General features: G+C 48.3%; 9 protein-coding genes across 32 annotated transcripts; 3 read left to right on the top strand and 6 right to left on the bottom strand.

Moving 5' to 3' along the window:
* Nucleotides 1–18,719: 18,719 nt before the first annotated feature.
* Nucleotides 18,720–21,442, bottom strand: TMEM253 (transmembrane protein 253). 4 transcript variants are annotated; one of them, XM_059180987.1, is made up of 7 exons: nt 21,293–21,442; nt 21,030–21,173; nt 20,574–20,684; nt 20,426–20,482; nt 19,991–20,101; nt 19,725–19,871; nt 18,720–19,360 (listed from the first exon to the last, which is right to left on the bottom strand). In XM_059180987.1, the coding sequence occupies exons 2-7, from the start codon at nt 21,135–21,137 to the stop codon at nt 19,280–19,282; spliced, it is 615 nt and encodes a 204-aa protein (XP_059036970.1). In that variant the 5' UTR covers nt 21,138–21,173; nt 21,293–21,442; the 3' UTR covers nt 18,720–19,279. The 4 variants fall into 4 exon arrangements, with proteins under 4 accessions (XP_059036970.1, XP_059036967.1, XP_059036969.1 ...); XM_059180984.1 differs by having other exon boundaries at nt 19,725–19,868; nt 21,030–21,196; nt 21,293–21,427; XM_059180986.1 differs by having other exon boundaries at nt 19,991–20,095; nt 21,030–21,196; nt 21,293–21,425.
* A 1,826-nt stretch (nt 21,443–23,268) lies between these two features.
* On the top strand, nt 23,269–32,074 carry ZNF219 (zinc finger protein 219). Of its 4 annotated transcripts, none has more exons than XM_059180981.1 (5): nt 23,269–23,403; nt 28,580–28,671; nt 28,938–30,345; nt 30,650–30,781; nt 31,015–32,074. In XM_059180981.1, exons 2-5 carry the CDS (start codon nt 28,666–28,668, stop codon nt 31,614–31,616), a joined length of 2,148 nt encoding a protein of 715 aa, XP_059036964.1. In that variant the 5' UTR covers nt 23,269–23,403; nt 28,580–28,665; the 3' UTR covers nt 31,617–32,074. The 4 variants fall into 4 exon arrangements, with proteins under 4 accessions (XP_059036964.1, XP_059036962.1, XP_059036963.1 ...); XM_059180979.1 differs by lacking the exon at nt 23,269–23,403 and adding an exon at nt 23,541–23,898; XM_059180980.1 differs by lacking the exon at nt 23,269–23,403 and adding an exon at nt 24,163–24,308.
* Nucleotides 31,929–51,870, bottom strand: ARHGEF40 (Rho guanine nucleotide exchange factor 40). Of its 4 annotated transcripts, none has more exons than XM_059180978.1 (24): nt 51,450–51,870; nt 48,706–48,903; nt 46,876–48,118; nt 46,573–46,740; nt 46,312–46,432; nt 45,400–45,496; nt 45,210–45,290; nt 44,965–45,081; nt 43,304–43,399; nt 43,101–43,216; nt 42,626–42,752; nt 40,911–41,033; nt 40,654–40,797; nt 39,568–40,178; nt 39,217–39,451; nt 38,804–38,890; nt 38,032–38,247; nt 37,150–37,320; nt 35,521–35,698; nt 34,633–34,737; nt 34,259–34,402; nt 33,623–33,753; nt 33,168–33,214; nt 31,929–33,035 (listed from the first exon to the last, which is right to left on the bottom strand). In XM_059180978.1, the coding sequence occupies exons 1-23, from the start codon at nt 51,450–51,452 to the stop codon at nt 33,173–33,175; spliced, it is 4,554 nt and encodes a 1,517-aa protein (XP_059036961.1). In that variant the 5' UTR covers nt 51,453–51,870; the 3' UTR covers nt 31,929–33,035; nt 33,168–33,172. The 4 variants fall into 4 exon arrangements, 2 of the variants coding, with proteins under 2 accessions (XP_059036961.1, XP_059036960.1); XM_059180977.1 differs by having other exon boundaries at nt 31,929–32,918; nt 51,450–51,584; XR_009355460.1 differs by lacking the exons at nt 33,623–33,753; nt 34,259–34,402 and adding an exon at nt 33,804–34,037 and having other exon boundaries at nt 31,929–32,918; nt 51,450–51,577.
* Nucleotides 51,871–61,693: 9,823 nt separating this feature from the next.
* RNASE13 (ribonuclease A family member 13 (inactive)) lies at nt 61,694–88,487 on the top strand. Of its 2 annotated transcripts, XM_059180989.1 has the most exons (3): nt 61,694–62,930; nt 86,077–86,619; nt 86,833–88,487. In XM_059180989.1, the coding sequence occupies exon 3, from the start codon at nt 86,841–86,843 to the stop codon at nt 87,300–87,302; it is 462 nt and encodes a 153-aa protein (XP_059036972.1). In that variant the 5' UTR covers nt 61,694–62,930; nt 86,077–86,619; nt 86,833–86,840; the 3' UTR covers nt 87,303–88,487. The 2 variants fall into 2 exon arrangements, with proteins under 2 accessions (XP_059036972.1, XP_059036971.1); XM_059180988.1 differs by having other exon boundaries at nt 86,077–88,487.
* Nucleotides 76,869–77,766, bottom strand: RNASE7 (ribonuclease A family member 7). Its single transcript, XM_059180990.1, is given in 3 exon segments — nt 76,869–77,387; nt 77,389–77,630; nt 77,632–77,766. Coding segments are annotated over 3 exon segments (468 nt in total). The 3' UTR covers nt 76,869–77,296.
* Nucleotides 88,488–89,156: 669 nt separating the features above from the next.
* Nucleotides 89,157–91,100, bottom strand: TPPP2 (tubulin polymerization promoting protein family member 2). 3 transcript variants are annotated; one of them, XM_059179602.1, is made up of 4 exons: nt 91,013–91,100; nt 90,565–90,806; nt 90,175–90,328; nt 89,157–89,444 (listed from the first exon to the last, which is right to left on the bottom strand). In XM_059179602.1, the coding sequence occupies exons 2-4, from the start codon at nt 90,735–90,737 to the stop codon at nt 89,256–89,258; spliced, it is 516 nt and encodes a 171-aa protein (XP_059035585.1). In that variant the 5' UTR covers nt 90,738–90,806; nt 91,013–91,100; the 3' UTR covers nt 89,157–89,255. The 3 variants fall into 3 exon arrangements, with proteins under 3 accessions (XP_059035585.1, XP_059035584.1, XP_059035586.1); XM_059179601.1 differs by having other exon boundaries at nt 91,003–91,100; XM_059179603.1 differs by lacking the exon at nt 91,013–91,100 and adding an exon at nt 90,915–91,002.
* Nucleotides 91,101–95,110: 4,010 nt separating this feature from the next.
* On the top strand, nt 95,111–103,851 carry NDRG2 (NDRG family member 2). Of its 6 annotated transcripts, none has more exons than XM_059180999.1 (17): nt 95,111–95,224; nt 96,826–96,888; nt 97,584–97,664; nt 98,047–98,088; nt 98,475–98,580; nt 98,807–98,927; nt 99,110–99,172; nt 100,140–100,200; nt 100,427–100,513; nt 100,658–100,714; nt 100,887–100,990; nt 101,430–101,474; nt 101,763–101,814; nt 102,048–102,095; nt 102,363–102,398; nt 102,556–102,607; nt 102,860–103,851. In XM_059180999.1, exons 3-17 carry the CDS (start codon nt 97,590–97,592, stop codon nt 103,024–103,026), a joined length of 1,116 nt encoding a protein of 371 aa, XP_059036982.1. In that variant the 5' UTR covers nt 95,111–95,224; nt 96,826–96,888; nt 97,584–97,589; the 3' UTR covers nt 103,027–103,851. The 6 variants fall into 6 exon arrangements, with proteins under 6 accessions (XP_059036982.1, XP_059036984.1, XP_059036981.1 ...); XM_059180998.1 differs by lacking the exon at nt 95,111–95,224 and adding an exon at nt 95,755–95,890; XM_059181000.1 differs by lacking the exon at nt 95,111–95,224 and adding an exon at nt 96,665–96,723.
* Nucleotides 103,852–104,540: 689 nt separating this feature from the next.
* Nucleotides 104,541–113,677, bottom strand: SLC39A2 (solute carrier family 39 member 2). 4 transcript variants are annotated; one of them, XM_059181010.1, is made up of 4 exons: nt 112,013–113,677; nt 111,700–111,830; nt 111,432–111,477; nt 104,541–104,890 (listed from the first exon to the last, which is right to left on the bottom strand). In XM_059181010.1, the coding sequence occupies exons 1-3, from the start codon at nt 112,125–112,127 to the stop codon at nt 111,451–111,453; spliced, it is 273 nt and encodes a 90-aa protein (XP_059036993.1). In that variant the 5' UTR covers nt 112,128–113,677; the 3' UTR covers nt 104,541–104,890; nt 111,432–111,450. The 4 variants fall into 4 exon arrangements, with proteins under 4 accessions (XP_059036993.1, XP_059036991.1, XP_059036990.1 ...); XM_059181008.1 differs by having other exon boundaries at nt 104,543–104,890; nt 111,432–111,482; XM_059181007.1 differs by lacking the exon at nt 104,541–104,890 and adding an exon at nt 109,965–110,887 and having other exon boundaries at nt 111,432–111,482.
* A 152-nt stretch (nt 113,678–113,829) lies between these two features.
* Nucleotides 113,830–120,344, bottom strand: METTL17 (methyltransferase like 17). Of its 4 annotated transcripts, none has more exons than XR_009355462.1 (14): nt 120,199–120,344; nt 119,926–120,079; nt 119,709–119,843; nt 118,712–118,793; nt 118,236–118,317; nt 117,841–117,914; nt 117,299–117,393; nt 116,711–116,781; nt 116,408–116,515; nt 115,826–115,894; nt 114,890–114,940; nt 114,547–114,639; nt 114,126–114,335; nt 113,830–114,051 (listed from the first exon to the last, which is right to left on the bottom strand). XR_009355462.1 is itself a non-coding variant. In XM_059180995.1 (14 exons), exons 1-14 carry the CDS (start codon nt 120,277–120,279, stop codon nt 113,937–113,939), a joined length of 1,398 nt encoding a protein of 465 aa, XP_059036978.1. In that variant the 5' UTR covers nt 120,280–120,344; the 3' UTR covers nt 113,830–113,936. The 4 variants fall into 4 exon arrangements, 3 of the variants coding, with proteins under 3 accessions (XP_059036978.1, XP_059036980.1, XP_059036979.1); XM_059180995.1 differs by having other exon boundaries at nt 114,126–114,313; XM_059180997.1 differs by having other exon boundaries at nt 114,126–114,313; nt 119,709–119,869.
* Nucleotides 120,345–137,280: the final 16,936 nt, after the last annotated feature.

The following is a 137,280-nucleotide window of genomic DNA, read 5'->3' on the forward strand; positions in this document are numbered from 1 at the left end:
GTGAAGTATAGGTTTGTTGACTCATTCTGTCGTACACCTGAAACTAATATAATATCGTATGTCAGCTATACTTAATCATAAATTTGAAAATATTCGCTTGTGGTGATGCCTGGGGGCTCAGTCGGTTAAGCATCTGCCTTCAGCTCAGATCAGGATCCCAGGGTCCTGGGATCAAGCCCTGAATCAGGCTCTCTGCTCGGCAGGGAGCTTGCTTCTCCCTCTCCTCCCCATTCACGCTCTCTCTTGCTCTCTTTTGCTCTCAAATAAATAAAATATTTCTTTAAAAAAAAGTTCTGCTCTTACCTTTCTGCAGAGTTGCTTTGGGACAGTCATTCCTGCCCCTTCACTGTAAAACAAGTGACCGCATCCTAGACCCTTGGAGATGGTACCCACAAGAGTTGTATCTAACAGATGCACAGTACTCCATGATTTTATTGGTTATTCCATGGATCCTCTCTACCAGAGCTGTGCACCAGTTTGCCTCCAAATTCTCTGCCACGGTTCTATTTCCTCAAATTGTTTCTGTTTCTTTCTTTCTATTTATTTATTTATTTATTTATTTATTTATTTATTTGCTTGTTTCTTTGTTTACTTTTAAAGTAGGCTCCACACTCAACGTGGAGCCCAACATGGGACTTGAATTCATGACCCTTAGGCCAAGACCTGAGCTGAGATCAAGAATTGGACCCTTCATCGACTGAGCCACCAAGGCACCCCTCTTTTTCTGTTTAAATAAGCCAGTTACTTTCTGCTGTTTGTAACTATTAACCTTGACCTTTAGTGGAAGCAAGACTGGAAGTAAGGAAAGTGTCAGGACGTTATTACAATAAACCTGATGAGAGGTGATTTCGGTATGGGCAAGAATGTTGGAGGAGTAAGAGGTTATTGGGGGGCACCTGGGTGGCTCAGTGGGTTAAAGCCTCTGCCTTCGGCTCAGGTCATGATCTCAGGGTCCTGGTCTCGAGCCCCACATCAGACTTTCTGCTCAGCGGGGAGCCTGCTTCCTCCTCTCTCTCTCTGCCTGCCTCTCTGCCTACTTGTGATCTCTGACTGTCAAATAAATAAATAAAATCTTTTTTTAAAAAAGAGGTTATTGGATTGGAGATATATTTTGGATATAAAGGAGACAGAACTTTCTAAAGGACTGGATAAGGAAAAGGAGGAAAATAAAGTAGTTGAGGATGACTCTTAGGTTTTTGGCCAGCACACTTGTATGACTGGCTGGTAGTGCCATTAATTGAAACAGGAAAAACTGAGGGAGAAGGTTATTTTTAAGGGTGGAAATTAGAAGCTCTGCTTTGGTCATGCTCCACTCCAGATTCCTGTTAGACATCCCCGTGGAGATGATATATGAGTTTGGGCCTTCACACAGGGACATGTCTGGAACTACAAACTCAAAGGATCAGCAGCAAACAGAGTATTTAAAGTTGTAGGACTGGTGCTCCTAGGTGGCTCAGTCAGTTAAGCATCTTACTCTTGGTTTCAGCTCAGGGTCTGATCTCAGGGTCATGGGATTAAGCCCTTTGTTGGACTCCACATTCCGCCTAGAATCTGCTTGTGATTCTTTCTCCCCTGCTCCTCCCCGCCACTATGCTCTCTCTCTCTCTTTTCAAATAAATTAAAAAAAAATCTTTAAAAAAATATAGTCATATAGGGCACTTGCATGGCTCAGTTAGTTAAGCAACTGCCTTCAGCTCAGGTCATGATCCTGGAGTCCAGGGATCGAGACCCACATCGGGCTCCCTGCTCGGCTGGGAGTCTGCTTCTCCCTCTGACCCTCCCCCTTCTCATGCTCTCTCTCATTCTCTCTCTCTATCAAATAAATAAATAAAATTTAAAAAAGAATCTTGTTAAAAAAATAAAATTATCTTCTAAAAAAAAATAAGGTCATAGGACTGGATGAGACCATTAGGAATATTTTATATATATATATAAAATTGACCACAAAGTGAAGCCTGAGGCAACTGATATTTAGATGTTGGGAAGAAAAGGGGGTTCAGCAAAGGAAATGAGAAAGAAGCAGCTGATGAAATACAAAGAAACTGGGAGAATGGGGAGTCTCTAATGCCAGAAGAAAGCACTGTTCCAAAAGGAGGGAGAGATTTGTATGTCAACATGCTGCTAAGAGTTCAGTAAGCTGAACAGAAAATTTATTGTGAGATATGAACAGATAAAAGTAATCAGTGAACTTGGCAAGGGCATTTTCATACAGCAGTGTGGAGAAAAGCTGGGGTTTGCTTCCCTTTTCCCTCCCTCCAACGTTCTCTTTCTTCTTGCCTGGAACCTAGATAAAATGGCTGAAACTATTGTAGCCATATCATGTCATGAGGTGAACTCGAAGATTTTATTTATTTATTTGACAGACAGAGATCACAAGTAGGCAGAGAGGCAGGCAGAGAGAGAAAGGGGGAAGCAGGCTCCCCGCTGAACAGAGAGCCCAATGAAGGCAGAGGCTTTAACCCACTGAGCCATCCAGGTGCCCCGTGAGGTGAATTTGAGAAGGGAAGCTTTGTGCTCAAGATGGCAGAGCAGGAAGCCAAGGGTGCCTGGGTCCCTAATGACAACAAGGAACCATACATAATATCTTCCTCTGAGCTTCCTTCACATAAAAGAAAACAAACCCTTATATACATGACTCTAATTTGGATATTTCTTTTTTTTTACGATTTTGTTTATTTATTTGAGAGAGAAAGGAAGAGGGAGCATGAGCAGGGGATGAGGCAAAGGGGGAAACAGACTCCCCACTGAGCAGGGAGCCCCGTGCGGGGCTTGATCACAAGACACCTAACCGACTGAGTCATCCATATGTCCCCTAATTTGAGTTTTCTGTTATGTGTGACTAAAACTAAATCATACTGACATAGGAGAGCAAAGAAAAGAGGCAGTGTGCTGACAGAAACAAAAGTTTTCTTTTCAGGGTGTGTGTGTGTGTGTGTGTGTTTAAAGATGGGAGGTATTATAATATATTGGTGAGAATAATTATTTAGAGGAAAAAATCGATGATGCGGAAGAGAGATGGTATAATACAGGAGTAAAGTATGTGAGGAAGGAAAAGGGACTGGAGTCCAGTACACCAATGAGTGGATTGGCTTTCGATGGTATTGAGAATAGTTCATCCATCGTAAGGAACGAAGGCAGACAGGTACAGGCCCAGGTAGCTTGGTAGCTTTGGTGAGGAAGAAGTAAGTTTTCAACCAGGCTCTTCTATTTTCTCAATGCAATGTGAACTGAGTCATGAAATTAATTACAGTTTATGTGTAATCTGGGGATAATAATAGTGTAGCTTCCAAGGGTTTATCTGCATGGATGTAGATCACGCACGGTACATAGGCCATGGCTAGGTTTGCTGCACTGAAATCTCTGGGAGACCTAATTGCACAACAAGAATCTTGCAAGTAGCTAAGTTATAGGAAATGCTGCCTGTGGATTTCATGACTGGGTTATATTTTTACGGCACAGGATGAATACATGAGCCTATAACTCAGATGTTAGTTGGGGCAAAGACAACCTCTCTTCCAAGGTTCAAAATGGAAGAAAGGTCTACTGTTCTTGGCTGAGGTCACTGAACTCTGGGTGCAGCCCCATGAGAAACAAGGGAAGGATTCGGAATCTGCTTCAACTTTGTCCTCATTCTCGAAGTCTTCATTCTCTCATCCTCCAAGTCCTTGAACTTTGGCCAACCCTGTAGTCTGTCCTAGCCCAAGTGGTCACTTTGGAATTTGTATTATCATCTGAGTTGACATAGCTTTCTGGAGAAAATAAATGGCTAAAAGAGTCCACTAAATCAGTTATGCCTTTTATCAACCCTCCCTTTTGGTTCTTGTACAATTCTCTCTTGCTTAGAGGTCATACAGAAAAATGTCATGCTGGGGGTGCCTGGGTGACTCAGTCAGTTACAAGACCGACTCTTGATTTTGGCTCAGGTCATGATCTCAGGGTCGTGGGATCGAACCCTGTGTTGGGCTCCATGCTCAGTGGGGAGCCTGCTTGGGAGTCTCCTTCTTCTTCTGCCCCTTCCTTCCCACCTCATGCATGCTCTTTGGCTCTCTCTCAAAAAAAAAAAAAAAAAAAAATCACACCGAATGTGAGAATCCTTCTAACAATGTCAGTAGTATGGCACTCTAGCCAACTCAGACTTGCAGTTGACTGGGAATTCCATCTCACCTGACTGATCTTTCCTACCTAATATTAGATGGAAACCTGCCACCATGTTACCTCTGACTTACTGGTATCTTTTGTACTTTCTGGAGTCACACAGGTGTTTGTATATGGTCATCAGTTTCATTTCTGCAAGTTTTCTTTTCAAGCTAAACAACCAGTAAACCAGTGTTTTTCAACGTGTGGTTAGCTAAAGCTTCAGAGTCAACTTTTCAGCTAAAAAAAAAAAAAAAAAATAGAGAGAGAGACAAAAAAAGAAAAAGAAAATTCCTGATTCCTATTGTCTAAAAACTGAATCAGAATCTCTTGGGGGAAAGCTCCAGAATTTGGACTTTTAATTAATTGATCAAAGGGCTCCCATGCACCCTCATGTTTTAGGACCATTGCCCCAAACTCCATGAGTCAAGGGACTGTGCTACTCTTGTTCACCTCCATAGTCCCCACACCCGGCACAATACCTGCAATGTAGCGCTCAACAATGATTGAATGAATGAATGAAGGAAGGAAGGAATTATGGCAAGCAGCCTTGATAATTCCTTCAGACACCATATTCACTTTACCTTAGGTCAGGCAATGGATCTCAAACATTTTGATTTCAGGATCCCAAAGAGCTTGCCTTTAGAAAATCCTAGAAAATGTAAGACTGTACAAATACATTTTTTATTCGGTATTAAAGTTGATGTCATTGGGGTGCCTGGGTGGCTCAGTCGGTTAAGCATCTGCCTTTGGCTCAGTTCACCATCTCAGGGTCTTGGGATAGTGTCCCACACTGGGCTCCCTGCTCAGCGAGGAGTCTGCTCCCTTTGCCTCTGCTCCTCCCCCCATGCCCCCAGCTCTGCTCAATTTCTCTCTCTCAAATAAATTAAATAAAACCTCTCTCAAAAAAATGAATAAGATAAATAAATAAAAAATAAAAATTAAAAGAAAGTTGACATCATTGCACTTCCTATAGCCTCTAGAAAACTCTGTATACTCTTAAGAGAGTGAGAAAAAAATCTTAGCGTTATCACAGAAATAGTTATACCCTCCTGGACTTCCCGAAAAGCCTACCCTTAGTGAACCACTGCTGGACGGGATGTTTTGGCCATGGGACTGGTAAAACATCACTGTTAAGTACATGAACTCTAGAGTAAGGACGACTGGGTATGAATTGGCTCTTTCACTCACTAGCTGCGTGACATTAATGTGTGACACTATGTGACCTTCCTGTGCCTCCTTCTCCTCTGTAAAACAGGGATAACAGTTCCTGCTTCTCAGGGATGTTGTGAGAATTTGGTGAGCTGAAACACCGTAAAGTGCTTAGTACAGCCTCAAGCACACAGTAAGCAGAACAAAGGTACGCGTAAATGTAGTTATTAGATGAATGTATCCTTAGCAGTAGGAGTTGTCCTAGTATAAATGCTACGTGATTTCTCATAACTGCTATGTTCTCAGGCCACTTCCGAATGCTTTCTCAGGGACACAAACGGCACTTACAGCCCATCTGACCTGCAACCCAGTGGCCAGCTGTTGTCAGAGGTCACTACAGTTTTCTAACTCCTTCTCTGACTTCTTTTTAAATCCCCGGGTGCTGTTTGTCACATACTGTTGCAAAAGCAATTTTTAGTCTCTTCCGCTGAGTATGATTTGGTTGCGTCCTCATTTTCTTTGCTTGCCTCTCTTTTAGAAAAAGGTACTTCTCCCTTACAATAATAACATTTTTGAGTCTGTTAGTTAGCTCTATAAGAGTTTTTTTTTTTTTCTTTCTAAGCTCATGCTCATCTCTGAATATTCTCTTCCTTTTTCCTTTTAATAGTTTCCAGGTTCTTTGGTGTTATTTCCCTTTAAAACTTTATCTTTTGGAGCGCCTGTGTGGCTCAGTGGGCTAAGCCTCTGCCTTCAGCTTCAGGCCCTGATCTCAGGGTCCTGGGATAGAGCACCAGAGTGCCCACATCTGGGCTCTCTGCTCAGTGGAGAGCCTGCTTCCCCTTCTCTCTCTCTGCCTGCCTTTCTGCCTGCTTATGATCTCCGCCTGTCAAATAAATAAAATCTCTTTCTTTTAAAGATTTTATTTATTTATTTGATAGAGAGTGAGAGAGAGAATGACAGGGGAGAAGGTCAGAGGGAGAAGCAGACTCCTCATGGAGCTGGAGCCTGATGCGGGACTCGATTCCGGGATTCTGGGATCATGACCTGAGCTGAAGGTAGTCGCTTTACGAACTGAGCCACCCAGGCATCCTTCAAATAAATAAAATCTTTAAAAAACAAAGAAACAAACAAAAAAACTTTATCTTTCGATTTTTCCTCAACTAAAATTTCATTTAACAAGCAAGGAGAGTTTTTGGCTTAGTATAAGGAAAACTTTGAAAAATGTATTTAAAACCCAGATTATGAAGGTAACGTGTATTCACTGGAGGAATTCTGAAAATGTATGTATATATGTATTTTTTGTGTTCAATTAGCCAACATACAGTACACCATTAGTTTCTGACACAGTGTTCAACGATTCATTATTTCTGTATAATACCCAGTGCTGAAAATGTACTTCTAAAAAATTAAATAAAAGTTCACCTATAAGCACTCCACTGAAATAATACCGTTAATATGTTGGCATATGTACTTCCAAAAAGTTTTTTTTTTGGCAATAAGTGTATTTTTATAATAAGTGGGACCATTTAAATATACTATTTTGGTTTGATAGTATATAAATACATGAGGAACACTCCTCTATTTATTACATATTAATTATACAGTATTTTTAAAAAGATTTTTATTTATTCATTTATTTGTCAGAGAGAGAGAGGGAGAGAGTGCCCACAAGCAGGGGGAGTGGGGCAGGCAGAGGGAGGAGCAGGAAGCCGGACTTGGAACTCCATCCTCGGACCCTGGGATCATGACCGATGCTGAAGGCAGACGCTTAACAGACTGAGCCATCCAGGCTGTAGCCAACAGCCTACAATATGTTTTTAAAAAGACTCAAGTAATCCAAGATAATTGGGTAGAAAAATTAGAACATTAGTTCTAAATGGCCATCAATGGACAACCAGAGTAATTTGATATTTATCCTTCCACACTTTTTTTTCTATGCATGTACTTCTAGAAAAACAAAACCAACTATACCTTCTCTTTTGTAATGAACTTGTTTTTATTGTAGTAAAATTCACATAACATACAATTTACCATTTTAACTATTTTAAAGTGTTCAGTTCAGTGGCATTTAGTACTTTTACAATGTTGTGCAACCATCCCCACTCTCTAGTTCCAGAACATTTTCACCGTTAACGAAAGGAAACCCCATAGCCATTAAGCGGTCACTCCTATTCTCTCTTTTCCCCAGCTCCTGGCAACCATTAATAAACTGTTTCTATGGATTTGCCTATCACTGCACATTTCAAATAAATGGAATCATACAATATGTGACCTTTTGTGTTAGCTTCTTTCATTTAGCATAAAATTTTCCGGGTTCATCCATGTTGTGGAATAAGAAATACTCCATTTAACAGATATATACCACATTTTGTCCATTTATCAGTTGATGGACACTTTTTGGCTACTGCAGATAGTATTGCTAATTGGTTGAACATCTGTTTTCTGTGTACCAGTGAGTGGAATTGCTGGATTATATGGTATTTTATATGTTTAATGTATTGAGAAACCACCAAGCTATTTTCCATAGAGGCATTTTCTGTTTGTACCAGCAATACGTAAGAGATCCAGTTTCTTCACATCCTTGCAAACACTTGCTGCTTTCCATTTATTGTTGTTTTATAGCTATTCCAGTATGTGGGAAGCGATAAAGTAACATCCTACTGTGGTTTTGAATTGGATTTCCCTAATGACTAATGATACTCAACCTCATTTTCATGCATTTATTACTTGGAAATCCTCTTTGGAGAAATGTTTATCCAAGTCTTTTACCTATTGTTTAATTGGATGCAATGAACTTTTTTTCTTTTTCTTTTTTTTCTTTTAGTTAGAAATACATCGTGGGTGGGGTGCTGGGTTGGCTCGGTTGGTTAAGCGGCTGCCTTCAGCTCAGGTCATGAACCCAGGGTCCTGGGATGGAGCCCCGCACTGGGCTCCCTGCTTGGCAAGTAGTCTGCTTCTCCCTCTGCTGTTCCCCCTGCTTGTGCTCTCTCCGTCAAATAAATAAATAAAATCTTAAAAAAAAAAAAAAAAAAGAAAAACACCAGGGGCATTTTTACTCTTTATCATTTTTGTACCAGTGTAACGTAGTATATTTCATTCTCTAGGTTTATTACATGTTAGAAATCAATTAACTTACCATTAGATATTTATTTATTTATTTATTAAAGATTTTATTTATTTGTTTGACAGACAGAGATCACAAGTAGGCAGAGAGGCAGGCAGAGAGAGAGGAGGAAGCAGGCTCCCCACTGAGCAGAGATCCTGATGTGGGGCTCTATCACAGGACCCTGGAATCACGACCCGAGCCGAAGGCAGAGGCTTTAACCCACTGAGCCACCCAGGTGCCCCACCATTAGATATTTAGACTGTTTGCACTTTTAAACTTTTTAATTAATGCTGTAGTGAACATTTCAACAGGCGACTCCTTACACGTGTCCAAGAGTATTCCTGAGAAAAACTCCTTGAAACAGAATTGCTTAGCCAAGGGTAGGCAATTCTTAATCTGTAGATAAAATGTGTTAACTTGCTTTCCATTCTGGTTGTACAAACCTACAGCCCTACCAGAGGCATTAGAAGGTGTCTATTTCCTTGCGTATTTATCAACAAGGGTTATATGGATGTAATAATGTTAATAACGTGATTGGTGCAAAATGGCATCTTACTGTTTTAAATCTCATTGATTTAACTACTGTACATATAAATAATCTTTCATAGATTTATTGGCCATTCCAATTTATTTGTTTCTTTTTGATAAATTGGTTGTTTTGTCTTTATCAATTTTTAAGTTCTTTTCAATATTAATACTATCAATCTTTTAGCTATAAGTCACTTTTTGTCATCCTCCCTTCATTTCTTTTCTTTTTTTAAAGATTTATCTATTTATTTGAGAGGCAGAGAAACAGAGAGCGAGCAGGGGGGAGGGCCAGAGGGGGAGGGAGAGAAAATCTCCAGCAGACTGCCTGCTGAGCACAGAGCCTGATGCAGGGCTTAATCCCAAGACCCCAAGATCATGACCTGAGCCAAAGGCACATGTTTAACCAGATGAGCCACCCAGATGCCCCATCTTTTTCAAATTTTTAAAAAGTAAGTTCTACGCCCAATATGGGGATTGAACTCAAGACTCTAAGATCAAGAGTCTTATGTTCAGCAAACTAAGCCAGCCAGGCATTACTACTTGAGCTCTATTTTTCACTCTATTCTGTTCCATTCATCTGTCTGTTCTGATGCCAATATCATACTATTTTAATTTCTTATCTTTCTAATATACATTAATAGCTGATAGACCAAGTCTCACCTTATTACTCTTGTTAGAGGCTCTTTCTCTTTCTTTTTCTTTCTTACTTCCCTCCTCTCCTCCCTCCCTCTTTTCCTTCCTTCCTTCCTTTCCTTATCATTTGTTTATTCTTCCAGATGTACTTTACAGTAACTATTGAGAACAAGGTTAAAAACTCGAAGTAGCAGCTGTGAAAACTGAGAGCTGCCAGTAAGAGTATTATGGTGTAGCCTTCAAGATCTTGTTGCAGTTTGTGACCATGAATTTGTTATGGCAGAAGCTGCCGTATTTGAATGATTTTCTCCAGTGGCACCACTATTGTTAATGTTTTAGCAGACTGAATGAGGCAGAATACTGCATGGGACTTTGTATGTTGAGTAGAATGTCTTCTAAGGTTCCTTCTGGAGTACCTGGGTGGCTCAGTGGGTTGAGCATCTGCCTTCGGATCAGGTCATGATTCCAGTTTCCTGAGAGTGAGCCCCGTTATGGGTTCCTTGCTCGGTGACGCGTCAGCTTCTCCCTCTCCCTCTGCATCCCTGCTTGTGCTCACGTGCCCTCTCTCTCTCTGTGTCAAATAAATAAAATCTTTAAAAAAAATTAACAGGAGAAGAGGTATACAAATTTTGATATTAATATTTTAAATTTTATGGGGTGCCTGGGTAGCTAGTTAGTTAAGCATCTGCCTTTGACTCAGGTCATGAAGTCAAGGTACTGGGATCGATACCTGCATTGGGTCCCCTACTCAGTCTGCTTCTCCCTCTCTCTCTCCCTGCTCATGCCCTCTCTCTTTCTCTCTTAAATAAATAAATAAATAAATAAGGGGCGCCTGGGTGACTCAGTTGGTTATGCACCTGTCTGCCTTTGGCTCCAGTCATGATCTCAGGGTCCTGGAATTGAGTTCTGCATCAGGCTCCCTGGTCAGTAGGGAGCCTGCTTCTCCCTCTTTCTCTGCCTTCCGCTCCCCCTGTGTGTGCTCTCTCTCTCAAATAAATAAATAAATAAATAAAATCTTAAATAAAAAAAAATAAAATATTTAAAAAACACAATAAAATATAAATAACATGGACCTGATCTTATAGGTGATGGGAGCCACTGAGGGGTTTTAAGCAGGGAAGACATGTGGTCACATTTTCATGGCTACGTGCAAGACGTATCATGGAAGTACAAGTCTGGAGACATAGAAACTCTTTCGGAAGCTTTTCCTGTGGTCTAGGTGAAGGACAGTGAGGGCCTGCTGTGGGGTAGTGGTGGTGGAGAAAATTGATTCAAGCAGGAAGAGAATCTATAGAACATGGTGATCATTTGGTTACAGGAAATGAGGGAGAAGAGCTTAGCATCGAGCTTGTGTGACCAAGTCGAAATACCAGTTAAGAAAGAAAATTCAGGGGAACAAGAAGAGAAAATTCAGAAGGGGGAAAAAAAATCAGAAGGGGGAGTAAGAGGCCGACAATGAGGGTAGGATTTCAGGCTTGGGATGTGCGCTATGGTTCATGTAGGTCTTTATAGGTCTCCTTCAATATAAGAATCTTGGAGAAGTTAGATATTAAGTTCATGAAATCTTTATTACCCTCTGAGGGATTGGTTTTCAAGGAGGAGGCTATCTTGCTTCCCAGGGGACATTTTGCAATATCTGAAACATTTTTGATAGTCACGACTCGGGGGAGGGGTGCTATTGGTATCTAGTGGTTAGAGGTCAGGGCTGCTGTAAAGCATTCCACATTTCCCAAGACAGTCTTTCACAACAAAGAGTTATCTGGCCCAAAAGTCAGTAGCACCACGGTTGATAAACTCTGTTCTAGGTACTAGAGGAATACTTGACACCTTACTTGACAACTGTGCCTAGGACCAGTCATTCTGATGAGAGAATATGGATGGGTCAATTAAAAAACATCATTCCTGCTGAAAAGCCAAATCCTACTGTTGGAAAAGAAATTAAAAGTCTTCTAATCTGATTATTCAGCTGATATTTGAATAGTTACTTCAATAATCTATCAGTGCAGAGGTACATAGAACACTTCTAATGCAGTCAAATGCTCTACCACTGACCTATACCCCCAGAACACTTCTAATGTATCCAGAGGTTGAGAGCCAAGTTCAAAGGAGCTCATTTAAAAAAAAAAAAAAAAAAAGATTTTTATTTATTTATTTGTCTGGGGGCGGGAGGCCGGGAGAAGACAGCATGAGTAGGTAGAGGGAGAAGCAGGCTCCCAGCTGAGCAAGGATCCTGATGAGGGATTTGATCCCAGTACCCTGGGATCATGATCTGAGCCAAATACAGATGCCCAACCAACCGAGCCACCCAGTCATCCCAAAGCAGCTCATTTTTTAAAAAGTGTTCAGTTTTTTCTCTTTTTTTGATCTAAAATTGGACTCTGTAAAAAGTAACCACTGGACCCAGCTTTGCTTCTTAGGTTCACAAAGAACAGTTTCTCTTCATCATAATTAACTTTTGAGATCTATAAAGACATCAATTCTGTTTCTCCTAGGCCATGACTTCAAGTCCTCCAGTTTTATCTAAACTGTAAATGTGGGTGTATAGCATTTTCTTTATACATAAAGGAAACAGATAATTATAAAGAAGCAAAACAAATTAAATTATATCTTGGGGACTTAGAGGAAAACTTCAAACAAGAAAACTTTATTTAAAAAAAAAAAGAAAGAAAACTTATAAAGGCAAGGAAGAATAGCCAAGTTGTCAACAAAGACAACTCATTAACTTTGGGCAGAACATAGGAAAAGTTTCTGAAAAAAAATATGGGCGCCTGGGTGGCTCAGTTGGTTAGGTGGCTGCCTTCACAAAGCTCAGGTCATGATCCTAGGGGTCCTGGGATCAAGCCCCGCCTCCGGCTCCCTGATCAGTAGAGAGCCTACTTCTCCTTCCCGCTCTGCCTGCCGCTCTGCCCACTTGTGATCTCTCTCTATCTCTCTGTCAAATAAATAAATAAATCCTTATAAGAAAAAGTTTCTGAAAAAAATAAACCAAAGATTCAGAGGATAAGTAGACTCAATAATAAGATGCAATATAAAATACAAATGGTGGGCCCTTGGGTGGCTCAGTTGGTTAAGTATCTGCTTTGGGCTCAGGTCATGATCTCAGTGTCCTGGGATGGAGTCCCACATACCTTCTTTTCCCTCTCCTTCTGCCTGATGCACCCCGTTTTACATTTTTTTAAAAAAGATTTTTTTAAATTTATTTATTCGACTGGCAAAGATCACAAGTGGGCAGAGAGGCAGACAGAGAGAGAGGTGGAAGCAGGCTCCCTGCTGAGCAGAGAGCCTGATGCGGGGCTCGATCCCAGGACCCTGGGATCATGACCTGAGCCAAAGGCAGAGGCTTTAACCCACTGAGCCATCCAGGTGCTCCCCGTTTTCAAATCTTAAAAAAATATGTATACAAATGAAATAAAGCAGAAAAATATATACAAAGAAGGAAAAACAGAAGAAACAGAAGACAACTCTCATTAAGTAAATAGCATCTGAATTTTATTTATTTATTTAAAAAAGAGATTTTATTTACTTATTTGAAAGAAAGAGACACAGCAAAAGAGGGAACACAAGCAGGGGTAGTGAGAGAGGGAGCGGCAGACTTCCTGCTGAGCAGGGAGTTGGATACAGGGCTCCATCTCAGAACCCTGGGATCATGACCTGAGCTGAAGACAGATGCTTAAGGACTGAACCACCCAGGTACCCCAACATCTGAATTTTAAAGAGAAGTAATACACACAGGTTTAGTAGCAAGTTATTCCCAGCTTAGGCCCTAGGGAATTATACAAGGAGGCCCTCCCTCCGGAATTTAAAAAATATATATTTTATTTATTTATTTGAGAGAGAGGGAAAGCATGCGCATGCGTGCAGGAGGAGTGGGGCAGGCAGAGGGAGAGGGAGAAATAGACCCCTCGCTGAGCAGGGAGCCTGATGCGGGGCTCAATCCCAGGATCCTGGGATCATGACTTCAGCTGAAGACAGATGCTTAGCTGAACCACCCAGGTGCCCCCACCTACCCAATTTTTATGCAGGGAAAAGCTAGTTAAAATAAGCATCAAGGAAGGTGGTTTCTCCTCCTCTTCCTCTTCCCTCCTCCTCATCCTCCTCTTCTGGGGTTAGGGGTAAGGGGTAATGTCCATAAAAAGGTGAATGTATGGAAAGTATGTGGGAGGGGCTAACAATTTAGGGACAGTTCTATAAATTTGCTTTGGCAACTAGGTTTTTAATACAGTATTGTAATGAAAACAAAAACAAAATCAAAAAAGTAAACGCCAATTAAAATGTTTTCTGCCTTCCCCTTTTGCGGAGTCCCTGCTCAGTCACCAGTAACCCAGATTCCCGGTACCCTGGAGACCCACCTCCCAGCAGTACAGTCCACAGATCTTACGGTGTTTATAGGATACACTGCCTCACTGGGAGCACACTGCCACTGTTCTGCTCAACCCATCAATCAAATATTGAACTTGAGGGCGCCTGGGTGGCTCATTCAGTTAATCATATAACTTGGGCTCAGGTCATGATCCCGGGGTCTTGGGATCCAGACCCGGATGGGACTTCCTGCTCAGGAGGGAGTCTGCTTCTCCCTCTGTGCAGGAACCCCTCCATTCATGCTCTCTCTCTCTCTCAAGTAAATGGATAAAATCTTAAAAAAAAAAAAAAAAAAAAAACCAAAACCAAATATCAAACTTGAAGAGCGGTGGACTGGGCCAGCCAAGATGAAGGCCGTGAACACAAAGCAACCCAAAATGGGCCTACACAAGAAAAAGGAATCCAGGACTCCACCAAGGTAATCTCTTCTCGCTGAGCTGAAGAACATTCCAGGCCTGGGTGGCACTGGCAGGGCGCTGCAGAGCATTTGTCAGGCCAAGCAGGCTCCGATTACTCCTGGGTGGTTGGGTTTACCAACGGTGAGTCAAGCCCGGGCATGCACAACAGACTGAGGCCTACGAGGGGGACGCGGAGGGGCCGACGCCTCCCGCCTGCCCACCGCGGCCAGCTTCCGAGCCACGCCGCGTGTGCCTCGGTCCTGGTGCACCCACCGCAGGGGAGGCATTTGGGGCGCCGGCCGCAGAGCGCAGAGGTTCTCCCACTGAACCACGGCCACACGCCATTACTTTGCAGGAAGGCCCTTTGTGAGACCTCGACCCTGGCAGCCGAGAGGCCACGAGATGGCAGCAGAGGACACAGCCCAGGACAGAAACCCTGAGCCAATTGCAAAAGCAGATCTTTCCTTAGAGAGCGATGGTCAGTTGCCTATAATCTTGTATTCAAGGCCAGAATAAATGACTGAATTTCAAAGAAACGAGGGCAAAATTCGTCAACATGGAGAGTTTCCCAGCCGCCACAGAATTCAGCTGCACGTGAAGCCAGCCACCTATGAATCGGATATTTCCCCAGTGCTTAAAGCAAGGGATATGGGTCAAGGACTTGAAAAACTGACGTCAGCAGGAAACTTATCACAGTCACTTCTTTCTGTGAAGTTCCAATCGGCTGTAATTCAAGTAAAATATGAGTGACTTCCACAGAGGCTGCCAAACTGATGAAGGGACAGATAAGGGTGGTTGCTGGGAAGCGTTGGGGCAGAGCACGCTGCTTTCACGGAGTGGCCAGGGATGCTGGCGATAGGCAGGGGTGGGGGCAGATAATGAAGACCACAGGACGTCTCAGACAACCTTTGCTTTGCAACTAGGAGAGGATAATGCATAAGGAAGGGGCACTAGTGGCACTGGAACTTAATCTCTGATCTTGTGACTTGTCATCTAATCATCTAATGGTCCTTCCATTAAAAGTCCCACCCCACCCCAACACCCAGTTGTTACAACCTAAAATATCTCAAGACATCACCAAATAACCCCAAGTGGGCAAAATGCCCCCTCTCTAAGAATCAATGCTATAGAATGATATTGATTAAAAAGAAAAAAAGTTAAGAACGTAATGTTAAATCTCTCCAAAACTCTTGAATTTCAAGAGAGGCCTCAAAGGCCTACAAGAAGTCTTGCACACCCAAAACCTGAATTCCCATCATATGTTTGAATAAGGAAGAGACTATGATTGAAGGACAACAGGCTGGATCTGTTTAAGAAACAGATAGTTGGATAGTTTAAGAAAAATGTGTTCTCAACATTTTAAAATCAGAAGAGTTCTCATTTAAAATGTCAGAATTTCTGAGGCCCCTGAGTGGCTCAGTCAGTTAGGTGTCTGCCTTTAGCTCAGATTATGGTCTTGAGATCCTGGGACTGAGCCACATGGGACTCCCTGCTCAGTGGGGATGTCTCTTCTCCCTCTCCCTATTTCCTGCTGATCTCATGCTCCTTCTCTCTCTTGAACGAATAACATCTTTTAAAAATAAACAAATAGGGACGTCTGGGTGGCTCAGTTGGTTGGGCAGCTGCCTTCGGCTCAGGTCATGATCCCAGCATCCTGGGATTGAGTCCCGCATCAGGCTCCTTGCTCAGCGGGGAGCCTGCTTTTCCCTCTGCCTCTGCCTGCCATTCTGTCTGCCTGTGCTCACTCTCTTTCCCTCTCTCTCTCTGACAAATAAATAAAATCTTTAAAATATATATAAACAAATAAAATTTTAAAAAGTCAGAACTTCTGACTTGTCTAGGAAAATTGAAACTATGTCAATACCAGGCCCACAGTTCCACATGGCAATAATTGGATGTTGAGTGGGGGTAAAGTCTTGAAGTCGAATGTGCGTGATCTAGTTTCCCACAGTTCCCACCAATCTGTTACATCATTTACCCTACTCCTCATCTCTGCAGGCAATTTATTTTCAACCTCTGAAGTGCCTTATAGTTTCAAGGTATTTTCCCATGTGTGATTTTATTTTAGCCTTGGTACTCCAGTAAGGTAGAGAGAATAAATACTATGATTATAATCTCCATGTAAGCAAAATGTACTTCAGAGAGTCTGACTTCCTCAAACCTACAAAACAAAACCAGAATCTAAATTTCCCAACTCCTAGTCCTATTATTTTCTAGGGAAAAGTTTTTCTTTCTTTCTTTCTTTCTTTTTTTTTTTTTTTTTAAGATTTTATTTATTTATTTGAGAGAGAGAGAGAGAGAGACCGCGCACACAAACATATGAGCAGGGGAGGGGCAGAGGAAGATGGAGAAGTGGACTCCCTACTGAGCAGGGAGCCTGATGCAAGGGTCAATCCTAGGACCCTGGGATCATGACTTGGGCCAAAAGCATACCCCCAACTGACTAAGACACCCAGGTGCCCCCGGAAAAGTTTCTATTAACAACTTCATTTAGTGGTTCAGGAAAAACTAAAGAGGTATATATGAGCATAATTGCTGGACAAGATGAGTTTCAACTGCCAAACTTCTCAAGAATCACCACAAATGGTTAACATTTTTTCTTTTAATATTTCTGCTTCCCTTCCTCTAGGCATTTGAAAAGAATGCCCTTGTAGCTGTCTCGCAGTTGGGTGTGGCTGTATGACTTGCTTTGGCCAATGAAAGTGCTATGTGTCCTGTTGAGGCAAAAGCATGTAAGAGCTCATGAACAATTCATGCTTACTTCACACATGGGGTGGGGACTCTAAGCCTCTTGGTGACTTAGGTAGGATCTCAAAATGGTGGCGCTCCACCAGCTTGGGTTCCTGAATAACTTATAATGAACGCAGTCCACTGCCGGACTACTCTAGACATGTACTGTGAGACCAGTCTTTGTGGTGTAAAGCCATTAAGATTTGGGCATTGTTAAGTGGTGTGGATGGCTCAGTAGGTACAGCATGTGACTCAATCTTGAGAGTTGTGGGTTCAATCACCATGTGGGTCACAGAGCTTACTTAATAGGGAAAAAAAAAAAAAAAAAAAGATTAGGGCATTGTTACCAAAGCATAGCCTAACCTAACCCGACTGGTAAGGTTCATTTGTAGGGTCACTGAACTTCTCCAAGAACTAGAATACAATTCCTAGATTTCTGATCATATCATTAAGCTGTTGATTCTATCTAGAAGACGGAGTGAACTGTTTTTTTTACCCCCGTTTCCTCATCCGCCACCAACTTCCCACTTTGAAGAAAATTATTTTCTGAGTCTTGCACACATAAGCTCTGCATTATTCGGGCAGTTAGACTGGGAGGAGAAGGGGGAGGCCCAGATCTTGTTTTCTCCATTCAAGAGCCTAATTCCAGAACTGTCTCCACCCACTAGTACTCACACAACCTTGTCATAGGGCGACTATTACCACTCCCAAGGTGTCACAAACAGGAGCTCTGCCGCTGGCACCACTGCAATGTCAGGGCAAGGCAGCCAGGCCGCGCTCTTTCCTCACTGATGCCTGGGCTTGGCTAAGTCCGGAAAAGCAGCATTCTCTAGGGAAAGAAGCCTTCTCAAGTGGGAACAAAAATGAGTGTGAGGCGCACACCCATCCTGGGCCCTGTGTGAATTTGGGGTGAGTTCTCTTAGTACTCCAGCTGTGGTCAATTTCTAGTTTCTCTAGCGGCTAGTAAGCTGCCCGGCTGGTGCTACTGGGTCTCCCAGTTTCCCTGGGCTTTTCTAAAGCCCACTCGAGCTTGTCATCTTTGCACACGTGCAAAGGTCAGAAACAGTGGGGGTTGAGCCCAACCAGAGCTTCAGGACCAGACCGCAGCCGGGATCAAAGGTCCGCGGGGCAGCCGAGAGGCTGAGGCTGAGCCTGCGCAGTCCCGCTCCCGCCTTGGGAGAGAAAGGGTGGCGGCAACGCGGTCTCGTAACACCGGCGTGCTCGCAAGAGGCGGGAAAGTGTTAGCTCGGGTCGCCGCGTCCCTTCCTCTTCCTGCTCAATCCACCCGTCTGCCCTGCGAGCCTGTCCTCGTCCGGCACCTGGGCCCCGAGGGAGGGGGACAAGGGCCCCGGGCTTCTGACTCATCATCTCCAACCCCTTTCTCGCGCGCGCTCCAAGTCTCAGGACTTTGGATTTGGGCTCTGTGGGAGGGGGCGCAGCGACACCATTTGGGAAACCCAGCTCTGCCGAGGGCCAGCCCCAGCCCCTGCCGATCCCCGAAGCTGCCAGAGGGAGGCCTGTGGACCCACAGTCAGCGATCAGCTGCCGTGGGTGGGGCGGCGGCGTCCCCGCGCGGGATAACCCGCCTGGCGCCTCCCCGCACGCGGGGCCAGTGGTCGCGTCCGAGGAAACTCTCGGCTAGGCCCCGACTTCCAGCGCCTCGCGTCACTCAGCAGATGTACAGCGCCCCCATCCCAGAGGGAAGGCTCTTTATTTCCCATCAGGCCACGGGGGCAGCGGGGTATCCCGGGACTTGTAGTCTTCGTTAGAGTAGAAAGGAACCGGCTCGAAGGGAGAAAACTAAAGCACCCGTGAACTGATTTCTGAGAATGGGCTTGTGCGGGACCCCGGGCTTGGATTTGGATGGGATTGTGAGAGGTGGAAAGAAGAGAAAGTAGTGAGACGAGGCAGATGTGAAGCTGTATGGGGAGGCGATGGGTATGGAGGGGAAAGATGGAAGGAAGTGGGTACAGCTGAAAATTGGTTTAAGGATGTCCTGCAGGAGGGCAGCTTTTCCCTTTCAGGGAAGGCTCCGGTTTAGGTATAGCTTCCTCTTGTGGGGAAGGGAAGAGCAAGGGGCCTAGTCTGGATGAAAACTGAAGGCACTCCACCGGACTTCATGTAGGTCTCAGAGGACTCCATCTAGCTTCCGAGTTTTGTGTGGTGGGGGGCAGGAGGGCCTGGACAACGCCCTTTGCCAGGTTAGTGGAGCAGGAGTTGCTTGCCTGCCCTTGCTAGCTTACTCATTTGTTGCATTTGCTGTGCTGGCCACGGTGGTACCATTCTCCAAAGCAGCAACTTCCTCCAACTCAGACAGACCCTAAAAGCCAGACAGTTGTGAGGGGAGCAAACTGCAAGGGTGAGAAAGGAGGAATCCCAGACAGAAACAACTTACTCCTTTTCTTCCATTTACTCTTGTTCCCATAGTTCTTCCAATATTTAGGCAGCTTCCTAATGCTCTCCCACATTTCTAATCTCAGCCATTTAGATACCCAGTTACCTCTTACTCAACACTGGGGAATAAATATCTAAAAACAGAAAACCAATCAGTTTCTGGCTATGACCCCTTCTCCCGCTCAGCCCCCACCAACCCTGTTTTCTCTTAAGTGCCACTGACCAGTATAGCCAGTAAAAAAATCAGCTGCTAGTGAACTGCTCCATACTTTCCTCCCTGCCCTGGATACCTCCTGCAGCTCCTGGTAGAGCAGACTCCGGTTCCTGCAGCATCCTGGCTTCCTCTGGCTCAGCAGGAAGAGTGAGTATGCCGAGACCAGCACTCCCCCTAGGGTGAAGGCCTCAGTGCCTAGCTCCACCGCCAGCAAGCCAGCCTGCTGCAGGTAGACAGGGATGAGGATGCTACAGGGAACCCAGCACCTGTTTACCCCTGCCCCTTTTCCTCTTCATCTCTTCATCTCTTCATTCTCCTACCTTCTCCTTTATTCACCCATACCTGGGAGGGGGCAGCTGAGGCAGCCCCCAAGGCTGTCTTCATCACGTCGACCACCACAACGATGAAGCCCAAGATCAGACTGAAGATGTTGAGTATCATCATGGCCTGCACCTGCCAATGAACCAGCTCAACCCTGCCCAGCCTAGGGGACTGATTGCTGCTCCAAGCCCCACCTGCAGCAAAGCCCCCAAACAAAACTCAGCTCCTATTCCTCCACCTCCAAGCAGGACCATGAGCCCTCTAATTTCTTGCTTTCCCTCCTCAGTTTTTTAGGCCAGTCAGGGGCAGGGAGCTGACAGGATTGGTTAACATTTAGTCACTTCCTGGGCTGAGTGGCGAGCGCGCGCGCGCGTGTGTGTGTGTGTGTGTGTGTGTGTGTGTGTGTGTGTTGGGGTGTGTGTGGGAGAACAGTGCTGCATTCTCTTCCCCTCTCACCTTCCAGAGGCGGGGTGCTCTGCGCAGCTCAAGAGTGACAATCGCAGTGAGGAGACCCTGAATGGTGAGAAAGGCAAGTGTTGCACTCTGGCCCATTAAGGAGGGCCTCCAGGACCTTCCTTCCACCCTTCCTTGTGGTGTGTCTTACCAATGCTCCAGGCCCAAGTGGCAGTGCTGTGGCCATGTGACAGGCAGAGTTCAGGCAGGCAACAGAGATAGCAAAGGGCACCACAGCCACTGCCAGCCATAGCTGGCTCACCTGGAGGCCAGACATAGGGTAGTTGAAGGGGATCTAGAGATCAGCAATTGGGAGGAATGCCCGTTGGTGGGAAGTAGTCAGCCAAGGTCAAGTGAAAGAATGGGGTATTAACTTTTTCTGCCTCAAGTCTGTCCAAGTCTGGTTACTTACATATGTGTTTTCCCCACATAATGGAAGCTAATTGGGGATTAAGAGTCTTGCTTCATTATGCTATGTTTTTTCCACCCTCCTCCCACTCAGAGGCTAGCAGTTTCAGGCACGGGGTGGGTGCTCCCTAATTCAATAGAACTGAACTGGGTTACAACTGGACATGCTGAAGCTCTGGGTGGGACAGCCTGGCCTCACCGCTAGCACCAAGAGGTGCCCGCTCTGCCTGTGCTTTGCCCAGTGCTGTAGCTTTTCCAGACGAAGACTGGGTCTTTCCTGCTCCCGCTGAGCAGCTCTCTCCTCCATGGCTCCGCTGACCACTGGAGTTTGGTGCTTTCTAGGCTGGGAGAAAGGCATTATGGCACCTATCAGGAGATAGGATATGGAGCAACATCTCTTTCAGCTGTCCCTTTATCTGCTTCCAAAATCCGGGGAGTTGAGGCTCAGGGCCTCAGACCTACCTAGTCTGAAGGTGCTACTCCAAAAGGATGGGACCCAGCCGGGCCTGGAGCTCCTGGCAGGGTCCAGTAGCTCAGAGCAGACGACGACGAGGACGACAAACTTGTCTTGGCAGAGACAGGCTGTCGGGGCCAGGAGTGGTGGGGCAAAGGTCCCCAGAGTGCCTAAGGATCCAGGGAGTGGCTATGGGCAGACCAGCCTCAGTTCATTCTATAAGACGCCCCACCCTACCTTACTCTGTCCCTCTGTCCCATTGCTGCCTTTTGTTCATTGCTGTTCCCATTTCCCATTGCTGCCCTCTCTGCCCATCCAGGGTCCTCTTCTGATTGCTCACCTCATCCCAGTGGACACTACCACTCTGGGTCCCAGTTTCCCCCCATTTCCATCTAATTTTCTCCTTTTTTTGCTTCCTCCTCAAATTACCTGTAATATAGGGATATCCCATATTACTGTCTGAATTGGTCCCCTGTCATTACCACTTGCAGTGTTGTCTCAAGACCAGGCAAGGTTTAATTCCCCTGGTTTCCTGTCTCACTTTCTGGACGGTTTCTCCTCTCTTCTTCCTTTCTTAAAGGATTTACTCTGGATTGGACACTAAAGTAGATGGGGATCCCTACTTATAGCAGGGATTTTTTTAGTGTTACAGTGTTAATTTGCTGCTAGATATGTACAGAAAATAGTCCCCAAATGGCCAGTCTTGGGAAGGACACTACCATACCAAAGAACATTTTTGAGAGATACAGGTTGCCTTGCAGTCAGGCTGACCTGGACTAGGATCTCAGCTCTGTCACTTTCTCAGCTGTGTGACCTTGAATATTCTACCTATTTAAACCTCAGTTTGCCCAAACTGAGTGATATAAAGGGGGCTAATAATATGACTGTGAGTGGTTGTTGGCTCATGGTGGGCACTTAGTAGCCATCTCTGGTGGGATACGGTCACACTGATGTGCATGAGGCCCATATACTAAAGGCTTATTTAAATGAGCTGGGCTTGAATATATACCTTATGAATTAAAAATAGGAAAGGTGCAGAGCCTGAGATCTGGAGAAAACCAGACTTATGTTCAAATCCCAGATCTACTGGAATGACCTTGGGTAAGTTCCTTAATCTCTGTTTCCTTATCTATAAAGGGAAGTTAATAATACTGATCTCAATACAATACTCAAGGGGTTACCTTGAGTATTAAAAGAGAAAATGCAAAGAACTAGCTCAGCCCAGTACCTAACACCTACTTGCTCAATAATTGTTAGTAACTCTTACCATATTTATTACTGATGGTAGAAGACTGAGCCAGAAGACTCCTGGGAGTTAGTACTGACAGGCAGGGGTCTAGTGGTCCTTTGAAAGACACTTATGTTCTACTCACTGCTGGGCCAACACTCATCTGATCACTGTGTCCACTCTTCTTTCCTGGGGAGTGCGAAACACATTTAAGGAGATCCGGAAAAGTTGTGGGTCTGTTCCTGCCTCGGCCCCCATGTGCATTAATTTTATTTGGTAAGCAGTGGCCTGACAGAATGTGAAGTTAGGCTTGCTTTGAGGATCCCTGAGCTGGTAGGACAGTGGAAAGAGACTCTTTAGCTTCATTTTCCTTACCTGTAAATGCAGACTGATTATATTTCAGAGTGTTATTGTAAGGATTCTATACTATTAAATATGTGAACAGGCATTCCATCAATATTTATTAAACCTGAGTATACTACTTACAAATTTGTAGCCCCTGTCTAGATTACAAACTGCTCATAGGAAGGTTCTACAAGCCCCTCATCTGCTCATCCCCCACAGTGCTAAGCATAGTGCCTGGTACTCGGTAAGCAATCAGTAAATATTTGTTGTATTGAAGAGCCATTAAAGTGACTTAAGGAATGGGAAAGAGAATTCTAGAGGAAGGAGTGGGATTTGTTTATCAAGAACAGAAAGGACCGAAGAGTAACTTTAATAATGTTTCTTATACGGCAGACATTAACTATCTCTATAATCGCCCCTCCTCCTCCTCCCCAAAAAGAGAGACAGAAATTGTAAGGGAGAGGCTTTGAGATAAAACCCCAGGAAGAACTTCCCGAGTCTGTGCATGTTGGGGCAGAAAGAGCGGCAGAGCCAACTCCTTCCCTGGTATGTCCGGGTTTAGGGTGGGAGGGGCAGTCCAGCTTGGAGGCTGGGGGAAGGACGAGATGACCTTTCAAAATCTCTTCCAGTCTCCTGTTGGAATCGTCTGTGCGTCCCACCCCCGCTCCCTCCCTCCCTCCCTCCGACAGCGCCCCCCGTCTCCAAACTGCCCGTACCCCGCCCCTGGCGGCCGCCTCTCGCGGCTCCCGGGGTCCCCAGCTCCCTGTCTCCGGAGCCAGAGCCCCGCTCCCGCTCCCGCGCGGCTCCCAGCCCCGCCGCGCCGCCCCCCGCATGCTAATGGCCGGGCCGCCTCCCGCCGCACACAATGCGGGCCAGGGCCGGGGGCGGGGGACCGGGGAGGGGGCGGGGGCCGGGCCGGGGGCGGGGGGGCCGGGGCCCGGCGCATCTCCCCCGGCCCCACGTAACGCTGACGCCCGCGCCGCCGGCCCGCCGCCCGCCGCCGCCGCCGCCGCCCGCTCCGCCGCCGCCCGCCCGGGGCTCGTGAGTAGCCGCTCCCCCCACTCCCGGCCCCCCCCTCCGCCACCCGGCCCCCGCCCCCGGCCCCCTCCCCCCCACCCGGAGGGGGGGCCCGCTCCGCGCGCCCGGCTCGGAGCAGGTGCAGGGGGCGGGGGCGGGGGAGGGGCGCCGGCTCGGCCCCAAGCAAACTTCGCCCAGAGCTCCTGGGGGGGCGGGGTGGGGGCGGCGGCCTCGGAAGCCGGGATAGCTGGGGGGCCTCGAGGGAGGGGGGGGCCAGGTGGGGGAGCCGGGAAAGCGTACACCAAAGGGGAAAGGCCAACGGGGGGGTGGTGGTGCGGACGTCTTTGTAGGGGCCCGAAGGCAGGGCGCGAGGGGCCTGGGGGTGCAAGGCGGCCGAGCCGGGAGCCTGAGTGGATGAGCGCCCCCCGGCTCAGGTAGGGCTGATGGGAGAGGGGGAAGGGACCCAAACTCTCCCGGAGCGGGGATGGGGGAGGGGAGAGGATGGGGGGTGCTTCCCTCTCTGCGTCCCAAACAAAGTGTCACAAAGAGCTCGGCCGGCGGCAGCAGCGGCGGAGGCGGCTGCAACTCAGCTTTTGTTCTCCGGGCCGGGGTAGCTGAGCCTTGGCCTCCCAATCTCCCAACCCTGCCCCCCATCATCCTTCTAGCTTATCTTCCCCGGGAGGGGACTGGGGTGCTGCTGGAAGAATCTCTTCTGCAGGATCACAGGTCCTGCCCTACTTGCCAACCTACTTCTGGGAGGGAGATTTTCCCAGAGGCTCTCCTGCCTACCCCCACCCCCTAATCTGAGGACTGAGACTCATATGGGTGCTAAGACTCTGACCTTTCTAGGGTCAGCTCCAGTTAAGGGGACTTAGGGCTGGCGCCATGCCCCCTCCCCCAAATCAAGGTCCTCTAGAACTTTCAGAAGAGGGGTCAAGTTGGGACATGCCTGGGAAATAAGATTCACCATGGTGGGGTGGCAATAGGTCAGCAGGTGTACCTTCCTCTTGTCTCCTGCTGCACATTTGGAGTCAATGATTGAGGTGCCATGCCCCCAAATCAGGACAGTGAGGATGGAGGAAGGAGGCTTTACCAAGAACTCAGTGTAAAAGATGGGCGTGCTGTGATGTGGGGTCAGTTTAGAGGAACTCCCTGAGCAGTGAGGTTCAAAGGGCCATGGATAGGAGACCATGAAAGTGAGCTACTGGCATGTACTTGCGATAAAAGTGGTCTTGATTCTAGACCACCTAAGAAGCCCCTTTTCTTTCTTACCTCATCTTGTGCAGCGTTAATCATAATTGGTAGCAGACTCCAGAGGTGTGGGATTCTCTACAGGGGGAAGAGCATCAAATAATAGAAAAGACCAGTGACAGAGGCTTCATCACAACTATACCTCAGAAGTCCTGAATCCTTGCCTCTTACACTTTGACCCTAAAAACTTTTGAACCATGGGTTTGAGGTCCTTCAGGCAGCAAATGCTTCTGTGTACCTGTCCTTGTTTCTAAGTCTTCTCACCAACCCTTCCAGCCCTCCCTAAAGCAGTAAGGTTGATGGTCCACACGCCCTTCCCCACCAGCTTTCCTAGCACACAAAAATAATTGGCCTGTTGCTTTGGAACGATTTCCGATCCCTATCCCTGGCTCTGTATCCCTATAGAACCCAAACAAGGGCCAGATAACCCCTGATTCCCAGTGAGGGCGGAAAGTAGGTCAGTACTCCTGTCTGGCCAAATCTCGTGGATGGTGTTTAGGGCCTAACTATAGAAAACTCTGTGATTATTGCCCACAGGCAATACATGCATGCTGTGGGTTCCAAGCTGGTTCATAGCTCTTGGACCCTGTTAGTGCTCTTTTCTGTTGAAAACAAAACAAAACAAAACACTAGTGGGATCAGGTGCCTGGGGCCTCCTTTGGTATGGAGATGACTCAGGAGGTCTTGACTGGGCCTAGGAAGGTGTCCAGGTGGGTTTTGTTGATTTGAGGCTACCCTCTAGGGAAACTTAACCCTGTTTGGGAATTCAGCTTCAATTTAGGCCTTCTTGTATATCACTTTTTTCCATCCTGGAAAATGCTATGTGTAAAGTAGGTCTTCTGTTTTTGTTTTGTTTTGGTGGAGGAAGCTTTGTCCTGTTCGCACTCTACTTGCTTCATATATGAGGTCAGCCTCCCATGAGGTATTTTGCTTGCTGTGCTACAGGCAGTTTTAGGGGCCCTAGAATCTTCTCAGAATCAGAATATGTGCCCATAGGTTAGTCAGCTATGACCATGCAGTATTCCCAGCCTCCCCCCCTCCTCCCCCACCATCTGCTTCCTCTGAATATACCAGATTGGCTGTACACCAGGATGTTCCGGGAATCCCCAGGAGAGCAACAGAATGTGATGGACCCAAATACGATGCCTCAGTAACTCATTCCAGGATGTACAAACTGTAACTGTCAGGACACTCCTTATAGCTAATTAAAATTCTTCTAGTTACATCTATTTTCTATTACACTTATCTATTTTCAGTGACATCTAAAAGGCCAAAATAATTCCTCTGGTACCACTGTCCCCCATCCCCCTCCATAGTTCCCAGATAGGAATTTTTAAAAATCCTCTAGCTTTTTTCAGTGCTTTATCTGTGGTGCTAAAATGGCAAATGTGGCCCCTCTAGCACTTCCTAGCTCTTCCTATGGTACGGAGCCAAGGTGGCCAAAGTGGCTCCTCTGGTAGCCCACTGCACTCTCCATGGTACTGAAGGGATGACCATTTGTTTTTAAAATCTCTCTGGGGTCCAGAAGAGTCCTGTGACTCAGAACCACAAATTTTTGAGCTGGATGGGACCATTAATATAAATTAGTCCAACTTTCTTATTTTACAGATGAGTAAACTGGGAGGTTAAGTGATTTACTGAAGGTTGCAGGGCTATTAATAGTCAGACTGGGCCCACAATAGCCTTGCACTCCTCAGTCCTACTCTTTAAATCACCTTTTGTGACACTATGCCTAGCTGGGCTCTTGGTCCCAGGAAAGGGGTTTGTTTGGAAGATCCAGAAGATGATGGTGGATGCCCTAATTTGGAGCTACAGAAATACAAATGTTAAATGTGGTGGTGGAGGTTGTTTAATGACCCTTGGATGAGGACACTTTGTCAGTCAACCTCCTGTTAATAAAATTCCCGTAACCCAGATTTCACATGTAACAGGTACCTGCCCCTTTATGGATTCTTATCACATTCACATTCATTAAATGTCAAAAATTAAAGAAGGTTTGGACCTCCAGAGCCTTTTCTCTTTGCTGATAAGCAGGGCTGACTCCTGGCCCAGTTCTCTTCTGTTAAAGATCCTTAAGCAAAGTAACGCTTGAGTCCTTTTCTTTCTCAGTAACCCATTTCAGTTTCACAATGCCTATTGTATGGAAGTTCTTTATATCTCAAATATTCTTTCTATCTCAGGCAAAAAAATAGGTTAGGCCCACATTCATCCAGGCTCAACTGGAGACAATTCTGTATGTAAGCAGGAAGGTAGGCTGGCTGACTTCTGCTCATCTTCCCCAGGCCTGTTTCCATGAATGTTAATTCTGGGGTTGCCTCTAAGTCCTAATGCTAACTAACCTCTGCAGCTTAGAATCAGGAGAGCACCCCCCCCCCCCCCAAGCTTCTTCTTAGTGCTCTTCTCCTTCCTCAGAACTGGAGCTCTGCACATCCCAGGCCCAGGGAATTTCAGCCTGGAGAATTTTAACCCTTTCCTGCTCAGAGCATGTGCTGAGCCCCTATCTGTGCAGATGGCCCAGCCCCGCCCCCCGTCCCTCACTCCAGCCTCTTGAGCTCAGAGCCAGTGTAATCCTCCTCTTGTGTGAGGGAGCCTCTCCCCTGCAGAGAGAAGGAAAGCCTGCCTCGGAACAGCCCTGGACAAAGGGGCTGAGATGCCCCGTCAAACTGCAGGCTCCAAGGTTTGAAACACGGGGATGAATCCTATCTGTTATTTGTAGTTTTTAACCCCTTCCCCAGGCCAGCAGGCCCCTTAACTTCCACTCCTCCCCCAACTCTCTCTTCATTCCCTCTCCCTCTGGCTCTCTCCCCCTTCATGCCCCTCCCCCTCTGTCTGTCTCCAGACTCTCTGCTGCTGGGAGGTGTTTCTCTCCCATGCATGAATGAGTCTCTGTAATGAATGGAAATGAATGGATCAGGAATCCAGGCGGAGGGAGGGAGAACGAGGGGGAAAAGACAGAAAGACAGGATAAGGCCAGAAGGAAGGACTGTGGAGTGTGGAAGGATGTTTGGCTTATCGGTCAGTTAGGGGTCTGAGAGCAACTGGTTTCACTTGGATAACTGGGGGGGGCATGGCAGGCCCACCCGGTTTGCTCATCAAGCTGCATAGCCTGACTTAAATGGGAGAGGGGTATACTGTGATGGTTTCTACCACCAGGGGGTGGTGATGGTGGTGCTGATGGTGGTGATGGTAAAGATGGTAGTGGTCGTTTGGGACTAGGAGTTTAAAATTACTACTTTGGGGGAAGACATCCTGGTTGTTAGGGAGCCTGTGGGCTGGGCAAATCAAGGAGTAAAAATTTTGAAGAGAGCAGCCCCTTCCTGTCTCAGGGTGCAAGGAAGGGTAATGGATAGGTTGCAAGAGTATGGCTGCTAAGGGTATGGGGTTGGGGGTGCCTCTTTCCACTGCTGAAAACCAGGACTCATCTTTCCCTCCAAACCTGTCTCTCTTGCTTTAGCTCTTCAGCACCTGTTGCCTTCACTAGCAGCTCTTCCTCCTCCTCTTCCCTGAACTCCCCAGAACCAAAGAATGTGAAGGGGGTCCATGGAGGTGAGTGAAGAAGCTCTGGCCTGAACCTGCAAGTACTTCCGATTATACTCCTTCCCTGCCCTACCTCTCTTAGAAGTTTTGTCTGTGGCCCCAACAGCTCAATTCCCATTCATGTCCCACTTCCCTCAGGGTGAGTGGGAAGGGCACTCGGTATTCCTGATTCAGGCCCCAACCCACCTTCCCTCGAGTTCTGGCCTTCCACGCCCTTGCTTTTCCCACAGCTGTCCCTTCTCAACCCCTTGCTCTACTCAGGTCTTTCTCCACAGGGCTCACGTCCCCGCGTTCCGGGCGGCCATTTAGCGCCCTCACCGCCCGCCTTCGACGGCGAACTGGATCTGCAGCACTACTCCAACGGGCCAGGCGTGAGCGCAGGGTCTCCAGGGATGGGAGCAGTGGGCTGGTCCGAGAGTCGCGCAGGGGAAAGACGCTTCCCTTGCCCTGTATGCGGGAAGCGCTTCCGCTTCAACTCTATCTTGGCTTTGCACCTGCGGGCGCACCCAGGCGCCCAGGCCTTCCAGTGCCCACACTGCGGCCACCGCGCTGCGCAGCGGGCTCTGCTGCGCTCGCATCTGCGCACGCACCAGCCCGAGCGTCCGCGTAGTCCCGCCGCACGCCTGTTGCTGGAGCTGGAGGAGCGCGCGCTACTGCGCGAGGCCCGGCTGGGGAGAGCCCGAAGTTCTGGGGGCATGCAGTCCACCCCTGCCACTGAGGGCCTGGCGCGGTCCCAGGCTCCTTCGTCGTCCGCCTTCCGTTGCCCCTTCTGCAAAGGCAAATTTCGCACCGCGGCGGAGCGCGAACGCCACCTGCACATCCTGCACAGGCCCTGGAAGTGCGGCCTGTGCAGTTTTGGTTCCAGCCAGGAGGAGGAGCTGCTGCATCACAGCCTGACGGCCCACGGAGCTCCTGAGCGCCCCCTGGCGGCCAGCTCGGCTGCACCCCAGCCTCAGCCTCCGCCCCAACCTGAACCCAGATCAGTCCCAGAATCTGAGCCGGAGCCTGAACGTGAGGCAGCGCCTGCCCCCGCTCCCGCCGCTCCCGAGGAGCCCCCAGCGCCCCCGGAGTTCCGCTGTCAAGTGTGTGGCCAGAGCTTTACGCAGTCCTGGTTTCTGAAGGGCCACATGCGCAAGCACAAGGCCTCCTTCGATCATGCGTGTCCCGTGTGTGGCCGCTGCTTCAAGGAGCCCTGGTTCCTTAAGAACCACATGAAGGTGCATGCCAGCAAGCTGGGGCCGCTGCGCGCCCCGGGGGCTGGTTCCGGGGCTGCCCGGGCCCCCCAGCCTCCTGACCTGGGCCTGCTGACCTATGAGCCGCTGGGCCCCGCGCTCCTCTTGGCCCCGGCTCCCACTCCCGCCGAGCGCCGTGAGCCTCCGAGCCTCCTGGGCTACCTGAGCCTGCGAGCTGGCGAGGCCCGGCCTAATGGTGAGGGCGCCGAGCCTGGGGCCGGCCGCGGCTTCGGAAGCTTCCGCCCACTGCCCTCTGCTCTTCCGGCCCGGGCTCGCCGGCATCGCGCGGAAGAGCCAGAGGAGGAAGAGGAGGTAGTGGAGGCAGAGGAGGAGACCTGGGCCCGCAGCAGGGCGTTGGGCCCTCTGGCTTCACTGCACCCGCGCCCAGGCGAGGGGCCAGGGCACTCTGCGTCTGCTGCGGGGACCCAAGCAAGGTCCACCGCCACGCAGGGTATGTAGGGGTCTTTTCCCTCCAAGATTTCCACATCCGGGGCCCATTCTGACGCCACCACCGCCCTCCTTACCCTCCTCTTTAAAAGGGACCTCTTACTCTCGATTGTTTTCACTCCTGGAGGCCACTTTTCGAGGGGCATAGCACAACTCACAACAAATCCAACTCCTCAGCTTCCCTCAAATAGACTGTTTCCTTCTGGGGTCCCAGGGGAAGCAATCCTAAGGGGTGGGTGTGGGACGCGTGGCCCTGATAGGGATAGGGCAAAGGGCCTTTCTGACTTCCCTTAACGTGTGTGTTGCAGAAGAGAATGGGCTGTTGGTTGGAGGGACCCGGCCTGAAGGGGGCCGGGGAGCCACAGGAAAGGATTGCCCCTTCTGTGGAAAATCTTTCCGCTCAGCGCATCACCTTAAAGTGCACCTTCGAGTGCACACAGGTGAGGGGGCAGCCTCTGTGGTCGGGAGGGAACTGAGGGGCAGGAACAGAGAGCGCTGCCTGAAACGCAGCCTGCAGTATGGCCAGTTGAGGTGGTTGGGGGAATGCTGCTCTGTTAAATGAGAGGCGGTGGGGTATGTTTTTCTGGTCCAGAAGGGCCTGTACAAAGAGAGAAATGCGGGTGGGGCCGGCGGTGATCGTGCTTCTGTGACTCTGTCGCACCCCTTTCACCAGGCGAGCGCCCCTACAAATGTCCGCACTGCGACTACGCGGGCACCCAATCCGGCTCGCTGAAGTATCACCTGCAGCGCCACCACCGAGAGCAGAGGAGTGGGGCGGGCCCCGGACCACCCCCAGAGCCGCCGCCCCCTTCCCAGCGGAGTGCGGCACAGCAGTCGGGAGCCAAGGCGGCTCCGCAGCCTGCGACCTGGGTGGAGGGCGCGGCGAACCCCCGGCCTCCTTCGAGCGCGGCGCCGGGGTCCCGTCGGAAGCCCGCCAGTCCCGGGAGGACCCTGCGCAACGGGCGAGGCGGTGAGGCCGAACCCCTGGACCTGTCCCTGCGGGCGGGGCCGGGAGGCGAGGCTGGGCCGGGGGGTGCCCTCCACCGATGCCTCTTCTGCCCCTTCGCCACGGGAGCCCCTGAGCTCATGGCCTTGCACCTGCAAGTGCACCACAGCCGCAGGGCTCGGGGCCGCAGGCCGCCCCAGGCCGACGCATCCCCGCCTTACGCCCCTGCACAATCCGGAGAGACCCCTCCCAGTCCTCCTCAGGAAGGGGAGGAGGGCCCCGGGCTGCAGAGAGCAGGAGAGGCGGGGCTAGGAGGACAAGAACGGTAGGGAGCCCTCTTAGGGGCGGTTAGCTTAGTGAGCTCACCCCGCGGGAGCGGGGGAGTGCTAGAGGTAGTTGGGTAGAGCAGCCAGCAGGGGGCAGCGTGGGACCCATATCCCAGCCCCAGGCGGACCAGAGGTGGAGGGGGTAGAGGGCGTAGGAGGGTGGGCGGGCGCTACCCACCCAGCCCAGGGGAGAGTCACAGTGCCTTAGAAGTGGCAGGGGTGAGGATCAAAGAACGGGGTCCCAGGGCTGGCAGAGGGTTGTGTCCCTGTTGAGGAGCCGCTCTGCCAGTCTTTGCTGGTCCATAGGCGTGAGAGTTTATTTTTGTACAATGGGTGGGGGTGGGGGGCACTGTACCCTTCTAGCCCCTTCAGGGGCCCTGTAGACGTCGCTATTTTTGGTACGATTCCTGTCATCCCTGTCGCAGAGTTGTGTCCCCAATAAACAGGTGTCTTGAGGCACAGGGCGCTGTGTCTGTCTGCCTATGTCCTGTCCTACTTGGGCCATTTTGTCCAGAAATACTTCTTGGGGCACTTAAGTGCTCACCCAGAGAGCTTAATAAGGAACGAGAAATCTTGGGCTTCACCCCCAGACTTCGGCTTCAGTAGCTCTGGGGGTGGGGCCCAGGAATTAGCATTTAGCAAGTAGCCTAGGGGATTCTCATGCCCTATGGTCTGAGGACCTCATTTTGAGAACTGCTGGATCCCAGCTTAAGGATGACCCCTCAGCCTCAAGAACTGGGTGCAGTGGGAGAGGTGGAACTTCGCAGAGTGCATTGAGCCTCCAGGAGCCACTGCGGGAGGGGCATTTTCCCACACCCACACCCAGTTTGGGGCCAGGAACAACCCAGGGTCTGCGCTAGCTCTTCTAACACAAAGTATGAGTAAATACGTTTAATATAACAATAGTATTATAATAACAGTAATTACATGTATAAAGTTTGTAGTCCCCCCCCAACCCCCCACCGTCCTATAATGATTTGCAAAACTCCATTTCCTATGACAACCCAGAGTGGAGTCACCAGGAACCACAGCTGACCTGGCAGAGATGAGACTTCTAAGGGGAGAGTCTGGGTGGCACCACAGTAAGGGGAGAATGCAGGCTGTTGGGGGAGGGCCAACACGGAGCCGTGTCCTGGGAGAATGCAGTGGCCCAAGATGGGGAAGGACTGGATGAGAGCTCATTTCTCCCCCTCCAGGGCATGAAGGCAAGCAAAGAGTGGACACTTTGGTTCCTGCAGGAAGGCACCCGGCTGGAGAGAGCCAGAGATAGCAGCAGGGAAACATGCTGGTCCTGTGACCTCCTCTCTGTCCAGAAAGCAGAAGGAAGGAATTCAGTGCTCTTCCAGCCTCCACTATGTCCCACTGCCATCACGGCCCAAAGTGTGCTGAGAGGAAGGCCTCTAGCCAAGTTCTCCATCTTCTCTAGAAGCCAGGAGAGAAGAGGGAGATGGGTTGGGAGAGGGAAGAAGCCGACTTGCAAGAAGCTGGGGAAGGAAGGCAGTTGGTGCAAGAAGTTAGGAGTGTTGGATATAGTGGAAGGGGGCACTGACTCACCCAGGTCACAGAGGAGTGGTGGGGTCACTCAGGGCTCGGGCATGACTCTGCAAAAAGATGAACTGCAGTGAACTTAAAGGGCAAGGAAATGTCCTTTTTCCTATATTCGCCCCCCCCCCCCCAGCCTGCCAATTCACCTCTCTTTCCTCCTCCCCCAGATTCCTCAATTTGGCTAATTTAATCCAAGTCCAGATACTTTTGGCATCCCCCCCACCTTTCCATCCACTTCTGCACTATGCATCTTATTAAAGATTCCTTTTCACATCTGACTTTGATTCCTCTCCTCTAGGTCAAGGGGTAGAGGAGAAAGGCAGACGACAATATATCCAACCTGTGGTCTTGCTGGGAACACAGGCTCATTGGTTCCCCCTGCCCCCATGAGTTGAATGAGAATAGCCCACTCAGAAAGTGGCTGAAGAGAGCACCCCACTTTCAGCCCTAGTATAGGGACTTACCTGCCGGGACAGCCCTAAGATCCCACCACTGGCCAGAGTGGGAGTGCTGCTCCCAGGGTGGGGGGGCTGCAGGCTGGGGCTGTTTCTTGGTCCTGGGGACACATCTCCAGAAGAGTCAAGTGTTTCTGGGGCTGGAGGGGAAGCTAGGGTGAGAGCAGGGTATAGACCCCCCCCAGATTACCTTAAGCAACCAAGCTGCTCCATCAGGGAAGAAAAAGCTCCATAGCAACAGGAAGCTGTGAGTCACTATAGCAATCCAGTTGTAAGAGAACCCCCCCTACCAAGAGGCAGGAAATTGTCAGCAGCATCATTAGAGCAACGAGGGAAGAAGCGACAGGAAACTATAAGGATTGCCGTGGTGAACCAGGAGGGTACAACAGGAAGCTGAGCAGTTTCCATAGAAACCCAAGGAGAGCTAGAGAGAGAGGTACAGAGGAAGTGCTGCTTAGCAACAGGCTGCTGTAAGCATTATCCTAGCAACCAGATGGAAGGCTCTTTTAGCAATGGGGAAGCTGTACATAGTTGTCATGGCAACTGGGCTACTTGGCAAGAAAAAGGAATTGCTTAGCAGCAAGCAGCCTGAACATCACCACGATGACCCAGCTGTTGGGAGCCACCCCTTGAGAGGTGCCTCACCCAGGGAAATTTGCTTGACGTCCAGATCCCAGGCCTCCTCCTCGACGCGGGCAGGCAGGGAGCAGGCTCCCGGTGAGAGGCCGGGAAGGGACGGGCCGGCATGCTCAAAGGATGACACGGCCACGGAAGCCCGGGTGCGGGCGGCTGCAGAGAGGGGGTTGGGGGGTGGGGTGCTGGTGTGGGAAAGCCCTCCTGGCTCTCTGAAATGACCCTCAGTCTCACAGAGGGCCTCCCAGTCAGTCCCACAATTTCTGGGAAGACATGTCCACTCATTGCCCTTCTTTACTTTTCTACCATGCCTCCCCACTATGCCCTCGCTCTCAAGGTCTTGACTCCTGGGAGTCGCCCCCACCCCCCAGCACTGTGGTCCTCACCTCTTCCAGTGAGCAAGGCACTCAGCGTCCGCTCCCCAAGGGCTTTGATGTCCAGGAAAGGTTTATTCCCAATGCCCATGGAGACCATCTGCTGCACTCGGAGCTCTAGGAAACAGAGACCCCGTTACCAATGGGGTCCTTCAGCTCCCTCTTGGCTCCAAGCCCCAGCACTATCATGGTGGACTCTTCTGCTCCTTGCCAATTCTCATTCTTCTGGTATCTCCTGTTACCCTTGCTGTCAACTGTCACTATGTGGATGGTGACGGTGGCCCTTAACCACCTCCTCAGACCCCTGTCTCTTGTCTTCTACATGTTGCACCCTGCCCATTTGGCATCCCAGCCATCTAACTTCTAATACTCACCCTCTGCCCTTTAACGTGGGCATTAAGAGCAAACCTCTCATTCTTACACACCTTTCTAGTTTATCAAGTGCTTCCATAGATAATCACGTATTTCACCATCCCTATCATACGAAGATGTAGCTGTCACTTTCCATCTTTTCAAGATCAGTGGAATGGGGTTCAGAGAATTAAAAACAAAAACCCAGCCCCCAAAACACAGAACAAAGCACACAGAAACACTAGTCCGGGTCAAACAGCATGTAAATTCTGGAACCAGGATCTAGTGAACACTTCTTCACTCTCTTTTGCCCTGCCCTTTGCTCTCGCTTTTCTGAAATTGGTAGCTGCCTTTTTCCTTTTGGTATACCTTAGACTAATCTCTATGCCAGCAACCTCTCTCCAGTCAGAACTGGAATCATCTCCTAAGTCACTCCTTTTCCATCCCACACCCTATGGTCTTTATGCAGACTAACCTCCCATTGTAACCTGGACCCTAACTGAGCGCCCCCCCACCCCCCCCCCCCCACCCCCCGGCCCCGGCTCACACCCTTGTTGTGAGCCGCCTGTCTCCACAGCAGCTGGGCAATAGAACTGGTCCACTTGAGTTTGATCTCTGGTGAGGCTGCCTGCAGAGTGTATGCTTCTCGAGCGCGCCGCCGCCGGAACCACAACTCAAAGCAGAGTCCGCTGTCCCCGATGTTTTCTGTGAGCCCCATGTCAGCAGTCTGAGAAAAAGCGGAGGAGAGTGGGTGAAGACAGAATGAGTCCTGGCTAGATGGCACCACATGGAAAAGCACTACACTTAGCTTGGCATCTGGTAGATGTTCAGTAAATGTTTGCTCAACACCTACCATATGCCAAGTGTTCTACATTTAGCCTTCCTAACAACCATAATTTACAGAAGGGGAATGCCCAGAGACACAAAGTAACTTGCCCAGGGGCTTATCATAGCTTAGTGGAGAGAGAGGGTTCAAACCCACGTCTATGTTATTCCAAACCTAGGCTTCTTTTTCTCTATTCTGTACTCTGCCCCCCCGCCCCCAGGAGCTGGAACAAATGTAGGCAGACAAAGTTTAGAAACCCTTAGTGGGGGGCACCTGGGTGGCCCAGTGGATTAAAAACCTCTCCCTTTGGGTCAGGTCATGGTCCCAGGGTCCTGGGATGGAGCTCCGCATCAGGCTCTCTGCTCAGCGGGGAGCCTGCTTCCCTTCCTCTCTCTCTGCCTGGCTCTCTGTCTACATGTAATCTCTGTTAAATAAATAAATAAATAAATAAATAAATAAATAAATAAATAAATAAGAAACGCTTAGGGGGTGCCTGGTGGCTCAGTTGGTTAAGCATCTGCTTTTGCCTCAGGTCATGATCCCCGAGTCTTGGGATCCAGTAGAGCCCCATACCCAGCTCCTTGCTCAGTGAGGAGCCTGCTTCTCCTTCTCCCTTTACTGGCCACTCCCCCTGCTTGTGTTCGTGCTTGCTCTCTCTCTCTCTCTCTCTCACTGCCAAATACATAAATAAAATCTTAAAAAAAAAAAAAAAAAAGAATCTCTTAGAATCATGCCATACTGCCTGATCTAGGACTATGGATCTTTCCCTCTCTCTCTTTTTTAAGATTTTGTTTTTTAAGTGATCTCTACACCCAGTGTAGGACTTGAGCTCACAACCCTGAAATCAAGAGGCAGACACAGCTGACGGAGCCAGCCAGGTGCCCCTAGGACTATAGGTCTCTATTAATGTTTATCTGGATACCAAAGTAGTTTCTCTGAAGAAAGTCCTCCCTCCTTTTGGGTTTGGTTCCAGTGGTTCCATCAATTTAATCTATTAGAGAGACTGATAGATAGATAAATAAAAGAGTCCTTTTTTGTCACCCCAAGAACCACCCCTAACTCAAAAAGCATATATTCTTAATGGGAAAGGTCCTCCATTCTGGCTTGGAATGCCTTGTGAGTATCCCACATGTATGATAAACCCCCAATGACAATAACAGCAATTTCTGTCACCTCTGGCATCCTAACCTGATAGGTGATTAAGGTCAAAACCTGTTTTAGATGATTCAGATTCTGAACCTGGGTTGGAGTTGAATTTCCAGAACATCTTGAGTTCTCGAGAACAATATGACTTCCTGTCCCATCCCTTTCTGGCCACCCCCCCCCCACCCGGCCAAGTCCCAGCATTCTACCTTAAAGGCCTGCTTATAAACAAAGGTCTCTGACCCTCCCTCAGGGCCCTTGAGCTTGCTGAACAGGAGGAGATGCTCAAAGAGAAAGACATGGCGAAGGCACTTCTTTCGGCCACAGATGACAGTGAAGGGGTCCCGGTGTAGGAGCTGGCCCTGCTCCTTCAGATCTGTCTGGGGAAAGGAAAAGGAAAAGCAATTGGCCCTGGAAACCTTTGGGTGTATTTTATGGGGAGTAAAAATGGGATTTATAGGGCAAGGGGCCTAATGTACAGGTTCTCAGACTGAGTTAGGAAATCAGGGAAGGCCTCGGCCTACAATCCATCCACCGATCACCACGCACAGCACACCTGGCCTGGCCACATAGTCCTGCCTCTCTAGACAGAAGGTACGCTCCAAGGGTTTAAAGTCTTGCATGGGGAAGCCTGTGGACACTGGGGATGAAGCACCATTCTGACCTGGGAAGAGAATCAGCAAAGAGCCAAAGGGGAAAGAGTCTTATCACAGAGGAGGCAGGTTTGCCACCTGTTTTGGACTTTCTGGGCTAGAAAGAGACTAGCTAAGGGAGAATAAGGTATGTGTTGGGTGCTGAGATGCCTGAGGAAGTGCAGAGTAGATAAGGAAAGAGAAGAACTGGGAATGGAACAGGAAAGCACAGCCAGAGGTAGGATCATGGAATGTTGGGCAGGACATAGTTTCTTTATTTATAGATGAGGACACTGAGGCCCAGTGAAGTTCAGTGACTTGATCAAGGCCATCTAGCTGATTAGAAATTAGAGCCTGGGCCCTCTGACTTTGAGTCTGGTCCTCTTGTCACTAACCACACTGTTTTCTGAAGCCACAGGGCTGGGCAGTAGGAACTGGAGTGACGAGCCACGGCCTCACCTCACAGCCACGCACTGCCTCCACGGCCAGCAGGTCTCTGCCACGGGTCTCCTGTTCCCGGAGCAGCTGCACGGCAGCCCCAAGAGCCTGGCGCTCAGAACTCAGCTCAGGCCCAGCTTCCCTTAGGAGCTCCTCCAGGAGCCGTCCATACCGAGCCAGCTGCTCCAAGGGCTGCTGCAACGCCTGGGGCAAGTGAGGGCCACTCTCGGTGGAGCCCTGGTTGGGGAGGAGACAAACAGGGATGAAGCGGGGGCTGGCGCTAGTGGGGGCTGAGCTGTGCCAGGAAGGTGGGTGGTAGGCCAGGCTTTGGGGGGTAGAGGAAGCCCCGATACTGCCAAAGGTAAGGTGAAACTTCCCTCAGAAAGAAAGCGGGTAGGGGGTCTGCCAGAATTCCACCATCCTCTGAATCTTGGAGAATGGAAGAGGAATACAGATAACCCCTTACAGTCTCTAGCTTCTAACTCTTGAAGTCATTTGATTCTCACAGCACTCTGAGTTAGATAGAGTGGACAGTGCCCCCATTTACCAGATGTAGAAACAGAGGCCCAGAGGAATCAAGAGTCTTGCCCAAAGTCCCTCAGGATCAAAACTCAGGCTCTCTTGGCTCCCAGTCGAGTGCTTGTGCCACCCCAGCACTTCGGGGAGATTACTGGTGGGAGAGGTTCCTGGACACATTCAGGAAAGCTTTTCTTCCCTGAGAGACTTGGAGGTGGGGTGTGTTTTAGGGCTTCCTGCCCCCTCTGCTTCTCATGGGGGTTGGAGCAAAGGTTACCTTGCTTGGGGGGCCAAGTGCAGCCAGACCATTCTCCAGTTTGTGTCGGTGTTTCACGTACTGGGCGTAAAGGCTGAACTGGTCCCCCTGTGCCAGTGGGGAAAGACAAGCCGTCACCTGGGGAGAGACAAGCCTTTCCCTTTCCTCCTCACGTCCTCACTACAGCGCAAAGGAGAGCCCGGCCGTTCAGGCTGCCCAGGAAATGACAGACTCCCATGCAGAGAGTGAAGGTCAGACAGCACTCGAGGACAAGGACACAGGCTGAGTGGATTCAGAGGGGCCCAGGGGCCCCAGAGTCTTGGACTGCACACTTTCAAGGGGATGGGGAACAGATACGGAGAATGAATACAGGGTGATTGGGGCTGAGACGTAAGAAGGGAGAGGACCTAGAAGAAGTGTTCGGGGTCACTCACATGGCGAAGGAAGCAGGCCCCAATGCGCAGGGGGTGGGTGGCACAGCCCTGAAGCTCCCGGAGAAAGTGTGTCCGATGGAAGCTGCGAAGCCTCTCCCGGGTACTCAGGGCTGCGGCCCAGGTGCCCCTTAGTTCGGGAGTCAGCTCGGGTCCCGGGGCCGGCACTGGCTCGCTCAAGGTGGCCACGTACTCTTGCTCACAGGCAATCAGCTCTGACACCAGACGCTGCTGGGCGCTGCAGGGACAAGGAGGGTCAAAGGCGGCTGGGGCCCAAGACCACCACAATATTGTATTCCTTCCTGCTGGGCACTTGGCTCGGCCTCTTGGGCAGTAATTGGCCTCGGCTCTCACCTGATGCTTCGCTTGCGCTCCATCCGGGGGGTACCTACTCCCCAGGGCCCATCTGGACCTCCAGCCCGGCCCAGCAGCACATGTTCCCGGGGCGAGCACGTCCTGTCTACCACCTCGGTACTGGTGACTTCCAGGCCTCGAATCAGCACAGTCCTCGGAGGTCTACCCTCTGCTTCTGGAGCCAAGTCAGGGCCCTCTTCTTCACAGTCCTCCCCACAGGGGGCCAGGGAGCAATGGGATGGGGCTGTGCGTGGCCCAGGGCTGCTGGGGAGCATCAGGGAACTAAGGCTGGGTGAGGGGCTGTGAGAGCCCCGGGGGGCCCCTCCGCTGCTGGTGCTGTCTGCCCTCCGTCGCCGATGGCCCCGTGGACTCGCTTCCTCTCCTAGCTGCTGCTGAATCCTCCTCTCCAGCTCTTGGCAGCGGGCCCGACAGCGGCCCCACTCTCTCAGGGCAGCAGGGCTGCCCAAGTCCAAGGCCAGGGCTCGCATCTCCTGGAAGGTGCCAGCACTCGGCTCCGGGGCCCGCCGCAGGGCCAGGGCTGCCAACACGGCCTCCCTACCGGGCCCTGCTCCTGCCAGCCGAGCAGAACCTTCATTCACCCATTCATGAGCCTGCCGGGCCAGAGAGGATGGGGATGGGTAGAGAAAGAGTGAGGTCCAGTACTGTTCACGCGTGCTGCCCAAGGACAGCTCCTGTCCTCTTTAGCTGATGGCTTCCCAGAGCCCACCACCCTCTCAGTCCTCTGAGAACACCCCCTTTCCTGTCCCAGCGCCACTGCCTGACCTTGTCACTCTGAGCTGGTACGGAGACAGAGGGGCCTGGATGAAAGAAGAGCCAACACTTACATGGAATTGATCAATGGTCGGCTCTGTACTAAGGGCTTCTTATATATGACCTATATTACACTCGTGGCAGTCCTGTGAAGGGGTGCCTATGGAGGCATGCTTGTCCCGGGCCATTCAGCAAGTAGGTTGCAGAGCCAAGAATCCAAAGAGATGGCTTCCTGGAGTCCCTGCTTTTAGCAACTACCTGATCAGCTTCCCCAGGCCGAAGCCGGGCTGTGGAAGAAAGAGGGTCTGCACACACCTGCTGGAAAAAGCGCTGTAGCCGCAGCGCTCGATGGAGGCCACTCTCAGCCTGCTCCAGCCTCTGTTCAAAGACATCCAGGACCTTCTGGGAGGCAGTGTCCTCCTCCAGGGCCAGGGCCTCCCGTGCCTGGGCCAGGCGCTCCTGGAGAAGGAAGGCTGTACTCAGACCTGGTCCTTGGTCGCAGTCAGTTCCCCGCCCCCACTCTCCACCCCTGCTCCATGCGTTTTCTCCCCTGCCCCTTTCCCCCTTCTCACCTGAACCTCAGTGTTGAAAGCCCGGAATTGCAGCTCTGTCTCCTGCAGGGCAGACAGGGAGTCTCCGGGCACAGCAAAGCTAGCCAGCTGCTCCTCCCCTGGGCCCGAGAGCCACTGCAGCACCTGAGGCAGACAGGGCAGGACAGCAGAGCCATGAGGGAGAAGGAGCCTCCCTGTGGGAAGGAAAGCTGAGCTCCAGGTCCAACCCCATCACCCTGATCTATGGACCTTTGCGCAAACCATTTCATGCAGCCGTAATGTGGGAATGGTTAACAGCGGTTGGTAGTAGTTTCCTCAAGGGTTAAATGAGAAAGCACCAGAATGGGAAGCTGGGCTGGCAGGAAGCACTGAGGGAGGCGGGCAAGGGTTCCAGGCCCATGCCTGGAGGGGACATAGATAAAGCTGGTGTGAGCCTGAGGCAGTATGAGGACTGTCTGGATAACTGAGGAGGAGAAATTTCACATTCACTGAGTCCTCTGATGGGTGGGCAGAGGTCGCAGGGACCTGGCTTGAAGAGACAAGCCAGTGGAGTGTGTGTGTGTGTGTGTGTGTTCCCAGCTCTAGTTGCCTATTACGGCGATATAAGGGACTCTCATGTTGGTTCTGGGATATTTGACCAAAAAGGGATAGTAATTTTTTTTCTCTGAATTAAGGCTGGAAGCTGGGGTAGGATGGCCTGCAGACGAGAAGCTTGAGAATGTTCCCAATAATTTGACCATAAACATGTGTACAGTCATTTGCTGAATTCCTTTGGTCATCTTAACACCCTTGCGAGCTAAGTGTCGTTATGATCCCATTCTACAGATGTGGACTTGGGAACTCAGAGATGCTTCAAGATTTGTCCAACATTTCACTCCCAGCAGAGCTAGAACTCACGCTGAGAACTATAGACTCTTGATCCTGTGTGTTAACGGTTTTGAAAGGGGAACACCAGCTAATAAGCAAGCAAGCAAGCAAAGAGTAAGAGATACAATCCCTTGGATGCTGGGTTGGAGGAAGCCAATATGCAGAAACCCCAGAAAACAGAGAGCCCTGCCCTCCACTTTGACATTGACCTTGAGATGATGCCCACACATAGGTCCATAAGGCACTCATTCACCATATTTGGGGCTCTGGGGGAACAATCAGATTGCAAAGCCCCCTGTTCCCCTATCCCACATGTTAGAATAATCCCTGTGGGGCTCTTAACCCCAGGAGAGAAGAATCAAGGTTCAGAAAAGCCAGCCTCATCCCCGAATCTTCCGCACAAAGAGGCCTTAGCATCTTCCATTATCCTCTCTTTCCAAGGTGGAGGACGGTGGGACTTTTCCACCTTCAGGTTTGGGGAGGACATCGTAGAAAGAGTTGAGGGAACATGGATAGCAATGTAGCTAAAAAACTGGTATCAATAGACATTTATTATTTTGAGTTACAGGCATCCCAGAGTCAATCAGCTCCTCCCAGAATCCCCTAGGGCACCCAAGCATCTCTTCTAATCTCACAATCTCTAAGGATTCTTGATCACTGTTGGGGTAGGGCAGGTCTAGGTTCTCTGCTGGGGCTAAGATGCTTTCTCCCTCTTGTTGAATCACACCCACCAGGCCAGCCTCTCGGGTAGGGTGAGGTGAGTTGGAGGGCCACCCGACCAAGCCATCAGCTGTGGATGTCGGCAGTAAAGGAGGGCTGGAGGCCAGGTTCCCAGGCCAAGTAAGAGTGATCTGGGGGTCCTGCCTCACCTGCTCGAGTCGATGCAGTCGCTGTCGCCGCTCCTGCTGCTGGGCATGCAGGTTGGAGAGGCGCACGAGCTGGTGAATGGCCTCGTCCACCTCCTGGTACAGCGCAGCTGGGCCCGGGCCCTCCAGCCTGGGCAAAGAAAGGGACAGAATGACCTACTGCCCCTGTCAACCCTTCCCACCACCCCACTGCATTCCATCCTTGCACAGCAGGCCTGGATTTGAATCCTGACTCTCCCACCGACTGACTAATCTTGGCCAAGGCATTTAACACTTCTGGTTCTCCAGATGCCTGTCTGTAATCATAACGATTACCTAGGGCCCTTATGCAAAGGTCATAGCAGGTGGAAAACATGATCTCCTGTGTAGGGGTATGCTCAGGAAGAATGATCTGACAGCTGAGGTTTATTGACAGCTCTCTGCTGTGTCTCCAAGCGCCCTGTTCACCTGCCCCCGCACACCCACCCCCTCCTCGTACTTGCTGCTATGGCTGGAACGCAGCCTCATCAGGATGGCTCCCCCGTCCCTCTGCAGCTCTGTCAGCCGGGGATCTGCCAACACCTTCTGTAGGGGCTCAAGCATTCCTACAGACTCCTAGGGGCAGGGAGCAGTCGACAGTAGGGGTTCCACCAGAGAATCCCCATCCCACCCCATCCTCTTCTGTCTGGTCTCATGTCCTACCTCTCCCTCCGGCTCTGCGGCTCCCTCCAGCTCCTCAATTGCTTGCCGCACAGAGCACAGCACTCCTTGGCACAGGCAGCACAGCCTCGCCACATCCTGAAACACACACACACACACACACACACACACGGGGATGGAGAGGGGGCAGCCCCAGACAATGCTTGGTTAGCTTCTGACTTTGTTGTTTACTAACTGTATGACATTAAGCAAGCCCAGTAACCTCCCGAACCTCAGTTTGCTCCACTGTAAAGTCAGGACAAGATACACAGAATTTTGGGGTGCCTGGATGGCACAGTCAGTTAAGCATTTGACTCTTGGTTTTGGTTCAGGTCATGATTTCAGGGTCATGAGATGTAGCTCCGCACCAGGCTCCATGCTGGGCGTGAAGCCTGCTTAAGATTCTCTCTCTGTCCCTCCAAACCCGCATTCACTCTCTCTCTCTCAAAGAAAGATAGAGAGTTTTGTGAGGTTTAAAAGAGACAATACCGGGTAAGCCCTTAGTAAGGACTGGCACAGTAAACGCTTAGTAAATGTGCGTTTCCTTTCCCCCATCTGCACTAGGTTTTCACCTTGTAAAGCCTTCCTCTCTGCCTGTTCAGATCCACTTTGAGGTATAGCTTAGAGACCACGTTACAGACCCCCTTTATTTATTTATTTGTTTGTTTTAAAAGATTTTATTTATTTATTTAACAGAGACAGAGATCACAAGTAGGCAGAGAAGCAGGCAGAGAGAGCGGGGGAAGCAGGCTCCCTACTGAGCAGAGGGCCGGATGCGGGGCTCGATCTCAGGACCCTGAGATCATGACCTGAGCTGAAGGCAGAGGCTTTAACCCACTGAGCCACCCAGGCGCCCCAATTATTTATTTTTACAAGATTTTATCCATTTATGATGGAGAGAGATAATGAGAGAGGGAATGCAAGCATGGGGGAGTTGGAGAGGGAGCAAGAAGCATGTTCCCTGCTGAGCAGAGCCTGATATGGGGCTTGATCCCAGGATGCTGGGATCATGACCTGAGCCGAAGGCAGACACTTAACGACTGAGCCACCCAGATGCCCCTGACATAAGTATTAAAGACCCCCTTTAATATTTAGCTCAGACCATGTTCATTTATCTTTTCTTGATATTCATGTACTGAGATTCATAGAATCGGAGATTATATCACACTTGCTGTACTTTGTGGGTGAGGACCCCGAGGCCTGGATGTTGGTGCAGGGAACAAGTACAGAAAGGATACCATCTCTGGAAATGGGGCACAGTACCTTGTCCAAGGTCACACGGAACTAGAACCAGCCTTCCTGACTCTGTCCAGAACCCAAGTAAAGTTACCTTACGCTCTTCTCTAATAGCTTCTGACTTCTCTAATAGCTTCTGACTTCTGACTTATGTCTAATAGCTTCTGACAAAAACCGTATGCTGCTTAACATCGTATTAAGAACTTATGGAATATACTCCTCTCATCTCCCCAGCAGCCCACAGTACATGCGTAACATTTTGCTCATGGTGGTGAACATAAATATGTATTGAATTGAATGGAAGGGAAATAAATCACTTTTCACCAGCCCCGTGGTCCTGTCTCAGATCTGCCCTCTCTCTCCCAGAATACCCTCAGCTGGGTCATTCCTGGCTCCCCCTCATCCTGGGTAGGGGAGGTGAAGCTTACCTGGTGTGTCTCTACCCAGTAGCTGGGAGAGGGTTCCCTGTGACCTCCCAAGTCCCATGGCAGCTCCTCTGGTTTGGCCACTCTTTTCAGATCACTCTCTGACAGCAACTCAGCACCCTAGAGATACATGAAGGCAGGGGATTTCTGGCCTGGCCACCCAGTGTTCGGGCACCAGCCTGGGGCTCTAGCCATCCTCTTCTCTCTCCACTACTCAGGGGGACTAGCTAGGAGCAAGGAGCTCAAACCTGAAGTCCACAGAGTTCAGCCACAGGATCGTCCTGAGTGAGAGCCAGCAGTCGCTGAATGAGGGGAGGGTCTCCTAAGTCCTGAGGGCAGAGATGAGTAACACCAAATAGTGGGCAACTGGGTGGCCTGGAATGGCCACCCGGGGAAGAGTTAGAGTCAGGAGAAGTTCCTGTGTCAAGGGCTGGTTACCTGAAGTTGACTTAGAACAGAAATGAGGGCTGGAGGCAATGGGGGTGCCTTTCGAAGGTCCAGCAGGATGGACAGCCCCAATATCTGGAGATCAGGCCTGTAGGGGCAGAAAGAGCCAAGGGGGCAGTGTGCACGCACATGTGTGTGTTGAGGGGATGGTGGCTCGGGGTCTGGTTTTACTGTCACTAGTCCTCAGGAGATGTCAGTGTCTGGTACTTTTAGGAAGTAATGGGCAAAGGGTCAAAGTGTTGGTTTTTGTCCAAGAGGCACTGCCCTAGCATTCTGGAGTCTATATGTAGATGATACGAAGTCATAGGATCAGGGTCTGGAAAACCAGGACCACTATGCTCTGGAAAGGTGTAAATTCCATTCCAGTATATGGCATGGTGCTTGCTAGATTCTTTTTTTTTTTTTTTTTTAAAGATTTTATTTATTTACTTATTTGATAGACAGAGATCACAAGTAGGCAGAGAGGCAGGCAGAGAGAGAGAGAGAGGGGGGAGGAAGCAGGCTCCCTGCTTGAGCAGAGAGCCCGATGTGGGGCTCCATCCCAGGACTCTGAGATCATGACCTGAGCTGAAGGCAGACGCTTTAACCCACTGAGCCACCCAGGCGCCCCGCCTGCTATGTTCTTGAAGCCCACTAAGTAGCTGCTGAGTGAGTAAACCAAAACCCTGATAATCTAGGCAGTGTCTTAGGATACTGAAAGTCAGCAGTGTTGATTTTGAACATTGATGAAGATATCCTGGAGGTCAGAGTTCAGCAAGGTCAGTGGTCAGTGGCTTAAAAATTGAGGGGTGAGGAAGTCAGTATCCTAGAAGCCAGGAAGACAGTGTCCTGAGAAGAAAGGAGGTCAGGGCCCTCATGAGCAGGAGGTCAGTGTTCAGGGTGCCAGTGGTGGGCCTCGGTTACCTGAGCAATGAGTGGAGGTAATGAAGAGCAGTGCTCAGCATGTCTCGGGAGGGTGGGGGCTCCTCAGGAGGGCACGGTGGGGTAATGGTCAGCAAAGCTCGCCCACTCTGGTCCACCCCTCCTGAGGACACAAAATGGCCAGGCTGTCCTGGCTGGGGGTAGGCCTTGGCTACCTCCCATCCACCCTGCCTCCCTCCATAGCCCACCCTGATCACTTCTCTTTCCTTGACCCCTGTCCCTTCAAAACTGATGCCCACTGACCAGTCAGGACGAGGAATCCAGACGCCATTAGGTCCCAAGCTATATCCAGGTCATCGGAGATAGATACTGGAGCAGCCTCTTCTGGGGCACTGTCCCCTTCCCCTTTCTGCACCATCTCCGGGGGTGGTGCTGGTGGGTCTGGCAGGAGCCCTTCTGGACCTGCGGGTCCTACACAGAGAGAAGCAGAGCTATGGGCCTGAGGAGGGGAGGGTTCCGGCTGTGGGGCTCCGACCTCCTCCTCCAGCCCCCTTCCAGGCCCAGTCTATGCTGGCCCTTGCCCTGCTGGCTTCGGTGTCATCTCACCTGCCACACCTGCCAGACTGGAGCCCTCCGGATCCTTCTCTCTGGCTGTCTCTTCTGTGGGTCCACAGCCTTCTGAGGGCTGAGGCTCTTTTTTCTCTGCTGGTTTGAGCTCCTCTTTCAGCTCTGACTCTGGCTTCCCTGAGCCTTTGTGCTCCTCCTCAACGGGGCTATATCCTGGGGGGTCATGCTCATTTGGTGGGGGCAGAGTGACAAGGACTTCCAGGTGGCTGGCCTCCTCTTTGACCTCGGGGCTCAGTGGAGCACTGTCCCCTCCTCTACTAAGAGCCCCTCTGCCTGCAGCACGCTTCTTTCTCCTGTTTCCTTTGCCTGTTCTCCGAGGGGTGCCAGGGGGTCCTTCAGCCCCTTGGCCTGCCCCTCCCCCAGCCTCCCCCAGCCTCAGGGGACAAGGTTCAGAGGCTTCCCCCAATGTCTCTGCTGGAGACTCAGACACCTCTAAGGCTGTTGCTTCTGGGAGAGCCTCGGCTCCTGGAGGTGATCCAGGGGATCTGGTGCTGCTTCCCTCACCCGGTGGGCGTGCCCCATCCTGGTCCCGAGGCCCCAGGCCCTTTTGGTGCATCCAGGCACGGTGTCTCCTGTGCCGACCCTTCCCTCCAGCACCCTTCCGGGTGGGTACTGTCCGGGTCCTGGAGAGGCCCGAGGGGCCCTCAGCATCCGTGGGGCTCCCCCTCACAGGCAGTGTCACCTCCAGCAGCTCCACGTACTCGCCTTCAGGTCCTTCAGCGGGGGCATTGTGCCCATCGCCAGGACTCCGGGTGCCCAGGGCCTCCTCGGGGAGTGGAGGGCTGGGGAGCCCTGGGGGTCCAGAGGGCAGTTCGGGGGGCAACGTGCTTGGCCGATGTCCAACCATGAGGCCCCCTTTGTGCACAAATCGTGGGCAGATGAGTTCTGCCCAGGGCAGCCGCTGAATTCCAGAGGGCGCAGAGAGGAGGCAAGTACTGAGGCGACCTGTGGGCCGGTCCTTATTGATGCCCTGCAGCCACTCAGGCGTGAACAGGTAGGCGCAGGCCTCATTGGGCACAGGCAACTCCTGCACCCGCCCGCCCCCTGGGGCCAGGCACTTGAGTGCCAGGCGGGGCGCTTGGGCTGCGGAGGGCACCACTTGCAGGTAGAAGTCTCCTGGGCGCAGCAGCTGCCAGGGCAAGGCTGCCAGCTGCACCACCACCTGCTCGTGCAGGCAGAGTGGCCAGCCCTCGTGGAAGAAGAGGAAACCGCTGTACTGGGCCTGGGGAGAGAGGTGCAACGTTGCGCTCAGGTTTTGCTGAGGAAGCCAGCCAGAGAGGGCAGTTAGCATGGGACCATCCTAGGTAGTGCTGCCCTGTGGCCTGATGGGTTATAATCCTTGGGGATCTGGAGGGGTATCTCAGGATGTTCATGGAGCAGAGGGAGGGAATGGGCTGGCCGGTTTTCTGGTAGTAGGAAGCTTCTCTAGGAAACGAGTTCCCTGTGTGGGAGAGTAACAACTGAGTCATTACAGAGACATGGTCAGCAGATGCCATTGTCTGGGAGGGCTCAGAGACTCTTAAGAGTCTTTATATCTGTAGAAGTGAAGGATCTCTGTTGAGTCATGTCTGGGGGAGTTAGGTATCTTGAGAAATCATTATGGGGGATGTCTGGAATTGGGTCTGGTGGGTCTGGGTTTTCGGGAGTTGATGTTTCTTAGGGGTTAATATTGGGGGAAGACGAGTGTCCTTCTGTGTGTTAGTACGTGAGTGGCCTCTGCCTTGGCCGGGGGGGAGGTCAGTGTTGGGGAGAGGGAAATTAGTCTGGCTAGTCTCTGGAGTGAGGGAGTGGATCTTAGGGGCCACTCACACAGGCTTCCTGCTGGACCTTGGCAAGCAAGTGCTTGGCGGGCACCAGGAAGTCCAGCGTGTACCTCAGGGCATCCTCCCGATAAGTTCTCTCCACCACCTGGAACACCTGGCCCAACAGCGTAGGGGCTGTCGCCTCGAAGGGGGGGTACAGGGCGGCAAGCGTGCTCTGCACACAGTCCTCCACTGGCTCGGGCTCCTGGGAGAGAGAAGACCAGCTGCAGATCCCTAGAGAGCATGGCCCCCGGGACCACATCGTGTGCACGGTGTGTGTTCAGAGAGGACCCTCAGGAAATGCTGGCTGAAGGGGCCTGGGATGGCCTCCGTGGGTCTGGGGCAGTCAGAGTGCACAGACCCAGCAGGGCACTCCACACTGGAGCTCTGAGACTCTGGCCCTGGAGATCCAGGGAGCATTTGTCAGGAATGTCTCTGATCTTCTGATCAGGCCAGTCCTGCTTCTTGTGAGTTGGGACCATTGCACAGTTCCTCCTCAGGACGAGACAGTCTTCTGGGCCGCCAGAAGATGTAGCAATGGCTGAGAGAGTAGGCAGGGTGGAGGGCCAACTCGCAAGCAGCACCCCACCCCACGGGTGTAAGGACTACGGACCTCTAACTTAGGTGGCAATGCCACCACCTCGAATAATCATATTCTAGAGTTGGTCACTGGGTGAGAAGGAGGAGGACTGGGAAGAAGGAGGACTGAAGGGCTGTCCGTCTGACTTGCTAGCGACTACTCTCTTCCAGAGTGGCTTCAGAGCAATCACCCATTCCCAGAGCCTGTGGGATTGGGTTACAAAGAACTGGGTGGGGGCAGCCAAAAGAGGAAAAAGTCACAAAAGAAACACGTGGGGAAGGGAGGAGGCCTTGATGGTATGTATTTTTCCAACTCCAGTAGGACCTCTCTCGGCCAACTCCACCTGCCACCACTGTCTCAAAAGACAGCCCTGCTTCCTCTGCATTTGCCTCCCTAAGTGCATGATCAGGTCTCTTTCTCAGACCCTAAAGAAGCACCCCCTCGGGCTATTCCTTTGCAGACGAATTTCTCTTTCAAGATGGCTCTGAAGTTCTTTTATCCGGTTTCTTTACTGTCGGTGGCAGGGGGCTACGCTGCAGTGTTCATCAAGTTCTCTCCCACCGCCCTCCACCCCCAGTCCTGTCTTTGCCCTGCAGTCAAAACTGCATTTTTTACCAGTTGCCCATCTGTCCCGACCCTCTGCGAAACTAGGGCAGCCACTCCAGAGAGGGACATTCAGTGCGTCAGCACCGAGACCCAGCCCCAAGGTGTGTGGGCGAGCAGACAGACCCCCCAGTGTTCCGGGGACCCGGCTGGCGCGGTGAGAGTGGGTGGGGGGGAGGGTGTAGAAGGGGGGCGGGGAGGCAGAGTGGGCCGTCCGATCGGAGGCCAGGAGGGGGCAGCTAGAGCTTGAGTAGCGAGGCAGCTGCAACCCATTAGGGGCGGTGAGCTCATGGCTGAGCGAGAGTCTCAGCCACAGGAAACTGCAGCGGGAGGAGGGGAGGAGGGGTCTGGGGTGGGAGGCGGCGGGCAAGAGCACAGAGACCGGGCCTCCAGTCGGCCAGGACCAAAAGGAGACCATTGAGACTGAGTCAGCTCTCCCTGGCCCAGTTCCTCTTTTTTCTTGCTCCAGTCTCCCTGCCAGGGGGTGCCCTTCCTTCTGCAGAGCAGCAGCCCCGGTAGTGCTCCTCCCCCCACCTCCTGGCAGTGAGCGCCCCCTGGCAGGGCCTCCCCCCTCCTCTACTCTGCAGCGAGCCCTCACTTAGCCGTGGACCTCCCCCACAGCCCCCTGCAGTGAGCGCTCTCTCCGGCAGTGCCCACTCCTTGCAGTGATTCTTCAGAGACAACTTCTGGAGTGAAAGTTCCCAGAATAGTGTCCACTCCTGTTGGTATGGATTCCCCCTTAACAGTGCCATTCTGCTTCCCGTGTCCTAAGTTGCTGCTGCCAAGAGTCCCCTACCTCCTGCAGGGAGCTCCCGCTAGTGTTTCCTCCCCTCTGCAGCGGGAGTACTCGGAGACAGTGCTTCGGTTCCCTGCAGCGAGACCTCTGGGGTACTCTCCCCACCCCCCCATCCTCGGTCTCTTGTCTGCTCTGGCAGCGTCACGCCCCCTGAAACTGTGAGCCCCCCTCCTCACTCAGTCCACTATCCTGAAGGAGCCCCTCTTTCTCCGCGGGAATTTCCCTCTTTGGCCATGTCCCTGGCCCCAGCCCAGCCACAGCTGCGGCCGGTCCCCCAGGGCCGGATGGGTGGGCCCAGCTCACCGGGCTGGGGACTGGGATGGAAAATGGTGGTTCCTGGCAGGTCAGTTCTCATGACCCGGGGCTGGGCCCCTTGCAGGGCCGCAGCACCAACCCGCAGAGGTTTCCCGCGGCTAAGGAGCTGGGACCCGGAGGGGCTGGGAAGATCCTGCAAAGGAAGGCACAGGTCCGGACAGAGGAGGGCGGGGGGAGGTGTGTGGATCGGGGGAGCGACTGGAGGGAGGATGGGGGAGGGGGCGGAGAATAAGGGAAGAAAGAAAGAGTGAGGGCAATACCCGGTGGGGACAGAGCCAGACGGTGGGGCAGACAGACAGACAGATCAAAGAAAAGAAGGGGGGATGGGAGGAAGGAGAGTCTCAGGAGCGCTCAACAGACCAAGGCGGGCGCAGGAGGCAACGGGCTGGGGGCTGGCGGCCCCGGATGGGCAGCGCGAAGGAGGAGGGGGACACCCGGGCCGCGACGCCGGACTCACCATGGCTCGGCGCGGGGCCGCGTCCGACGCTCGGGCGGGCGGGGCCGGGCGCGCCGCCGCCTCCCTCCCGCCGCTCGCGTCTCGCTGGGTCTGGCTAGGGGACAGCTCCGGCCGCGGTGGCGGATCGGCCCGCTCGGGCTCCCAGGCCGCGGGGCCCCGCCAGGGAGGGCCGAGACGGCCGCCCCTCCCCGCCCCGCCCTTCAGTGCCCGCCTCCGCCTCCGCGCCGGACCCCCTGCCGGGACTCCCTCTACCGCGGGGAGCCTCTCCGCGGCTTCCCCGGCGTCCACAGTGGGCCAGCCTCGCTCTCCCGCAACTTTCTTTCTCTCCCTCCTCACCCTCCTGTGGGTGCCCCTACCCTGGTCCTCCGACGCTCGCCCTGCCGAGGATGCCCCTCTTTTCCCGCCACCGCCTGCCTCCCAGCGGGGTCAGTTTAGCCTCCACAAGGGCCTCTACATAGGCTGGGGCGTGCGTGAATTTTCTGGGCTACCCAGCCGAGGACTGGGATCGTTTGGCGGCCCGAAGCCTCTCCTCTCTAACTCGCTTGGGAACCTGTTCTCCCCGCGGTTGCCAGACTTCGGCAGCACCTGGAGCTCAGAAGAGACCACCGGGCCCCTGCCCAACTCGGGTGGGGCTGAGGGCAGGGAAATCAGGGGATTCTTTCCACCCTCCAGGGGTTCACCCGTCGTCTTTCCCTCCCATCTCCTTCGGCCTCAAGCCTTCAGGCTCCGACAATGGGCTCCTCTGTGCGGCCTGGGGAGGGCGCGGGCGGCGGTGGGGGGGAATCAGGGAGCGGTGAAGGCTTGGGGTGGGGGGTGGGGTTGACCGTCGCGGCTGAAGATGGGCCGGGTCTTGGGATCAGAATCCTCCTGTAGGGGCGTGCACTTCGGCAGACGTGTTCTGAGTTCTTTCCTCGCTGCCCCTTCCCCTCCGCACCAAGTGTCTCCATTTTCGGCTGGCGGAGGGAAGGCATCAGAACCCCCCCGCAACCCCCCCACGTCAGACCCCATGATTCGAAACTGGTTGCCAGACCCTTCCTTCTTATGGGGTAGCAATAGCGTCTCCCAGGGTCGCTAGGGCTCATGGCGGTGAGGATGGCTATCTGACGCAGTAGACAAAGCGGGGCAGACTAGTTAAGAAAGTTCTGGTCTCACCCATCCTCCACCGCATCTGGATGTGTAACGGGGTCCCCAGCGAGGGTTTCCCAGGAGGGCTGGGGAGGCTTAGGCACAGACAGGAGATGCCTTGTTCCTCCTCTGAGCCGGCACCGGGAAGCCCTGCAGGGGCTAGGGGTTAGGGGTGGCACTTCCAAAGGGTGGACACTTGGAAGGAGATCGGAAAGCCAGATAGTCCCCAGAGAGGGGCGTGAAGGCATGTGCCACTGTGGTTGGGGGCTGACTTTTGGAAAACATCCTGGCAGTGGATGCAGCACCTGTGAGGCCAGGAGGCTGGGACCTCTGGGCAGTCGTTGGCACCGCCTAGATGATGGGCTCCTCTGTCACCTCTTCCAAATGCTAAACGCCCACCCTTTCTCCACTTCACTGGATCTGGAAAAGAAGAGAGGGAAAATGCTCATCCTTCTTGGAGACAAGAAGATTCCTCTGCTCCATATTGTCAAAGAAAAAAAAAAAAAATCCAGGACGGCAATGTCCAGTGACCATGTTCTGATTCTCAGCAGAGTTAGAGGCAGGGAGCTGAAACTCTTTTTCATCAATGGGCTATGGGCCCTGGAGTCACTGAGGCTCTCTAGCCTGCTTGTAATTAGTTCTGGGGAACTGGGAGAGTGAGATTTTGCTACCCCCTGGTGTCCACTCTATAAATGTTGCCCAGCAGCTGGTTACAAGGCCAGCACTTAGGAAACTTTCTTAGAGGATATATTATGAATCTTATTCACTTGTTTCAAATCCGGCTAACCCATTTCCAGTGTTTTTTTTAAAAACTATTTTTAAGGGGTGCCTGGGTGGCTCAGTGGGTTAAAGCCTCTGCCTTCGGCTCAGGTGGGATCGAGCCCCACATCGGGCTCTCTGCTCAGCAGGGAGCCTGCTTCCTCCTCTCTCTCTGCCTGCCTCTCTGCCTACTTGTGATCTCTGTCTGTCAAATAAATAAAATCTTTAAAAAAACTATTTTAAAAAAGATTTTATTTATTAGAGAGAGAGAATGAGAGCAGGCATGAGAAGAGAATGGTCAGAGGGAGAAGCAGACACACTGCTGAGCAGGAAGCCGGATGCTGCACTTGATCCCAAGTCTCCAGGAACATGACCTGAGTGGAAGGCAGTTGCTCAACGGACTGAGCCACCCCAGGGGTCCACCCATTTCCAGTGTTGAGAAAGAGCCTGAACTTTCTGTAGAGTCTTACATTCCTTATACTCAAACAAATTGAGAAACAGTTGGTAGAATCCAAGCAAGGTTCCTGCAATTAGGAAGTGGAATATAAATTAAGCTGGCTCTGGGAGTCCATGAACTCCTGGAGAAAAAAGAGTGTATCATTTTTTTCCCCTATGGAAAAATGAGAGCCACTGAAAGTTTTTGAACCCAAAGGGGATGGAATTTGGATGCAACGTCTGGGATCCAGTTACTTCTTTCCAGGAGCTGTTTTGATCTGTACTAAAGGAGAAAGGTTTATTTTATTAAGTAAAGTGACATGTATACTTACAGCAGTTAGTCCCTTTTTCCCAGAATGTAGGCTCTTTAAGAGAGAGTGTGTGTGTCTGTATGGTAGATGGTATGTTGATGAGTATGTTTTGGGGAGATGCGAAGGGGAGAGATTATAGGGGAAGAATTGGAGCTTGGGAACAGTGCAGGCTTAGAAGCCTTCTCTTGCATTCACAAACCAGCCTCACATGTTTCACCGATTTCAGATTTTTTGGAGCTTACCAAACTCCCACTTTATAGACAAAATCCTGGCTTTCTGAAGTTAAATAACTTGCTGGAAGCTGCACAGTAAGTAGAAAAGCCAAAATTTAAGCCTGGGCAGTCTGACTCCAGAGCCTTCACTCTTGACCACTAAGTTATAAGGTTTCATCTAAGCTGTCAGAACCCATAAAAGAAGAACTTTGAACACTACCTCACCTTTTCTACCACCTACCCCCATCATGTTCAAAAGTGCTTAATTTTGTAATAGCCAGTGCTGAAAGAGTTTCTAAAAGTGACAGATATGTCCCTGTGGGTAAGATAATAAAAATCCTTTTCTTTTTCTGGACTTGGTCTAGAATAAATAATAGTTAAAATAATCCCCAAGAAATTTCCAATATGGTTTTGATAGGGAAGTAGTGTTATCCAAACATGAGAGAAAATGGGTGGAAGAAACATTTGGATCTGTAATGTTTATTACCTGGCTTCCGTACACCAAGAGATGTACTTGGCCTTCCACGTAGGGCTGGGGCTGTAGGCTGCTCACTATTTGTCCGCTTAGAGCATAGCAGTGACCAGGGCCCCGCTTTGGTCCCGTGCCTCAAGGCTAGGGGAATTAATGAAGAACCACAAAAGAGAGTTTTAGAGACAGAAAGGCATGGACTTGAGAGAACATGTTCTTGTTACCTTCGCGATCCAAGGAAACTGGGGCCAAGCCTTATTTATGTATAGGATAAGAAATTTGTGCAGTATACAGGTATATATGTAAATTCAATTTTTTGTTGAATTCCTTCTTAATTTTGGCTTTATTTTATTGGTAATATTCTTTTAAAGGTGTACAATTTGTTTTCTCTGAGCTAGGTGTCATCAGAGTCCACACGGCCACCACCATCTCGCCTGTGGTGGTGCATTGCTTCCCATGCTGGTTTCTCTGTTCTACTCTTACCTCCTAAGAAGCCATTCTCTGCACCCTACCCAGGACATTTTCTAAAAATTCCAATCAGGGGCACCTGGGAAGCTTAATTGGTTTAGGGTTTGACTCTTGATTTGGCTCAGGCCACGGTCTCAGGGGTGATGGGATCAAGCCCCGTGTGAGCTCCACGTTCTGTGGGTAGTCTGCCTGAGAGTCAGTCTCTCTCTCTCTCCTTATGCCCCTCCTCCCGCACCTGTGCTCTCGCTCTCTAAAAATAAATAAATCTTAAAACAACAACAACCAACTCCAATCATCTCCTTTCAACCTCTTCTAATGGCTTCACATTTGCATAGGGATCTGCCTATCTCTCTAGCCTGTTCCCTCAGTGCTCCCCCTGAGAGAGCACTCGTGGGAAGGCCATAGTGGCCTTCTTTCAGTTCTTTAAGCATGCCTTGCTTATTCCTAATTTGGGGACTTCTTGTCTTTTCCTTCTACCTGGATGCTCCCTTTTACAATTCCAGGGGCTGACTCTCATCCTTCTAGAATTTTACTGAAGTGTTGCATTTTTAAATGTCTTCCATGATCACCTGATCGAAAGTGGTCTCTCACCCATTGTCCCTCTCATGATGTTATTTTGTTTTGTTGTCATCACAGTATTTCTCTCTCTTTGATGATGTACTTGGTTGGTTATGTCCTGTGTCTCATAATAGGCCCACCCACGGCACCACATGTCATTTGAAAATAAGCTCCATGAAGACGAGGACTTTGTCTATTTTGTCACTGCTCTATCCTAGATAGTGTCTGACCAGGTCCCAAACGATATCCTTAATCCAAGTGAAAACTGTAAGGGGAGCAGAAAGCTCCACAGAACAGGAACAGAGGTGGGAATAAGTGAGAGGTAGAAACCAGGAGCGAGTGGGGCCTAATGCCTGGAGTCTGCTTAACTTTGCTTTCTTCCTGGACTTAGCCCTCACAAGTTCTTTGTCCGTGGTTGATATTTGCATGTGGAAAATACACAGGATAGAACTAAAACCAAATGTGGGGTGCAGCCACTGTGGAACAGAGTATGGAGGTTCCCCCCAGTTAAAAATAGGATTACCATATGATCCAGCAATTCCATCACTGGGTATTTCTCTGAAGAAAACAAAAACACAAATTCGAAAAGATAGCTATGCCCCTATGTTCACTGTAGTGTTATTTACAATAGCCAGGGTATAGAAACAACCTAAGTGTCCATCAATGGATGAAAGAATAAAGAAAGTGTGGCTTGTTTATATAAAATTGATATATTGAATAATATATCATAAAAATAAATATATAAATAATATACAATATATATAAAATATGAAATAGATAAATAAATATATAAATATATAAAAATAAATCTCGCCATTTGCTATAACATGGATGGATCTTGGGGGCATTGTATGAAGTGAAGTAAGTCAGAGAAAGACAAATATCATGTGATCTCAGTTACATGTGGAATCTAAAACACACACACACACAGACACACACACACAGGAGCACACAGATACAGAGAACAGACTGGTGGCTGCCAGGGGTGGAGGGTGGGCAAAATGGGTGAAGGGGGTCACAAGGTACAAACTTCCAATTATAAAATAAATAAGCCATGGAGACGTAAAGTACAGCATGGTGACTATGTTTAATATACTATACTGCATATTTGAAAGTTTCTAAGAGTAGATCTTAAAAGTTCTCACCACAAGAAAAAAATGTTGTAACTCTTTGTGATGACGGTTGTTAACTGGACTTGTGGTGATCATTTTGCAAACAATTATACTTCAATTAAAAAAAGAAACCAAATATGGAAATGTCATCTGGATCAGTTGTAGTTTCACTGGGCTAGATGAATCTGGAGGAGGCGTGGTTTGGAGAGGATGTTCTAGAAGGGTTCCAAATTCACTTATAGACTTTATTAGTGGACCAGGCCAGAGACTCTTTTACATAGCTGTAGTTCGTTTGAAAACACAGTTTTACATTCTGGTTTCTTCACGGAACATTCCCCATGCACATTCCTGTGCATCAATATACTTCTCGTACATTTGTCTTCAGCCAGAGTGGTAGCTTGCTTCTTCAGTAAGCACTAAGCATTTACCCGTCATCTGTTTAGTCACTCTCAATTTTAAGGAGTTTGTATTATTTCTAACTTTTCTCTGTTACACAGAGTATAAACAGATACGCATACGTCTATTCCTCCCCGCTTTGAAATATTTTCACTTAGCATATGTTACCAAGTGCAATTATTGGATCAAAGAGTAGGAGCCATTTTATAGCTCTTGTTATTGTCTGGCAAAGCAATATTTGGAGGGCAAGGGTCATGAAACTCCTTTAACAGACTTAAGATATTGAGCAAAAAAGAATTGGATTTATTCTGAATGGCTCACAGTGAGTTGCTGTAGTGACAGAGATGTAGATTAGTTTCTATATAGGGCAATTTGAAACATTTAAAGCTGCCAGGAAATGGCACAGGCTGTCTCCGCAGGTAGTAGATTCCTCCCTTCTGGAAAATTTTAAGCGTAACGAGAGAGTTTTTAAAAAATTGTTTTATAAGCTTTCCAGATTTGCAATCTGTGTATTTTCCTAGCCCCATTCCTTTGCTCTGAAAACAAAGTTTGTTAAACAAACACTTATGAAGACTGAACATGTGCCAGGTGTATCTAGAGGCAGACTGACCCTCGTTGGCAGCCTCCCAGCAGCGTCCTCCAGGAGCCCGAAGTCTGGGAATTACAACAACATGAAGTCATGCTTCCACCCCAACCCCAACTTCAGAACTGCTAAACGTGTGGGTTCAAATTTGTCTCCAGTTCCGTGACTGTGCTCCTTTTCCGTGCTCATTGTCTACTTCCAGGTCTCTGCCCATATTCCATGTTTCTTAACTCCCCTTATTCTAGAACTTTCTCTCTATGCTGTGCCATGTCTCTGAAGGCTCCCAAGCCAAACCCAGTACCTAAGTGGTTGATTCCAAGTAACTGTTACATTGTCTTTTTTTTTTTTTTTTTAATTTCTGCCAGAAGATATCTGCATTTAAAATGGTAATTTTTTTTCAAAGATTTTATTTATTTATTTGAGAGAGAGAGAAATCATGAGGGTGGGGAGGGGCAGAGGGAGAGGGAGAAGCAGAGTCCTCACTGAGTGGGGGGCCTGATGTGGGGCTCGATCCCAGGACTGCAGGATCCTGAGCTTAAGGCAGATAGACACTTAAACGCCTGAGCCGCCCAGGTATCCCTAAAGTTAGGATTTTTTTTTTTTTTAAATGATGAGTTTTTGTCCCCGGAGTATCTGCTGGAATATAGCACTTCTAATTCCACTAATGTAAATTTACCTCCTCACAATGAACATACTGGGTGTTTTTTACTCTCTCTGTCTTCCAAGCAAGCAGCCTGGTTTATTGAAGGGAACAGTTGCTTAACAATCTGTTGGTTTGGGGTTTTGTTTTTTTAAGTCACCTACCTAGTAAAAATGTAGTCTTAAAACTCCAGATTTGGCCAGGGAAGAAAAGCCCCTATTGAAGATGAAGACTCAACCATAGTCTCTGAGTTTGATTTCCTCTTGGAGTGTGTTTTGCTGAATTTCTCTGCCAACACCACACTGGTCTCGGGGATGTCCTGCTCCCCTTTCAAGGTTTCTCCAGCATGCAAGACAGCAGAATGACCCACCCAGAGGCAGCACAGGGCAGTGGCAGGAGGGCACTGAGGAGAGATGCAGTTCCAGGCTCTGCACTGGGACGAACACGGAAGTGAGGCCTTGAGACTGAGCCTGGGTCACTGCATTGTCGTCAGTGACCACCCTCCCTTCTGAGGGCTCAGTAAGACCAGCAAACGTGGGAACACCAGCAAATACAATCATCAAAGCTCACTGTTCATTGTGTCAATACAAGCAGTGCAGAGAACAGACCGGGTTCGTAAAAATGTCCTTTTGGTGCTCAGGAAAAATATTCAGAAGGCTACTTTGGTTTTTTAAATTTTTGAAGTTTATGTTCCCTACAGTAAGGATGCAAACCAGAAGCCCAGTTCTTCCTTAAGCCTTTATGGGTTTTTAAAAAATTTTATGTATGTATGTGTATATTTATTTAATTATCTATTAAGTAATCTCTACCCCCAGTGTGGGGCTTGAACTCACAACCCTGATATCAGGAGTTGCATGTTATACCAACTGAGCCAGCCAGGCACCCCTTTAAGCTTTTATGTTTAACTTACAAACAAGTACATTTTAATAATCTCTTTAAAGGATTGTATTTGATGATTATTTGTTACTATTTATAAATGCAGTTAATAAGACTATTTTAAACATTAAAAATATATTTTATACACTTGAAATATTCCTGTCTTTATAAAGCAATTCAGTCATCTGGCAAACCAAGGCATTCCTGAATACCTGAAATACTAAAATCTAAACAATTTGTAAATATGATGATTCAATTTTTATTTCCTTTAATGTTCCCAAATGAATTTTATTATTTTTATTTTTTTATCAAAGCCCATTTTAAAAGAAAGTTCTACTTCAAATCACACATCTAGGGTGCTTGGGTGGCTCAGTCGGTTAAGTGTCTGCTTTTGGCTCAGGTAGTGTTCTCAGGGTCCTGGGATGGAGTCCCACATTGAGCCCTACATTGGGCTCCCTGTTATTCGGGGAGCCTGCGTCTCCCTCTCCCTCTGCCTGCAGCTCCCCCTGCTTGTGCACACGCCTCCCTCTCTCTGTCAAATAAATAAATAAAATCTTAAAAACAAAACAAACCACACATCTAAACCAATTATGCATTTTATTTTTTTAAGGTTTTGTTTATTTATTTGAGAGAGAGAGAGAGAGGGACAGGGAGCGTAAGCAGGGAAAGGGGCAGAAGGAGAAGCTGACACCCTCCTGATCAGGGAGTCCAATGTGGGACTTGATCCCCAGACCCTGGAATCATGACCTGAGCCGGAGGCAGAGGCTTAACCAACTAAGTCACCCAGGTGCCTCCCCAGTTACACATTTTAAATTAGAATTGCAAGACCTGTTAGTTACTGTAGCAAGAGAAATTTTTAAAAATACTGCGAATACCTAGAATACCAAATACACACACATTTCTTAATACAAACCTATTAACGCTATGTGTTTGATTGTTTTAAATATTTCTATCATTAATTAAAAAATTTCTGAATGTTAAAACAAACTTACCTACTAAGGAAGAACTGTGTCATCCCAGATGGCTGGGGAGCCCCTTCCCAAGTAACTTTTTGGAAACATGTTCTCAGTGGCCCTGCAGAGATTTTGTTCCAGGACTTTTGGGGGGGCTCTTCTCAGGCCCCTAACTGCTCCATGGAACTCTCTTCCATGGATGCTGTGTCATTACTCTCTGAATGGGCCGGTTCCACAGTCCAAGGCCCCCTAGGTTCAAGTTACAACTCATCTAATTCTTCAGCCTACACACATGGAAGTCAGAAACTCCTACCCAGGTTGCTATACAACTTGTTTGGATATAATTAATCTCTTGAAGGATTTATTCTATTCTGAATTCTTTCTGCACTCTTTTCTAGCTTCTGGGGCCACCACTCTTATAGATTATAGGATGGTCCAGTTTCTCCTAGTGCTCCCTGACTCTGGTTATAGCCCTGGGGGTATGCAGGGAAACACTTAACAGGATTTTTTTTTTTTTTTTTTTTTAAGATTTCATTCACCTATTTGACAGGGAGAGCAAGGGAGTAGAAGCAGGGGCAGCAGCAGAGGGAGTGGGAGAAGCAGGCTCCCCACTGAGCAGGGAGCATGATGCGGGGCTCCATCCCAAGACCCTGCGATCATGACCAGAGCAGAAGGCAGCTGCTTAATAGACTGAGCCACCCAGGTGCCCCATATAACAGGATTTTTATTTAACAGAGAATGGGTTTGCTTAGTTGGGATGCATGAAACCCTAGAAGAGTTGGGAGAAAACTGTTCTCGAATCTGTTTCACTATACTTTCTGTATCATAGTACTTTCTGTTATCATAAAATGGTGTTTCAAAGGTATTGTTTTTAATCTGTCTCCCAAGCTAGATTACAAATCCTTGATCACAACAACATAGATGTGTTTGTCTAACTCCAAAATCATAGTACCCTCCAAAGCTGTCATGTGTGTTGGGCACATGTTAGGAACCCAGGATAGCTGAAAGACAGAAAACCCAAGAACTTGTGCGCCCTCTTAAGGCAGTACCTGGGATAGATGGTGAATTACCAGAGAAGGAAAGGAAGGAAAAAGAATGAGTTCATACAGGTGTCTCTTAGATGAGGCCCTTGAATGAGTGGGTATGATATTTCCACCAACCAAAGTGGGGAGGTTGCAGGAGGAGGGGCTAGTCTGGAAGGCAGGCAGATCATGAGCTCAGTTCTGAGTGTCTTTCTTGAGATGCCTGCAGGACCTGGAGGGGGCTGGTGAGGGCAGGTAGATGGCCTGGTACTTGGGAGGTGGGGGAGGGAGGTATGTTCTCGGGAGCAGGTAAGTGGCCACTGAAGTTCTGGACGTGTACCAGGTTGCTCTAGGGAGTGTTGTTGTGAGAAGAAAAGAGAGCTAAGAATATGCCCCTGAGGAACACCCTCTCTTGAGGTGGAGACAGAGGAAGTGGAGCTGCCCACAACACTGGGGAGATGCCAGGGCGGGTAGGAGTAGGTTGTTTTTCTCTCACTTCCAGCACGTCTTCCTTGGTCAGAAACAGAGGGTGGCCAGACGGCGACAGTGACGAGAGGAGTGTGGTGTGGCAAGGCCGCCAGGACGCGTCTAGGGGAAGCTATATTTGGGGTGGACCACTCTGGGTGTGGTAGGTCACGGGGAGCTCTGCCTTCAATCTCTTTCTCTAGAAAGCAGGGAAGAGGGCTGGGAGTCAGATCTGTTGGAGTCTCTGCTTTCTCTGCCACTTTCACGTTCCCCCAAATACTCTTGGTTTATTCTGAGCTCTAATCTGTGTAGGAAAATCTCTTTCTAAATATGGGAAAGAGGCAGAGTTGGTGGAGGGAAGGAGAGGGGCTGTCTCACTGTTGAGTGTGTGTGTGTGTGTTGATGTGTGCTTGTGTGTGTTGGCCACACACATGCACGTGTATGAATCTGTGTCCTTGTGTATGGAGGTGTATGTCTCATGTTAGTATTTATGTGCCCATATGTGTATAATATGTGTATGTTTTTCTCTGAGTGTCTCACAGGAAAGGTGGAGAAATTGAGAGGAAGCATCGAGACACTTTTATGCCAATTTGATAGAGTAATTTTATGCTAATTGAATCTAATGATAAGAAATTCAGGCTTGTGTTTTCTACACATATATGTTCTATTTTATTTTTCTAGTAATTCACTTTTTTGTATTTTGTGAAAGCACGGGTCTGCGGCAGACTGCACACAAAACTCCTCCTTCCTCATAGTTCGAGAAGAACGAATTAGGACCAGATCAACATTCTGGGAAGGTCCTGATTCTGAAATTCCCAAGGGAGAGAGACTCACTTCAGAAAGCTGAGGTCCCTGCTCTGGGTCATATCAAGGAAGCATGAGGACAGACAAAGGGGTGGGGGTCAGGCCCCAGATCTGACTGGTGTCTGGGGACACAACCTGCTCTTCCTCCCCTACCTCTCCCCTAAGTGAGATGGGACCACCAGGCAGTTCTCAAGTGGGTGGGAGGCTGACCCCGCTGTGCCTCCAAGCCCACGCCTGTTCAAGGTGCTGCCCTCCTTCCCTCCTGCAGAACAGGAAAAGCTGATGACTAACAGGTAAGACGGGGTTTCCAAAGCTCCGTACTTCCCCCGGGATAGTTAACACACACTCGGGGGCGGGGGATGGGGGGAAGAACAGAGTCTTTTATTGCATGAAAACCAGACACCTTGGGCCGGTACGGGGAACCCAGGCAGATCTTCCTGCCTTTCTTCCTTAAATAATCTTCCCTGCCTGGATCCCTCTAAAGTGTCCAAACACAGCCCTCCCAAGGTCCTGACTTGGTTGGCATTTGCCATTTTATATTCCTTTTTTTTAAGAGGGCCTCCAAAATCATGCACACCTTAAGGCCCACAAAACCTAGGTCCACCTTTGCTGAGATCTTCATGGTACCAAATTCAGAAAGCAAGACAGGCAACAGTGAAGGGCTAAAGAGAATGTCTCCTCTTTCCTCATCACTTGGAGCATCCATAAAACCCCCTATGGAATTAAGACTATGTGAAATTGCGTGTGTGGGAGGGAAGTGGTATTGGCAAAGAGGGGAAGGATTAGTCGAGAACTCAAGGGTGGGAATTCAGCAGCCAAGTCTGGAGTCTGCAGAGCTTGGGGTGGGGATGTGGGGGGGACACCTGGCTTTAGATAGTATTACCATGGGCACAGGGACCATTGTTACCAGCTGGAACCAGGCCATCCTTGTGGTGTGGTGGGACACAGGCCATGGTGGAAGGAGTGGCCAGCTGCTGGAGCAGTCTGGACACCTCCCTGAGATGAGCTCACATGTAATTAAGGACACAGGGCCTTGGCCCAGGTGGCAGTTCTTACAGCCCTTCTTGCAGACTTGTTCACCTTTTCCGTCACTGTGTTGCATCCATGGGGCCTGAGTTGCACTTTCTCTGCTGAGTCTCAAACCGCAAAGCTGAGCTCTTGTGATTGAGCTTGGCCCTGGCTGGTACCTCAGGCCCCCACAGCCCGAGCAGCAGGGGCAGCAGCAGAGGGCGGGATCCTGCTCTGGCGCTGCTCTCTCTGGTAGGGGAGCAATGGCACAGAGGAAAAGTGTGACACCATCGGGGGAACCCTGTTTGCCCCTCCAAGAATTTCATACCCTAAGGCAATTATGCAGGGCCTCCATGGCCTCAGACATTTAAGAACACCACTGACGTTTTATGGTCCAGTCCCAGCAGATAATGTGCCTTTTTATGCCCTACAATAAATACTTACATTGTTTATCTCTCATAAGAGTTTTATGAGGCAAGTATGATTACGTTTTTTAACATATGACCAAACTGAGACTCAGAAAAGTTAAGGAAATTGCCTATCACCCCACAGTTAAAGAGAGTCAGAAAGAGGATTTTAATCAACACCTCTCGGTTTCCAATGCCCTGTGTTCTTTCCACACTCCCAGGTTTCTTGTTTCAAGCACTGAGAGTCAGATCATAGGGGAAACCAATCTCGGAAAGAAAATGGGCTAAGGGTCCATACTCCACTATCCCAGACTAGTTCAGGTGTTCCTGAGTCAGTGTTAAGGTGGTGGAATGAGGCTCATTTCTTCCTGTTCTGTGGCCTAGTTTCTCACCCAAGCTAGAGAAACAGTCGCTTCCCGTACAGGAGCCCCTGTTCCAGCTGGCCAAGCAGCATGGTGCGTTGGGTTCTTTCTGTGGCAGACATTTGCCCTGTTGAAGAAAGTCTTGGAATGATAGAGTGTCAGAGTTGGAAGAGTCCTTAGACATATCTCAACCAACTTCCTCCAGTTGAAGGAGCTGGAGTTTGTGAAAGAGGCCACCTATGAATGGCAGAGCTGGGGCCAAGAGCTTTCTGACTTTAACCCACCCCTTTGGTGTGGTGCCAGGCTGAAAAGGGAGGGGGAAAATGGTTCCCATAGGGAGAGCACACAGTGAGGTCTCTGTTTGTGGTCTTGGGTGGTGCATGAACATTGCCTTCAGTCATTCTCTTCTGATCCTTGTGATAACATTGGGGAGGAAGTCTATTCGAGTAAGGAGGTAAATTCTTTCTCCCCCTTTCCAATAGAGACCACAGATCTCAGGCTGAGTCTTCAGCTACAAACAATATCTGGATATATCTTCAGCTACAAACAATATCAGCTACAAAAACTGGATGATACTGGGGCTCCTGGCTGGCTCAGTCTATATGGACCATGCGACTCGATCTCAGGATCGTGAGTTCGAGCCCCACGTTGAATGTAGGGATTACGTAAAAAATATCATAATTAAAAAATAAAATGGGTGCCTGAATGGCTCAACTGGTTAAGCGTCTGCCTTTGGCTCAGGTCATGATCTCAGGGTCATGAGATCAAGTCCCATGTTGGGTGTAGAAATTACTTAAAATAAGTAAATAAAACTTTAAAAAAATTTTAAAATACCAAAGAATTTATATATATAGATATATGTATGTCTTTTAAAGATTTATTTATATATTTATATAAAGATTTATTTATATATTGATATAAATATTCTCTCTGTATATATCTTTTAAATATTTATTTATTTATTTGAGAGGTGGGGCAGAGAGAGTCCCAAGCACACTCCACACCCTGGGCAGAACCCCACATGGGGCTCAGCCTGAGATCATGACCTGAGCGGAAAACAAGAGTCAGATGCCAAAAGACCGCCCTACATATATATTTAGTAAGTTACAGGACTGGCAGTGAGGGGATATTGTAACAATTGTCAAGGGACAAAGCAAATGACTACAGTTGGCACAATTGGTCTGGGCGACAGCTTATCACTTACAAACTTATCACTTCACTGCCTTTGAGATAAAATGCTCCTCAAAGTGGCACAAATCACAGAGGTTCCTAGGATCTGCATTGCCAGAGGGGAAACTGCTGAGATTTTTGTCCCTCTGCCGCCGAGGTGGAGCCTGGTTCACCAACGAAGCTCACCTTTTCCACAGCAGGGATCTCTTCATGCACGCCTCCCCTCAAAGCTAACAAAACATTGATTTTTGAGCCCAGGAGAACATTATCCAGCCAACAGTTGACTTGGGCCCCAGGGAGAAAATATATACTTATTTATCCAGAAGTCATTTCTCTTTTGCAGGCCCTCAGCTGAGCTTCTCCCATGGGGTTGGGAGGATCACCAAGTGATTATTCATTAACAGTTGCAGACCCAAACCTCTGGGCTTTGGAATGAGGGTGAGGATGGGAGGGATGGGGGACCGGGGGTGAGCCAAAGGCTGGCATGAACATTCCATGCTGACTGAGATGATTGGCCACAGATTTTGCAAGCTCTGAATCCAACTAAGTTGCAAATATGCTTTAACTCAGGTAGATGCTGAGCCTGCACCTGGCCAACCCCATTCAGACAGGCCTAGGAAAGGGGTTCCTTCGATCATGTGTTTGGTCCTAGTCATCATCATAACTCTTCCCAACTGCCACAGTCTCAGGGCTCTTTTACCCATTAAGCACCAGAGGCTCAGTGCCTAGGGTTTGGGAGGTTTTCAAGGGCCTATGCTATTGAAGACCTGAAGAAAACTACATTCTCTCCAATACAGGAAAAGTCAACTTCCAAAATCAACTGTAAAATATGCACTTACCTGTTATCACAGTAACACAGTTGACTTCATTTATTTTGAAATTTGGCACTCAAAAAAGTTTATTATATTGCAAAACAATCTTAGTTTATATATTCTCATTTTATAAGAATTCTCAAGTACTATAATTGCAGAAGGAGCAGTACCAATTGCAAAAGTATTTGTAGTCAACTTCAGAAGTAAAGCTTTAAATATAATTTCAGATACAATTTGGCAAGAATGATACTTAATGAGGAATATGTATATTAAATATATTCAGTGTGATGGAGTGTTATGGTGTCGGGCATGGTATAGTGATACTAAACACGGCCCTACTTGTGGGTCCAGTCAGCACAGTCTGTACCACACCAGCAGAAGGAAAGAGACACTACTAACCACAATTTCGTGAAGGTCTGCTTGGCACAGTGTTAAGTACTTTGTTAAGAATTCAAGCTATCATTTAAAAAAGCATTTACTGGGGCACCTGAGTGGTTCAGTCTGTTAAGTGTATGACTCTTGATTTCAGCTCAAGTCATGATCTTGGGGTCCTGGGATGACCCCTGCATCAGGCTCTGTGCTTAGTGCGGAGGCTGCTTGAGATTCTCTCTCTCTCTGCCCCTCCCCATACTCATGAGTGTGTGCGCTCTCATTCTCAAATAAATAATTTTTTTCTTTTTTTTTAAAAGATTTTATTTATTTATTTGACACAGAGAGAGAGATCACAAGTAGGCAGAACAGCAGGCGGTTGGGGGCGGGGGCGGCGAACAGGCTCCCTGCTGAGCAGAGAGCCTGATGTAGGGCTCGATCCCAGGACCCTGAGATCATGACCTGAGCCAAAGGCAGAGGCTTAACCCACTGAGTGACCCAGGTGTCCCCAAATAAATAAAAATTTAAATAAGTGTTTACTGTGTGCCAAGACATTGTACTTTGTATAAAATTTTATCTGCAAAGCATTTATGTGGTCCATGTTATTACCCCCCCCCCCTTTTACAGAAAAGGAAACAGAGGCTTGGAGAGGTTAAGGTTACATATTTATTAAGTGGGATTGAAAATGATGTAGATCTGGTACCAAAGTTATGTTGTTCCTTTCTGCCATACTGTTTACCTGTTTGTTGATGTTACCTTATAGGCTAAGAGTCACCTGGTGACCAAATTCTATTCTAATGGACTGGTCTTCCTTTTGTCTACTGGGCATTTTTTGCTCTTTTCAACTTCACTTCTCTTTGTTGTTGTGGTTTGTTTGTTTGTTTTTTGTTTTTCCTTCCCTGAGAGCCCTCCCTCAAATATTATTCATCTTTCAGAGCTCAGCTTGATCACATGGGTGAACCCTCCCAGTCAAATCTAGCCTGGGCTAATCCCTCCTGAACCTCACGTCCTTCAGCATTACTTCCTGGTACCACTCATTTGGGTTTTTAGATGTGTGCTTCCTTGCTTTGTTATTTGATTTTTACATGTGTGTCCAGTCTTCCCAACTGGATGGAAAACTCGTGGGACAGGAATCAGGTCATCATGTGCTTCTCTAGCCCAGAGGGGACACTCAGTGACTGTGCTGCCTCTCAGAATCCTCGTTGTTTGTAACACAAGGATGTGTAACAGTTGTATAACTTCTAAAATGCCCCCGGTACTAAGACTCTATGAAACAAGAAGAAACATCCAGTGCTCACAGCCAAACTAGAACATAAGAGGAAACTGCACAGTTAGACCCTGAAGTAGCTCAAAGGAGGAAACGCAGAGAATCAGTGATGATCCCCTAAACACTTGTGTTTTCCGGATCCTCGAGGAAGGGTGGGTGAGAGCGCCACAGAAGTCTGTCTGGGTCATGGGTATGAGGGACAGCAGCAGCATGAAGAAAGTCTTTGACCTATAAGTGCCACCCTCAGGATGGGTCATCAGGCTTCCCACTCTGAACTTCCTTCTGGTGGTGAGAGGCAGAGTCTCCAGGAAGAAGGGGGTTCTGGAGGAGTGAGGTGGTGCAGGAGGGGCCGGGGCCACTAGGAGTGGCTAAGGGGAACATGGCATATGCATTTTTTTATCCTTTGCTTGGGTCCTGTGTGAGTCTGTCCAGAAGTGCTTCCTGGTCGCTCAGTGGAGAGCAATGGGAGGATCCATGGTTACTACTGAACTGGAAGTGACATGCTCTGATAAGTTCCTTGCGACGGGGTGTGAGAGGAACTGCTGCTGCTGCTTTCCGGAGGTGCCAAGGTGGGGACAATCTGGGATGCAGAAGGCTTGAAATAAAATCTACCCAGAAGGAAGCCCGATGATGGTAGAACATCAGCTGCTGGAGGCAAGTGGTTGCTGACAGTTGTGTCTCTGGGCTCCACATAGCTTCTTAGCTAGCTTTCTGCCCGACAACTTGACATATCCATGGTGGACCACCTGGAGCCAGGACAGGTGACAGGGAGGAGCACTTACTCCTGGCAGTGATCCCCGCTGTCCCGGCCTTTGATCGGCTCCAGCCATGCAAACTTGCTGCGGTGCTGATTCAAAAACGAGATGAGATTGTGCATGTTGAGCTTCCCAGTGATGTATGTCCTGAGTCTGTATAATGATATCCTTGTGAGAGAGAGAAGAGACAAAGGAACAGAATAGTGTAAACCGACTGATCATCCAGGGAACTGGGTAGAGACGGGCTCAGACTGGAAAAGCCCAAAGGCGAACAAGAAGGGTGAGGCTTAAGGGCAGCGTCCTGCTCTTGAGCAGCTCTGGAAGAACAAACCTACCATGCCCAGCTCTTAGGACTATACTTCTTTGTCTGTTTACTGGGATCCAGGACCTTGGCGATGAGTCAACAACCACCAGGGCTGGGGGTGGTTGGTCTCACACTGAGGCAGGGGTTTTGTCAGAAGCTTCCAATAGGGAATCTCTCCAAGAGAGATTCTCATCCAAGAGGGGTCCTTGGCTCTGAAGAAACCATGGCCATGACATATCTTGGATCCTGGTTTCTGAACTCTGAGTCTCAGAGTTCTGTTACAAGAAATTTATTGCCATATTCCTTCTAGAAAGTATCACTCTGTTCACAGTGGCTGACCCTGTCCCCTGCCAGGTCCATTTCCTCTTTACTGTGTAGCTCTTTGGGGTCTTCTCAGGGAGCCCAGTCCCACCACGATCTTGCCTGAGCAGTTGGACTGTCTCTCTCGCTCTTGAGTATAGGATCTGTCCTCAGGAAACAGAGCATGTAATCTTCAGCCCAACCAGAGCTGAAGCAGGGGGCTCTGCTCACATGTGTTTTGCAGTCTTTGACTTAGTACAAGCCTGTGTGCAGCATTTGGATCTCCCAGGGGTGACAAAAACAACAGTAATAGAAATGATCATAGCTAATATTTACTGAGGGGTTTCTGGGTTCTAGTCACTGTTCTAAATGCCTTATGAATGTTTTTCTCTGCCTCTCTTATATTTATTTATTTATTTTTAGCACGTGAAGGACCTTCCTACTGCCCTTACCCCATACTATCTTATCTTTCTTACCCAGTTCTTGAAGAGAAATACTGGTCAGAGACTCAGACCCATGGAGAGCAAGTTAAGGAAAACCCCCTTAAGGCTAGTGTACTCCTACCTTTGACTGAATGCAGACATATGAGGGGTATACAAAGACACATAAGATAACTGTCTTCTTTCCCAGTTTTCCTGAAGTTATTTGGGGGTGGGAAGAGGAAGTAATTTAAAACATTATTTTTACACAAAATAAAACTGTATGATGGAGTATATTGAAAAATTCAAATAAATTACAGATTTTTTACAATTTAAAATGTTTTTGCTTTGAAGTAATCTCAAATTTATAAGTAAGTTTCAGAAAAATTACACACGGCTCCCATATATGCTCTGCCCAGATTCCCCAATTATTAACATTTCTGAAAGAATAGGTTACAGACATGATGTTCCATTAGCCCTTAATACAAAAGTGAGTATTTCCTAATTACAAGTTCCCTTGCCTACATCCCTACATCAGCACAGCACAACCATCCAAACCAGGAAATTAGCTTTGATCTCTTATTACCCACAAATGAAATTTTAAGATAACATATAAAACATCTCTGCACATGGCTATTCTAAAAATACTAGTTAAGTGAAAGAAGGAGGCTTCAGAGAAGGTTCATGTTTGCTGGGCAAGACTTGAGGTATTTTAATGAATTCTCCTTTGCCATTACTAGCTCTTCAGGGAAAAGTCTGAGACACATTGCTCTGTGTCTAGTTGACCATAAAACTCAGCCGTGCATGCACCAACTTTGAAGGTAAAGAATAGTGACCCTTACCCATGATAAAATGTTTTGGGATGTCTCAGGCCCACCTGGAGGTCTGCCAAATGTTTTCCTACTGGCTCCAAATAGCAGATGGAAAGTGAAGACCTTTGTTCTTGCAGCATGCCCTTATTCATGTCTCCAACAGCCAGTGGTATGGCCCGAGGACATACTTGACTAGTTTGTAACCAAGTCCTTGGGTTCTGTTTTGTTCTCATCTCACTGACACAATATGAACATTCAGGTGAAGGGGATTGTGGTCCATGGGTGAGAGGCAGAAACGTAAACACACTGGGATTACGGACACTAAACCCTCTTTTGAATGAACATGCTTCTCTCTCAAGTCTGGGAATTTGCAGATTGATTTGCCAGACCACGGACAGTGAATTTGACTTTGGAAAATGTCTAAGACGCATCTGGGATAATTAATTAGAATTCCAGTTTGGAAATATCACTGGACTGGTTCAAGAAGCCTGAGTACTTACTTAAACTAGCCATGTGATCTTGGACAAGATGTTCGAGTCCTCTGGGTATTATTTTTCTCATTTGCAAAATGGGGAAGGCTGGACTAGATGATCTCTGAGGTCAGTGGATACCATCTCTTGTAACATTTTACTTTTATGAATATCTGTCGAAAGAGCCAAAAGCTTTATAGACGTGTAGATCTGTGTTGTGCTAGATGCCACAGCCTGAGCAGGAGTTTGTACTAATTTATACCAAGTCAGTTTATGCTTTAAATGTGTAAGCTCAACTAAGTTTCTATGTGAAGACCACTGAAAGCGACAGCTATGATGTTTTCCCACTGCAAGAAGTCTGTTGGAAGGCAGGGAAGGACCATGAGCCATGGGCCCTGGTGGCAATTTTGAGAGATGGAAGACAAAGTAGGAAAGGGAGCTCCATCTGGGAGTGGGAAGGATGTGGAGGTCCACGATGGAGGCGAGGGCATAGTAAGCTCACCTGAGGACGGACTTAGATGTCAGGAGGGGAAGTTGGAAACGTCACCAGAGCCCTCTCGCCTTTAATTGCTGTGATACATGAACCCTTTAGAGAGGACCTGGAGTAGAGGACACCCTCAAAAATTAGTGGCTCTGAATCCTCTGCCTTCTTTTCACATCTTTTGATTCATGGAGGGTAGAGCTGGGGGGGGGGGGGAAGCAACCCTTAACTAGTCTGAACAGATATACTCAATTTAACGCCCCTCCCTTTCTCACTCCAATTGGAGCTTGCCCCCTACCCCCACCCCACTCCAAATTACTTTACCTAGAGCGATAATGCATGTTGTCCTTTTTGTCTGACCTTGAGCCTTACTTTATCCACTCTTGGCTAGGGACTACTTTTGGCAAAGGGAGGCTAAGGAGGAGTTTGGCCTCTGTTTAAATCCTTTGTTCTTCTGTCACAGAAGTCAGGCCTGTTCCATCCATCACAGGTTTGGTCACTTGACATTTGACACCGCAGCGATAAATATAAATGATAACACCTCTTGAACTTTTCCTATAGGCCAGCCACTGTACTAAGTGCTTAAAATATATTGTCACAATTAATCTACCTAATACTCCTATGAAGTAGGTTACCTTTATATAGATGAGGATTTTCCATCATAATGTGTATTTATGTGTAAACATCTTTCTTTAGTTCTGCTCTTGGGAACTATGGGCTTCACAGTACTATTATGATCCATAGCCTATTAGTGATGTTTTCTCATGCTCCTGTGGTGTCATGGGTGCTCCCAGCCTGACTGCTTTGGAGTCCAGCACAGGCAAACATCCTGGCAAGAGCTGTACCTGCTCTTCTTTCTACCTTCCATGGTGGGATAGGGGTAAGTGAAAACTTATAAAAGAGAAAATCATGAAAAATTTAAAAAAAATTAAAAAAAAAGAGAAAATCAAAAATCTTCAAAGTCCTTTTGGAAGCTCAGTCATGCAGGAGCATAGAATGGGCCAAGGTTCTCTCAAAGGAAAGGGTCTCTGGATGTTATTGCTATTGGTATGTTTTTTGCTGCCATAGCACTGGGGTTATCCCCTAGAGCCATGGATACTATCAATAGTGTAATTGACACTATGAATCAATGTGTGGAGAAGGGTCCTCATCTCAAGGGCATTTCCTCTTCCCACGTTCTGCCCTTGAGATGGGACACTTCTCACATTGATTCAACTGGCCTTCTTGTCTATGGGTTATTTACTTCGGAGTATGGAGACTTTGGGAAACCAGGGTCATGTAAAAAAGTCTCCTACCTAACGTACCTTGGTTCTCACTTGTAGGAACGTGAGTGAGCTCTAGTACCAGTTCTTGTGTTACTTTCTTTACTGGACTCCTTTTCTTTCCTTTCCTTTTCTTTTCTTTCCTTTTCTTTTCTTTTCTTTCTTTCTTTCCTTCTTTCTCTTTCTTTCTTTCTTTCTTTCTTTCTTTCTTTCTTTCTTTCTTTCTTTCTTTCTTTCTTTCTTCTTAAGACAGAGCACACACAAGTGAGCAGGTGGGTGGGGCAGAGGGAGAGGAAGAGAGAGAATCTTAAGCAGGTTCCATGCCCAGAGCAGAGCCCAGAGCCTGACATGGGGCTCCTTCTCAAGACCCTGAGAGCATGACCTGAGAAGAAATCGAGAGTCAGACACTTAACCGACTGAGCCACCCAGGTGCCCCATACTGCTCCTTAGGTCCAGGTTGAAACAATTTCCTTTAAAGGAACCTACTCAAGGCTGGGCAAGTTCTCCTGCACACCCTCCTCCCCTCTCCAACTCCTATCCCCAGAAACAGAAGTGTTTAGTAACTAATCAGCCTCCTTTCCCCATCCTTCAAGTTTCAGATAGGAATACCTGGTAATTGGCCCAAGCCTTTGGACCTCACATTTGACCTTTGGAAAACTGAATAACCATTATTCAGCATTATTCTTGGCATCTGTCAACTTGGTTTTGATCAAGGTCATGTTAAAGCATCAGTAATGAGAACAAGGCAAGTCATTTGGATTCATAGTTAATATCTGAATCACTTTCAAATATTAGTGAGCACTCTAGATGTAACCTGAGAGTGAATTTTTTTTTTAAAATATTTTATTTATTTATTTGAGAGAGAGACAGTGAGAGAGAACATGAGCGAGGAGAAGGTCAGAGGGAGAAGCAGACTCCCCATGGAGCTGGGAGCCCGATGTGGGACTCGATCCTGGGACTCCAGGATCATGACCTGAGCCGAAGGCAGTCATCCAACCAACTGAGCCACCCAGGCGCCCCGAGAGTGAAATTTTCTTTATGAACTTTTTTAAATGTTGAAATTCTATCAGTCAGTAGAAGTATAAATGCACATTTATTATTTTAAAAAAATTGTCTAGGGGTACCTGGGTGGCTCAGTCAGTTAAGTGTCTGCCTTTGGCTCAGATCATGATCCTGGAGTACAGGATCAAGCCCTGCTTCTCCCTGTTCAGCAGGGAGTCTGCTTCTCTCTCTGGCCCTCACCCTGTTCATGTTCTCTCTCTCATTCAAATAAATAAATAAAATCTTAAAAAAAGGAAAAAGAAAAATGCTGTAATAATGGTTGTCAAAGCCTATATTATATACAAAACAATGAAGAATTGTCACATAATATAGGAAAATTAGTTGACCTATTATAAAGTAGGAGATAGTGTATTAGCTGGATAACTTTAAAATGATCCTTATATATTTTTTGATCCAAAAGTATTTATAACAATTTAATAAACAACATAAGTACTATTATATTAAAAAAATATTATAAGGCATAACAACAGAAATTAGGTTATATCTTATTTCTATGATTCCATGATATCATAGTCCTTATAGAATTGATTGATATATTTAGATTTATCATGTTAAATAAAATAATTCTTAAGAACTATACATTCAGGGGACGCCTGGGTGGTTCAGTTGGTTAAGCAGCTGCCTTCGGCTCAGGTCATGATCCCAGCGTCCTGGGATCGAGTCCCACATCGGGCTCCTTGCTCCGCAGGGAGCCTGCTTCTTCCTCTGACTCTGCCTTCCACTCTGTCTGCCTGTGCTTGCTCTCTCTCTGACAAATAAATAAATAAAATCTTTAAAAAAAAAAAGAACTATACATTCAAGAGGATTTTTTTTTTTTTTTTGAGGTATAACTTACATACAGTCAAGTACACAAACCTTAAGCATACAGCTCAAGGGGTTTTCTGACAAAGTAAACATAACCAGACCAAGAAAGAACATTTTCAGCTTACCTCTTACCCCTCCCAGTTAGTGCTCCCAGGATACTATTATTCTGAACTCCATCACCACAAATTACTTTTGAATTATGCTGAAGTTTTAGTTACTTAATACTACTTAGGTAATGAATCTTCCAAGAAAAAGTTTTATTTGGGAATTCTCATTTTGAGAGTATGCAATAAGCATCATTTTAGCCACTTCAAAATTTTGTGTGGAGGGTGTCTTCAAAACCATAATATCCATAAGAAAAAATATCAATATATATAATTTATATTTATATGTGATAAATATCAATTTATACAATTTATGTTTATACAAATATATAAAAAGTTACAATAAAAAGAATTAAGAAAAATCAATACCCCTAAGTATCTTGCTTTTCTATGCATCTCAGTCAAAACCATCTATTTAGAGTGACAGATGTAGAGTATAACGACCATAGGATATATGTAGATATAACGACCATAGATTTACACTCAGTCATTTGGCCTTTGGCTACAATGTGTATTTAGTGCATCTCTACTTCAAGGCTCATCAATGTATTGGCTCCACACTCTGCTTAAATTGTTCAATGTTCATCTTTTTCTATGACCATCCCCTCCCTACTTTCTTTCCTCCTCTCAAGCCACCCAGCCCACCTAGCCGGACTGCTTGCCAGACCTGTCCTCTAGCCTACTCAAGAACATCACTCTAGCAGGAGAAAGCCCTCAAGGAAAACTGAGTGGGGTGTTTGGCTTAATCTGCATGCTTGCCACGGTGAATATGACAGGACTACTATTTGCTGCTACCAGTGATCATTATTAGATGCTCACCAGTGCCAAGGGCTGATTAAGGCTACATGGAAGTAATTTCTAAATCTTCCTGCAATCCTGTTGGGGAGGTGGGATTACTCCTGTAATTTCACTGTATGAAAATACAGCCACAGAGAGGTTTGTTCCTTTACTCCAGGTCACATAGCCAGGAAGATGGAGCCAACCAAGATTTACACCCAATTTTATCTGGCTCCAAACTGGCTCTGACTCTGGTAAGGAGTAAGGGAGCACTGGCGGTGTCCGGGAGGGACAGAAAGAGAACAGATGCCCAGCTCGGAAGGGAAGGTCTAACAAGGTAACTGGACGGTCAAGTAGGGCAGGCATGGGGCATCGTGCGGTTTGTCTGGGGCTGAAATAAAGGAAAGAAAGAAGGGGCTAGTGATGATCAGGACTGCAGGCAATGGAGGTGGGCTGGGACATGAGCACCTCACAATAGACCCAAGGTAAGGCCATAGCTTCTCCAGTTCTACTCACTAGAGACAGAGCAATGGTGTGTGCAGCCCAGGGGGACTGGGAGATGGCATTCCCACATCTCAAGCCCTCAGGCCTGGGCAGATTGCCAGAGTGGGGAGCCAGGGAAGCACCGAGGCAGGACAGATCATTATCAGAGGAAGGAAGCTCTGGCAGCTCCCACCAGCCTGTTTGTGACCAGCAGGCTCTGGGCCACGGAAGTCCCTTGAGGTCAAGGGAAATGTGATCCTGGAGCAGGGGGATGAAGCTGGGACACTCCCCTGACCCTATGCCTTCAGGCCAAAGGGATCTAGCCAGAGCCAGGCCCGGGGCCCAGGTCGGAAGAGCAGTGGGCTAGAGAAGGCGGAGTCCAATTAGAGAGGCAGAAAGAGAATGAATTGAGATCTCTGGAACACCTCATAAACAGCTCTTGGCTAGAGGGCTAGTGACCTTGATTGCAGCGGACACAGGGCAACTGGCTCCTCAGAGCTCTCAGGGTACATTTCTTCATGGGTGAACTCTTACCCAGTTCTCTTGTCTGCCGAGGTCTCTCCTTTTTTGCCCAAGGGACAAGCACAAAGTGCTCTGTATTTAGAATAAGGAGACCTAGGTTCCAGTCCAGGTTCTGCTACTAACCAATTTGACAAGCTCTTCAATTAATTGCACTTTCTGAAAGCTCCATTTCCTCCCCCAAAGAAAGCCCATTATCCCTCTCGAGTCTATTTCCCAAGGGACTCATGTGGCAACGCCACGAAAAACCTAAAATTTATATAGTATGGACATGGAGTGGTACTTCATTTTCTTTCTTTCCAGCCGTCTTTCCACACACAGGTCATGTCACCAGCACGTTAGTTGTGGAAGATTCCTAGTTCAGGAACAGGAACAGCTCTGTCCATAAATTTCATGCCCTCCTTGTCCTTTCATTTCCTCGTCTTGTCATGCTGCTGTGAAAAGATGGGTCAGGAGAGAGAGGTCCAAGGCATAGACCAGGGAGCCCATACTCCTAGCTTGCTCAGCCCCTCTCTTGGGGTATAAGCTCCTGGGAAAACAGCCACAGAAAGAAGAGAGGCCATTTCTTCTGGAGCTCAGCCCTCTTAGAAGAGACTGAGCTAGGAAGGGCCCTAAGACATGGGAGGAAGATAACCTGTGGGCATGTGAGGAGTGGCCTAGAGGCCCAGAGAGGGAAGTCAGGTGTAGCATGAGAGGCAGGAAGGCCGAAAACCTAAAGGGTTTTGTCCAAGTGCACAGGAAGCAGCTTGAATTTCCTAGAGTCCCCTTTCTCAGGAGGGTCACAGGCCGCAATGTAAGAAGCAACCTCTCCTGTCTTTGTATTTGCACCCTGGGTACTTCCTTGAGGTGAGCTCACATGGGCTCAGCGAGACACGGCTTTTGCTCTGGTGGCAGTTTCTTCGACCCTTCTTGCAGGCTACCGTGGGGGTGCGACAGGTGGCGGCCACACTGGGGAAGGTTTGATGCAGGAAGGCGTCGAAGGGTTTGCAATGTTTTGTGTACTTGTTGACCTTGCCCATCGCCGTGTTGCATCCCTGGGGGCCTGGGCTGCACGTGCTGAATTTCAAACCGCAGAGCCGAGGTCATGTTGCTGGGCTTGGCCCTGACTGGACCCTTCGGCACCCACAGCTACGGCAGCAAGGGCAGCAGCAGAGGGCAGGACCCTGTTCTGGCGGCTGCCATCTCTCATAGGGAAGCAGTCAGGATGGAGGGCTGGGGTTGCTGGGGGCAGACAGCAGGTGGTGAGAAATTAGTCTTCCTGTCTGTGTTCTAGCTCATCACCGTTACTCTCCCCTAAGTCTCCTTCGCCGCTCCCTCCGTATCTCATCCCTTCTTCCTGCTCTGTTCGTCCTCCTCACCCACTGTGACCTCATCCCCCTCACTCCATATGCCTGTCTTCCCCCATCCTGTCTTTTTTGTCTCCCACTCTTTGTTCTATTGATTCTTCCTCAAGTCCCATCCCCCTTATGTCCTCCTCTCTCCCCTATGGGTGTCCTTATCCTCTCCTCCTTTGTCACATCGCTCACCTGCATCAGAACCCGTCCCTTCTCTGTCCTCTCTCCTCACCCAGGTCCCTCCACAGTCTGCACCTCCTCGCTGAGTCTTGCATGGCGGCTCCTGCTCTGGGGCTGAGGATGCCCTTACCTGCCACTGGCCTCAGATCACTTGCCGTTTGACTCCTTAAGAGCTGGCCTGACCTATGTTGCTTCTGTTTGGGGTGGACTGAGGTGAAGTTGGGGATCAGGAAATTAATCAAACTTATGTGCCTTTCCACCTAAATGTCCCCAATAAGTGGATACCTATGGAGCTAGTGTACCTGCCTGAACAGGTTCAGCAATGAGGAAACGTCACTCCCCACACTCCAAGACTAGATTTGGCCCCTGGCCACATGGTTTCAGTGACTCTACTAAAGCACCGGACCCAGGTGTCAACCCCAAAATGCATTTCAGGGAGAGCTGCCATTTATCTCCTATATACATCTCTGGTTCATGACTCTGGGAAGAACCAATCCCTGTGGTGGTAAGAATAGCTTTTTCTCTAACCTGAGGTACAGAGGGAATAGCCTCGAATATTGCTTGGTATGATTTCTTGTCATCAAGTCTTCCTGCTTATCTTTTGGAGGAGATGGAGAAGACAGGGAAGCAGACGAATCATCACAGTCACGATGCCCAACACCACCCCAACTCAGCTATTCTGCAGTGATTTACTCCTCTGGTCACTCCTCAGTGACAGGAGTAGCAGGTGGCTGAGCAGGGCCACCTGGCTTTACCTGGCAAAGGCTCCCAACACCTTTCATCCTTCACTCTCTTCCTCCCTACTTCATTGAGATTGGCAAAACTTAAACACTGTCCAAATTTGGAAATGCTGTTGGGGGTGGTGGTTGCTTCATTCTGCCTTAGGTCTTGCTCTTGTGTGCCCTGTTCCTTGCAGTAGTCGTAGGTGTGTGGAGAGCCTGAGTTGGAACTGCTCTGGGGGCTCGAGTGAGCTTGGCATATGGTACTCAGAAGACTTGAGACACTGAGGATTAGAAGTATCACACTCTGTGCGGGGGAAGATCTAGAAAACTGAGATGAACAGTTCTTTTGTTTTCAGGATTCACCTGTAAGTAATAGGTGATCTCAGAACACCAGGTTTAGGTTCACCTATGCAGTCAGTAAACAAATATTTCTCAAGCACCTATCATGTGCTGACGTGATCAGTGAAAGAAAGAGAAAAAAATCCCTGCCTTGGTGGAGCTTACGTTTCATCGGGAGAAAGATAGTGAAAAGTAAATATACCCTTTGCTTGAAGTGATAACTGCTAAGGACAGAGGTAGGAAAAGAAGGAGGTTTGTAGGCAGTGATTTTTAAATAGGGACATTAAAGGGGGGCCCTTCTGGGACAAAGATGTGAATTTGAGAACATGAACTTGTGGGGAAGAAGGGTCCACATTGAACAGTGCTGAGAGGCCAGATCATGGAGAGCCTCTGAGACCAGCAAAGACTGTGACTTTGACTTCGCACACACTGGGGAGGGTCCCTGAGAGTGGGAGGCCATTCTAAGCAGAGGAGTGAAAGGCTGTTGTGTAGATTGTAACTGGAGCAAAGCCACAGAGATGGTCTTGAGTGGGCGCCTGTGTGGCTCAGTCGGTTACATGTCTGCGTTCGGCTTGGGTCACCATCTCAGGGTCCTGGGATGGAGGCCCATGTCATCATGCTCTCCGCTCAGCAAGGAGAAGCAGGCTCCCTCTGTGATCTCTCTCGTTTTTGCTCTCTCTTAAATAAATACAAAAATTCTTAAAAGTGGTCTGGATTGTAAAGTTTGTGTTCCGGTCCAGAAGTCAGAAGTTTGAGTCGGGAAGAGAAGGTGTTTGTTTTTGAGGCCAGAGGACATCGTTTTATTTATTTTTATTTTTATTTTTTTAAAGATTTTTAAAATTTATTTGACAGAGATCACAAGTAGGCAGAGAGGCAGGCAGAGAGAGAGAGAGGAGGAAGCAGGCTCCCTGCTGAGCAGAGAGCCCCATGTGGGGCTTGATCCCAGGACCTGAGATCATGACCTGAGCCGAAGGCAGAGGCAGATGGCGTGCAGAGGATGATTTTTGGAAGAAAAAACGATGTTGGAGGTGGCAAGCACCACTAGATGGGGACAGAGAACCAGGAGCAAGTTCCCACAGGCCTCTGGCTCCCCGGCTTCTTGGGGAGGCCTTGGCTGTGGGAACAGCATTTGCTGCTTTGTTAAGGAGCCTGAATCTCTGCTGTTTGGATTTCAGGATGGAGAATTATGCCTCTGCTGCTGTAGAGATGCAAATGTTTGGAAATAAAATCCATGGTTTAAAGCAGACTGTGGACAGAATGCGGATCAGCACAGGCCTGTCCTGCCCTGGACAGGAGGCCCGGCTCAGGGGAGGGAGCGGGAGGCCAGGAGCTCATTTGAATTCTGAGCCAGGACTCCTCACTTCTCATTATTCTAGAGTGAGATGTTTCCAAACCACGACTTGCACTGCCCTGTGCTCTTGTGTTTTCCTGTCATTATAATTATCTTAGTTTGCTCTTCAAGCCCATTACCCCGAATTCTCCAGAAGCTGGCTTGAGTGCTGTGTGGAAGTCAAACACTACCCTCCTGTCTCAGGCCAAAGGAGAGAGAGAGTAAAGGTTTAGGTTTGCATACAAAAATTAAAGAGTTGAAACTACCACCTTTACAACTCGAGCTGAAACCCTTACTTTGCCTCAGTTATTTGGATAAGGCAGGTGATTTTGTTTATTGATTGATTTGCCCCAACTCTCTAGATTCCACGATCCGCTTCACTTTGCATTTGGGAGGATAATTTTGCCAGTTTTCCTTCACCCCATGTAAGGACTAAGAGGAAATGATGGAGGAAGGGGGGGACAAGATTAGGGAGAACAAAAGAGGTCAGGCATCAGGCCAAGGACTGATCAGAGAGTCTGGCAGAGGGGAAAAGAGAAAAATTAGAAAGGGGTGAGCAAGAAGACAAAATGGGGGGAGAGGAGGGGAGGGAAGAAAGGCCCTCTCACAAGCAGCCTCTATCCAGGGAGATGAGGTAGCTACGCTCGCCTCCTCGTTCTATGGCCATAGTCATAGTTCTTGGCCCAATCCCTGCCAGGCTACTCCCATGCCCATGCATGGAAGCGTGCATGCCTGTGCGTGTGCGTGTGTGAGTTTAAAGTCACTGGGGCGGGTGTTGTGAAAATCCCAGCAGCGCCAGGTGGACCTCTGCCTGTCTTCCCCACAGGACAACAGCTGCTGCTTCCTCTGGCCTGCACTGAGAGGGGTGAGGGGAGCTGGCTGAGAGGAGGGCCGGGCCTGGACTGGCGCCCACTCTTCAGAGGCCAGCCTCTCTTGCTTCCGGAGTTCCACACAGCCTCTGGATACCGATGGAAAGCCCATGAGAGTTTCCCTCCAAGCAGGAGCAGATCCAAATTCTGTTATCCTAATTTTGTTGCTCCTAGGATAAATAAAGGTAATGGGCTCGTTCTGCAGACAGAGAAAGTGAAACAAACAGCAAGTTGGGGTCAGATGTGAGACTTGCTCTGGGTCTTTGAATTCTCATGACCTTTCCTGGAACAGCTGTGGGTCTGGAGGAGACGGCAGTGACAGAAGGTTGGAATCCTTGGCTCCCAGACCAACGCCTTTAGACAAGCCAGGATGTAGAAGAGGGGGACCTACTCTGGGGTTGAAAGGCCTCATTAGGTCACTCTATCTCAGAAGCCACTGTCAGCTCCCCCTTTATCTACAGAATAAATTTCAGATTCCTTAGCCTGATATTTAAGGTCTGCCACAATTTGGCAAACCCATCTTTTGAACTTTGTTTCTGACTTTTCTTCCACCGAGGCGCCTCAATTCTAGCCAAGCTAGTTTTCTCTATTTTCTTAAGCATACCTTTCATAATCCTCTTCATCTCTACTCAACTCTTAACCATACCTTGAGATCCATCCCAAGGTCCCAGGATGACCTGCCCCTCACACAGAAAATTTGCTCCGATCCTCCCAATTCAGAGGGATTTCTTCACCTCTAAATTCCTATAGTTCTGTCTTCAAGATGTATAATTTTCTGTCTTGAATCATCGGTTATTTCTTCATATGTATTTATCATTTTCCTTCAACTTAGACTATCTAGTCTTCAGAAGACACGGATCATCTATATTACACTTCTTTCCCACTTTCCCCAGGGATAGCTTAGTGCCTTGCATATAAATGACCCTTAACTGATTCAACTTTTGGGTTAGAAGGCATTCATTGTGCCCCCGAATGATCCCAGTCCCAGGTGGGACCACCAGCAACCTCAGCACTGGTTAGTAAATGGAAGATCTGACAGTGCAGCTCCTGGACTTCAACCCTGGGCTTGAGGTGAAGTCATGACAAGAAGGCTGAGCTGCATGAAGCAATCCTTTGGGTTCAAGGACAGCCCAGGAACTGCCCATGACACACTATGCTGGTTGGATCAATTTCGGTTGGACAGGGCAAAAAATGACTTTGCTGAGATTGTGGTAAGCCCACTCCAGGAAAAATCTTGGGGTTCCCCTCAATCACAGGGAATCACTCCTGCACTTGAACGTTAACTATTTGTTCTGGAAATGCTTATCACTGGGGAGGGAAGGAGGGAGAGAATGTGTAGAGGTCTACAGGCAGAGGGTCACCCTTACAAGAAAACAACTCAAAAATTCTCATTTCAGTGGTGAACATTCAGTGTTCTTCTCACTGGTAGAAAAACCATCACTACTAAAAGTAAAATCTAACAAAAATATTTCTAAGTCCTGGAGATTTGCCAACCCTTTTCAATAGATAAGGCATAAGTAATTCTGCCCTTGTTAGGAGATCTGATTCACTCGTTAGATCAGGGTTTCTTTTCTTTTCGTTTTTTCGAAGTGTATTTATTTATTTATTTTTTAGTAGTCTCTGCACCCAACATGGATCTTGAACTCAAGACCCTGAGATCAAGAGTCGCATGCTCTTCTGACTGAGCCAGCCAGGTGCCCCAGACCAGGGTTTCTCAACCTCAGCACTGTTCACATTTGGTCTAGATAATTCTTTGTTGCCGGAGCTGCCTTGAGCAATATTGGATGTTTAATGGCATCCCCAGCCTCTACCCACTAGATGCCAGTGGTCCCTCCCTGTTGTGACCACCCCAACATGACCAAATTGTCCACCCTTGCCCCCTTTGAGAACATATGACCTTGAGCAAACTACTCTCTCAAACTTAGCTTCTTCATCTCTAGAGTAATTCTTGTGTATGTAAAGCCCAGTGTAATGAGGCAACAAATTCCACAAATCTCAGGCTTCAGGAACAGATGAAACCATGACAAGGATGTTAGCATGAAAGCAGCAATGCTATGGATCAATGCTATGGATCAATGCTATGGATCAATCAAAATCCTATCAAAGATAGGATTTTATTTTATTTATTTATTTTTAAAGATTTTACTTATTTATTTGACAGACAGAGATCACAGGTAGGCAGAGAGGCAGGCAGAGAGAAAGGAAGGGAAGCAGGCTCCCTGCTGAACAGAGAGCCCAATGCTGGGCTCGATCCTAGGACCCTGGGATCATGACGCAAGCCGAAGGCAGAGGCTTTAACCCACTGAGCCACCCAGGCGCCCCAAAGATAGGATTTTAAAGGCCAGGCCACCAGAGTTGCAGTCTAGAACCTGAAGGCCCATGGCACACTGAGCACCTCTCCTTGTCCTGTGCTCAGGCCTTTCTAACATATGCTTATATGTGTATCTTTCTTGCTGAATTATACATGTAATCTGGACTGGAGCTGTTTTATTTACCTTTATACTGCCCCCAGCATTTGTCATAGTGCTTTTCAGATGGTATTTAACAACTTTAAAATATTAATTAAAAAATTTTTTTAAGGTAATCGACACAGGGCATGGCTAGTAATAGAAAGCTTCATGAAGATGAATTTTAAGTCATGTGTCTGAGGAGGCAGAGCTGGGATGAGGAAGGTCACTCGGATCATCTGGGAAATAAAAGAGGCTTTGCCAGTATTGAGTCGGGGGAAAAAACTAGTTGGTGTAGAACCCAGAAGAGGATATCTAGTTATACATTGTTTATATACCGTGTGATAGTTGAAACTCATGTTCATCCTGACCATCTCACTTTCTTCTTGCAGCCTCATGAGGTAAGGAAAGTATTCATCCCATTTCATAGATGAGGAAGCAAAAATTCAGTAAGTTATCTGATATCAAGTCCTGAACTCTTTCCTCTATGAAGGGCTGTTTCATTTCTGTAACTGTGTGTCCAGGTGGTAGGCGGGTAGCGAATGCAGGAAGAGGATGACCAGGAGCCTTTCATGAAAAGCCCCTTCCTCTTTTCAGGGAAGCTGCAGCCTTGAGAAAATAGGGAAGAGGAGGCATGCTCTGAGGTGGGAACAATAGTAGACTTCCTCAAAACCAACACTTGAGTCAGCCAGGCTCAGGCAGCTCCTTGCAAGTCTCCCACTTGGCCTTGTTGGCCTATAGACCCAGCCTGAAGGATACAGATGAGCAACCGGGCTGGGTGTGGGCTTCACATTCACTTGTTTGGCTGTGTACACCTCCCAGAGGGTGGTCTTCCAAGCAGAGGCTTTTTAAACAGGATTTCCAGGCTGAGTCTTCACATGAACTACCTCAGTGGAGGTGATGGGGGGAAGAGTGGTAGGAGGTAAGGAACAGCATCCTGGGTAAAGGAGGTGGCATAAGCCAGGATGAGGGGGTCGAGGGGGCACAAATGGGGAAACAGTCATGGATGGCGATGTAGTTGGAGACATGGTAGGGGTCGGGTCATGGGGAGTCTTCTGTCCTGTGAGGTGTAGAGCCTTACTGGAGTTGGAGTGCATGTGATGTGGAGAGGGGGGAGCCTGTGCAGGGAACACACAGGGATGGAAGGGACAGTTTCAAGAACAGTCTTAGATGTTAGAGCTGCATGACTAATGGACTCATGCTCATATTAAGGACTCACCAGGTGCCAGGCACTGAGCTAAAATCTCTTGATATATATCGTAATGAATTCTAATACTGCTATGATGTATAAAATATTACCCGCATTACTAGATGAAGAAACTGCAACTTACAGTGTTTTTTTTTTTTTTTTTTCAAAGCAAACTTACATTGGTGATACACAGACTGTAAGTAGCAGAGCCAGGGTTCAGCCAGGATTTCTGGTCTGTTTGACTCAAAAGCCTTACTCTTGGCCACCTTGCAGCCACTGCCTCCCCACAGGTGGAGTAAGGGAGGGGGAAGGATCTAGGATCACAGATTTCTTGCATAGGTAACTGAGGAAATGGGAGACAGACAACATGGGAAGAGAAGCAAATTGTGGGGGGAATGGGTTCAGTGTTGGACTCCAGTTAATGCTGTCAGGAAGAGCAACATCAGTATCCCCAGTGCCTCTAGTACTCTGCACCACCCCTAGACTACACATTGGCCTTGGAACACTTGGGGGTCTTTGTTCGAAATCTGAGCTCCATTCTCCAGGACAAGGATGGCAGGCTGTCCTATGATGAAACCCACCACCCAGACAACACCCTACAGGGAGGCAAGGCGGAGAGACCTGTGGAAGTCAAGGGCTATGGCTGGCAGGTTCTTTAGTTCTCAAGCAGCAGCAAGTGTTGACAAAGAGAGTTAGGACAAACTCCAGTAAGAATCTGATCCTCTGGGCTCAGGGGGCCCACACTTCCTCACGTTGAGGCTGTGCTGTCTAATCCCACCTGATAAGTTGGAAGCTTCAGGGTCAACATGCATAGGTTTCTGGGAGTGCTTGGACCCTGATAGGGCCTGAGGTTGTAGGTAAGAGAGTTGGCTAATACTGTGATTGAGACCAGTGTGGAGGTGATGATGGGGACTGCAGGGGTCCACAATGAGGTCTCTGATTCTCAAGCCAGCACTCTAGTGGGCGGCCCTTGTGTGCATGAGTGGGATGAGTGGCAGACCCTCTGTTCTCTGAGGGTCAGGAATAAGCAGCACTTTGTTCCTCAGAAACATGACAGTGCTTTCCTTTTCACCTTTCCACAGGAGCATGGCCTACAGACCAAAGAAAACATCAAAGAAAACCCAAGAACTTCGAGCCTTCTGGCAAGGAGCTGGAACTAAGTGTTCTGATGACAGCAGAAAGGAGGAAACCAGACAGCAATGTCTCTCTCCTCCCACCCATCCAACCCCCTCAGCACAGAGGCTCCTCAAACTCAGGGGCACTCCCTTCTCCCAGACTGGTCTTTGTCCAGAGAGCTCTTTAGTTCCTTCTCACCTTTGGGCTGCCTTTGGTCTCAGGCAAGAAGAATTACTGCTCCTGCCCTGCTGGTCTTCCAGTTCCTGTCCTTTCTCCAGAGCAGTCAGAGAATAGTAGTTCAGCCTGTTCCTTCTGTCCACTTTGCATTTTTTACCAGAAAGTTTGACCAGAGCCAGAGATAATCTGGAAGAGTTGCTCATCCAAGGACTGGTTGGACTTCTTATTCTGTAAGTGTTACAGTTCACAGACTGGGTGAAGCTGAGGCCCCGCGGTGGACCAAAGGAGTTGGGGGAGTGGGTGAAGGTGACCGGTCAGCTGGGTGAACTTGGGTAAGCGTCTCCTCTCTCTAGGACCTGGTTTGGATGATCTCTGAAGTAGATCCCAGCTGTTAGGTTATAGGGGAAGGCACATGGGGAAGGATGGGGAAATGCTGGAGGCTCTGGGAAGGGGCAGACAGCCACTCTAGTATATGTGCTGCCGAAGCGAGCACGCAGACAGCCACTCTAGACCCACCTCTGCTTCTAACCACTTCACTCTACCAGCAGGAGGAATGGCACCATCTGTGGCTCGGCTTGTGTTTCTCCAGTTTGTTCTAGGACCAGCTCTGGTTGAAGGCATCAAGGTGCAGATCGCCATCAGAAACTTCCGCCGATTACACATTGACTATCCCCGGGTTAGCTACCCAAAGGGCTTCCACGGCTATTGTAATGGTCTCATGGCCTATGTGCGGGGCAGAAAGTGGAGTTGGTATTGCCCCCAAATTCATTACATGGTGCATGCCCCCTGGAGAGAAATCAATAGGTTCTGCAAGTACAGTGACAGCTTCTGTGAGAATTACAATGAATACTGCACACTCACAGAGGACGCCATTCCCGTCACGATCTGCTCTCTGGTCTCTAGACAACCGCCCACGAGCTGCCACTATAATGAAACCCTAACCAACCAAAGGCTCTACCTGCTCTGTTCTGGGAAGAATGATGCTGAACCGATAGGCATCATTGGCCTCTACTAGGAAAGGAAGGTTTTCATTCTGAACCACCCCCTACCGCCACCACACGCAAGCCTGACCCTACTCCCGAACTTCTGATCCCTGGTATAAGGCTTCCTTCCTGACTTCACAGACAGGCAGGATCCCTCCCAAGAGACAAAGAAGGTAGGACAAATGTCTTGAGCTTCAGTCACCATGCAAAGTTATACAGCCTTGTAGCCTCTTTCCAACTTGTTTACCTCCTTTCTTCCCTCACCATCCTCCCTCTCCCACAGACAGTCTCACCCACCCAAGAAGCTGACTGTGTCCAGTTGGCAGTGACTATCCATCCACTGGGCCAGATCCTGAATCCTGGATGGAGGCCCAGAGCCTCAGCTCACACCATGGCAACAGGCACCCAGCTCCATGTCTCAACTCCCCATCCCCACCAGCCTTCTCTTCTTAGCTTTCCCCATCTCCCTTGGGACTCTCCACTCACTCACCTACACAGTAGGTACCTCTAGCTTCAGGGACCTCCCGAGACCCTTAGCCTCATTCTAGCCTCTCTTCTCCAGAAACCCTCCCAGTTCCCAGTCTGTTCCTCTCTGTGAAATCATTGATCTTCTCTCATCATCTATTCTTTCCTTTCTCCTCTACCACAGAGCCCAGGGTAGTCTTTCCCTGACATTCCCAACCTCCTGTAGTCACCCTGTCTTCTTTTCTCTGACCCTTTTTCCTTCCACCCTTCTCACTGTGACTCACTGGAGTTTCAATTTACCTTCTCTGACCTGTTCTCCCCAAAGATTACTGCATCCCTTTCCTTCCAAAAGCTTCTCCTGATACCTCTCCCCACCAAATCCAAGATCTGCCGCTGACAGGACAGAGCTGAGGTGAGCCTGGCTGTAGTCATGGAAGGTTTTAAAACCACATCTGAGTAATGTAAGACATAACCGTTGGGTGAAGCTGGGGTAAAGGAGGGGTACCTGGGTGGCTCAGTCGTTAAGCATCTGCCTTCCACTCAAGACATGATCCCAGGATCCTGGGATCAAGCTCTGTGTTGGGTTCCCTGCTCTGTGGGAAGCCTGCTTCTCCCTCTCCCACTCCCCCTGCTTGTGTGTTCCCTCACTTGCTGGGTCAGTCTCTGTCAAATAAATAAATAAAATCTTAAAAAAAAAAGGAAACTGGGATGAAGGGTATGTGGGACCTCTCTGTACTATTTTTGCATCTTTCTGTGACTCTATAATCATTTCAAAATAAAAATATAAAAACACATCCAAATCAGTTCTGATTTCATTCCTTTTTCCTCAGCACACCAGAACTCCTACTCTTGGAGTCCTGGAGGTCACCCACTTCTGGTTGTCTTCCTGGGTTACCCTTAGCAGTGAGTGGGATCTTCTGTTCCACTGTGATGGAGGTTGGGTAAAACTCAGTTCTGGGCCGGTTGTTAAAAATAGATTCTCTCATCCCCCCTAGCTCAAACACACTTGTAAAAGTAGTCAACCTGGTAAGTTCTTGGCCCATTTTAGCTAGTTTCTATTTCTCCAACAAAATCTGGACTACAACAGATGAGAAAGGTAGAGGGACAGGGAAGAGTCTGGCTGGTGGTGTCAGATCAGGAACTGCTGATTTGGAGATAAGGACAGGGGATAACAGTGACGTATGAAAGCAAAGGCACACATATTTTTTGCCGCCACATCTGGTTTGTCTTTTACCTCCAAATATATTCCTCACCTCTGATCTTAGAAGCAGTTGTTGAAGGGAATGCTAACTTCTGGCTGGGAGGCATTAGGCTAAGTGGAGAAAGGGGTACAGAACTGGAAACCCTGACTTCTTGGGCTTTCTCTTCTCTCTGCATTGATAGGCCCATCTATCTGTCATCCTGATGGAAGACAAAACTCATTGGCTGCTGCACACACGGATATTTATTGTTCCCTAGGGTCCTTGGTGTTTAAGATGCTGGGTTGAGGACAGATTGACCCTAGTTGTTGAGGCTACTTCTTATTTGCTGGTCTTCTTGTCATAGGTGCCAGCACCCTTGTAGCCACTCACATAGCCTGAGTTGTTAGTTGTCTCTTCCCGGCCTGCGATGCCTTTGCCCTTGCCACTCTCGTCAAAGCGCTCCTTGTGGGTGCCCGTGTATTTGCTGGTGTCCGTCAGCCGGCTCACCCCACCTACTGTTGTTGCTTTCTGCAAGCCAGAGGAGAACGGGTCTGATCCCTCTCTTTCCCTTTGATGTCACACCCCTTCTCTGAAGACGGTCTCTGATTCTGCTAGTACTCATCACTGTTCTACCTTTGGGATAGGGCTACTTTCTCTAGGGCCCAGATGCAGCCAGGGGTGAGAACTGTGACAAGAGCCATCCACTCAGGAGAGTGGAAGGAGTTCGGTGTATGGGAACCCATGTGGGTTTGTGTGGATTTTTCTATTTTCAAGGGAGTTATTGTGACCGGGCTGCAGCCAGAGGACATCAACCCCAGATCCAATATGCAAGGTTCCTCCTATTGGGAGGGCCCTATTTGAAACCCAGAGTAGAGGGAACTTAAAAGAGAGAGGGGACAAATAGGGAACAGATGGTGGGTGAGAGGCAGGTGGTCAGAGGTTACAGGTTGGGATCAAGTAGCAAGTCCTCTGCACTAAGCATTCCCCCAAAGCTGTCTGGACACTTGGGAATGAGTCTAAATTTTACTATTAAAATAGATGTGGACCCTATCTGGGCCACAAGTTCCTCATCTCTAAACTAGTAGATGATCTCTAAAGTCTGTTCCAATACCAGCAGGGCACCAGAGGCTTCCTGCCTTGTCTCCCTACAGTATTACTAATGGTAGAGGTGAGGGACATTGGAAGGTGGGTTGGGAGGCAGGAGTAGCAGGGATCTAAGGAATAGGGTCAAGGGTCAGGGATGAAGCATGTCACTCACAGTAACACCAGTGGTAGCTGGATCCTTGCCTTCCATGAGTTTAAAAATGCTCTCCAGAGCTTCATCTGGTTTCTTGTCCTTGAATCGTTTCTGGCCCAGTTCCTTCATTGCCTCCTGGAACTGTTGAAATGTGATGGTTCGGGCATTCTTGGCCCTGGTCAGTCAGACAGAAACCCAGAACCTCTGGAACATGAAGTCATCATTTTCCAAGGTCCAACCCTCCCCTTATTCGAATTGGCCTCTTGACACTGAATGTCCTGAGGACAGGGCCAAGGACTTAGTAGGTGCTCAGTAGACCGATTACGCATGTTTTATCCCATGGACTCTTCCATGTCCCACTGCCTTGTTGGTTCTACTCACCACCCCTACTTCCCATCTCTGGCCCCTTACTTGACTTTGCTGAATACAATGTCCACATCAGTGGAGGTGACTGTCTTGCCATCCATGATGCCACAGTCTTTGCATAGTTTAGAGAAGTTTTTGTTGTTTATTTCAGTGCCATTGCTCGATGATTCTCCGAAGACAGAAAACCGCTGGAATGTTCTCCCTGCTTCTGATGCCATGATCAACTGGAGGTGGGGGAGGAGAGTAGGGGGGGAGACTTGGGGGTGAAGGAGGAGGGGATGAGAGGACTGAGGAGTAATAAGGATGGGGGTTAAGATAAAATCAGGATCAGTGATAGGAACAAAGTCCCTCTTCCCTGTCCCTCTCTTTCCCCATCCCCCTCACTCATATCCCACCTACTGTTCCAGCACTAAGGGTACTAGTGTGGCTCCTACGTCCTGAATAATCACCACTACCACCCACTTCCCCACCACTTTTTTGCACCTAAGAGTACCCGGATGGTGTCTGACCCTTCCCAGCCTTTATTTATGTGTGTGCAGGTATGTGGGAGCTGGCTGACTGGAGAGACTGTGTGGCAATGGGGAAACAGACAGGGGAGGGGAGGGAAGTTTCTATGACCTCAGCAGTGTTTATGTGACATCATCCCCAGAGACAACCCTAGTCTTGGTAGAGGGGTCTTTTCATTTCCCCACTTTGCTTGTTACATTGAGCAAGCTGCCAACCTTCTGATCTCTCCAGCTGATCAAGCTCTTCCTAATCATTCCAGCCCAGCCTGACCCAGTCTTCTGGGTCCTGGTCAAGTTGGTTTATACTCTGCCCCAAAGAGCTGAGAGGAGCCCAGGGAAGGGGTAATGAAAACAGGTTGGCATAAGTCCAACAGTGCCCTCCTTTTTAGTCTCAAGCCCAAGATAGTGACCGACATGGAGAATCCCAGTGGCTTTGGCAGACCGACCTCAATAAGAACTTTAAATGGCTTCCAGTGTTGGGCCTGACATAGAAAGAGCACAGGCCTTGGAGTATGACAGATCTGGGTGGGTCGAGGTGAGGGTGAGTGAGGGTGAGTCTCAGACTTCGAAAATCTTCCAGATAAGTTTCTGTGCAGGTCAGGGATTTCTCTTCAACCTGTTCTCTGGCTAGAAGCCATATAGATGGATGAACTTTAGGAATTCTAAAACAGAGCAACTGGGTTGGTGACTTACCTCCCCTTCCCTTCTATTTAGTCACCAATTTCCGTGAATGTCACTTCCTTGTCTAACAAATCCTCTCTTTCCATTCCTATGGCTCCCACATTTAGTCAAGTTCTTGTTATCTCCTATCTGGTTGATTTCCCTGGCTTCTAAAGGAACTCTCTCCTAGGGGCACCTGGGTGGCTGAGTCAGTTGAGTTGATTAACTCTTGATATCAGGTCAGGTCCTGATCTCAGAGTTGTGGGATTAAGCCTGCCTGTGGTTGTGCCCCTCACACTGTGGGGAGTCTGCTGAAGATTCTCTCTCCCTCTGCTCCTCTCCGCCCCTAAAATAAATAAATCTTTCAAAGAAAGAATGAACGAAAGAGAATCTCTCTCCTAAATGCAATGCCCCCCCATAATTCATCTTTATCACTCACCCATCAGAATAATTTTCACAAAACTATTTTTTATCCATTAATCCTGCTCAAGAACACTCTAAGGATCTCCAGTGCCAAGACTCTGTGCCTGTCATTCAAGGACTCTCATGCTAGGGTCACACTTTTACCAAACAATACCCATCTCTCATCAGTGTTATTCATCTGGGACCACATGGCTTGACAGGCTACCTCAGTGGCAAGAGCATGGCCTTGGAGTGGAATAAATCTGGGTGGGGATTTGAGTTCTGGTTTTGTCATTTACAGCACTAGTTGGTTGACCTTGGGCAAGAGACTAAAGCTTCTGTTAGAGAAATCTCTGAGCCTCATTGAGTTCCTCACCCGTACTGTGAAGACAATAATAGTACTGTAGGATAATATATAGGAAGTATCTTGCACATCGTAGTTAATATTCAGTTCTTCAAAGTAACTTGTGTATTTCTGCCCTCAAGTTTTCCCTCATGCTTTCTTTCTTCCTGAATACAATGTTCCTCTCTCCCACTCAGATATACTGTGGTTGTATTCCTCATGGGGTGGTACACCATGGGAACAAAACCCTTTTCCTCCTCTGAATTGTACCAAGATAATGGTTCCTAGCCTGTAGGCTGTAGTCTCCTGGGGAAAGGATTTCTGAATTATTGCAAGGACCCCTCAAATCTATATGTACACAGAACACTGATCATCAACTGAAAAAATAATATGCCTTGCACACATAGATATTACTATATACATAGGTGTTATCATGATTAGAATTCTATACAAACTGGGGTGTCTAGCTGGTTTGGTTAGTAGAGTATGTGACTCTTGAGCTTGAGGTTTAAGTTCGAGCCTCACTTTAGATGTAGAGATGACTTAAAAATAAAAATCTTTAAAAAAAAGAATTCTCTACAAATTCTCTACAAACTACAAAAAAATTTTCTACAAACTCATTTAAAAGTATTGCTGAATTCATGGTTTGTCTCCATCAGAGGATACTAAAACCGTCAAGTGGGAATGAAAATCTCTGATCTCCCACTTGAGAAGGGTGGGAAATGATTGCCATAGGATTTATTGCCTAAACAATTAATCTTGTAAAAGCATCATTTTTCTTTTTTTTTTTTTTAAAGATTTTATTTATTTGTCAGAGAGAGAGAGAGGGAGAGCGAGCAAGCACAGGCAGACAGAATGGCAGGCAGAGGCAGAGGGAGAAGCAGGCTCCCCGCCGAGCAAGGAGCCCGATAAGGGACTCGATCCCAGGACGCCGGGACCATGACCTGAGCTGAAGGCAGCCGCCCAACCAACTGAGCCACCCAGGCGTCCCAAAGCATCATTTTTCTTAACATTTCCCATATTTATTACTTCTCCCACCTATTCCACCATAAACTTCTAGAGAGGTCATGTATGACTACTTGTCACAATTCTCAGAATTACATGCATACACTGGCTTGCGCACAGTAGTTACTTAAAACTGTCGCTTCACTGAAGGTATAGTTTGAAGCTGCTTCTGGCCCAAGGGCAGGAAGTGAGAGAGAGATTACCCTGGTTGGGCCACTTAGAGCTGAGCTGTCCTGGGACCTGCCCTGGTGGAGAAGAACCCTACCTTAGGGCTTCTGCCTCATTTTTGCCTCTGGGAGTCTGAGACCCCTAGGCGGCTGAAGCAAACAGATCCCAGTGGAAATTTCCCACCTCCTACCCGCCACACGCCCCTGCGTAGGCCCCTTATCAGGTTCCCCCTGAGTCATCCTGACCCAGAGACGAATTTAGATGCTGGAACCTCCAGGTCCTTCCCTCCCCCACTCCAAGTAAGACTACTTTAGACACATCTGAGATTGTGGCAGGGAAGGCAGAGGATCTTGCTCTGGGCATTCTTTCTTCGCCAGCTCCAGGAGGGCTGTTGAGATCTCTCTCCTGTCCTACACAGCTTTATTTACGATCCCAATGCCAGCAAGCTTTTCCTTGTCCAGGAGAGTGTTAATCTGGCGTCCAGAGGGGAGCGGGGACTAGGCAAGCTGCCAGGGTGCCCAGCTTCTGGGCCAGTTTCTGAGGGAAACAGTTATGAAGAGAGTGGGGGAAGGGAACAGAGGAAAACTTCCGTGCTCCAAACTGGGAGAAGGTATGGGGGTCCTTTAGATGTGAGGTTGTTGAAAGCCCGGTTTGATCCTGACCAGTTCTCCTACTTTGGGTCACCTCCTCCCTCTTGGCCCCTCCTTCTTTCTAATAGACCCTGCCAAGTGGGGATGAAAGGGGCATTGATGTTCCTTGGAGGGGAGGGGGGTGTGGGTGGGAAGGGTGGTGGTGGTGGGGGGTGGTTCCCAGGCAGGAGGGGGAGGGCAATTTGGGGGTCTTGGGGGGGCAGTCTGTGCTGGTGTTGCGGTTGGCAGCTCCAATTCCATTCGCCATTGTTCCCAACTGGCCAGCCGCCCAGCCCCCGAAATGGTAACCAGGCCGAAGGAAGATGGAGTGGGGACCCTGGCAGGGAGGGGGCGCTGGAAGGGTGCAGGTGGGGAGAAATTCAATCTGGTTTCCTCGTGCTTAAGACAACTTCGGAACCCTACGCAATCCCCCCCACCCCACCCCCCGCCCCCAACTATTCCATTCCAAGTGGCCTTCCTCTAGGGCCACAGGGAGGGTGCATCTACTGTTGGGGGAGGACAGGGTGAGTGAGGAGGCTAGGACGGCAAACCCACCCCAGGCCCTGGAGGGACACGCAGCAGTCCCCGAGAAACCACTGCCTGGGCCCTGAGATTCAGCCGGGCCGAGCTGGTCTCACCCTCCTTCTCTGGGCCGGACTAGGAGGGGTTAGCGCCGAAGCCACAGGGTCTCTTGGGTTCCAGCCCGGGACACTGCGTCCTCCCCAAGCCCCCACTCCACCCCCGCAGAGTTAACTCCGCCCCCTGCGCCTGTTTACCCTAGAGTCAGAGCCCCTGGGGGTCCCTGGCCCCTCCTCCGCCCCCCCTTGGGGCCTTGACCCGGGAGTCCCCGTTGGCCATCCTCTCCCCCCCTCCTGCGCTCTCCCTCTATTTATAGCGGCCCCCCGCATTCCCCGCCCCCCCCTCCCCGCCTTGTTTTCCAACTTCTCAGGGAGCAGCGGAGAGCAGGCGTCTGGACGCAGCAGAGAGAGGAGGTACCAACACCCTGGGCACCCCGAAGTTGAAACTCCTGCACCCCCGACGGCCCTCCACCCCTGCCCCGCTCTTTTGGTGCTGGCACACCTGCCCCTCCCAGGCGGCGAGACCCTCGCCTCCTCAGCGGCTATCCCCGCCCACCTCCTCCTTCCTTAACCTAGCTTGTGTTTACCCGCAAGCCGAGTCGGAATCATGGGGTGCCAGCACCCTGGGTTTGCCTCCCTACTACCCGTCCCCACTACTGAGTCTGGGGGCGAAGGAAAGAACCACAGTGCGATAGGCAGATCCAGGTCACGGGTGGGGGCGGTGTTGAGGGCCGGCATGGGGATCCCCTGCAGGACTCAGGGATCCCCGCACACCCCACTACCGCCCGGTTGCGGGGGTATGTGGTGGGGAGCGCGAGCTGAGCGTGGAGGCACCCAGAGCAGTTTCCTTCCTTGGAGTACCCCTCGGGCCCCCAGCACAGCCCCTCCCTGAGTGGCAGACAGCCTGGGGCGGGGTAAAAGGGGGGGGCGTGTTTACTGGGGGTCTGGGGCGGATCTGCAGGGAGCTGTCGGCCCGTGGGCGGGCTGGGGCGGGCCGGGGGCGGGTCTGTGGGGAGTCCAAGCCGGGCGGGCAGGAGAGTCAAAGGCAAGTGAAGGTGGAAGCGGCCGCGGCGGCAGCAGGTAGGGGGAGGGGCGGGCGAGGGGCCGCTGGGCCTGGATGGCGCCAGCCGGGCCGGTGGGCGGTTGGATCCCAATCCCTCGGAGCTGACCGCTGGCTGGCACAGGCCCACAAGGAGGGGGCGCTGGGCTGCGGCGCACAAAGGCGGAGGCTCCGCGAGCGGCAGGGCGTGTTTGGGGCGTGCGCGAGGTTGTGTCCAGGGTCCAGGGTGCTCCTCGCCGGCCGCGCGGGGGTGTTGGTCCCCACGCGGACGGACAGCGTTGGGACTTGTAGGGAGAGGTCCCCGGTGCTGGGCCCGGTCGATCTCGCCGGTCCTACTCATCCCTTCCCAGCTGGCGCTCGGCCCTTGCGGGTCGTCGGGGAGGCTGGGAGGAGATTGTGGAGCCGCCCTCCCTCCCCTTCTCCGCTCGCGGGACCCACACCGAGACCGGGAGGAGGAGAGACGCGAAGGAACGGGGCTTTTTAAGTGCTGTTTTTAAATGTTTAACTGGGAAACAGTCGTGCTCAGCTATCCTCATCTCACTCGAGAGCTGTCAAAAATCTTGAGGATCCCCTAGTCCCCACTTCTAGTTTGCAAATAGGAAATTGAAGCCAAGGGAAGTAACTGATTGGGCCAAGGTCACACCCTTAGCAGCAAAGCCCGGACTAGAATCCAGAGGTTCCGACACAAGCCACGCTCTTTCCTCCACATCAGCACTTCCTTCTCTCCTCCCCCAGCCTGGACTGATGATACCTGCTCTCCATGTTGCCCCGCAGGCCCCTCCAGCCAGTATTGATTCTAGCTGAAGCCTAGAGAAGATGTGTTCATTGGACTCAGGCGTACAGATTAGGGAGGGTTAGTGACCCACGTAGTCTAGATCTTGGCTGAGGCTTTCTGTCTCTAAAAGACCCAGCGTCTGTCTCCCATGTCATTCACCTCATTGCCTTGTTTTCTCAGACCCTGGAGCCAGGAGGAGAACCCTGACCCCTAACCCCACTGCATCGAGCCAATAGGAGCCCAGTAAGTGACCCCACCCCCAGGCTGCAGGCTCCTAACTGCCATCTGCACAGGTGTTCTGCTCCTCACCACCCCACTAATGTTGAATGTATGTATGCTAAGACAGTCTTAGGAGGAAGGGAAGGAAGCATTGGGTCAGTTGGACACGGTGCCCCTTGTTCTTTTTGTTTCCCTCTCCCCTTCTTGGTCATGATACTTGGGTCATTTTTAGCCCCTTTCCCTCTGAGCTGCTGACCTTGAGGCTTAGTTGAAGGTCACAGTTAATTATGAACTTTCACTGTTCTGTCCGACGGTATCTTTGGAGTACCCAGTCACTGAGCCACAAGTTTCATCCCTCCCTAACTCTGGGAGTGTGGGGTGGCCCCTGAATACAGCCTGGAAATCCAGAGTTGGACTCCTGCCCCACCCTAGTATTTCCATCCAGGCCAGAGGAGGGGGTTTCTGGGGTGTAGGTGTTGAGGGCCAGCTGTGGATGGCCAGTTGGAAGAGAAGTGGTATCCTGAGACCTCTGCCACCAGCCCTCCTTCCCAGCTGCCTGGATGTGGAGCTGGGGGGCAGGAAAGGCTGTGTGTGTGTCCTGAGGTGGTCAGCTCTGGGGCCTTCTGTACCCCGCATTGCCCTGGGTGGAGGGCCAGGTGCTTGAGATGGGCGGGTGTGGAGGCCACCTCCCCAGTCGTGGTGTTTCCTCGTCCTGCCAGGCCACCATGGCGGAGCTGCAGGAGGTGCAGATCACTGAGGAGAAGCCGCTGTTGCCGGGGCAGACGCCTGAGATGGCCAAGGTTATTAGAGACCCCTGACTGGAAGGCCCAAATTCCAGACCTGCAGGCATCCCCATCACCTCCTGCCTTCCCAAACCCATAATCTCATTCTAACCCACAGCCCTGTTTTCTCCACCTGTAGCCATGTCTCTCCCCCACAGACCACAAGGGGAGTCCAGGCCTTTGTCCTGTCACTACACTAACCTTCATCCTCTCCATGTCTCTTTTTGTCATCTCTTTTGTCTTTTGTCTCTGTTGGTCTCTTTGCGAACCTTTCTTCTGTGTTTGTCTCTCCATCTGTGACTCTACATGGCTACATGGCTGTGTGTCTCTGTGTCTATCTGTTTGTGTGTGTGTGTGTGTGTGTGTGTGTGTATGTATGTATGTATGTGTGTCTCTCCAGGAGGCTGAGTTAGCTGCCCGAATCCTCCTGGACCAGGGACAGGTAACAGCTTGGGGCAGTCCCAGGGTGGTAGGAGGGGTTCTCCTTTTTCCCAGCAAGGAGAGGGCTGCTACCAGGCTCTTTCTCCTCTCTCTGCTCCCTTTCCTTCCCTTTCAATCCTTGCCCCTCCCCACCTCTCCTTCTCAGAATTCCTTGGTGCTCTCCCATCCTTTATGATTCTTTTCCATCCTCAGAATCATTTTCTGCTGTTTTATTTGCCTGCACCAAATTCTTGCTGACCCTATTTCTAATTCTTTGTTTCTGTCTTCTCTCTTTGCCCCTCCCCACCCCAACTCCCCGACTTTTATGGGACTTTTGTGGGCACCCTTCTCCTGCCTCTTTTTCCTCTCAGCCTAACTTCTCCCTGATGGTGACCTGTTTTTCTGCAGACTCACTCCGTGGAGACCCCTTATGGCTCTGTCACTTTTACTGTCTATGGGACCCCCAAACCCAAACGCCCAGCGATACTCACCTACCATGATGTGGGACTCAACTGTAAGGACCTGAGCTTCCCCTCCCGCTCCTTTCTGGGACGAGGCTGGTGGGAAGGGTAAAACCCCAAGGGAGGGGAAGGTCAGCATTGGCAGGAAGGGAGCCATGTGGTATATCAAGGGGCGAGTTCTGTCCTGGCCTGACTATGGCATAAAAAAGGGTGGGTTCTGACTTGGGGATGCTTTTCCCTGGCTGATTCTACTGTCGGGGTGGTGGGGATTCTGTTTAGATAAATCTTGCTTCCAGCCGCTGTTTCAATTCGGGGATATGCAGGAAATCATTCAGAACTTCGTGCGGGTTCACGTGGATGCCCCTGGAATGGAAGAGGGGGCTCCTGTGTTCCCTTTGGGGTGAGACTTAGCTCCCTCCCTCCTCATGATGCTTGGAGGCACAGGGCAGGGGTGAGGAAGAGTGGACCAGGGGAGGAGGAATGGGGGGACAGTGGAGGCTCCGGGAAAGGGTGAGTGGGGCACCCTGAGGTGTAGGCACTGGGGGCAGCTTGGTGTTTTCTTAACGTTCTTTTCTTCCCCAGATATCAGTACCCATCTCTGGACCAGCTTGCAGACATGATCCCTTGTATCCTGCAGTACTTAAAGTGAGAGGCCTGGGAACCCCTCAAAACCAGAGTTTTCTGCCCAGCACAAGGGGGCCCTTAGAAGTCCTATGTCCACCAGGGTTCCTGGGCAGGTTGTAGTCTCTGGCCTAGATAGATCCTTCCTCCTCTGTGCCTCCACCTGACTGTTGAGAAGAGGAGGGATAGGTTTGGAAATGGACTTGAGTCAGCAATGTGGTCCTGACGGAGAGAAGCAGGAAGAGGAAGCGGCTCTGCGTGGCTCTGCCTCAGGCTGAGGAGGGGCTTCTCAGATCTGGAAGGTAGAGAGGAAGAGGAGGGGTGACAGAAGCCCAAGAAGCCAGATAGACTTGTCTCTTTTCCTCCCACTTCCCCTCCTCCAGACACACACCTGGTGCCTGGAAGCCCTGGGTGTGAGGGAGAGTGGGAGAAGGAAGGGAGAGCCTGGTGAGCCTCTGGAGAGCCGTGGTGGTACGCACGCGGCGAGCTGACGACTCCCCGGGCTCTGGCCCCTGGCTCAGCTTTTCCTGGGCACCCGAGCTCTGGGCAGCTCGGGTTCACCTTTTGCTTTCTTTCCCCCATTCTCCCTATTGTTCACCAAAGTTATGTCTTTTTTCCCCCCATCTTGCTTCAAGTTCCCTTTTCCTGGTCCCTCACGAGGAACCAGGAACTAAACCAGAACAAGTTGAACTAGCTCCTGAGAATTAAAAATGGACACAGAGCTCTGTAGGAGAAGTGTCTGGTTGGCTGGTGGATGGGTGTTACTCTTCAAGATACTAGCTCCCCAAGAGACAGCTGAAGTAGATTTCAGGGACCTTCGCTGGCTACCAGTGTCAGTGGTTAGCTCCTTGGCACCTTCCTTTTTTCACACCCCTCCAGGGAAGGTTGCGTTCTGTCCTTTGCGCATGTGGCCTTGGGAGGGAGGTGCCGAGTTTGAAGGGCCAAACTTTTGGACACCAGGGCTGGTGAGAGATACGTTTCTCTTTCACAGTTTCTCCACAATAATTGGAGTTGGTGTTGGAGCTGGAGCCTATATCCTGTCACGATACGCTGTAAGAAATTAAAACCAAACCAAACCAAACCAGACAAGGGAAAGGCAGGTGTAAGGCCCATGGAAGACTGAGTAGAATATTGTTTGCTAGTGTGTGTTTGCGGGGAGGACTTGGGTATAAGGGTGGGGAACAGGGCCCATGGGAGCCTCAAACTGGCTGGAGCTCAGTGGGAAGGGAGTAAGGCCCTGCCCAGTCTCTGATTTCCCGTCTTTCTGCTACTTCTCAGCTTACCCACCCAGATACGGTCGAGGGTCTTGTCCTCATCAACATTGATCCCAATGCCAAGGGTTGGATGGACTGGGCAGCCCACAAGGTTTGGAGGGGCCTGTGTGTTGAGGTCCAGGGTGGGAGGGCCCTCTTGGGAAGGGGAGCGGAGCAGGAAAGACGTGTGACTTTTTAGCCTGGGTCCCTTCTCCTCATAGTATTCTGAGCTTGCTCACCTGCCCTTTCCTCATAGCTAACAGGTCTTACCTCTTCCATTCCGGAGATGATCCTTGGACATCTTTTCAGCCAGGTCAGTGGTTGTGGAAGGTGGAAGAAGCGGAGGGGACTGACAGGGGCTTGAATGCTTGGAGCAACTTCTTTAGATGGGATAGGATCTGGAGAAGAAAGAAGGCTTGCTTCTTCTCGTCCCGTAACTGGTGACGTCTCTTCTCAACCCTCTTTCTCCCTTTTCTTTCCTTCAGGAGGAGCTCTCTGGAAATTCTGAGTTAGTACAAAAGTACAGAAATATCATTACACATGCACCCAACCTGGAGAACATTGAACTTTACTGGAACAGCTACAACAAGTGAGTGTGTGGTGTGTGTGTGCGCGCGCACGGGGGAGCAAGGTAGAAGCAGCAGCCGCGGGTCACAGGTGGGAGGAGGACAGGGAGATTGGGCAATCACAGGGAGGAGCAATCACAGGGAGGGCAGGGTCTGGCGCACACCTGGGGCAGCTGTGGGCCAGACCCCATGGGATGAATTGTAAGGAGCTGTCCCCCTTTTTCTTGTTCACTTCCCTTGGGTCTTTGGGTTCCCAGAAGAGAGATGATTCCTCTGCCTTCACTGCCCTCTAGCCAGGGACTTGGGTTCCAAGTGGCCGCCGGGATTTGAGGCCTGCGGCCACTTTCCCCTTTGGTTCCCACTTTCAGTTATTAATAGTTGACTATAATTTTTGGAAGGAAGACAGCTTCCTCAGTGAAGGAACTGCCTAAGATTTCTGCTCTTCTTTGAACCCCTTTCTAGTCGCCGAGACCTGAACCTTGAGCGTGGAGGTGCTGTCACCTTCAAGTAAGACTTTAAGAGGAAAGCTTTGTCTCTCTCCCTGGATATTCCCTAGATGCTTACATTCTTTAGAAGAAGGAGAGTGTTTTAACAGGGAATTTTCTCGTCACCTCCCACCCTATCCTAGGAAGCAAATTCCACCTTCTAGTCTTACCCTTTTGGGTTGTCTTGGAAGGGTTAGTGGGGTTCAGAAGACTGTTTCCTCTTTGGAGCCGAACAATTTCCAGCTGCTCTTGTGGGAGGCAGGGGAGGGAATCGTGGAGGCTTACTTTCTCTCCGACACTATGCCTCTAGGTGCCCTGTGATGCTGGTGGTAGGAGATCAAGCACCCCATGAAGATGCAGTGGTCAGTAGAGAATTTTGGGGTGGGCAAGGGAGGGTTGGAGTCCTTGGCCGGTGGTCAGAGGGGTATCTTGCCAAGAGGCTCTGTTTGGAACTGGGAGAGCGACTGTGGGGCCCAAGAACGAAATGGGTATGGGGCCGATGGGGAAGGAACTGTGATCTGGGTCCCTGGGTCCCTTGGATGGGAGAGGCCGCAGGGCGTATAACGCTATTCATTCAGCTTCCTGCTTACACTAGGTGGAGTGTAACTCAAAGCTGGACCCCACCCAGACCTCTTTTCTCAAGGTCAGTGACCCTACTCCAGGTGCTACCTGACTCCTGGCCCCGCCTGACTCCTGACCCCCTGTCTGGAAACATAGATCCTCTCTAGGTTCAGCTTCTAGGCCTTCAAGGTTCCGCACAGGAGCAGGCAGGGTGGATAAAGACCACAAACCCTCGGGGCCTGGACTGGGGAAGCTAGGGAAGAGAGATCCTTTCCTACCTCTTGGCATGGCTGCTTGTATTTATGTGTGTATCACTTCTTCTGTATGGCTGTCTCCATCTCCTGACCAGATGGCCGACTCTGGAGGTCAGCCCCAGCTGACCCAGGTGAGTACCACTGACCTCTATGAGACGGGATGTTAGCGGCACTGAACTATACTCTTTGCCACTCACCCCACCCCCAATCCGCCATGGTCTTGGGCTCCATCTTGGCTTCGAACCTCATCTCACTGTCTGTCCCCCTCTGCTCATCTTATTTCCACAGCCAGGCAAGCTGACCGAGGCCTTCAAGTACTTCCTGCAAGGCATGGGCTACAGTGAGTATGGGGGTCAGAGGCTATCGTGAGAGCAAGAGATTGCTCCACAGGAAGAGGGATGGGCACTGAGTGGGAGGAACCATTTCAGGCTAGTTCTGAACCTTACCACCGTCTGCCAAATCATGGACCCCTTCCTCCCCCACCCGCATCCCCATTTGTCACTCTCATCCCCACCCAAGTACCCCTCTCGGAGTTGCCAGCCTCTCTTTCCCACCTCCTTTCTGCCTGCCACTTACGCTTCTGTCTCCACAGTGGCCTCATCCTGCATGACTCGCCTGTCACGATCACGCACAGCCTCCCTGACCAGTGCGGCGTCCATTGATGGCAACCGGTCCCGTTCTCGCACCCTCTCCCAGAGCAGCGAGTCTGGGACTCTCCCTTCAGGGCCCCCGGGGCATACCATGGAGGTCTCCTGTTGAATGACCTTTGTTGCCCTGGTGTACGACCCAGACCTCACCTCCCCCAGCACTAACCTGGGAGGTGCATAGGGCACTGGGCCAGAGTAAGGAAAGATGGGCAGATCATGTGGAAAGATGATCTTGATCTTTGATTGCTACCCTAACCTTGACCTCTAACCTGTGATTCCCCTCAGATCCTGGGAGAGATGTCCTAATATCTCTTAGGGACCCAGACCCCGAAATTATCCCTCTCCCTCATTTTGATGTTAAGGTGGAGAGGGCATGTGTTCCCTCTCCCTAATCTAGGTGTCCATAGATAAGGGATAAGAGGTGGTTGTAGTTGCCCCATGGTGCCTCCATCAGACTCTCCCTACTTATCCCATTGCAAGAGTAGGGGACTTGAGGCTGGGACTCCATTCACCAAAGCTGATACGGCTTTTCATTAACACTTCAGATCTCTGAAGAGTATGGGCCTAAATGAATGTGTGTCAGAGGAGGCTTACTGGTGGGTTAGTGGTCCTCAGGATGAGATAGAAACATCTGGTGTGTGAAATGGAAGTTGGAATGGGAAGTGGTGGGCAATGAACAAGTATGAGGGAAGGATTGGAGCTGGGGCAATAGGAAGGGGCCTGGGGCCATTGGCTGCACTAACTTTGGTAGCTGTCTAGACAGTGTGTGTCTAGAGTGGGAGGGGGAGGGAGCTAAGCTGGGGCAGGGCTGCTTGGGGCTTGGCATAGGGGTGGGAAGGGCTATCTTGGGGATCGGCTCACACTGTGTTATGTGTGGAAGGGTGCCCTCCTGTGTCCCACGACTTCTGCTGTAACAATAAACTGTAGAGGAACTGAGTGCCATTCTTTGTCTGAGTATGCCTGCATCATGCCCCTTCTCTCCAACCTACCGCCCAACTCACATTCTCTTCTCAGATAGGGCCTGGCTCCCTGTCCCTATGTGACTACAGAGTCAAGGGCCCCTAGTTCAATAGGATGGTATTGCCCTTGACATTGATAGTATTTCCAAGTTTTGGGAAGACAGGAGCTTCTTAGGTCTTACGAGACTTCCTTATTGGTTATAGATCCTTGAGAAATGCCATAGGATGTCAGAGATGTCACTGACATCATGATCTTAAGAAGGAAGTATGGAATGCTGACTGAAGTGTCCAAGGACATCTTGTGATCACCTTCCTGCAGGATCCTCCCTAGGGGGCACCTAGATTCCATTTTAAATGGTTCAGTGCAATGAGTAGGCCAGGCCTCACCCAGTTACTAGAGAGGTTGGTTTGCTCATAGTTGGTCCCAGTCTGAATACTCCTTCAGGAGAGTAATAGGACAAAGAAGGATTTTCTCTAAGGAGTTCTCCTCCTTCATGAATCCAAGGACATGGGGTGTTGATTATGTTTGTGGTTCTCTGAGAAGTGTTTTAACAAGTCTGCACAATACTCATCAAGAGGACTTTGGATACTGTGACTGTTGCAGGCTGATTCTTGGGCTCTTGGGGACACAAGAAGTAAAACACGAGAAGGCACTTTATATTGTTATTAGTAAGAGTACCATGGATGGAATATTACAAGGTCACTTGCTGGGTTACTTTATGGAACCTCCACAGACAATGACATGCTTTCCTCAATGAAACTGAGCTGAGGATTATAACGCGGCTTGATGTCTGGTGCTGACACACCGACATGGAAGTGAGGCATGGAATATGTTATTGACTCTTGAGCATTTCATCACTCTCTCATAGGCCTGAGTCTATTTTAAATGCAGTAGGCCAGGATCAGAAGGGGGCAGGGGTATTAAGTGACTCGCAGAGCTCTGGAGCTGGTTATTGATGGCAAGGGTGTTGGGTGAACGCATGCAGGGCAGGCAGTGAAGAGTGCTTAAATGCCACCCTAAAGAAAAGAAAGAGCATAATTGGAATCACTGGGCCAGTTAGCTCCTAGTTAAACAAAACATGAGGAAAAGGCAGAGAACTCCAATGAACAACAGCCTTGACCAGCAAGAGATGCTGTTGTGAGGGGCACTTTGCTGGTTTAGTCCATAGAGCTTTCCACTGTTGATCTCAGGGTTGCAAGTTTGAGCCCCATGTTGGGTGTGAAGCCTAGTTAAAACAAACAAACCAACAAACCAAACAAAGGTGTTGTTGTACATTATGGAAGGGAAGGCGGGTCTACTCAGCACGTTTGCCAGAAAACACTGTTAGCAAGGTAATCTTCAGAATTGGGAGGAAATTGAAATGTGTGTGTATCTGGGAGCTGGGAGCTGGTGTATGAAGTGCTTGGTGACTGTGTGTCTCTCTCCTATAGTTGTGTCAGCATGAGAAACCCAAGAGTTAGGAAGAGGGAGAGATGCTCTCTGCTGGGAGCAAGGCAGAGGGGGTTTGCTGTCCTTGATTGACCTCTTTACCGTGTTGGTCGCAGACAGTCCCCTCTAGCCCGCGGGGGTGCAGCGCCCTCCTGTGGATGGCATGTTTCTTCCTAACTTTCTCCAGGTCCTGCTTCTGGTATCTCTCAGTGTTCTTTGTGATTCTATGTAGTAACTACATAGGGAGGGAGTGGTCTGTGGCTCCTGCCTGTTCTTAAGATCAGAGCTCAGGAGAGAGGTGAGCAGATTTCATAGAAGCGGAACCACAAACTCCCTACTTATTGTCTCTGCTTCAGGCTTAGGACTCCTGTTTCTCTCCTACTGTCATTCTCAAGGGCCATATTTTCCTGACTTCAGGGACAGAAGCTCAAGATAGCTAAGGCAGGGCGCCTGGGTGGCTCAATGGGTTAAAGATAGCTAAGACCGAGCTCTCGGGAAGGAGAATATAACTAGAAGAATATGGTGATGAGCCCCTCGTGGGGTCAGCGTGAAAATTCTGGACTCATGAGGAGATTTTAAAGAGTGATTCTGGGGTGCCTGGGTGGCTCAGTGGTTCAAACCTCTGCCTTTGGCTCAGGTCATGATCTCAGGGTCCTGGGATCGAGTCCCGCATCAGGCTCTCTGCTCAGAGGGGAGCCTGCTTCCCCCCATCTCTCTGCCTGCCTCTCTGCCTACTTGTGATCTCTCTCTATCAAATAAATAAATAAAATCTTTTAAAAAATAAATAAAGAGTCATTCTCTGAAGTTACATACAAAACAGTGAAACTGCAGCAGGAGGGATAGATATTAACCTTTAAGGACACTCCTTTACATACTTAAGGGAAATGCTAACGTGGGAGACACCACCTTTCTAGAGAGATTTGGGGACTAACAGGAAAGTGAGAATCAGTTCTGAATAGAGGTCAGGAGTGTGGTCAGGGTAAATGGTGCCCAGAGCAATTAGGTTGTTTGCACCCTCTCTCCTCACCCACATTACAATTTTCCCCAAATTGGATAACTATATAGTAAAAGTAGAATGCATTCTGTATTTGACATTCAATACATCTAAAGATAGTAATGAAATTGAAATAAAAAGGAAATCATCAACAACTGGCCTCTTTAAGCATCCCTGAAGACTGGGGCCTAAGGGTGTCAACCCTGTCTACACCCCTTTTGTTTCACCTTTGCTAGTGGCCACAGGCCCCTCCCTGAGGTCTGGGGCAGGGAATATGAGGGTGTCTGGCCAGTTGGCACATTCCCACTCATGCATACCAACCCACTCCAATTCTAGCAACTGTTCTTTGTACTCTATCACCCAAAGTCAGGAGCCAGAGCTCTGTTTCTTATGAGGAAGGCAAGGCAAGACACTGGAAAACTGTCCTTTGGGGAGGGGTGAAGTGGGTGAACTGTCTCACAAGTTAGCCTGGAGTTCTGTGGTTTTGTTCCTGGATGCCTCTTGTTCATAGGTGCTGGTCTTTGGCTGACCTCCCATCCTGCCCCAGGATACTCACTAACCTCTATTCTCTTTGATGCTGTGCCTCAACTCTTCTTAACTGCAAAAACCCAAGCCTCAGCTTGTATACAAAGGAAGGTGGGGGAGCTCTAAAGGGTTACTTTAGAGAATCATTTATTGGTGCAAGAATGGAAAGCTGGCTCTAGGTGAGAGAGCAGTTGGAGGTCTCATTCTTCCGTTTTTTTTTTTTTTTTTCTATTTAAATATGTAAAATATACATGTGTGGGGGTGCAGAATAAGGGATGGGGAAAGGACCCAGGGGTTCAGGAGACTTGAAAATTCTCTTGTGACTATTCCAACTAGCTTCTTCTCTTACCCTTTTTCCTAACTGGCATCTTTCTTCATTTTTTTTCAACTTTAATGATTCTAAATGTTTTCAGTTATAACCTATTTCTTAAGGCTGAATGAGTTAAGGTTTGCTCGTGACTCTGGTTTCCAGTTGTCTTGGCCCAACTACTTTAGCTCTCTCTCCAGTCCATGGTTCTCATGCCCATTTGCATTCCATCCTTCTCACGGCAGACTCACTTGAAGTCACATTCATCTGCTCCCTTATAGCCCTCTCAGACTCCTGGCTGGGGATTCAGAGCTTTGGAAAATGCTCTGATTGGTCCTTTTTTTATTTGATCCTGATTTTTAAAAAATTTTATTTATGTATTTGAAAGAGACAGACAGAGGGAAAGCATGAGCAGGCGGAAGGGGTGGAGGGAGAGGGAGAAGGGGAGAGGGAGAAGCAGACTCCCCACCGAGCAAGGAGCCCCACCCCAGGACCCTGAGATCATGACCCAAGCCAAAGACAGACGCTTAACCAACTGAGCCACCCAGGCGCCCTGACCCTGAGGTTCTAAGGGGCCATTCTCTAGCTTTATTCTCGCTCTTGCAACGATATGGTTCGAACTGAAGATGGTTCCTGCTGGGGTTGGTAAGTTGTTGGGAGAGGAAAGCAAGTGCTCATGAAGGAGAGAAAGCACTGATGGCTGAAGGCAGAGGTGGCTGAAGGTGAATGTAAGGGCTCCCGGGATGGGAGGAGGCAAAAAGTGCAGGACTCACCCGTGCTTGAAATCTCCCACCCTCTGCTCATTTCCCTCTGATGCTGATAGCATAGGTGACCCAGAAACATCTGAAGAGCTCCAGAGTCTGATGTCCTCCTCAAGTCTCCTTTCTGTTGTCCTACAAATCCTCTGTCCCTGACATAGCTAATGTCTGTATAATTGTATCCCTTCCAATTTACCCTCCCAAAGTCCTGGGGAGACCACTGCGGTGGATGGCAGCAGGGATTGGATGGCATGCGGGATCTGCCCGTCCAGATTTCTTGATGTGCCTCACGAGGGTGACCTATCTTCCATGGACCATCAGATGTTTTTGTCCTTTGGCTTCAGTTAGCATGACCAAGAGGAGTTGCTGGCAGCAGATGACAGAGAGGAGGAGGAGCGTCATCCTCTGGCTTCCTCCTGGTCAAGTCCCTGTGGGCTGGGTGTACCTCTCCACTAAAGGCTGCAGGGCATACTGGACAGGTCCCTCTAGTTTCTGCTCCCAGCTCCCTCCTCTTCAGCCTGGGCAGCAGGCTCAACTCAAACACAGTGTTGTTGCTGCTCAGCCCTTGGCTATTGCGCCACCATCTGTCCAAACTTGTTCTGTTTGGGCTCTGTCCAAACCCTGCCCACACCTCCCTACAGTCTCCCTTTATGCAACTTGCCTCAGTTCTCCAACGTGCTCCCGCTTCTTCTGAGCCTCTGACACATAAGATCAGGAGGTAAAGGTAAGGTAGAGGAGGAGAGAATCTGGATATTTGAGCTTTTCTTAAAATCAGAGAAACACGGGTTGGAAGCCCAGCTAGCTATGCGATCTAGTTATTTACCTTTTCTGCATGTGCTTCCCTCCACTCGGGATGGGGATAAGATCTACCTGGTGGAGTCGCGAAGGCGAGACTGTCTGTGAGGGTGATAGTACAGCACCTGGCACACAGCAGGTGCTCTGTGTGGAGACTCTGCTGTGATTACTACATGCGAGGCCCTGTCTGGAGAATGAAATCCATTACTTCATGCTGAAGAGAAAACAGAATGGGATAGTGCTTTGGGGAACTTGTTTCCTGTATCAGATATTTTTAGTTAGTTTTGCCTCAAGTTTTCCTTTTCACTCACGCCTGGGTGCGTTGGCTGGGCCTGTGAGAAGGTATGCGTATCTTAGTTTGTGGGGAGGGCAATCAATGGACAGGAGGCAACTGTGACAAGGACACTCAGGAGACGTTGTCCACGTGAAGGTGACTTGGGCTTCCCCACTGAGAGTATCAGAAGGGGCAAAGTGGGGAGAGTGACTGAGCTCATGGGGTGCACCTTCTCTCCCCTCCTTCTCCACGAAGTCTGAGATACTCCTCCATTTCATGGGTCAGGGCACTGGGCAACAGCAGATAATCAGCTTTGTGTTTGTCCTTCATAGTTTTTAAGAGAAGCAACACATTGTAGGGGTTCCTCACACTGAAAGATGGCCTAGTGGGGAGGGGCTGGAGGCAGAGCAGCAGGTAGAGCAGGCAGCAGGAAAGCCACTAAATTGTGGCAAAGCCCGGTAATCACCCTAGGCATTTATCTGGCGCCTTTCTCCCTCTCCAAACACACTGCTTCTTAATCCCTCAGCACAAGGCAGCTGGATGGAGACAGAGGCTTAAGGAAGAGCTACAGCATCCTTGAGGCTACGCAGGGCTCAGTGTGAAAAATAGGAACCAGAGGGAAGGAGGCTCTATTTAGCCTGATCTCAAGAGTCTGCTGGACACACTGTAGTTGGCCAATAATAGGTATTGGAGTGGAGTGGGTGTGGTTAGCATAGGAAAAAATCTAGATCCTGTGGTTTCTGTTTTTACACCTCTTCTCTCTAAATGTTGGGAACTCTAGCTCAGTTTCTCAACACCTGTGGGCAAGGCAGGAGTAGGTTGCTGGAATTTCAGCAATGCTCCCATGTATGGAGGCATGGCCTGCAACTGGCAGAATGGCTAGGGGCCTGGATTCCAGGAGAAAATACAATATCCAACAGTCAGCCTTTCCATTCCCCACTCCATCACTTCCTGTACCAGGCAGCTCCTAGGCTACCTGGAGAAATGAAGTATAGCATGACTGAAGGGGAAGGGTAAAATGGAACATTTTATTATACACAGTAGCAAAAATGGGACAAGAGTTAAATCTAGAGTGATGGTCTTCATATCAATTCTCCAATTTAGAGGCACTCAACCTAAACGTCCTCTTCTCAGTCCTGGCTAAATGGATTCTCATGTAGGAGAAAGCTGTGGTCCAGTTCATGAGGGCGATGCCTAATGAATGCCACTTAGTCTCAGTGGAGGGCCAAACCCACTGGGGAAGTATCTCCCAAGGGTAGGAAGGCCATCCTAGATAGGCCCATCAGAAAAATCTGGAATCTCTCAGGCCCACAAGGCAATAAAGGCCATGAAGGCAAAACCAGCGGCTACGCAGCCCCATTTGGCCAGAGGGGCCTCAGGGCCAGCTAGCTCCCGGGGCAGAATTTCCAGGAAGGTGACATACAGAAAGGTGCCGGCTGCCACACCTTGTAACACAGCCTGGGCTAAGCCCTGCCCTGCTTTAGAGTCCCCTTGGGTCACAGCCAGCCCCAGGACTAGGCCCATGGGGGACATGAGAGCTAATGACAGTATGGACAACATGGCCCATCGTGACCTAGTACCTATTCGCACCAGCCGCAGTCCAACCCCAAACACTACTAGCACTTTGTGAGCCAGGACAGCAAGACAGAGCTGAATGGTGGTTGCTACTGTTGGCTGCAGCCCCACGGCTAGCCCTTCAAACACTGAGTGAAAGGAGAGCGAGAGCAAGAGGACGAGGGCCCGAAGGGGGCCCTTTGAGGGTGAGGGTGGGGGTCCGTGGCTGTGGAGTTCAAGGACATGAGTCCCACCCCACTCCTCCTGCACTGTCGTTCCTCCAGCAGCCCCAGGACAGCATTGCAGTGCCAGCGACTCCAGAAAGAAGACAAAGAAGAAGCCCAGGGAGATGATGAGCTCTCCGAAGGGATACTCCATCTAGGAACAGAAAGAGGGTCTGTGAGGTAGGAAGGGAAGAGAAGCAAGGACACTGGGTGGCCATGGGAGTGGGAGACTAAAGAGAATGGGAAGTGTGGGACTATGCCTAGTTAGTAAGAATTGGCCAACTCTTTGCCCTGCTGGCTCTCCCTCTGGTTTGTGGCCTTATTCCCATCTGCTTCAGATGCTTCCAGATTGATGCAGCATATTGGGCATAAAGAAGGGCAGGGGAATGAAGCCAAGAGCAGGTATGGACAGCAACGAGAAGAATCCCTGAGGGACTAAGGGACACCAGCGTAATAGGGTTAGTAATATGGGAAAAGAATGTGAGGCATGTCAAAGGGATGGAGAAAGAATGAAATAGTAAAGCAGAGCTTTTTCTGGGGTTCCACAAACCCAAATGGATTGAGTGGGCTCCTCCTCTCCTCTGAGCTGTCTTGAGCTGAGGAGCAGAGGGGATCCCTGGTTTCCTCACATACTCCCCTCAAAAGGGTCCGGGAGGTTCTCCTCCCCCACTAGGGAGGGACTGGTGGGAGATACTTACCTGAGCTGAATCAGCATCATCAGAAGCATTTCCCTCCCTTTCTGTCCTGTTCTAGGGAGAGAAAAGCAGAAATCAGGTGGGGAGCAGCTCAGCTTCCTGTCCTGTCCCTTCAGCTCTGTCACTTTCCCTAAAGTCCAATGTGACTGGTGTTCACCATGCCAGAAAGAGTCCTCTTGCTTTTCCTTCCACCCTTGTCCTCAGCTCTGTCATCTTCCCCCCTCATCATTCTGGCCTCACAGCCCTGCTGCTTACCATTTCTGCTGCTCACCTGCATCTTAAACTTCTGGATCTCTGAGTCAATTCCCTCCAGGGCTTCAGCAGTCATGTGCATGAGCCCTGCTCCCAGGAAAACACCAGCAGAGGTGCAGCCCAGGAGGCTGAGGACCCGGCGGTGACGACCTAAGAAAACGAGGAGTTACAATCCAGTTGGCAATGAGATAGAAAAGGTGACAAAAGAGCAAGCATGTGGCACCCAATCTCCCCAGCTTGGGGATGGTGAGAGCCTCGGAGCAAGGCATCAGGATAGGTGAAAGGGCCATAGTCAGGCTGAGGTTATGGGGCCGGCAGCGGCAGGGCTGTACCTGTGGCGGCATCAATCTGGAACCACTTGAAGCAGATGGGAATAAGGCCACAGACCAGGGTGAGAATCAGCAGGGCAAAGAAGCAGCCAATTTTCACTCCTAGTTGTGGTTCCATCCTTGGGGTACAGGATAAGCAGATGCTTTAGAATAGCAAATGGGAGTTATGATCTCTGAGCAGGAGTGTGGAAGTAGGCGATCAAAGCTGGAGTATCTCCTCTCCCGAGCTCCAGGAGGGCGATGGGATCCTCCTGTTCTGTGTTGCCTCTGCTTGCGCAGCCTTGCATAGCTGACTGGGGCCCTGCCCCAGATTCCCGCCCTCCCCCTACCAGGAGGCCCCTCCCCTGGCTCACGCCTTCCAGAACTGGGAAACCAGAAACTCCAGACTCCCTGCCAGGCACAGCCTGTGCTGTGTGTCTTCTCCTCTTCACGGCCATGACTAATCCAAATGCTATGGACAGTCTTCTTTCATGCTGGTCTAATCCACAATGGGAGTCTATGGTAGGTCCTTCCTAGCTGTTTTGTACTGGGGACACCTGGTCCTGCCTTATTTAAGACATTTGATCTAAGACTCCCAAACCTTCTCCACCCCACCCTATGTCTCATAGGTTGTTATGCTGATATCTGAACCCTACCTTTTCAGAGGGGATTTGGGTAGGAGGTGGGGCTGAGAAGTGGTACCGCCACCCACCACTCTGTGAAAACTAGTAGATGAGGGGCCTCCCCTCTCCTGTAACCCCAGAGAAATAGCTCCAGGCATGGCAATTTCTAGTGGGGAGTTGAGATTTCTAGTATTACAATATTGATTTTGTTCCAACTTTTGACTGTGCCCGTTTCTGGATACATACATATCTTCCACAGCTTATGATGGGATGATGTTCCAATGAGCCCAGCCTAAATCGGGAACCTCCTAGGTTGAAATGCATTTAATATACATAAGCTACCAATCCTAGCTTCAACTAGCTTTAAATGTGCTCAGAACACTTACATTAGCCCACAGTTGGGCAAAATAATTTAATCAAAGTCTTATTTTGTAATAAAGTGTTGATATCTCATGTAATTTACCACATACCGTCCTGGAAGTGAAAACCAGAATGGTTAGAAGTGTGCCAGCCGTTTACCATCGTGATGGAGCGGTTGCCTGGGAGTTGCGGCTGCCCAGCATCACAAGGGACTATCATACCACAGACTGCTGACCTGAGAGAAGAGCCAAACTCAAAATTCAAAGTCTGGCTTCTACTGAATGTGCCTCACTTTCACATCATCTTGAAGTTGAAAATTTGAAAATCAAGCCACTTTAAGTCAGAACCATGTGTACTGAGGGAGAGGGCCTGAGAATTTTAAGACAAAGAAAGGTTCTCTAGCTCTGAAATAGCAAGGCCTAGCGAAAATCCGAGAAATGAACCAAGCAAATGGAAGGATCCTGCCTAGAGCTACAGGGCCATGTGGAGATGGAAAATTCAGTCTTGATGGGATCGGCTCTTGAGGAAAATGTATCAGGCAAACTCTGGGGGAGTTGATGAACTCTGAGAAAGACAGAAGTAAGGGACGGAGGAAAACACAGAGGCTAGGCAGCCCAGCTTCCCTATTTAGGTAGCCCACCAAACAACTGTGACACGTGCTGAGCCAGCGCTCAGAGACTGGGGGCGGCTTTCCCTACTGCCCCGGATTACTTCCTTGGGAAGACCTGGTAGAAGCAGTATCTCAAAAGCTTGCAACCTGTGTGAGAAGATAAGGCACTGAATATCTTGAGAATTCTCTCTGTTACAGGACTGAACATGAAAACCGACCTCTGTATCTTTTAGGAATCACAAGATCCATTTCTACTCTTTGAAAACTTTTTATTATTATTAAAGCCTCAAGCAAACATACATAGGGCTGCCAGCACTCCCACCCTGGATACCAGGGAGCTTCAGCCTTGGCAGGCCTAAGTAAGAAAATCCTTGTCGTCAGCAGGGGACAGAGGAAGCTCCGACTCTGAAGGTGTGATCACAGGTAAAAGATCTCCCCAGGAGCTGACTCGAGCACAACGATACAAATCCCTACGGAAAAGAGAGGTCAATGTGGGCTCTAGCTTCTTGCCACCTCCCCCTAATTTTGGTCACACTCTTTATACCTGCCATGCTGGCGGGCTGTGATCACAGCATGCTGCATATGTCCATCTGGACAGCACAGGTGACAATGCACATGGCGTGGCCGTTTAAGGACAGGCTGAGTGATACGGGGCCAGCGATTAGCCTCCTCTGGAGACCCCCGGGCAAGAATTACCATTGAGAACTTTTCCTCTTTTTGCTTCTTCTTGTTCTAAGATAAGGATACAGAGAGACTATTTGGAGAAAAAAGAGATGGGAAAAAAAATTGTGATCCCCCTCCCCCAATCCCTGCAGCCATTTTCAGATTCTATAAGCCATGTACACCCAGGCCTGCAAACCTCCAGGCTCTTCTCTGACTTCTCCAACTCCTCCCACCTCTGACTCCTTATCATCCTGCTCCCCCAGGCTACTTTCTCCCTGCCCTAACATTCCCAGGAAACATACCCAGCTGAAGGGGATGCAGTGGTAAGCTTGAGAAAAGCTACAGGCCAGGGGCTTAGAGGCTGTCAACTGGGGACAGGGAAGTTCATGTGGACACTGGGAACACACAAGACAAAAAAACCCCAGAGAATCATACAACTGAAAAACAAAGAGTGACAGAGTTAAGAAGGGCTAGGGCAATGGGAACATAGGAGCTGGAAGCAGGGAGAGCCAAGGCAACAACTAAGAAAGATACTGAATAGGGACACAAAATAGTAGACGGTGGCTTAGCTTTACCCTCTCACTTTTCCTGGCCACAGCTGAGTTTACATCTTTGCAGGCTGGGAAAGGCAGAAGTAATACTCACTGGGGCAAAGACAAAGCCAGGTCGAGGGTCCAAAGGTGACTTCTCTTTTCCCTAAAATAAAAAAAAAAATTAAGCTGGGTCTGAGGGGTCTAGTCTCATAACTCAATCTCTCTACTCAGTAAACTGAGGACTCCTTTAACATTCAATTCTAATAATTATTAACTAGGCTCCTTGAGTTAAGCTGGCTGGTTCTCTAATACTCCAAACAAAGAACCTTCTCTTTGTAGTAGGAGAAAAGCAGGAACTTGGCACATAGTATGGTGCTTTCCCTTGTCAGCAACCTCTACTCTCAAAAAAATCCCACTCCAGGACAATTAAATTTATGATTATATACTGGCTCATACTGTCCCCAAAAGATAAGGTTCTTGGCTTAGCAATGCCCTGAATCAGGGGTTGGAGCACTTACTCTTTTTTAAAGGCCTAGAGAGTAGGCAAAATCTGTTTCTGTCCCAACTATTCAACTCTGCTGTTTATAGTATGAAAGCAGCCATAGACAGGACACCTGGGTGGCTCAGTTGATTGAGCATCTGCTTTCATCTCAGGTGATGATCCCAGGGTTCTGGAATCGAGTTCCACACCATGCTCCTTGCTCAGCAAGGAGCTTGCTTCTCCCTCTGCCTGCAGCTCCCTTTGCAGGCAGCTCCCCCTGCTTGTGTTCTCTCTCTGACAAACAAAAATCTTAAAAAAAAAAAAAAGGCAGCCATAGACAAGAGACACACCAATAAGCATGGCATATATGAAAATAGGTGGCAGGCCAGATTTGATCCACAGGTCCTGGTTTGCTAATCACTATCCAATCTCATAACAACTTTATATGCCTAATACCCTGAGAGTCACCCTTACCATTGTATGACAGAGTCTCTTCAGTCTTAAGGGAGCAGCAGTGACCACTGACAGATGGTGGGACAGGAGTGAAAGAAGGAGAAAGACTCTTACCTTAAGGACGAGGTCCCTGGCATCCATAAGAAGGCAGTGCCCAGCTTTTGTTCCATTCTCTACCAATACCTGTTCACAAAAAAGGAAAATAAGCATAAGCTTTGAATTACATGAAAACATAAATGCTAGCAGCTCTGTAAGACATTAACAGATACAGCAGAGGGCCCTAAAGGAAAGGGCCATCCCCACATAAGATGGGAATGGAGAGCCTAAAAGAGAGACAAAGGGATCTATGCATGATAAAAATGGTCAAGAATGAACACAAGTTTTGGAACGCCTAGGTGGCTCAGTCGGTGGTTAAGTGTCTGCCTTCAGCTCAGGTCATGATCCCAGGGTCCTGGGATGGAGCCCCACCTCTGGCTCTCTGCTCAGTGGGAAGCCTGCTTCTCCTTCTCCCTCTGCCTGCCTATCACCGTGCTTGTGTTCTCTCTCTTTGACAAATAAACATATAAAACATTTAAAAACAAGACAAAAAAACACACTTAAAAAAAAGAATGGTGTAAATTTCGATGGAGAGAAGGATATGCATGAAACCCATGACACTGCCTTAAAACTTGAAGGGAAAAAGGAATTTCAGCTCACCAGAAAATGACTTGTCTTGCGCCATAGGGTTTGGACTAGTTCAGTGCGGTCAGCCTTGCTGGGAAGCTCACTTAAGGAGAAGGCTGATACCACCACATCGAATTGTACCTGAGAATCAAGGAAAAAAACGTGAGAGATGTGACATCCCCACTCCTGACCCTCCTTCCAAGAACCTAACAAAGTTCTATCCCCTTATATTTCTTCTGTTTTATCTTCTAACACTCAAGGCTGGGTTGCAAAGCTGAAGCCACGGTTTTCCATCTGCCAAATTCCACATTTAACACTCTAAACATTGGCACTTGCCTTGGGTGATACAGGTAGAAACTGTCTGAAGAAGACACCTGGAACATAAGGCTCCCCAGATTCTGAACCACCTGTGGAGTAAAGCAGAGGCACAGCAACTTTGAGTGTACAGGTATAAACTGAAGTGATCTCTCGATAAGAAATAGGGTCCCAAGGCTAAAGAAAACCACAAGGCACCCGGGTGGCTCAGGTGCTTAAGCGCCCATCTTTGACTCAGGTCAAAGCTCTGTGCCCTGCAACAGGCTCCGTGGTAGGGCTCCCTGCTTGGTGGGGAGTCAGTTTCTCCCTCTGCCCCTACCCTGGCTCATATTCTCTCCCTCTCTCTCAAATAAATAAAATCTTAAAAACAAAAACAAAAACAAAAACAAAGGGTAGGGAAACACTGGGTTGCCTGTCCTGTTTATCTTACCCAACCCCCCGCCAGTCCAGCAAAGGCCTCTACAACCCTCTGCTTGACCACAACACTGGAAAGAAATCAGACTCCTCTTTAACTTTCAGCCTTCCTCTACTCCCCAATAAAACAACTTTTTCATTCTCTGCTTAACTCCTTCAACTTTGAAGAAACCCTTCCTTATCTTCCGTCCTCACCTTTCAGTAACTTTTCTGCCAAAACCAACATAGCAGCTGAGCTGTCCACACACAAATATTCACGTAGGCTCTGGCCCCAAGCACTATGAGCAGCCCTAAGATGGCAAAATATAAATCACCATTTCCAATGACAAAGAGTCATCCCTACAAGAGATCCCTCTGTCCACAACCCCAACCCTGGGAAACAGAATATGATCTTAAAATGGTTGGAAAAACTAACAGTGCCATTTTCTTACTTCATTTACTACTCCTTAAAAAAGGTCAGGCTCAAAAAAACTACTTATAGGTAAAAAAAAATCTTGGTGCTATGCCCTAGACTAAATTCCTTTCCTTTTTTATCTTTCTAAACATGGGTCTTTTTTCACTTGAAGTTTCTTTAAGTTCTGGCCCTAATCCATATACTTTCTTATGCCTTACCAATCTGAGCGAAGAAACATTCTAGTTCCCAAATTTCCTATTCTCCCTCTGGTTCCCTAGTCTCTTGGAGTGTTATACACATGGCTCTATAGAGCTAGAATTGACAGAGACAGTAAGATACTTACCAAGTGACAGAACCAGTACCCGAGCCAAAATCCATTAAGGTTTGAGGCTGGAACTCTGGAACTCGAGCTTGGATCTGAAGAAATATGTAACACTCCACAGTAGGGGAAGCAGACCCTTATTTAGAGCCACTATGAATTAGGGGACCATGAAAGAGCAGATGAGATGTGAATGTTTTTTGAGATATAATGTAAATACTTTATAGACTGGGAATTTCCTAAAACAATGATTTTAAACATTCCTTGGGTCATGAAACCCTTTCAGAGGATAAAGAGTCTCTAAAAAAAAAAAAAAAAAAAAAAAAAAGACATGCAATTTCCCAAGAACCATACCCCAGGAGACTACTTTGTGGATAAGGGAACTGACGGTAACGGGTTGGAAGCTGAGGGGCTTTCACCTCATGGAATGCCCTGGAGACTGCTGCAAAGCCACCATCCAGTCTTGCTGCCATATATACCAGGCTCAAGCTCTCATTGTAGCTGCCAGAAAAACCAGAGAGTCACACCTACCAGGAAATAACCTCCATCCCATAGTTAACCTTCTATATTTTTAGGAATGAAATCTTTGGAAAGGGCTCCTCCAGCTCAGTACTTTCACTCCTTAAAAGAGAGAAGTCCTGGGGCACCTGAGTGGCTCAGTGGGGAGCCTGCTTCCTCCCACCCCTCCGCCCTACCGCCTGCCTCTCTGCCTACTTGGGATCTCTGTCTGTCAGATAAATAAATAAAATCTTAAAAAAAAAAAAAAATAGAGAAGTCCTGAGTTTCAAACAGGTAGGCTTTTCAAACAGGAATTGTGTAATAGCACTTCCCCAGTCTCCTCCTAGAGACAAGATTTTTTTTTTTTTTTTTTTGCAGCCCTTCTAGCCCCCCTTACCTCAGTTCTTGCCAATGGTAGGTAGTTTTGCGCAGGGCTCGCAGCACAGCTTCACGAAGTTTCTCCTCCACTTGACCTAAGTCTGTGGTGAGAACAAGAACTGAGTGAGGACCTAGGAAGACCAGGGCTCAGCTCCAATATCTGAATATGCTGCTTGTCCATTCCTCTGCAATTTCCATCCTTCCCCTTAAGCAAAATCTCAAAGCTTAAGAAAATGCAAAATCTAGAGAAAAATTTTGGGTAAGAATAACAGCAACCACCACCATTACCACCAGAATGCATGAGACAGTATTTTGTCTCTACCAGCAGTTTAGTCAACAAGATCAAAACCATCCCACAGGCTTTGCTCTCTTTTAAAGGGAAGTGTCTCAAAGATTTAAAAGGATAGGATAAGGACAATATTTTGTGGATTTCCTCAGGTCCCCCTAAACTTTAGTACGTGACATCTCCAATGTTCCTAGAGGGAAGAAAGGGGTTTGAAAAATCTCATCTCAGGATTGTGTTCAGCTCAGTATTATTTTATCTACTGAGTACCTATGAACCAGGTAACGCAGGGAACACAAGATGAATAAAAGGCAGGTCTGTAGTATTAAGGAGCTCACACTCATGAAAGTAACTTGATGAGTTAGACTCATTCTCCTATCCCTGAAGAGCGTTTCAGTACTGGACAGGGAGCCATACAGGGATTTTATTTCATTTTAATAAAAACTTAAACCGTCCTAATCCAATGGATTTGCAGGATAAAACCCCGAAGACCTAGACTTTGACAGGATACTGAAGTACCTTGCTGACCTTTACAAAAATCCCAAGAGCAACCTCGGAAACTATTCTGTTTTAGCAAGGCATCACTGTAACAAGCAGCCGCAGCCAGAAAATCAAACAGGAAACCGCAGTATCTGTTTGTCACAGATACTCAAACAGATCTGTAAAATTATTCCTTGCTTTTAATTTCCCACCGGTATTTCAGTTGGGCCTACTCTTTATTCTTAGGCCCCACCTGGGTTTTCCAGGAATTTCTTCTCAAGATGGACAGCCCGTCTTTGCAACTCCTGGGGCTCTACAGGTAAACGCCGGCTCCACAGATAATTGGTCAGTGCTTGCACCTGCTTCTCCACATTGGGCATCGAGCTCTCTATGGGCCAAAGATGAAACGCATCACTTAATGCAGACACAGTGTTTTGCTTCTCGGGTTTCCGCTTCCCACCGGTACTCACCGAGCAGCAGGAACTGCGCAGCGGCAGCCAGTGCTGGCGGCACCTTGATGCATGGCAGCTGCAAGATGCCGGGGTGCCGGCGATGGGGCGTCTTTCCCAGAAAATCGGAATTGTTATCGACCTGCGATATGCCCGGAACGACGGCAGCGAGCGTCTGCAGGCCGGGAAAGAAAAGCTGATTGCAGGGCAGAGGGAAGGCTCTGGCCTTCGCTAAGGAAGAGACTGTTCCTGAGATCCAGAGTTTCTCCGAGAGCAGGGAAAGCAGACACTCACGCGAGACTGGGGAGCTTCTCCACTGCCGCGGCGCCACCAGCTACATGTCAGCAGATGCCTCAGTCCTCTTATGGTCGCCATGGCACCGGAGGCGAGCAGGAAACGGAAATGATGAGACCCGTGACGCACACGGAGCAGTGTCAGCCAATGAGAAGACCGAGTGCTTATAGTAGCCAATAAACAACCGATATGTAAATCACCTCGGAGGGTAACGGTACGTGGGTGGGGTCAGGCTTTGGGTTCCTGTGTAAACAGTCCCCGGCGAAGTGGCGTCAGGGTTGTGCGGGGTTTGGTCTAGATGATCCGAGGTCGAGGGGCGGGGTGGGGACGGGCCCTTTTCTGGACTCTCTAGAGAAGCGCCATAGACAGGAAAAGACTATTTACGGATGTATTACCTACCTGTGTTCCTTGCTTCTCTCTCTGGAGAACCTCCGAAGTCTTGGGATTTTTTGTCCCCGTGTGTGAGAACGGGAGAATTCAGTAATGGAAAGATAAGAAAAACCCGAATTTAGGCAACTCAAGATAACAGAAATTAATAGTTAATAGATACATTTTTTTGTTTGTTTGTTTGTTATTATTCTCCATATTAAACTGTCCTCTTGGGGGTGCCTGGGTGGCTCAGAGTGTTAAGCCTCCGACCAGCTCAGGTCATGATCTCAGGGTGCTGGCATCGAGCCCCAGGTCGGACTCTCTGCTCAGCAGGAAGCCTGCTTCCTCCTCTCTTTCTCTCCGCTTGTGTCTCTGCCTACTTGTGATCTCTTTCTCTGTCAAATAAATAAATAAAAATCTTAAAAAAAAAAAACAAAAAACTGCTACATGTCAGCAGATGCCTGACATGTATTTTTCTAAGATCTAAGATGTCTCTTAGATAAGTAGCTAAGAGAACATACAATACAGTGGGCAAGCGCACTGTAATATTAGCACATTTAGTCCCTGCTATCTGTGAGATACATTCTGTTAACACCATTTTGCAGTTGAAAAAAGTGGGTATTCAAATGGTTAAATATCACGCCCAAGATCACAAACCTTGTTAGATGACAATTAGATTTAAACTTGGGCAGTTTAGGGGCCCCTGAGTGGCTAGGTTGGTTGAGGCCGGGACTTTGATTTCAGCTCAAGTCGTCATTGGAGCGTTGTGAGATTGGGTTTCCTGCTTAGCGGGAAATCTGCTTGAGATTCCCTCCTTCCCTCTGCCCTTCCCCCCACCCCTGCTCACGTGCTATATAGATAGATAGATAGATAAATAAATCTTTTTGAAAATAAAAAGAGTAAACGGGCAGTTTTAAGTCTGAGCTTCACCTTTAAACATATACTCTACCGGATATTGTTGGCCCTTGGAATGTAACTTAGCAAGCTAACTGGGAACAATATGCTACATGTCCTGAAGTGTTAAATTAACATGTAGCATTAAAATGAACTCACTGGGCTGTGTGCCCTCTTGATTCTGTTAGCAAACATATTGGTCAACTATGGAATATGTTAACTTTTTGCTATCTGCTGTCTGGATGGGTGAAAGTATTGTTTTTGCTGCAACTGCAAGAGTCCAAATATAATAATTATGGGGTAAAATATGGGGAACTATATCCATCAGAGAGTTAAGTGTCTGATTTGCGTTTAGGTTAGTAAGCTTTGATTCTAATAAAGGAGGCTTTGGCTTTATAATCTGAGTGCTCTGGAAGGAGTCTTGTGAGGGGGGAAAGGAAGAGAAAACCGGAGGAGGCAGGAAGAACTTTTAGAGAGGGAATCAAGTTTGAGCTCTGTGAAAGAGGACGGGAAGTAAAACAGCTTGGATCTGCACAGTTCTAAGAGTTTCAGCCAGGCCAGTGGAGAATCTTTGAGCCCAACGTTAGAGGCATCCCTCATTGGGCGGAGACAGGGTTGACTTAGTATCCCTGCTGCACTGACTTTTTGAGGACAGCCCATGGGAAGTGTAGCAGATTCAGTGTGGCAATTGGAGCCATCGTCAATTATGATCCCCATGGCAGGAGATCTTAGGAGTGCATTTTCATAGCTGCCTAGAGCCACACAGATCTACTTTTCCAGATGGTTTCAAGAGACAATTCCTTCAACCTTCATATGGGCCTCTGTTCCTAAAGAGAAACTTAGAAGAAGGAGGTTAATACAGCAAATTATAGCCACTATCACTGCAGTTGATCTCAGGGCTGCAACCGGCCCGCATCCACTCCCTCCTTTACTATGAATTCTAATTTCCCCTCACTCTCCACTACATGTCCTCAGGTCTTAGTGGCTTGCCTGGTATTATGACCCAAACCTTCATTCCTGAGGGGTCCAAACCCTTGACAGTCATATCTTTCTCTGGCTGAGATTGCTGAACGCACATATTCACAGTTACAATGGAACATGGAAATTCTAGGAAGCACCAAAATAGGTCGCTTGGGTTCTACACGAAATCCTGTCTGGCCTCATTGTGTAAAAGCAGCCCTATATCCTTCCTCGTGCTAATAAGGACTGTTTAACCCTGACAGTCTATTAACTCCATTTTTTAAAGACTTTATTTATTTATTTTACAGAGAGAGGGCACAAGCAGGGGGAGCATCAGGGGGAGGGAGAAGCATGTCCCCTGCTGAGCAGGGAGCCCCATGCAGGGCTGGATCCCAGGACACTGAGATCATGATCTGAGCTGAAGGCAGACACCTAACCAACTGAGCCACTCAGGTGCCCCTTCACATTTTTTTTTAAGATTTTTTTTTAAAGATTAGGGTGCATCTGCTCTGGGGACTTGGGCCTTTGGCCCTGAAGAGCCCAGAGTTACAGAGAAGAAAGTACAAAATTTCCCAGTTGGTCAGTGGGTGTGGTAAGTGGAGTCACTTCTGTTTCTGCTCTTTGGTTGCTGGAACCGTGTATTTTTCCTATTTGGGACACCGTATCATTTAGAGCTCTCTTGTTCAGTAAGCACACTGGATCCTGAAGAATGGTATCCATGCCTCTGAGCTGTTGCTTTAGCTGTGCATTTAGAAAGCCATTCTTTCCCCTCCTCTGCCCTCCCTCCTTTTTCTTCCTCTGTCTCACACTCTCTTTCTCTTGCCCTCTTTCTTTCTCTCCCTTCTGTCCCCCTCCACCTCTCTCCCTTGGAGCTGGAGTGTGCTGTGTCTTTTCTTTTGTTCTGAAGTAAACACCAACCATCTCTTCTCACTAGTCCTCTACTGTCTTCCAGAGGTAACGATATTACTGAAGTATCTTCAGCAGCAATTAGGGGAGTTGCTCTGAGCTGTGATTAAATAGAATGTCATAGTTTAGCTAATTCTTGGTTATACCTCTCTGTGACTATGATTTTACTTATCAGTCTAGCAGAGCCGTCTAGTGATGTCCTACACTATCTTTTCATTTTTGATGTTTGTCTTTTCTCTTTCCCAGATTTGATAAATGATTTGCCCTCACTTGATCTACTGATCCAGGATACAAAAGAGGTCCCAAGCCGTAGTCTTGATGACAAATGTGCAGTGTCCCTGGTTATGATGGGCTCTTACTGAAGGTAATTAACTGCTGCGACAGAAAGATTTTCTCTTCTCAGTTCAAATATATCCTTCTGAGCTAGTTTGGGAAATACCCATTCCTCATTTCTAAGGCACATGGATCCTGATGTTACTGGTTATCACTTGGATAAATAGGCAACATCCTCTTTCAAGCCTGTCTTCACAGATTTACAGCTCAGTATTTGACATATACTTCATAAGTATCATGAGCAAAGTATGTGGGGAGAGGATTTGGAAAATGCAGGCATATGTCTATTTTCTTCACCACTGCATACACAGCACTTAGCATAGTGCTTGCCACATCAAGGGCACTCAAAAATGTCACTTAAATAAATATTGATGATCTAAAAGTATATCTCTGTTCTCTTTACATAAGAATAAAATATGAGTAAAAAGGATCAAATACCCTTTGTTTCTTGGTGTCCATAAGGTAGTTTTTATTTTTTCAGTGGAATTTCACAGACTACTGTTATCTGTATTCCTCTCTGGTGGTCCTCTTTTTCTATTTAAGAACTTTCAGAATGCCTTCTCTTCTGTTGTGTTTTAGAAAATTTTCAGAAGGCACTGTTTTTGTATTACTCCTGCTTATGATGGGACTCTATGATCTCTATTTCTACAATTAGCTCCCCACCTTCTGCCAAAGAATGTTTCTTCTATTTTTGATTATTGATGCTGTGTCTTGTGTTTTATGTTCATTTTTGGAATCTCAGTATATTTAGGTTGATTGAGAATCAACTGAGATGCATTATCCTCCCAACCACCTTCCCGTAATTAAGGGGAGAATATCATTATCAATGAGTTACCAAATTCATTCTAATGTTAGATGTATAGGTTTCTGTCATTTGACTGAGCTTTGTAAACTATACTTGGTGCAGTGTAGAAATGGGGAGGTAATAAAGATACTAATAAAGATACCAATATTCCAAAATAGGAATTCAGGTTAATAGGTCCTGTTAATAATTTTGGGAACCAAGTTATATATTCAACAAGTAGACATTGTGCATTTCAACTGGCTGGACTTCTTAGTTGTTGAATGCAATTCAACATGACCCTGGTTGGGTGCCTGGGTGGCTCAGGCAGTTAAGCATTTGCCTTTAGCTCAAGTCATGCCTGGGATCAAGCCCCGTATTGGGTTCCCTACTCAGTGGGGAGCTTGCTTCTCCCTCTCCCTTTGTTCCTCTCCCACCCCACCCCCTGTGCCCTCTCACTATCTCTCAAATAAATAAAATCTTAAAAAAAATTACCCTGGTCTCAGGGTGATGGTTGTCCAAGAGAGGTGGATGAGGCTAGGAATTCTCTTAGAGTGTCAGAGTCTTATTAGATTGGCCAAGTTGAGAATAGGTTGCTATATATTTCTCTTATGCTTTTCAAGGATTCAGAAGGCCAAGACTACAAGAAGAAGTATATGTGTTTTATTTTGAATAGTAACTCAAGATTACATGCAAAACTCTTAGGTTCAGGATTTCAAAATGCAGGCAATACTGAGAGAAAATATTTATGACATATGCCCACACATTTGATTAATACAACATTTATATTTACCTGTCAGTGAGCTAAGCAGGGAGCAAGTGAATGAATGGGGTAGGACAATAGGGAGACATACCAACTTAACAGGAACAATCAGTGTTTCAGTGCCAGGCTGCTGTTGTTGCCAGCCACCTGCAAGGTTTTCTTCCTCATTTTTGCCAAAGGAGGCTGGAGTCACCTCAAAGACTGGGGGTCATGGTCTGCAAAAAACCTGATGTAAGTTCTCCCATTAGAAGTGTGAAAAAGTGTAAAAAAGAAAACAAAAAAAAAAAAAAAAGAGAGAGAGAAGGGCAAGAGACTAGTGCTTGATGTTCTGTGTTCAGTGATAGTGTGGCTGCACAGGCGTTTACACTAGAACTCTTAGCAGGGACTGGGGGTTACTGCACCAAGGGGTCTGGCCCTAGACTCTCATCCATTCTTCCATAGCCTTCCTCTCAAAAACAACATGTACACATTACTCATTTCAGATATAAACACGTTTTCTTTAAGAAATTTCTCAGGGATATCCTGGCTGGCTCAGGATAACATGGAACTTTTAATCTTGGGGTTGTGGGTTTGAGCCCCCTGTTGGGTGTAGAGATTACTAAAAAAGTAAAATAAAATAATTTCTCTTAAAAAAGACAAGTTTTAAAACAAGTTTACATAAACGTGGAGGTCGAACTCATGACCCCAAGATCAAGAGTCACATGCTCCACTGAATGAGCCAGCCAGGCACCCCTGTGATGTAGGAAGCAAAGGCAGAAGAAAAAATATTAAATTTCCTTACTCCTTACAGCCCACTGTCAAGTCTTTGAAACAGGCAAAGTGACATTCCTCTAGGGACTCAACCGCCTTGCTGTTGATACTTTGCTAAGGGCAATCGGCAATCTTAACCCAAACCCCAGGATCGTTTAAGTCTAATTTAGCCTATAAAAATTCCTTTGGGAACTTCCTTTATCTCTATCCCCCAAGATACATGTTGTCAATCATCCCCCAAGCATATATCCACTGATACACATCTGAAGGGTCTCATGACTAAGGTTTTATTGGACAGTAATAAACAACCTTTCCCCAACAATAGCTAGCTAGCCCCCTTAACGTCCTGGAAACCTTGCTTCCAAAATGCCTTAGAGACTTTCGCTATTCCTGACCCCCTCCCAGCTTGAAAGTATATAATGGGCCATTGCTCATGACCCCAGGGCAGCTCTTTTTGCCCACAGGTCCTGTCCCCATTCTTTAATAAAACCACCTTTTTTGCACCCAAGACTTCTTTCTTGGCCATTGGCTTTGAACCCTAATGTCTTTCCCACATCACCCTTTTTATGAGATTTCTTAAGAACAATGGAATTTTATAATTTACAAGGTGAGGTAAAAGCCATCTGTCAAAACAAGCTCATTTCAGTGGGGAATGGGGCATCTTTTAAAAATACTTAAACAATTCACATGATTTACCATATGTGTCCAATATTAGTTGACTGATATCCTTCTGATTCATTTCTGTGTATCTTAGAGCTATACACAGTCTTTTCTTCTTACTTTCCATTGTTGAAGAAAAAAAAATTCAACTGAGTAAAATAGAAGATCTTATTGAGACAGGGACACTGAAGGGACCCCATAAAAACTGTTTTCCCCCCTCCTTTTCCTATCTTACAAATGCTTTAGTGTATGTCCTCCTTATGAGGGACAAGGAGTTAATTTCTTTGGAGCCTTCCAGCACAATAGAAAACATCTAGGGAGCGATGGGGCTAGAGTAACTGGGCAAGGCCACATGTGTGTCTTCCAGACCACTGGTGCTGGAAATCTGGATGCCAAGACCCCCTGGCTTCAGGGAATAAGTAATTTAATAGTTTCAATCTATTCAATGAATGCCATCTTTTAACAGTCAATATGAAATTTCCTGATCAGCACTAGTGCTGTAATATACATGATAAAAACCCTGTTGTTCCCCCTACCCCAACATGTCCTCCTGGTTTGATACAATCCTCTCTTTTCCTTAACTTCTTGTCCTACCCTCTATCTTACGGAAACCCTTCATTTTGACAATTCCTAGGAGCTCCCCTCTACTTACTAGATGGGTTGCTTTCTGATTCATGCACTGATTAATAAAGTTACTTAGATATTCAGATTTACTCCATGGAGTTTTCTGTCTTATAATAGCATTCTAAACTGAAACAAAGAACAAGAACTTCCAGGAGAATAGGTCCCCACCCTGGTGATCACACACACTTGAAACAGCTCGAGGGGAAAGGCCACCAGCACTGAGGCAAAACTTCAGACAGGGTTATCAGCTGTCAGGCTGCTCTCCTGTGTGGACAGAATAACCGAATAACTCAGCAATAAGAGAAAGGATAAGTAAGTGATGGAAATCTAGGATGGAAAACAATGCTGCCACTATAAAATACACCCCCTGAGAAAGCTTATGGGGAGGGGAAAACATTCTCTTGTTATTGGAAAGGGAGGGAAAAAAAGAAGCAGAACATAAAATACTATGTTTCCTAACACACATTTTAGTTTTAAATACAACCAGAAAAAATGTTGGTTGGAAATTTGTGAATATGTTTATCTTTGGCTGGCGAGATTACAGCTGATCTGTTTTTGTTTTTTGTTTTTCTTTACAATTTGTGATTTTTCTAAATTTCCCAACATTTTCATATTGAATATGTGTTCCTTCTCTAATAAGAAAAAAATGGAGATGTTATTTATAATGTTGGCTTCTTAAATCAGGCATTCTGAGGTCCTTTCCAGGCTCATCAAATCCTCTTCTTGCTGCAGTGGGGAGCACACACTCACCTAGACTTTTGGATTCCTCCTCCAGGTGGGTGATACTGATAGAGGAATGTTTGGAATCCCAGGGTTGCTCAGAGAATTCTTGACTGATTTTTATGAGTTTCTTTCTCCCTGAGAACACTTCAAGAAAAATGCTTCACCTTCTGGATAATTGCAGTTTTCTCTCTGTTGTTTTTCTGAAGGCTGACTGATAATACATACCATCCAGGGAACTGTACAGAACGTTTTTCTCCAAGATGAACCATAATTGACTTCTGTCTTTATCTCCTGTCATTCTTTCTTATGAAGGCAAAGTTTGGCATCAGGAAGAACATATGAACTTAGGTTGAGGACAGATAGGATATCATCAAAAGCTCTGCTGATTTTAAAAAAATTGAATATATTTGACATATAACATTGTGTAAGTTTAAGATGTACAATGTGCTACCTTGATGTATTTATATGTTGTAATATGATTGCCTTTGTAGCTATATTTAGCACCTTTATCAGATTACCTAATTATCCATTCCTTTTAGTCTTTGGGATAATTACATTTTAGTTTCTTAGTAAGTTGGATAATGTAGTATAGTATTTTGTTATCTATATTCATTATACTTTGAGTTAGATCTCGACGACTTATTTACTACTCATTGTAAGTTTATACTCTTAAACTACATCAGTCTTATCCCCTCACCCTCTGTCCCCTGGTGTTACAGGATTTTTTTCTCAGCGCCGGAGGTTCTCGGTCATGCCGTTTCAAAGAATAAAGAGGTAGGCCAGACAGAGTGGTGGGCAGCAGAGCCAGGTTTGTTGAAGGATAGCTAAGTGATAGCACTAAGCTCCTGAGGAGGGAGGGGACCTGAGAGAGATGCCACCAGAGTTTCTAAGTCTCGAGACTTTTGTGAACTGGTTGGCAGCTGTTTTAATCTGATTGACCTTCCCTGAGCCTGTCCTCCCTTCAGGTTTTTGTCTCATGGGAAAGGGTGGCGGCCTCCTTCCAGGGGGGGGTGTAAAATCCTTTTAAGAGTGGTTCCCCCAGAGGTGTGGGCCTTTACCCCTGTCTGCCTGCTTTCCAACTCTCCTTCATCACTGGTAACCACCATTTCACTCTTTTTTTTTTCTTTTTAATTTGACTCTTTTAGATTCCACTTGTAAGTGATATCATCTAATATTTGTCTTTTTCTGTCTGACTTATCTCGCTTAGCATAATGTGCTCAAGGTCCATCCCTGTTGTTGCAAATGTCAGGATATCTTTCTTCCTCATGGCTCAATAATCCACTGTGTGGATATATTTTTTTAACACATTCGCCCGAATATGGGCATTTAGGCTACCTTTATATCCTAACGCCCTGATATTTTTAAGCTGAGGCAAAACATGAGGAAAAGGTAAAGAACTCCAAAGAGCATCAGTCCTGACCAGCAAGAGGTGCTGTTGTGAGGGGCACTTGGCTGGTTCAGTCCATAGATGCTGAGACTTTTGTTCTCAGGGTTACAAATTCAAGCCCCATATTGTGTGTGAAGCCTAGTTAAGAAAACAAAAACAGAGGTGTTGTTATGCATTATGGAAGGGAAGGCAGGTCTTCTCAGCACATTGCCTACACAGAAAACACTATTAGCAAGGTAATCTTCAGAACTGGGAGGAGTTGATATTTACATGTTCCCACATGAATGTGTGTGTGTATCTGCTGGGAGCTGATGTGTGAAGTGGGTGGTGACTGTGTGTCTCTCTCCTATAGTTGTGTCAGCACAAAAAACCCAAGAGTTAGGAAGAGGGAGAGATGCTCTCTGTGGGGAGCAAGGCAGAGGGGGTTTGCTGTCCCCTATTGACCTCTTTACTGTGTTAGTCCCAGGCAGTCCTGGCTAGCCCATGGGGGTGCAGCGCCCTCCTGTGGTTCTCATGGTTCTTCCTAACTTTCTCCAGGTCCTGCTACCCTTCCTTCCTAAGTTACTCCTGACTCTGGCTTCCAGTTGCCATGGCCCAGCCACCTTAGCTCTTGCTCCTGTCCATGGTTCTCATGCCCATTTGCATTCCATCCTTCTCAGGGCAGACTCACTTGAAGTCACATTCATCTGCTCCTTTATAGCCCTCTCAGACTCCTGGCTGGGGATTCAGAGCTTTGGAAAATGCTCTGATTGGTCCTTTTAAAATTTGATACTGATTTTTTATTTTTTTTTTAATATAATTTTTTATTTTTTATAAACATATATTTTTATCCCCAGGGGTACAGGTCTGTGAATCACCAGGTTTACACACTTCACAGCACTCACCAAAACACATACCCTCCCCAATGTCCATAATACCACCCCCTTCTCCCAAACCCCCTCCCCCCAGCAACCCTCAGTTTGTTTTGTGAGATTATAGCTGCAATGTCCACAATAGCCAAACTATGGAAAGAACCTAGATGTCCATCAACAGATGAATGGATCAAGAAGATGTGGTATATATACACAATGGAATACTATGCAGCCATCAAAAGAAATGAAATCTTGCCATTTGCGACAACATGGATGATACTGATTTTTTAAAAAAAATTTATTTATGTATTTGAAAGAGAGAGACAGAGGGAAAGCATGAGCAGGGGGAAGGGGCGGAGGGAGAGGGAGAAGGGGAGAGGGAGAAGCAGACTCCCCACCGAGCAGGGAGCCCCACCCCAGGACCCTGAGATCATGACCCAAGCCAAAGACAGACGCTTAACCAACTGAGCCACCCAGGCGCCCTGACCCTGAGGTTCTAAGGAGCCATTCTCTAGCTTTATTCCCGCTCTTGCAACGATATGGTTCAAACTGAAGATGGTTCCTGCGGGGGTTGGTAAGTTGTTGGGAGAGGAAAGCAAGTGCTCATGAAGGAGAGAAAGCACTGATGGCTGAAGGCAGAGGTGGCTGAAGGTGAATGTAAGGGCTCCCGGGATGGGAGGAGGCAAAAAGTGCAGGACTCACCCGTGCTTGAAATCTCCCACCCTCTGCTCATTTCCCTCTGATGCTGATAGCATAGGTGACCCAGAAACATCTGAAGAGCTCCAGAGTCTGATGTCCTCCTCAAGTCTCCTTTCTGTTGTCCTACAAATCCTCTGTCCCTGACATAGCTAATGTCCGTATAATTGTATCCCTTCCACTTCACCCACCCAAAGTCCTGGGGTGACCACTGCTGTGGATGGCAGCAGAGAGTGGATGGCATGCAGGATGTCTTCTGTTTGAAGGAAGGAAGGCAGACAGATTGGCCTTCTAAAGGCACAGCTGAAAATTCATTTTTTGCCTTTGTTTCAGCAAAATCACTGTTGCCACAGTCTAGGCTTTTACACAGTTTATATTCTTATTATGACAGCAATGGATATGTCAAAGTAGCTAATTTTTTTGGATCATTGTAAGTTATTAATTTTTAAAAATTAATTTCCATTTGAAGATTTTTTTTCTGTTAAAAGGTTATGGGAATGTATTATCAGTACTGTTCTTAGAGCAATATTCGGGGCACTTATGTGGCTCAGTTGTTTAAGCATCAAACTCTTGATTTGGGCTCAGGTCATGATCTCAGGGTCATGAGACTGAGCCCTACATTGGGCTCTGTGGTCAGCATGGAGCCTGCTTAAGATTCTCTCTCCCTGCTTCACTCTCCCTCTCCCCTGTGCCCCTCCCACTGCATGCTTTCTCTCTGTCTCTCTCTTTCTCAAATAAATAAGCCTTCATAAGAAAATAAAACAGGGGCACCTGGGTGACTCAGTGGGTTAAGCCTCTGCCTTTGGCTCAGGTCATGATCTCAGGGTCCTGGGATCAAGCCCCACATCAGGCTCTCTGCTCAGAGGGGAGCCTGCTTCCCCCTCTCTCTGCCTGCCTCTTTGCCTACTTGTGATCTCTTTCTCTGTCAAATAAATAAATAAAATCGTAAAAAAAGGAAAGAACATAAAACAATATTTAGATTTAGAAATGAGTTGTGAGTTTTACATATGTTCTAACACTGGAATGGGGTTGCATATGTTAAATTAAGATTATCACAGTAAATGTTATGGATTATTTTCATTTTATTATATAAAGTTCTGTAACTTCTATTGCTATTTTTACCACTTCTTTAAACAATATGTAGATATATAGAGTTTTGTAAAGAATTAGTATGAAGTGTCACAATACATATGTACAAATTTAAGGGTAAAGAAATCGAATATTGCCAAACATGCTTCAGCTGTCATGTACAACTGTCAGGGGGGATTGTGCTAATTTGTGAGTACTTTCAAAACTGTGCATTGGAACACGAAGGGAGAGAAGGAAAGAGATGCTTGGCATCGTGATACATCACAATAAAAATGCACTGCAGTCATGCCATCTGAAAGGAAGAATTTGACAAGTCAGCCTTTTGTTTTACTGATGGGCTTCTGCGGCTCAGATCCTTCCAGTACTTGGAAGCAGGCCTGTCTCCTATCCTGGCAGAGACACAATCTGTAAGCGGTCTCGTCACTCAGGCATAGTTCCCTTAAAAGAAACTTGCTTTTACCTCTTGTAAAAGCAAGAGCTGTGGAGAACTATTTCCCTTGGATTAGAGCTGTGTCAGGCATGAAAGCAAAGGTTTAGGATTCTTGGTTGCCCTGGATTTCAAGTCACAGAGGCACCTCTGCGTTCCTTAATATATTTTTATTTATTTATTTATTTATTTACTTTTAAAAGATTTTTATTTATTTATTTGACAGAGAGAGAGATCACAAGTAGGCAGAGAGGCAGGCAGAGAGAGAGAGAGAGGAGGAAGCAGGCTCCCCTCTGAGCAGAGAGCCCAATGCGGGACTCAATCCCAGGACCTGAGCTGAAGGCAGAGGGTTAACCCACAGAGCTACCCAGGCGCCCCTTAATGTATTTATTATGTTGTATGTTTGTGTTAGTTCCCCGTTGGCCTTTCTTATGTGTGAGGCCCAACTACCCTTGGTCTAGGGTAGTTCTGGCTGTATCTTCAGCACTTTGGCCAATCAAGTACATAGCAATAGGTGATTCCTAATAATATCTGATCAAATATTTTTTGAGTCAGGACAACGAGCTCCTGAAAGAGATGTGTTGCTGGCTTTCTGAATGTCCCATAGTTAGTGATTTTTAAGCAAAGAAGAGTTTTATTGTTGTTGTCGTTTTAAGAAGAGTGTCTTTATAGTACAGATAAGAGGGAGAAAGCCTTCAGAGCAGAAGTTTAGAATTGTTGGCCAAAAAGAGATTAGTTTAGAAATGTTCTACGGGGACATCTGGGTGGCTCAGTCTGTTAAGTGTCTGTGTTTGGCTTAGATCAGGATCCTAGGACTCTGGGATCAAGTCCCACATCAGACTCCTTGCTGAGCAGGGAGTTTGCTTCTCCCTCTCCCCCTACTTGTGCTCTCTTTCTCTGACAAATAAATACGATCTTAAAAAAAAAAAAAAAGAAGAAGAAGAAGAAGAAGTGTTCTCCAAGCAGAATACAAAACCAGACGTACTCTTGAGTTGGCTTTGTATGGACATTAGGAGAGTAGTTTCTATTTGAGCCACAAAGGCTGGGCCTGGAGTTCAGGCTGAAAGAACGCTACTGCTTCAGAGATGAAGGGACAAAATGGCTCTGGGCTAAAAAGGGCCTGGCAGTACAGAACTTTTAAATAAACTGGAGTAGGCCTCCCTAGTGGGTGAGATTGTGCCAAACCAAGTTGTGTGGCATGAGATAGTATCTATAAATCTTCACTAATGCTATCTAGGGAAGCACTGACTGTGAAAAGTCATTGTTACTGTGGAAAAATAATATCTGCTCTTTATATAACTGTCAATCAGAGGAAACAGGGAGTTCCCTACCAGGGAGGTGTAAAGCTAGGACAGAACCTCAGACTACACTTTCTGCAGAAAAGGATTTTGTCGCCCAAATTTGTATCACAACAATTAGTCAGGTGACCACAAAGCTGGCTAAGACATTCTTAGTGTGGACATGTCCTTGAGCTACACTCTATCTGTACCTCTTACCACCTACTTCTGTTTTCCCTTTCCATCTAGAGGTTTAAGGGGAGATATTCTAGAGAACAGACATGGCAAGTTTTAAAGAATGAAATGAAGGGCCATTTTCACAGCTGTGCACTTTTCCAGAAAATTTAGGGACCTGCTGAAAACTATCAGACTATATTTCTTACCTATAGCTCCTCCTAAGAAAAGAATCTGTAATGCAAGTTCATAGATACCTTCATTCATTAGAGCTTCTGAAGGATAAGTGACATATTTAGTGCCATACCTAGAAGGTGACACAACGCTGCAATGGACAACCAACTGTTACCTCAGCTTCTGCAAACTCAAGATCACCAAGTGCGTGGTCTCCTAGGGATCCTGGTGCCCTGACTCTCCTTCTGGTTCTAAGATCTGAGCCCTGGTTGGTTTGCCTCCTGTGGTCCTTCCCCTCCTTCCTTCCCCAGAAGCTACACCCTTCACTGACCCCAGCCTGACAGCTATGCTCTCTCAGGCTCCTCATGTGCAGGAGGTGGGGTGAGGAAACATGGGTGGACAACGGGAGAAGGGCCACTCTGTCTCCTCTGTGGGTGATTGCCCTTCTGGCCAGACAGGCCCTCCTAGGCTGACACTTGCTTTTCTTTCAAGTTTCCTTAGTCCCCCTGCCCCTCGGGGGAATCTTCACTGGGTGCAGAGTGTGAGGGTTGGGAGTGGGGGAAGCATCTGCTGCGGGAAGCCTTGATCCCACCCTAACGTGATGTTCTCTGAGTCTCGAGTCTACTTTGTTCCCGAGCTGCTCTAATAAACCGCCCGCAGGCTAGGACTCTGATCCTGGCTGGGAGCTTCTCTGTTCTGTGGCCTCTGCACTCTCTCTCCCGCTCCTGTCTGGATTGGCCCGCCAGGGGGCGCTCTATAGCCCGCTTCCCGCGAGCCCAAGAGGGCAACTTTTGGCCCTGCTTTGCTAAAACTGCGGCCAGCTTTATCTCTTAAAAGACTTTTTGAAAAAATGTTCATCATCAAAAAAAAAAAAAAAAAAAAAAGAAAATGTTCATCATCATTAGCCCTCAAGGAGATTCAAATTAAAACCACATTGAGATATCACCTTACACCAGTTAGAATGGCCAAAATTAACATAACAGGAAACAACATGTGTTGGAGAAGATGTGGAGAAAGGAGAACCCTCTTACACTGTTGGTGGGAATGCAAGTTGGTGCAGCCTCTTTGGAGAACAGTGTGGAGATTCCTCAAGAAATTAAAAATAGAGCTTCCTTATGACCCTGCAATTGCACTCTTGGGTATTTACCCCAAGGATACAGATGTCGTGAAAAGAAGGGCCATCTGTACCCCAATGTTTATAGCAGCGATGGCCACGGTCGCCAAACTATGGAAAGAACCAAGATGCCCTTCAACGGATGAATGGATAAGGAAGATGTGGTCCATATACACTATGGAGTATTATGCCTCCATCAGAAAGGATGAATACCCAACTTTTGTATCAACGTGGACGGGACTGGAAGAGATTATGCTGAGTGAAATAAGTCAAGCAGAGAGAGTCAATTATCATATGGTTTCACTTATTTGTGGAGCATAACAAATATCATGGAGGACAAGGGGTGTTAGAGAGGAGAAGGGAGTTGGGGTAAATTGGAAGGGGAGGTGAATCACGAGAGACTATGGACTCTGAAAAACAATCTGAGGGGTTTGAAGTGGTGGGGGGGTGGGAGGTTGGGGTATCAGGTGGTGGGTATTATAGAGGGCACGGATTGCATGGAGCACTGGGTGTAGTACAAAAATAATGAATACTGTTTTTCTGAAAATAAATAAATTGAAAAAAAAAAAACGTTTTGAGCCCTGCAGAGAGTCAGGGAGAAATAGACACATAGGATTTAAATATCTCAAAGCAAATTGGCTTCCAAAGCACAGGTTTTAACCCTTCTGCTGCGAACCGGCCCCAAGCTCTGTCTCAGTCACACTTTTCCAAAGAGAGAAGGGCAGCAACAGACACATCCAATGAGCATCCATTGTGTGCCATGAGCCTGTAACAGTAGAGTGAGGATGGAGGAGGACCAGGGTTGGGGAGAGAGTATCAGCAGAGTTCCTGTCTGTTCCAGGCCCAAGTTTCTTCTTCTGAAAGCAGCAAGCATTCAGTTTCCTTGTATCTTTTCACAGTCTACATAATATACAAGCCTGTACATATATATAAACTTACCGGTATGTATTCAGGTTTGTGTGTGTTTGTATGTGTCTCCTCCATTCTGCTCCAGGGATAGTAGCACCCTATACACAGTGTTCTGCACCTTATCTTTGGGTCACAAACATACTTATGAAGGGATGTACCTTACTCTTGTTGGTGACTGCATGATAGTCTATTCTGTTCTATAGTGTTCTATAGCTATGTAATCATTTTCTTAATCTGTTATTCACGGTGTACACTTTGTTCTAATCTTTTGCAACTGTAAACAAGCTGGAACATATGTCCTGGGACAAAATAACAACAAGCCCTGTGTATTCAGCTATTGACAGGCTCACTCTTATGCCCTGTCAGTGTTCCTAGGGTCTGGCCTAGGTTTCTGCACAGTGTGGGGCAGAGGGAGCTATGGGTTGACCACACCAAATCTTCCAGATGCTTGTGGGTGTCACTGGCCCCAAACAATCCTAGGAAAGTATTAGTTTTCAGAATATAACAACATGACCAGAGAAATGTTTTCCTTGAAATTGAGAGCCCAGTAACATCTCTGCACATGGAAGTCAACATTATTGTTTTAACATTCTGGTCTTTTAATACTGGAGAAAGTGAAAGTAATACCTGTTTATATGTGTTAGATAAACTTAGACATGAATAAAGTCGACTAATTTAGTTTCTGATCACCTATAGAAAATTTTAGGCCAAACTACAAGCACTCGTTTTTAAACAATTTCTATGTGGTAAGCACTTTACTTAAATTGACTCATTTCACCCTCAAAATATCCCACAAGATAGATACTACTATCTTCATTTTAGAATTTCTTCATTTAGTCTAGAGTGTGAGTAGCCCACAAGTGGGGGGAGGGGCAGAGAATCTGAAGGAGATTCCCAGCTGAGTTTGGAGCCCCAGGCAGGGCTTGATTTCAGGACCCTGAGATCATGACCTGAGCTGAAACCAAGACTCGGTCACCTAACTGCACCATCCAGGTGCCCCTATTATCCTCATTTTAAGGATGAGCAAGCAGAGACCCATATAGTTAATAGATAGTAGTGACAGAACTAAGAGTGTCTCCCCAAATGACAGAGTGTTCCCATTTATTCTGGGCTGCTTCTTAAAGGGATCTGGGGTGCAATGTATCTTTAGGGTAAATCTTTTCTTTCTTCTTGTCTCTGTTTCTTCATCTCTAAAATAGGGACAATCATCTGGGATCACTT

The sequence above is a fragment of the Mustela lutreola genome, chromosome 7 (genome assembly GCF_030435805.1).
Source record: "Mustela lutreola isolate mMusLut2 chromosome 7, mMusLut2.pri, whole genome shotgun sequence".
Taxonomy (NCBI): Eukaryota; Metazoa; Chordata; class Mammalia; order Carnivora; family Mustelidae; genus Mustela; species Mustela lutreola.

Coding starts and splice junctions, on each gene's coding strand:
- TMEM253 (XM_059180983.1), bottom strand. CDS start 21,188: ATGCCTTTCTCCCAGCCTAGAAAGCACCAAACTCCAGTGGTCAGCGGA. Junction 20,685..21,029: donor GGCACCTCTTGGTGCTAGCG/GTGAGGCCAGGC, acceptor TCTGGCCTCCAG/GTGAGCCAGCTATGGCTGGC. Junction 19,872..19,990: donor CCTCAGCTGCCCCCTCCCAG/GTATGGGTGAAT, acceptor GTCTACCTGCAG/CAGGCTGGCTTGCTGGCGGT.
- ZNF219 (XM_059180981.1), top strand. Junction 30,346..30,649: donor AAGGTCCACCGCCACGCAGG/GTATGTAGGGGT, acceptor TGTGTGTTGCAG/AAGAGAATGGGCTGTTGGTT. Junction 30,782..31,014: donor GCACCTTCGAGTGCACACAG/GTGAGGGGGCAG, acceptor CCCTTTCACCAG/GCGAGCGCCCCTACAAATGT.
- ARHGEF40 (XM_059180978.1), bottom strand. Junction 38,248..38,803: donor CACTTGGCCCCCCAAGCAAG/GTAACCTTTGCT, acceptor CTCCCCAACCAG/GGCTCCACCGAGAGTGGCCC. Junction 33,754..34,258: donor CGTCAAGCAAATTTCCCTGG/GTGAGGCACCTC, acceptor CTTCCCCTCCAG/CCCCAGAAACACTTGACTCT.
- RNASE13 (XM_059180988.1), top strand. CDS start 86,760: ATGTGCTGCCGAAGCGAGCACGCAGACAGCCACTCTAGACCCACCTCT.
- TPPP2 (XM_059179602.1), bottom strand. CDS start 90,737: ATGGCATCAGAAGCAGGGAGAACATTCCAGCGGTTTTCTGTCTTCGGA. Junction 90,329..90,564: donor ATTGTATTCAGCAAAGTCAA/GTAAGGGGCCAG, acceptor CTGACTGACCAG/GGCCAAGAATGCCCGAACCA. Junction 89,445..90,174: donor CAGCTACCACTGGTGTTACT/GTGAGTGACATG, acceptor TCTGGCTTGCAG/AAAGCAACAACAGTAGGTGG.
- NDRG2 (XM_059180999.1), top strand. CDS start 97,590: ATGGCGGAGCTGCAGGAGGTGCAGATCACTGAGGAGAAGCCGCTGTTG. Junction 97,665..98,046: donor AGACGCCTGAGATGGCCAAG/GTTATTAGAGAC, acceptor GTGTCTCTCCAG/GAGGCTGAGTTAGCTGCCCG. Junction 101,815..102,047: donor CACCCCATGAAGATGCAGTG/GTCAGTAGAGAA, acceptor TGCTTACACTAG/GTGGAGTGTAACTCAAAGCT.
- SLC39A2 (XM_059181007.1), bottom strand. CDS start 112,127: ATGGAACCACAACTAGGAGTGAAAATTGGCTGCTTCTTTGCCCTGCTG. Junction 111,831..112,012: donor CCAGATTGATGCCGCCACAG/GTACAGCCCTGC, acceptor TCGTTTTCTTAG/GTCGTCACCGCCGGGTCCTC. Junction 110,888..111,431: donor ATGATGCTGATTCAGCTCAG/GTAAGTATCTCC, acceptor TTCTGTTCCTAG/ATGGAGTATCCCTTCGGAGA.
- METTL17 (XM_059180995.1), bottom strand. CDS start 120,279: ATGGCGACCATAAGAGGACTGAGGCATCTGCTGACATGTAGCTGGTGG. Junction 116,516..116,710: donor TTCTACCTGTATCACCCAAG/GCAAGTGCCAAT, acceptor CTTGATTCTCAG/GTACAATTCGATGTGGTGGT. Junction 114,640..114,889: donor CTGGCTTTGTCTTTGCCCCA/GTGAGTATTACT, acceptor GTGTGTTCCCAG/TGTCCACATGAACTTCCCTG.